The 115664-nt window shown below is 40.8% G+C and overlaps 5 protein-coding genes across 5 annotated transcripts; 4 read left to right on the top strand and 1 right to left on the bottom strand.

Annotated features, from left to right (window-relative positions):
* Positions 1 to 3914: 3914 nt before the first annotated feature.
* Positions 3915 to 7921, bottom strand: LOC306988043 (uncharacterized protein). Its single transcript, XM_079592745.1, has 8 exons — positions 7660 to 7921; positions 7504 to 7563; positions 7233 to 7310; positions 6799 to 7128; positions 6631 to 6714; positions 6260 to 6480; positions 5946 to 6105; positions 3915 to 5859 (listed from the first exon to the last, which is right to left on the bottom strand). The coding sequence occupies exons 1-8, from the start codon at positions 7754 to 7756 to the stop codon at positions 5714 to 5716; spliced, it is 1176 nt and encodes a 391-aa protein (XP_079448871.1). The 5' UTR covers positions 7757 to 7921; the 3' UTR covers positions 3915 to 5713.
* A 7732-nt stretch (positions 7922 to 15653) lies between these two features.
* On the top strand, positions 15654 to 64608 carry LOC306987681 (phthioceranic/hydroxyphthioceranic acid synthase-like). The gene is made up of 7 exons (XM_079592172.1): positions 15654 to 15748; positions 16041 to 16139; positions 16233 to 16386; positions 56154 to 56314; positions 57424 to 57630; positions 57852 to 58033; positions 58130 to 64608. Exons 2-7 carry the CDS (start codon positions 16082 to 16084, stop codon positions 63695 to 63697), a joined length of 6330 nt encoding a protein of 2109 aa, XP_079448298.1. The 5' UTR covers positions 15654 to 15748; positions 16041 to 16081; the 3' UTR covers positions 63698 to 64608.
* Positions 64609 to 82112: 17504 nt separating this feature from the next.
* On the top strand, positions 82113 to 83481 carry LOC306988042 (uncharacterized protein). The gene is made up of 4 exons (XM_079592744.1): positions 82113 to 82572; positions 82941 to 83036; positions 83113 to 83178; positions 83285 to 83481. The coding sequence occupies exons 1-4, from the start codon at positions 82379 to 82381 to the stop codon at positions 83406 to 83408; spliced, it is 480 nt and encodes a 159-aa protein (XP_079448870.1). The 5' UTR covers positions 82113 to 82378; the 3' UTR covers positions 83409 to 83481.
* On the top strand, positions 83462 to 86444 carry LOC306988785 (uncharacterized protein; the record flags this gene model as incomplete). Its single annotated transcript, XM_079593934.1, has 11 exons — positions 83462 to 83544; positions 83648 to 83966; positions 84386 to 84440; positions 84552 to 84575; positions 84681 to 84890; positions 84988 to 85079; positions 85163 to 85267; positions 85372 to 85486; positions 85566 to 85647; positions 85911 to 86075; positions 86177 to 86444. 11 exons carry the CDS (start codon positions 83462 to 83464, stop codon positions 86442 to 86444), a joined length of 1518 nt encoding a protein of 505 aa, XP_079450060.1.
* A 17467-nt stretch (positions 86445 to 103911) lies between these two features.
* Positions 103912 to 107467, top strand: LOC306988349 (patched domain-containing protein 3-like). The gene is made up of 4 exons (XM_079593286.1): positions 103912 to 104911; positions 105235 to 105362; positions 105451 to 105596; positions 105673 to 107467. Exons 1-4 carry the CDS (start codon positions 104210 to 104212, stop codon positions 107307 to 107309), a joined length of 2613 nt encoding a protein of 870 aa, XP_079449412.1. The 5' UTR covers positions 103912 to 104209; the 3' UTR covers positions 107310 to 107467.
* The last annotated feature ends 8197 nt before the right edge of the window (positions 107468 to 115664 follow it).

Below are 115664 nucleotides of genomic sequence, written 5' to 3'. Positions count from 1 at the left end.
AGTGCTTTGTAAGTGATCAGCAATATTTTAAAATTTATACGATGTTTAATAGGCAGCCAATGCAGTGTTGACAGAACGGGGCTAATATGGTCATACTTCCTAGTTCTGGTAAGAACTCGAGCTGCTGCGTTTTGGACCAGCTGTAGTTTGTTTATTAAGCGTGCAGGGCAACCACCCAGTAGAGCATTACAATAATCTAGCCTTGAGGTCATAAACGCATGAACTAATTGTTCTGCATTATTCATTGAGAGCATATGACGTAATTTAGATATATTTTTAAGATGGAAGAAAGCGGTTTTACAGATACTAGACACATGACTTTCAAATGAAAGATTTGTATCAAAGAGCACACCCAGGTTCCTAACCGACGACGAAGACTTAACAGAGCAGCCATCAAGTGTTAGACAGTACTCTTGGTTATTACGCGTGGAAGTTTTTTGTCCAATAATTAGAATCTCAGTTTTTTCTGAATTTAGTAGTAGGAAATTACTAGTCGTCCAATTTTTAATATTAGCTATGCATTCCATTAATTTTGTGAATTGGTAGGTTTCGTTAGGTTTTGAAGAAATATACAGCCGAGTATCGTCGGCATAACAGTGAAAGCTAATTCCATGTTTCCTAATGATATATTATACAGAGCATATACAGAGTGAACAGCAGCGGTCCTAGTACTGAGCCTTGTGGTACGCCATACTGAACTTGTGATTGATAAGACATCTCTTCATTTACTGCTACAAACTGATAACGGTCAGATAAGTGTGATTTAAACCATGCTAGTGCAATTCCACTAATGCCAACATAATGTTCAAGTCTATTTAAAAGGATGTTGTGGTCAATGGTGTCAAATGCAGCACTAAGGTCAAGTAATACTAATAGAGAGATACAACCACGATCGGATGATAAGAGCAAATCATTTGTGACTCTAACGAGAGCTGTCTCGGTACTATGGTACGGTCTAAATCGGGACTGAAAATCCTCGCAGATATAATTTCTTTCAAGAAAGGCACACAGTTGTGAGGATACTGCTTTTTCTAATATCTTTGACAGAAAAGGCAGATTCGAGATCGGCCTGTAATTGACTAATTTTGTAGGATCAAGTTGCGTTTTTTTAACAAGCGGTTTAATCATAGCTAGCTTAAAGGTTTTTGGTACGTATCCTAGAGACAAAGATGAACTAATGATATTAAGAAGAGGATCTATGACATCTGGAAGCATCTCTTTCAGTAGCTTAGTCGGTATAGGGTCTAACATACACGTTGTCGATTTAGATGATTTGACGAGTTTGCAAAATTCTTCCTCTCCTATAGCAATGAATGAATCAAATTTTCCCTCAGGGAGACTACAATTCAATTCAATTCAATTCAAGTTTATTTGTATAGCGCTTTTCACAATACATATTGTTTCAAAGCAGCTTTACAGAAAATGCATTTCAAAAATATACATACAAAAATACAGTTAGTTAATCATAAAATTAGGGCATAACATATCGCCGGCGTTGGGTCGTCTCTTCACAGGCGTCGAGTCGTCTCATCACAGGCGTTGGGGCATCTGAAGTCTCCATGAGAGGCTGGATACATAACTGGAGCTGACGAACTCTATTTGAGTTATCTCGGGACAGGCGAAAAAAAAGGCAACAACAAAAAAGGCAGATGGGAAATAATTAGCGTAGCTGCTGTTCATAATATGAATGCATTTGATCTGATTTAACTGTAGTATAAAAGGTATGAGATGCATCATGTGAATGCTTGGCTAAAGAGATGCGTCTTTAATCTAGTTTTACACTGGGAGAGCGAGTCTGAGCCTCGGACAATATCAGGAAGGCTATTCCAGAGTTTAGGAGCTAGATGTGAAAACGCCCTCCCTCCTTTAGTGGACTTAGATATCCTAGGTATGACCAGAAGCCTCGAATTTAGCGATCTTAAAGAGCGCGATGGATTATATGGCGATAGAAGATCTCTTAAATACACAGGAGCTAAACCATTTAGGGCTTTATAGGTCAGTAACAATACTTTGTAATTGATACGGAACTTAATAGGTAACCAGTGTAGAGATGATAAAATTGGTTTTATATGATCATATTTTCTTGACCTAGTAAGAACTCTAGCAGCTGCATTTTGGACTAACTGTAGCTTGTTTACGGAGGATGCAGGACAACCAGCTAATAAAGCATTACAGTAATCTAGTCTCGAGGTCATGAATGCAGGAACTAACATATATAGTATAGAACTTCAGCATTGGTTCAGAGTTGGAAACATCTTGAAATACTGTCTAACACTTGATAGCTGCTCTGTTAAGTCTTCGTCGTCGGTTAGGAACCTGGGTGTGCTCTTTGATACCAATCATACACTGTTAGGTGTATGTTTTGTTACATGTCACCTGATGGAGTTTTGGTTCCTTGCCGCTGTTGCCTTGCCTTCTGGCTTGCTTAGTTGGGGACATTTAATATTCAAAAATATTATAGATCTGCCTTAAAGGTGGACGATGATGAAATTGTTTTTTTGTATTATTTTCATGTTATCACTGTGAAGCTGCTTTGATACAATCTGTATTGTAAAAAGCGCTATATAAATAAAGGTGACTTGACTTGAAAAAAAAGTGTATTTTTCCACAAACTGTGTATGCTTGCAAATTGTATAATATCCAAGGTAAACATTTCTAGTAATTGTGCAGTTAATTCTCATTCGTATATTTCAGAAAGTTTTGGAATATGTAGGCTATCCTCTCCCCAAATTTGTCACTAATAAAACACTAATTTAAAGAGAAGGCTTATATTGACCTTTTAAGATTTTGTTTGCACCTTGTAAATTAGGTTTTGATGTTGCAGTAAAAACTTTATAATCTATCCAAAACGAAATGTTGTCTTTCATATTTCGTCTGTAACATATCGTCTTTTATAATATATATTAGGGCATAAATGTTAATTTGCAGTTTAATATGTTGCTTATACAAAGACATTTTATTTCAACGTATTCAGTCGATTTTTACTCCATCTCAGTAGGCAATATAGATAGTTTGCTAAAAGCGATATTCATTCACACAGACACGCGCAAGCTGTAGTAAACAAACGCATGCACATGTGCCGTTCATTCATTCAAACACAAAAACGCGATTCAAATTTAAACAGTCTTTTGCGGTTTACAGACACCATTTCATTTCGCGATTAGAACAAAGCACTTACTGATCTGCAGCTGGATCCGTTGTTAGGCAACTCCAGCACGTTTGAGGTAAAATTTCCAGGATTATCACGATATTATTATTCCTCACAGCGAGTGTGTTTTCCAGCTGTTGACTGGTTTGCATTTCCCAGATAGCAATGAGTCGGCGGGCCACCGGCGGTTCTCCAGCGGTAGTAGAAGCGACAGTATGGCGTAATCGCAAACACGTTTGCCGGCGCACCGCCAGCGGCAGCCGCTTTTTTAAAAGCGGCATCCGCCTTCCTACCGCGGACGGCCAGCAGGTCAACCGCCGTTTCGCCACAGTTATAACAAAGGCAGCTTTTTCGCGGCCCGCCGGAGGCAAACGCTATTATACATATATATATATATATATATATAAAAAATATTTATAGCATGCAGTTTATCAAGAATAATGATTGATCAAACCAGATAAATTTCTATTTGACGTTTTAATTCCACATTTTAAAGTACAGTAATAGTCATTGAAACAAAATGTCAGCTCAATGAAATATAACAAAAAGATACATATATACATAATGTACACACTAAAGACCATGCAAGTTTACAATTATATATTGTTTAAAAACAGCCTTATAAGCAAATTATATCACTTAAAATATTTTTTTATATTATCAAGAGGTCAGTTATGGGATGAAAAGAATTACCAGTAAACATTATAGCAAGTAATGAAGATATATGGTACCAAATAATTTTCAAGATACCAAATAAATTCAGGTATAACATCACATTTTCAAGCAATTCTTAACAATAGGATAAGTGGCAATAATTGAGTAAAGCTCTGGGGTAGAATAGACAATTATAATGGCATTGCTGATCTGGGGCACAAGATTTACACTGTGAATGTTTGGAGTAGTTCGATATGCGTGGCGTAGTGAGCTAACAATTGCAGGACAGTAAGTAATTATAATTGTTTCAAGTCTGACTACAGGTTCTGTGGTTTTTCCCAACCACCAATATAGGCAACACAAATTGGCATATCTTCAGTGATTCCTTGTGCGCCTGTATAAGAGTGCTTTTAATTCACAATTTAACACATTACACAAACAATAAAATCACAAAAAAACATTAAGAAAAATACTACCAAGTATATCGACCAGACAAAAAAAAAGTTTTTTTATAAAAAAGTGGATTGGTCGAGTGCAGAGCCATAGAGAGAAAGAGTTGCGACACTCCCATAGACCCCCATTGTAAAAAATGGCGGCGCTTTTAACCGCCTACTTCCGGGATGTGGAGATCGGATTAGTTCCAAACACTGTCATTTGGGCGTTGAACCCCATTCACTTACATTGCTGCGCGTCGAGTTGTTCCAGAGGTAACTTGCTGAAATATCGACCTCTTTTGAATTGTCAATTGTCTATATTGTTTCAGAGGCCCTTTGCGATGCTTATACTGGTCTTCATTTGTATATGCACAGCGTAATTATTTATATTTTATCTTGGTTGTATCAACCAATTTTCTAGCATTGCCTGCTTGCTAGTTAGCGCGACTTCGCCAGCTGTGAAGGTAGCATCTTATTAGTTCGGTAATGAATCGCTACCACCTTTATAGCAACTTTTATTTAATTGAATTTTTGGGATATACTAACTTTTAATTTGTTGTCTTGAGTGAAGCGGCTTGTGAGAACAATGCTGGACCTCTATTGTTATGGCCATCACCAGTCCTGTCTGGATCACCTGGTTTTTGGTTTTCTTGTTCACACACACATTAACACAAGCACACATTTTTGTTGTCTATTGTTTAATAAAAAATATTTTATTTGAAAACCTTCATTTGTATCAGTGAAATTCGTTTTTAATCTGTTAAAGTTTTGATAATATGTGTATGGCTTAATCTTTAAATTATATTCTTAGTCTTAACATGATTATGTTTCACGTTGTGGTCCTGTGGCTGGCCACTTTGATCAGAAGAAGTGAGCTAGCTTCTAAGCAAATACTGAACGGCAGACCTCTGCGTGATCACGAAGGGTTAGGCTAATGGCTGAATCGGAATTTATAAGCAAAATCACGGGAATCAATAGCCTAATACAGCCCAGTTGTGCTAAAATAAATATAAGACGTCCATCATCATCAGATGAATGATATGGAAAAGTTAAGTTAAAGCCGCTAAAGCCAGTGCTACTACTACCCATGCGAACATGAACACTAGCTTTTCCCTCCTTTTTCCGCCTAAAACTTAATATAAGTAATATACAGTACCTCGTTGCCTCTCCAAATGCAAAACTGGCATTAACAAAATGCAATAACAGCTGAAAAAGTACTTGGGTGTGTGTTTTATTTTATATTTTCCGTTCAATAATGCAATCGCTGCTGTCTGTCCCATAGAATAACATGACAGCCAGCGTATGTTTTGGAACTATTGGGGCGTACATGAACCACGTGACAGCCATAGCGGCGACATCAAAGAGTGTCGCAACTCTTTCTCTCTATGGCTCTGGTCGAGTGTAGTCTGTTACAGACTGCAGGGTAGTGAGTGTTCCAGTTGTCAGTGATGCTGGGGTGTCAGTAGTCAGCCTAGGTTTAAGGGGTCGGCTGTGGGTCCCTCTCAGCTGTGCGGCGCCTTTTTTCACCTTCACGGTCAGATGCTCCTTTCAGGTAACGCATAACATTAACCTGGACCGCCTCATCAGTGGCATCCTGGGTTGCCGGGTTCTTCTGTATGGCCCCTATAGAAAATACAGATCTGTCATTCCATTTGAATACACATCACATACACATCTATCTAAAAATATCTAAAGAATATCTAACTTACTTTGAACAATGGTCTTCAGGAACAGGTCTCTAAAACATGCTTTTTCCCCTACACCAGTCCAAGTTGTATCAACGGAGAGGCGATTAGAGAAGACACTCTGAAGCATTCTCCACACTGTTGACTTTAGGTCCTTCCCACATTTGATAGCCAAAAAACGTAGCTGAAAATCCAAAAAAAGTGCCCCAAATTACATTTCTCATACATTAATATAAAATGTGACAGGCTTTGAATTCAGACTGTAGAATAGGCAGTTTACAATCTTAATTTGACTTTAGATTAACCTACAGCGTTATAAACAATAGCAGCACACTTACAAATCGTTCCTGGAGCTCGTTATCCTGCCTCAAACTTCTGTCAAGCAACGTCAAATCTTCCTGGGTGTTTAGGGGGAGTGACAGATCACCTGGCAGGGATAAATCTCCAACAGACACATTGGCGCTGAAATGTTGCAGCATGGTGTCCATTCTGTTGTCCATGCTACGCACAACATCGCCAAACTCCCCAAGACGTCGCAGGATTAGGGTCTGATCTACACCTAAAGGGATTCCCAGAATAAAAGAACATAGTAGTCAGTCCTGGTCCCTCAACTACAAAACTATGACATTTATATCTTGGTCTACTACATGTATAGGTGGCCCCAGTGGGAATTAATCTAACAAACACAGGTGTTGTTTGCAAGTCGTACCTGATTGCCCAGTGCGAGCAAACGTCTTCAACATTGTCCCAACTTGCTTCACCTGCTCTTGAAGCGAGTTGCTGTCATCTGAAGCTAGAAAAAGATAGGCAAATGGTAATTTGGAACCTACATTACACACAAATATGTAAACTTTAAGAAAGAGTGCCATGTTCTCACCTGCTCGTGCATTGCTTTCTCTCCGGGCTTGGTTCTCCTCCCTCAGGGCTTGGTTCTCCTCCCTCAGGGCTTGGTTCTCCTCCCTCAGGGCTTGGTTCTCCTCCCTCAGGACTTGGTTCTTCTCCCTCAGGGCTTGGTTCTCCTCCCTCATGGCTTGGTTCTCCTCCCTCAGGGCTTGGTTCTCCTCCCTCAGGGCTTGGTTCTCTTCCCTCATGGCTTGGTTCTCCTCCCTCAGGGCTTGGTTCTCCTCCCTCATGGCTTGGTTCTCCTCCCTCAGGGCTTGGTTCTCCTCCCTCAGGGCTTGGTTCTCCTCCTTGAATCTCTGGACATCTACATAACAAAAGAAAAGGGATTCTGCAGGGTTTAGTCAGTCAAATTTACGACTAACATAATTATATAATCACTATATTAAGAGATATAGGTCTAGAATATACCTTCATAGCTGAAAACTTGATTCTGTACGCGTGATTTCAGGGGAGTCCAAGGGCCAATCACTGAGTGATGACTTTCTCCTATTGATAAATTGACATAATAATATGTTAGAAGTTATTGCATATATTTACTGTATTGTACAACACACCTAGACACCTTTCATCCAGGGCAGTCAAGTGCCCTAATGAAAAACAGATTATGCATAAAAGGATTCCTCATCTTAAATAGAAGCAATAGTTTAAGACAAACAATGTCACAAATAACATCACTTACTTGTACTCAAACTGTTGGCTCTGAGAAGTGGAGACTGGACTACTGGTGAGAAACCTTGTTCTGAGAAATAGGAAACAAAAATGTGAAAATCTAACAAAGGGTATAGTTTAGTGGCAGGACCGCAAATTAAGCATCACAGCAATACATTGTACATACCAGCTCTGAAGTCTACAGATGGTTGAAGGTTTTCCTGGTTTTCTAGAATTGAATGAAACTTCTGGAGCATCGGGCAGCACGGAAAACTCGTTACCATTACTCGTTATGATTTTTTCAAAGCTCAGAACAGCTGGTGCATCTGGAAGACTAGACTCCTCTTCATCAGAAGAGGCCTGGGGTCTGTACTTGGAATTTAAGGTTCTCTTTCGCTTTCTCTTCTTGTCATCGTCTGTCGTTTCAACGCTGGAACCCGTTTGGAAGCGCTCCAAATATCTCATCGCCTCTTGCCAAGATTCTAGATCAGGGAACAATGAATGAAAGTCAGTTATAGGGCTGGGCGATATGGCCAAAAAAAAATATCACAATATTTTTTTTTATATCAGTCGATATCGATAATTATCGATAAATGTCAAATCTTTATTTATTTCAAGTTTAAAGACAGATTTTTACTCCTAAGTGAAAGCTGTAGAAACCAGAGCGTTGTGGTTTTAAACTACTCTTTATTGTCAGAACATATCATGACAAACACTTGCCAAACAGGTGAACATTCACAAATCTGAGGTAGAACATTCAGACATTTGACATTTTTCCTTAACAAAATAAATATCTTTATTTCAGTAGTATTAGCTCGAGTTAGGATGCAGATTTACTTTATACAATTTATGTTCATTAACAAAAACAGTAACATCTGTTAAAAACAAGTAACAACATTATTTTTATTTGGTAAAATGTAATATTCTTTAGTTTTATTAAAATTAACCATTGGTCAGCCAGCATCATGCATTTAGATCATGATAACCACAGATAAAATGTAACTTTATGGTTCTATGGTATTTATGAAAACCAGTAGCCTAAATACATTATTAAAAACTGTAATTATATTCCATTAGTCCTTTAATACATTGTCTACATTAATAATATTATACAATTCAATATATATATATTAATATTACTAGGCTAACGTTACAGTAACGTTAAATCCGTGGTAAATGATGGGAATGTGTAGACGGAGAAGCTTCTGACTGTATCGTTGCGCACAGTGCTTCTCCTGTTTGTCAGCGCTGTTCATCTGCCTTTAAACTGGTTTAAATCACTGAGACATTTGTGTTCCTCGCTGAATTCAAGCGCTTCTCACTGGATCTAGTGACCGAGACCGATCAGAGTAAATGCGTCTGCTCGAGTGAGCTCGCGCTCGTGCTGCCTTTGAGCCGAGCGGATAAACGGTCCGTGTGGCGCGTGCGGTTCAAATGAGATTCGTTCCGCTTTTGGCGCAAAAACATTATCGAACATTTATCGAACTCCTGATATCGTTTTATCGAGAAAAATTATATCGCGATAATTATCGTTATCGTTTTATCGCCCAGCCCTAGCTTTAGACATAGCCGATTTCTTATCGTGGCTGAGCGGAGGAAAGTGGCTTTCGGTTCATTTTTGTGACGCGCAGTTCCTGGAGACAGAGACGACAGATAAACTTTTGTCGTTAGCCTAATATGAATAAAAGTTTACAGTTTTGAACGATGTAGGCTACTCTACTCTGATCTGTATGACTTAAAAACTACGGAGTAGCCTATTAGGGCCTAAGTTATTTTAGCTGTCTGTTATGAGAAAAATAAATCCAAATGAACGCGCCGCCGCGTCTGCCGAACACTAATTCAACATGCCAGAATAAAACCCGACTTTAGAACAATGGATAGCGCCACTCGGCGTGGTGTGCCAAAATACTTAATTATAAACTTCAACATTTCATTCAAAATAATCTCAAAACGCTTTGTGACATTTTGAAAGCCGTGCATGCATTAAGGGAACCATGAACGTAACTGAAACTGGTTCTGATTTTATTGTTTGTCGTTTAAACGTGCCTGTTGCATATCTTTGTTTTATATATTTTAAATGTCGTTTAAACGTGCCTGTTGCATATCTTTGTTTTATATATTTTAAATGGTCTATTGGTGAAGTAATGTATAGCATTGATTACTGTGGAGGGAGGGAGGATTAAAATAATTCAGCAGAAGCAGGGATGTTTAGACCAGAAGGAAATCCCCGTCCCCCTGGCAAATCGCACCTTATTAAAACCATGTTTTTTTTTTAAATGTATAGGCTAGGAACCCAAAAAAAAAGGCTATCCTGTATAAAAAAATGTTTTGTTTGTTTGATTGTCTGCATTAATAATAGGCTATGACATGCATTAATAGGCTCATATAAAATGTACAGTAGTCTACGTTTGTCCGGTATTCGAACCCGTGTCATCCAAATGATCGATACGTAAGTTCTACCACTCGGCCATGAATTTACTCAATGAGAAATGCCTGGTTTCTCCAGTGTGTGTTCTCCAGAAAAACGCTCTTCATTCGTCTCATTCCTCAATAGAATCGTAAAAAATAATCAGCTTCATTGCACCTAATTTATTTTTGTTTGTTTTTTTTGTTATTATTATTATTTATTATTTTATCACGCTGCTCCCAACGGGCAATAGGCTTATGTCGCCCACCGACGTCTAGGCGTAGGCTACAATATGAAATAAAGCCTAGGCCTATATTGTTCTCGTCTCTATTTTTAAATTATGATTCTATTTTTCTGTCCTAAACAATGTTCTATAGTAGCCTATTTCATCTGTTAATTGACATTAACCCCGCTTACATTTCAAAATACGGCAATAGCTGCTGTTTTGCACAATGTCCCTCTGCACCACCTGGCGGTCATTTCGCGAATGACTTTGAAATGTGACTGGATTATTTTTACCGCGGACTGGATTATTTTTACCGCGGTGGTGGCTGGCGCGGCGGTAATAGGCATTCTGGTTGAGTACCATCTGTAGTTTTGCAAGATGGCAGAACTACATGGAAGCCTCCGTGGACCTACCCGTCCCATGTATATAAAGATAATTAATTCTTCATTTATAAGGATAAGTCAGATAATTGGCAGAGGTATTTGTACACCATTGAGGACATATTTATGAATAAAAATATTTAGTAAAGAGATATATAAAAAGATACTTAGTGTCCCTTTAATTATAACGTAACATAAAGATCCGACCATGTCGAGGACTCAGCGAAATATTTCACATCATCCACCAGCCCCCTCCGTCTCGTGTCCCCAATACGAACGTATTCTTCGTTTTCAGTCGCTAAATTCCCTCCGCCAACAAGGGGCTGATTTGAGGAAGTTTGCGGTCAAATTCCTTAGAGCGACGGAGGGATTAAGACTAAATGAAGGGTCTCTTAAGGACCTTTTCTTTTATGCACTCGACGAGTCCATGGACTGGTTGCTCAGGAGGGTGTATGATAGGAGTACCTTTGAGGCGATGGTGGAGGGTCTCGCTCGCTTGGAGGAGCGAGAGGCCAGGAAGATGGTTTATCTTCCGATGGTCCCTGTTGTGCCTGTCCCGGTGGACCTTGTTCCGGTGGTCCCAAGTCCGGTGGTCCCGAGTCTGGTGGTCCCAGTTCCAGTGGTCCCAGTTCCGGTGGTCTCGAGTCCGGTGGTCCCGAGTCCGTTGGTCCCGAGTCCGTTGGTCCCGAGTCCGGTGGTCCCAGTTCAGGTGGTCCCGGTTCCGGTGGTCCTGAGTCCGGTGGTTCCAGTGCTGGAGGTCCCGAGTCTGGTGGTTCCAGTGCCGGTGGTCCCGAGTCTGGTGGTCTCGAGGCCGGTAGTCCGGAGATGGTGGAAGAGAAGAAAGGCCTCAACGATTTATCTGGTGGCTCCTAACCCAGAGACCATCCCGGAGGTGACTGCTATCCCTGACGCGTCTCCCAGGCACCCTGCTCTGCCCGCGCCGCTCAGGCGCCCTGCTCTGCCCGCGCCACCCAGGCGCCCTGCTCTGCCCGCGCCACCCAGGCGCCCTGCTCTGCCAGTTCCGCCCAAGCTGCTCATAATTTTTATGGACAGAATTTCTAGGCGCAGCCAGGGGCCGGAGGGTGTCTGGTTTGGGAACAACACAATTTCGTCTCTGCTCTTTGCATATGATGTTGTCGTGTTGGCCCCTTCAGACCAGGAACTCCAGCATGCACTGGGACGGTTTGCAGCCGAGTGTGAAGCGGCTGGGATGAGAATCAGCACCTCCAAATCCGAGGCCATGGTCCTCAGTCGGAAAACGGTGGCTTGCTCACTTCAGGTTGGTGGAGAGTTCCTGCCTCAAGTGGAGGAGTTTAAGTATCTTGGGGTTTTTTCACGAGTGAGGGAAGGATGGAACGGGAGATTGACAGACGGAATCGGTGCAGCTGCTGCAGTAATGCGGTCGATAAAGTAAAGCCGCAAGGCGAAGCTCTCGATTTACCGGTCAATCTACGTTCCTACTCTCACCTATGGTCATGAGCTTTGGGTCATGACCGAAAGGACAAGATGAGACGAAATGAGTTTTCTCCGCAGGGTAGCTGGGCGATCCCTTAGAGATAGGGTGAGAAGCTCGGTCACTCGGGAGGAGCTCAGAGTAGAGCCGCTGCTCCTCCACATCGAGAGGGGTCAGCTGAGGTGGCTCGGGCAGCTGTTCCGGATGCCTCCTGGACGCCTGTTCCGGGCGCGTCCCACCGGGAGGAGACCCCGGGGAAGACCTAGGACACGCTGGAGAGACTATGTCTCCCGGCTGGCCTGGGAACGCCTCGGTGTCCCCCCGGAAGAGCTGGAGGAAGTGTCTGGGGAGAGGGAAGTCTGGGCATCTCTGCTTAGACTGCTGCCCCCGCGACCCGGCCCCGGATAAGCGGAAGAAGATGGATGGATAGATGGATGTATGAGCAAGAACAGCATCACAGTGCTTTTATACTAATCTCACCACACTTTAATACAACACGGTCTTCTTATCTCCCTGCAGGATCTCCAGAGACCCTCTCAGTCCAATGTGCCGGAAGTGGAATCTTTTTTTCAAATTGTCATGTCTAGTTTTAGCCTTGTTTCATGTTCATTATTTTGAAGTTTAATCAGTTTGTCATGTGCTTCCCTTGTCCCCAGATCGAGCTTTTTCTGTGGTCGGGCCTCGGTTGTGGAACAATTTGCCGTTAGAAATTAGGATAGCCCCATCCGTGATCACTTTTAAGTCGCTTCTAAAAACGCACTTGTTTTTGCCACTTCTGTTTTACTATTTTATATTTGAGTCTGATACTGTTTTGATATTCCTGTTTTAATGTTGCTCTCATTTGTGTTATGTAAGTATTGTTTTGTTTTAATTTCTGCTGTTCTGTAAAGCACTTTGGTGCTGTTGCAAAGATGTGCTATCTAAATAAAATGAACTTGAACTTGTGAATGTCATTGGTCATGTTAATCCTTGTCCTTGTGTTCCCACTGTATCTAGCTTTGTTCCATGTACCATTGTTGGTGGTTCTATGTTTAGTCCAAGTTTATGTTCATGTTAATTTCATATTGTCACTTCAACCCAAGTTTGTTTTGTTTGTATCGGTTTATTGGAATAAACTATACTTGGGTTCAATTCAATGGGGCGGCAGTGGCTCAGTGGTTGGAAGGTTGGTGGTTCAATCCCCGGTTCCACCTGACCAAGTGTCCATGAGCAAGACACCTAACCCCAGCTGCTCACGACGAGCTGGCTGGCGCCTTGGCATGGCTGACACCGCCGTCGGTGTATGAATGGATGAATGTGAGGCAATGTGTATAGCGCTTTGGTGGCCATTGGGTCTGTGAAAGCGCTATATAAATGCAGTCCATTTATTTACCATTCAACTCGCCTTCAGTGGACTACATTACACATATTATAGACATGATTCATAGGTTTTTTTTTTAATCATTGTGTTCTGTTCTTATGTATACACTGCATCTAACATGGTTTTGTGTATGTATATTTTAATCAAGTTGATCTTTTTCTTTTATAGTTTTTCATGCAGTTCTATTAATTATATGTACATCTATTCATTTAAACACGTCAATGCACAGACAATTTTGCATTTGTAATCCAGTTACATTCAAGGACATTGATTAGAACACATTACTGAACATTGGGAATTTTATGTTTGCATTAAAAGATCTTGATCTCAGCATAATTGTCACTGAAGTGAATGAGTCAGTCATTTATTGACACATTATATGCATGAATGCATAAACCCCTCTGCCGCTAATGTTCTCTCCTGGATGCCATTATATATAGCAGAGGCAATATTTCCTGGTCAACATTTCCTTGTTCCTGTTCCTGGTGGAATATAAATCAGCACTAATGTCAATTAAACATTAGCAAAAAGATCCTAACTGAAACACTAAACGGATAATAAGGACATCATTTGTCTGTAATATGGTCACAGGACTATAGCCAAACCTGCCTAGACCATTCACAAAGTTGTACATAAAATAATGCACATACTCCCATAAGCCCATGGTTTACTCACCCTGAAGCCATCCTAGCTGTATATGACAGTCTTCTTTCAGACGAATAAACATTTCAAGACGTTTACAAAGAGAATGAGCTTTTTCAGAGCAGAAAACAGCGTCTTCTCGACGTGTACACAACACAAACCAGCTGCAGTGTTTGAGGGTCAAAGCAGATCGGGCAGCAGTAGGTGGACATTAAGCAAATCTGTTACATTTTTACGCATGAATGTTGTGGGAATGGAAGTGAGTCTGGAATCACGGTCGGCTCGGTTCTGCAGTTCAGAATCGATTGTCTTTTCTCTAATACTCAATCTTTTGCAATCTTTAGTCTTTTGGGAGACAATAACTTTATTGTGCAGAATTTAGTAATTTATGCAAAGACTTTGAGTATTATAGAACATAGCTTTCATTGTTAGTAACATTAATATAGAGACAAAAAATTTCAGACACAATTACTATTTCGTGATGTGAACTAGAGTGACCGTGAAGGATTATAGCGCAATAGAAGGTAACATAAGTAATGATGGGCAAGACCATTCAAAGCATTGTAAATAATTATCTGAAATTTTAAAAATAAAAAACCTGTCAGGTAGCCAATGTAGAGACAATAGTATTAGGCTGATATGACCATACAGTATTTCTTAGTTTAAATTAGCTTATTTTGTAAGCTTATTTAGCCTGCAGGACATCCATCTAATTACAAATCACAGCAATCTAATGTAATGTAATGAATGTATGAATACGTTTTTCAGTATCAGAGATAGACAGCATGTCAAGCCACCTTAATTTCTATAATGCTTTATATGGCACAGATTTGTTTCAAAGTAGCTTCACAGTAATGATCAGGAAAATATTAATCAATAATGCAAATTCATGTTCAGTACAAAAGTATTGAGTACAATGCAGACAATAGTGTCATTATTCAGCTCAAGTCAGCATTGCTTCAGTTCAATCACAGTGTCAATGTTGCAAAATTCGTCAATTATTGGTTTAATAATTGGTTTAACGTCAATTATTCGTCAAAGTTGGTTTAGCGATAACCGTCTCTACAGAAGACAATAGTGTCATTATTCAGCTCAGTTTAGTTTTTGTTCTCATTTAATAGTGTCAGTAAAGTCTAGTCGATAAATGCATTACTCAATATTAAGTGTCTTTAAACCTCAACTGATCAAGTCAAAGCCATGACAGTGGCAAGAAACCCAAACTCCATCAGTTCTCCTCTGGCCTAAAGTAGGTCTTAGCTCAGCAACTTTTCTAAGGTGGAAAACGTCTTAACCCTAGATGGAAACACAGTTATATTCACTGGTCTAATGTTCTGAGTTTTTAGATCCAATAGCTAATGCCTCTGTTTAGTCAGAACTGATAAGGAAAATACTGACCATTCAGTCTTTGATAACATTCTGATATCTTGACACACTGAGAGGTTTCATCACATCTGGGGAAATATAAATCTGAATTGGGTTGGGTTATATCTAAATATCAAACAAGCGATAAAGAGTCAACTTTACCTATGCCAGTGTACATGTCAGCATCTTACATAAGAGACTGCTTACAGTCAGAGGAATTTTCTTAAGAAATTATTTCATGAGCTAACAGGAAATCTCCTTCAAAAAGCCTGAACTGTTGATGTAATGATTAGCTGTAATGATTTCCAGCTAAATTAAATATTGTTCTGTCAATCCTAGTAAATCATTACATTTAACTTTATAAATATTGGGTAGACTCAGCCTCATGGAAGCATTTTCAACAAAGTCAAGATTCAACAAAGTCAAGATTCAACATGAGTATCCAGGTAAGTCAATGTTTCATTTGCTTCATAATTTTTCTCGTTCTCTGAGCCAAAATTGGAAGAAGAAAAAAAACATTATACAAAAGAAAAATAGACATCTTCAGGTTGTCAATATATATTATAAATATTCTTAATACAATAAATATAAAAACTTAATAAATAATTATTTCATATACAGTGAAATCTGCTTATTTATCAGTACAAACAGAAAGAAGGGAGAAGAAAGACAAAATATTAAATGCCATGGATGAATATTTAGTTAACTGCCTCAAGTATTTGTTTTTGCTGTCTATAGATTGTAAAATCCAATGTATTTGCACTCACGGCATATGAATCATGATGGGTGATGATGCAGAAATCGCTGTTGTTGGCATTGGATGCCATTTTCCTGGAGGTAATTGTTAACAAGTTACAGTGTTTTATTATTTGTTCATGTTATGATTTTGGCCTAAATTGCATTTATATTGTATGTTGTCATCTATTTTAGGCGAGGGACTTGAAAACTTCTGGCGAGTCCTCCTTCATGGAGAGAACTGTGCGGTTCAGATCCCAGACGACAGGTTTGATCTCTCTCAATGGTACGATCCAGATGAGAGTAAAGCAGGAAAGACACACACAGCAAAGGCAGCACTCATCAATGGGTAAGTCTTCAATTCATTTGCCCTCATTACTTATGTTTGACAAGTTCAAAAACGGTCAACATTCAATAATACATGAGCGTTTATCGATCTGTCTCGGACCCTCTGAAATGCGACATTAGAAAGGGTATAAATTACTTATTTAACACCAGCAGTTAGAAACAAAGTTATAGCTAGGCATCGTCTCTCTTGCCCTGTGCGTGTGTGTGTGTATGTGTGCGCGAGTGAGTGTGTGTGCGTATGACTGGGGCTAAAAAGTGGCCCTGGGCCTTCTGGCACAGAACGGCCCATCACACTCGGTCCGCAACACTACACCATAAACCCACCAGCTAATTATAACACCACTTACTTACATTACAAATATAACACAATACAGAAATATAAATGCCATTTAAATTTCTTGATTAAAATGCTTATTAACATTAATTAATGACTGGCTTACCTCTTTACATTATAATTTGTCTTTCCTGGTGTACATGGCAAAATAGTAAATCATAAATATATATATATATATATATATTTTTTTTATTTTTATTTTTTTTATTATTGAGCGGAAAGTGTAAGACATAATAATTGAAACATCAGACATAGTGAAGACAGTCCACATGTTTAAACTTTTTACAGCAAACAAAACTAAATTTGGGGAAAAAAAATCATACACACATAATTTTATACCCACAAGCATATACACACAATGAAACAAGTGCCCGGCGGTGATCTGACCCCGGGCCCAAAATGATTATAGGCCGCCCATAAGATACACTAAATCCTTTAAAAAAGTATGATTGACAATAAATCAAACAAGTTTATTTTTAAACTGCATTATATTATTTTAGTGAGGCTGAGGACTACAAATAACTAATGTTAGGGAAATCTGTTCATGTTTTGTTACGCGTTTCTGGATTTTTAGAAAAACAAAATATATATCGCCCGATATATATCGGATTTTTAAATCACCAAATATTTGTATCGGTATCTGCCTTAAAAATCCTTTATCGGTCGGGCTCTAGACGCCACTCATATTGGCCGCTCTGTCATATCCCTACCCACGACATTTAGAAATATCAAAGCCATTTTTGTAATGCTGTCAAGGATTTTGTTTTCCAGTTCACTTGCAGATGTGTCAGATGTTTTCTCAAATCCAATAAAAGCTTCAGTTACTTTGATATCGATAGCTATGTCTACTGGGTTCCTCACTATGGTAACATATCTGTACACGCAACTAAGTTGGTCTCGCTTGGACAGGTCTTGTGTGGTATCCATAATAATTGAAAGAAAATGGCACTTGGTTGATTTCAGCTGTAATCTCCTGCTGAACATGCTGTGACTAAATATAAATGAGCTCATTTTGGATAGAGGGGCTGAGATATTTAATTGAGCCCTTGGGCCGTTTAATCAGCTCTTGCAGCACAGGGTCATAGGTTGCCAGCAGCTCAATAATGGCAAGGAAATTCCCACTGTTTGGCTGTCCCAAAATGTCTCTGTGTCCCCGGAACGCTAGGTTGCACGAAGCCAGTGTGAGCGTCACATTCACAATGCGCTCCAACACCTATCTCCAAAAAAGTGCAGCATCACGCATGTCCCTCTCCAACTGCGCATCAATGGTGCCATTAAGTTTCCACTGTTCATACACTACACTAGCCTGACTACGTCAGACTTCCTACTTCCGCTAATTTCATTTCGCTCCTGTAGTCCGTCTGAGACAGCGGCCTATCTTTCCGTTTTCCAGCGGCCTTCGGACGGCCGGGCCAATCAACGAACAGAGGGCAGGCTGAGAGCCGTGACGTAGACGCTAAGCGCCGAGTTTTACATTGTAGGTTAGAGAAATCGAAAACCGAAACGACCGCGGAAATGGGAAACGAGACACGGGATGCAATTCGCTCTGTTATGGAGAACCAGTGCCGCCGCTCCCACCACGTGCACCACGCGCTGTGCGTAGGGCACCAAGAGCTGAGGGGGCACCAAAAAAATAGCCTCCCGGGAGTCTCCCGCATATTGATAGCGACTCACTGATGCCCGTGAATTAGTTAAAATCTCCGGAATCTAGAGCGATCGCGCCCGCGAGACAGAGACTGTGCTCCAAACCGCGTAGCGCGTGCACGGCAGAGAGAGCAAGAGACCGCGCGTGTGCCTCATGAAGCTTCTCGGGGTAGAGGGCATCATAAAGGAATTATGCTTAGGGCACCAAAACGCCTAGCAGCGGCACTAGCTGTTTAAAATATCTAATCCTAAATTTGAGAGTTGGCTACAAATATTTTCTTGTTTCACTCTGTCAAAAATAAGTTTGGATGCGTAGATTAACTTCGCATAATCTGCAAAAGTCGTTTACAGCCATGTTCACTCCGGTATTTCGCTCGCATCATCATGTGTTTACAGTGGAAGTTCGATCATAGATTTGAGTTCGATGCATGATGTCTGTGGTTCGATGCGGCTGTACAGGCGCATAACATACGTCCTAACTAAACTTATCTGATTGGCTTACGGGTAACCAATGATTTTAAACTTCAGACAATCGCCCCCTAGCGAGAGAGAAAACACTTCTCTATTATGCCATTCCAGACTCTGTCTACGAAGCAAAGTGAAGTAGCAGAGTCTGGTATTACCAGGCTAACACTACACAGGTTTGAACATGAAACTGTGAGGACTCGTGTAGTTAAAGGGGGGGGTATAATGCCCTTTTCACAAGATGTGAAATAAGTCTCTGATGTCCCCAGAGTGTGTATGTGAAGTTTTAGCTCAAAATACCCCACAGATATTTTTATATATCATGTTAAAGTTGTCACTTATTGAGGGTGAGCAAAAACGCACTTTTTTTGTGTCTGTTCCTTTAAATGTAAATGAGCTGCTGCTCCCGGCACAGGGGGCGGAGCTTCAACAGCTTGCACTCACACAGACATGAACTGAAAATTTCAAAAACTTTTAGCCTTTTATGTTCAAACCGGATTCAGACAATGATGGAGAGACTCAAGAAGACATGACAACATGTAGAAGCAACAGGACATTTTTGGATGGTTAGTTGATGGATTTTTGTAGCTTATGTGTAGTTATCTTCTAGTCATCATTGATAGCATATTCTGTCATGATAATCTATAAATCGCGTTCCCTGGGGGAACTAATATGTCACTAACCCGGGAGGAATGTCGTGTAGTCCTTACCAGCCATTTGTTGTAGTCCTTTAAAAGCAATTTCTTTAAAAGCAAATATCTCCCTTTGCTATGCACTTTGACCGTTGTAACTTTGCAGATGTTGTTTATGCTCAAACCGCAACATTACACACTAACTACAGTTAGAAATGTGAAATCATACTTGACCACCCCTTTACATTTTTTCAGACAAATGCCCCTAATCTCTGACTCCCTTCACCCATGCATTATTGTAGTGGGGTGAACTGCGGTCTCCAAATAGCCAGCAGGGTTCACAGTATGCACTGTCCAATCTGGGGGAATAGCAAAGCCGGCTTTTGTTTTTTTGTAATAAAATGCCTCTGAAAAACAACGGTTCTGCTGATTTCTGGGGAAGGGAACAATAGCTTTACAAGACCCTGTAGTAATTATGTAGCGTTTTATTGTAGGATCTAGGATGTTTTCATCAAAATGTCCCCTATCTGTGGGGTAAGGCAGGTGCCCCTGCTCCATTTCTGTCTCGCTGTCCCTAACTGCCGTCACCTCAACTTGGTCCATTTCACCGCTAGTCCTGGCTTCTGTCCTCTCAGGTATTGCACCTGAACTGCCTGCTTTTGACTTTTTGCTCTGCTGTTCTGTCTCTGACTGGTACAGGATGAAACTGAAAATGTGAAAATATTAATTAATTCATTATCTAAGGCTAGAAATAGCCATAATCTACAAGGCTATTAATACAGCTGACCACAATAATTCATAGGCTAACTAGCAACCTGGTTGAGACGTTAATTCTAAAGGTCTACTGGTAGCCTACAACAAAACCTAACGTTGTATAATACTGTAAATATCCAAGTCAAAAAATAAACATAATTTCTCTTTAAATGTACGCCTAACACAAAAGCCTAACGTTATGCTTATTTACACAAACTAGCTAGCTTGCTCCTAAGGCTCACCTGCTACATGAGGGCAGCGGTGTAGTTGAAACATGCTGAACCGATAACAATGTAAAAATATTGCTGCTGAGAGGGGACTTGGGCTGGGGAGTATTGGTAAAATACCCACAGGAATCTAATTTTGGGAGCTTTGCAGTCTTCTCCTCCTGTCCTGTTCTCCTGTTCTGTTCTTTATGGAAAAAAAGCGAATCCGTTTTTGCGCCAGATTTTGTCGTCTTGTCACATGATCAAATAGAGACTTAGGACTGGACAATGAATGGACCCTTTTCCCGGACTGTGATGACGCATTTGCACAGTTGTCAAAATTGCAGATCTAAGTACATTTTTAATATCTTCATTTTTAATAAATTGAAAACACATTTATAATGCTATACTGTGTGTCATATTACCTTGGCAGTAAATGACAAAAAATGAATTAGCGCTGCTGCTGCGAGGGTGTTTCTAATACAATGGCTGAGGGCAGAGACGGATTATGACTTGCAAAGGCCCCGGGGCTAATTATCTCAAAGGGCCCCTTCCCAAAAAAATTTCCCTGTTATTTTATCTGTGCGTTCACAGTAATAGAAAGTGAAAGTTATGATGATCATGAAACCGTTCTCACTCTGAGTCAAATGTCTGCGCTACCCCTGCGCTAAAAAAAAGCATAGGCCTATATACATTGTGCAGGGTTTACAGAATCGAGCCATAGGACTAATACATTTTTCTGATATTTTTCTCTCTACAAGTCTAATATTAGCTATACACAACGAATAATCAACAATGCGGCACATTGAGGGGTATGAAACACGTCTTTAATGAATTAACTACACATATACACTACACACTATATACACAATAAATTAAAATACATACAATTAAACACACATATTCAATACATCACATGAAAAAAATTATTTGTCACAATAAAAAAAATCACAAAGAGCCTGTAAAGTTTAAACATTAGATCAAAGCAAGAAAATGCAATTTAAGAAAACACAATTAGGCTACCTTTTGCAGGTCCTGGCAATTCAAGCATCCAATCCAACATATGGTTACCCAACCCGGTCACACTAAATTTACAGGAGTTTCTTTCTTGTCTTTATCCTCGCAAAGTCATCCACCACTTCATCGAAACTGAGCTCTTTTAAGAGTTTGGACTCAATGGCCATAAGCGACAGAGAGTTGAGACGTTCTTAGCACTTTCTCGTTCTCGGTTCGTTTTTAATTCGAGACATTTTAGAAAATGACCCCTCTCCCTTGCAATTCGTAACTGGCAGTGTTAAAAAAGTCTTAATGCAATGTACACGTTTGGAAAAGTTTATTGTAAAATTAGATTAATCAATGTTTGGAGCATTTAGGGGAATCTTTTCTTCATCTTGCATAAATTATCTAAAATGGGCCAGTTCGTCTGCCAGGGTCTATTCGGCACTTGTCGTAATGTCAAGGTGTTCGGGCATAAAAAGAGCACCAAACAGCCCGGTCGTGTTTGTAAGCCTCCAAACGATGTTGAAGACAGGATGTAAGTTTGTCAATTATGACATTAATGTCTCAACTCTAAATTGATCCCTTCCATCAAGCAGCACATCTGGTTCTGCACTCTTGTCTGCCATCGTTTTGCGCTTTTTTATGCGCTGGATGTCAAACTTGTAACAATGAGAAACACCGGACACATTCATGGCTGCTCTTTCAAAGCCATCTCACTGCGCTGCCACAAACTCAAGCAGACATGAAATAAGCCGTAAATATGTCTCTGTCGTGCCTCTGTAATTGCTGGCTTGTGGCCTGGAACCGGTCTAATACAGTGTTTCAAAAATGCGCCATGAAGGCCATCTCAATAGTGTCCAGCTTGGTGCACAGCGCAGAAGCTTCGCTGCGAGTTTCTCGTTTCTCCTGAATGTCATTGGACATTTTACCCAATGCCTCTCTGACCTGTGCATAGTGTTTCCAAAGTGCCTTACAGGACTCTGCATGCACACTCCACCGAGTATCCGATAGTGATTTTAATGTAATCTTAATGTTAGTATTACGAAAGGCCTTTCCCCAGCGGTGTGTGGATGATGCGCAAAAAGAATAAAGGGACTGAACAAAAAAAATTAAATTACCAGCTTTGCAACTATTTACAGTGTTTAGTGCCAACCAAATTTAATGAATGTGCTGCACATGGCACAAAATGTATTGTCAGTAGATATCAGCGCAGTTATTTGTTGCTAGGATACTTTGTTTTGTTTACTGTGTTTTACACGCGCGGCCTTTGTTTGTTTGTGTCGTGACTTGAGTTTCGCGTGGCCAAAGCTAGGTAAAGTATTTAAGCTACCAACCTAGAGCACTTATCAGAAGAAGCTATATTGGACAGCAGAAGAGAGCGTCAGTCTGTGAGTGTTTACTGAGTGTTTTGGGGCCCTTGGGATGTTTTGACATGCCCTGACATTTGTGCTTTTTTCAGTTATTTATAAACATGTTAATGGCAAAGGTGTAAATATAGCACAAACGGGTCTACCATAATATGTGAGCAACATGTATGTACATGTTTGTATTTTTAAGAGAATAATGTTTATGCATGGTTATTGCAAAAAATAAAAATGAAAGTTGCTGAAATAGACCACAAAACGCATACTAAATATGTGTTCCCAAGACTTTTGACTAATGGATGTTGTCACTTCGAGTTCTGGCTTCAAAATGATGTGAAAAACATCCTGCCTAATCGTTCACATAAAACAATACATTGATTTAAACTTTGTAAGACTGTTTTTTTGTCCGAAGAGGTTTATGCATGGGTGTGGTAATGGCCCATCAATATTAATGAGATTCAGACCCAGGGTGTGACAGACACTCCCCCAATGGCCCATCATGAGGCAAGCATAAACAAAGGGATTCAAAGGTTTTTTTTATTTTATTGTAATTCCTCTATGTGGAGGAACTAAATGTTCAACTGAAGACACAAGTGAACATTACATGCCTGGCATTTCCAAGGTGTGTCCTGCCTTTTACCAAGCTGTCCTTTGCAAAGCACACAGATCTTGCGACCAACTGTGCAAAAAGGAATATTTCGCAAAACTGCAATGGAAACAGTTTTTGCGCATTTACAGTCACCTGACTTAGAAGACGCGGTGTGTTTGGGGTTCGTGTACGCAAATAATAATAATTATCATCATTATTATAACATTTATTAGGCTACATATTTAGAGACGCTTTTATCCAAAAAAGGAACAAAGCAATTCGTCAAATGTCATTCATAATACGGGTTAGACAATAATATAGCCTATGTAGGCTAAAGCTTGAAATGTCCACTTTAAAACGAACAAATTCGAATCGAAAGCTAATACCTTCTGATTATGTAATGCGTATGAATGGTGCAGTTCTCTCTAAAAGCGCATCTGCTTAACAGCGGAGATGGAGAAAACAATCGACTTAGAAAACAATAGTCAAGTCAAGTCAAAATTTATTTATACAGCACTATTTATACAGACAAGCTGACCAATGTGCTTTACACAGCAATGAAATATCACACGACAGACAGGACAAGTAAGATTAGAAACAACATTAAGCACTGTTAAAAGCAATTGAATAAAAGTGTGTTTTCAGGAGTGACTTAAAAACTGACAAATCAGAAGCAGAGCGAATATAGAAGGCCAAATTATTCCATAGTGTCGGGCCAGCAATGGCAAAGGCACGATAGCCTCTATGTTTTAGCCTGTACCGTGGTATGGATAAAAGTTTCTGTGTGCCTGACCTAAGATCCCTGGAAGTAGTGTATTGCTCTAGGAGCTCTGATAAATAGAGGGGAGCTTGATTGTTAAGACACTTATAAACAAATAAAAGAATTTTAAAATCAACCCTGAAACGAACCGGCAACCAGTGAAGGGAAGCTAAGATTGGAGTAATGTGTTCGTATTTTCGAATACCTTTTAGAAGTCTCGCTGCCGCATTCTGGACTATTTGTAGACGTGTTAAAGTTGTAGAATTTATTCCGTAATATAAAGCATTACAGTAGTCCAGTCGGGATGACAAAAATGCATGTATAACCCATTCAAAAGCTTGGGGACATAAAAACGGCTTAACTTTAGTCAGCATACGTAAATGGAAGAAACACGAACTGACAACAGAGTTAATTTGTTTATCCAATTTCAAAGAACTATCGATTGAAACACCAAGATTTTTCACACAAGTATTTAAAGGTAAAGATAGTTTATTAATAATATTAATGGCTCTTCTCATTCAGCACTGCGGGAAAAATATCAATTCCAGGTTCTAATTTGGCCTTAGAAAACCAGTAAAATCGACATGTTTTCCATATTAATTTGTGAAAATATCTGTAAAATGTCTTTAATAATAGTGGGTAAATATGTAGCCTACTTACTCTTTCTGATTTCTGACAGTGTTGCTAAGCGCACTCCGAGTTGCAGGCGGAGGTAGTGATGAAGCTCCATTCCTTTTAAAAAAGTTGAAGAATATTGTGTCGTGCCATCTTCCCAACGCGCAGGTGACTGAATGATGAAACTTAAAGCATTTGCTTGGGGGCGTTTACCTGTTTTGCATAGATGGCTTAACACATTATCTTGTGAATAGCACGCTCCGTCAGTAGGCGTGAACGAATTAAAGTCAATGAGCTCGTAATGAGCTCGACTGGAATCGCTCTCTTTTCATACAGATTACAGAAGCTGAGAATATTTGTTTTTTATATAAATTACTTCATTTGAAAGTTGCGATCTCAAGCTTTATGCCCGTGGGTATATTTGCCTGTTTGACTGAATTTTCGCGGAGTTACAGATCATTTTCGAACAAGTTTCAAATTGGAGTTCATTAACCCTCTGGAGTCTCAGGTGTTTTTGGGGTCCTTGAGATGTTTTGACATGCCCTGATATTTGTATTTTTTTTCAGTTGCTTATAAACATATTAATGGCAAAGGTGTAATTACACTCTATTTACCACGAACATGACTATCATAATATGTGAGCAACATGTATGTACATGTTTGCATTTTTGAGAGAATATTATTTATGCGTGGTTATTCAAAAAACTCAAACTTAAATGTTCTGATATAAGACCATGACCAACTTCACATATTCCCACAATACTTTTGACTAATGGATCTTGTCGGCTAGAGTATTTACTTCAAAATGATCTGAAAATCATCCGGGCTAATCGTTCACATTAAACAATAGATTGATTTAAATTTTGTAAGACACTTTTTGTTTGGAAAGGCAATATGCAGGTGGGCGTGAATGATCCAACAAGGTCATGAATAATGTCCTCATTCACACCTGAAGACAAAGACCTGCTAATGCTGCATACTAATGAGCCTTTCATTCAGGTGTCACTGAGCCACACAGAATGCAAAGACAACACACACACATATATACATACATACATACACACACACACACACACACACACACACACACATATATATATATATATATATATACATACATACATACACACACACACATATATATATATATATATATTACTACAGAATTGGTTCAGTGTTGGAAACATCTTGAAAAAAAAGTGTATTTTTCCACAAACTGTGTAGGCCTATGCTTGCAAATTGTATAATATCCAAGGTAAACATTTCTAGTAATTGTGCAGTTAATTCTTATTCGTATTTTCAGAAAGTTTTGGATTATGTAGGCTATCCTCTCCCCAAATTTGTCACTAATAAAACACAAAAATAATTTAAAGAGAAGGCTTATATTGACCTTTTAAGATTTTGTTTGCACCTTGGAAATTAGGTTTTGATGTGGCAGTACAAACTTTATAATCTATCCAAAACAAAATGTTGTCTTTCATATTTCGTCTGTAACATCGTCTTTTATAATATAGCCTATATTAGGGCATAAATGTTAATTTGCAGTTTAAAATGTTGCTTATACAAAGACATTTTATTTCAACGTATTCAGTCGATTTTTACTCATCTCAGTAGGCAATATAGATAGTTTCATTCACACACACAGACGCGCGAGCTGTAGGCTAGTAGCTAAACAACAACATGCACATGTGCCGTTCATTCATTCAAACACAGACACGCGCGAACTGGAGTAAACAACAGCATGTGCCGTTCATTCATTCAAACACAGAAACGCGCGAACTGGAGTAAACAACAGCATGTGCCGTTCATTCATTCAAACAGAGAAACGCACGAACTGGAGTAAACAACAGCATGTGCCGTTCATTCATTCAAACAGAGAAATGCGCGAACTGGAGTAAACAACAGCATGTGCCGTTCATTCATTCAAACACAGAAACGCGCGAACTGGAGTAAACAACAGCATGTGCCGTTCATTCATTCAAACAGAGAAACGCGCGAACTGGAGTAAACAACAGCATGTGCCGTTCATTCATTCAAACACAGAAACGCGCGAACTGGAGTAAACAACATCATGTGCCGTTCATTCATTCAAACACAGAAACGCGCGAGCTGTAGGCTAGTAAACAACAACATGCACATGTGCCGTTCATTCATTCAAACACAGAAACGCGCGAACTGGAGTAAACAACAGCATGTGCCGTTCATTCATTCAAACACAGAAACGCGCGAACTGGAGTAAACAACAGTATGTGCCGTTCATTCATTCAAACACAGAAACGCCATTCAAATTTAAACAGTCTTTTGCGGTTAACAGACACCATTTCATATCGCGATTAGAACAAAGCACTTACTGATGATCTGCAGCTGGATCCGTTGTTCGGCTACTCCAGCACGTTTGAGGTAAAATTTCCAGGATAATCACGATAATATTATTCCTCACAGCGAGTGTGTTGTCCAGCTGTTGTGGGCGTTGACTGGTTTGCATGTGTTGCTTCAGATAATCTGTGTTTGAATAGCAGCGCGCTCTCGATGGGCGTGTCACATTAGCAGAGTAATGAGGTGCCAGAACGATAATGAGAACGGATGATCTCTCGCTCTTTATATATAGATTACATAAACAGAGAATATTTGTTTTAGTTTTGAATTAGATAATTTAAAACTACACACTTAAATGATTATAGAGATATATAGCTCATGTCTGAGTGAATAGTATTCGCTGAGATTTGTATAAATTTAGAGACGTGCTTCAGAAAAAAAGTTCACGGAGACGGAGAGGCATAAAGCACTCCCTGTTTACTTTCTTTATTTTACAAAAGCACAATGTTTTATTTCGAATGTAAGTGGACACATAAAAAAATAGTAGACATTTAACAGCTTATTTTTTCATATTTCTTAAGTCTGTATGACCAAAACCGACGGAGTATTTTAGGTCTATTTTGCTGCTATGTAAAAAAAAACGAGCAAAACGCGCCCGCGCGTTTGCCGACCTCAGGGGGTTAACAGAGAGAGTGCAGAACTCGCATCATGTTAATTTTTCTTTATTTGGCAAAAAGCAAAACACTTTATTTTTATTGTGAGTATACAGAATTTTTTTTTAAACTGAACAGGATCGATTGATGTATAACATGAAAATGAAAGATCAAAATTAACAGAGCATTTTGAGTATATTCTGCATTGCTAAAAAAAAAACACGAGCAAAACGCGCCGGCGCGTTTTTGGTTCCCACAGGGTTAAGGTGTGCCTGTACCCCTTTATACTTCCCCCGACATGTTATTTTCATAGTCGTATGACTGCCCCCTACAATTGGATAGGTCAAGCCCAAGACTGTCAACCATAGGCAAAATGCAGTCGGCCAAGCTCTCCCCTGTGTGACTTTTCTATTGGTTCGAATGCCAAAAAACGCTCCACGAATGCCAGCCCTCTCTCCCCTGAAAACTTAATGACTGATACAATTCGCCGTAATACTTGCTTCCAGTATTCCCTCTCTGAGTCCATTTGTTTAATTAAAGGACAAGTTCGGTATTTAAAGCCCTGTTTACAGATCATATCTGATGAAATAGAACGGTTAAGATTAAAATTTGGACACATGCTGCTGTCCCAAGAATTTTAGTTTTATTTTCGCTTTTGTGGACCTATTTTGCCAAACGCGCGTCACACCCGTGATTCTTCCATGGAGAGCTTAAAAAAAGGACACTCCAGCCCAGTTGGTGGCGATAATGCACCTTTGCCAATTGCAAGCAAACCGCTGGCATTTAATTGAATACACAGAAGAAGCAGAAGAAGAAGCGGCGGAGTAATATCGTACCTCACAGCACATTCAATACAAGTCAATGGAGGTGGACAAACACTACGATAAGACCTGTTGGTATGCATCTTTTTCAGCGTTTTTTTTGGGACCGTATCAGTGAACACCCCTGACCACTCGGTGAGTTTCACGTCTTTGTAAACGAAAGTTTAATGTGTTTTTAGGAAGGAATCTTCCAGTGCACATAGACAACCATTGTGGAGGTGGGGTGGGAAAGCAAAATAAACCTAAAATTCTCGGGACAGGAGCATGTGTCCAAATTTTTATCTTAAACATTCTATTTCATCAGATACGATCTGTAAACAGGGCTTTAAGTGTAAAATACCGAACTTGTCCTTTAAATCGGAGTCAATTGTTTCTGTGCCCTTTGAGCGCTGATGTAACCTTTGCATACAAGCCCTGTGCTCCGCGCTCCTATCAAATGTTCCCCGATCCTCTCCGAAATGTTTACAATCGCAAAATCCGTCAATGAACGCATTATGCTTGGTGGAAAATAATTTGCACGAATAACAGTAAATACATCCATTTGACGGGGAGTACAGTAACCACTGACGAGAAACAGTTTGTCCATTTGGCAAAGAGCATCTGAGTAATGCGTTGTGTTTTTCCATAAAGCAGGGTCGGTAATTGTGTCGGACCATGAATTGGGATCCTCGTTCTCCTCACCCCACAGATGGTGTTCGGCCTGTTCCACCTGTGGGTCTGAAGCAAGGCTATAATAAAATAATAGTAAAATAAAACGCAAGAAAAAAAATAGGCTACTGAGATCAAATTTAAAGGCAACTGCAAGCCAAGGACAGGCCGGCGGGATCTAAAAGTTTTTCCATCACACGTGTTAAATATAGGCGAAATAAAAAAAAATATATATATTTTTGGCTTTTGAGCTTAGACGAGTTAAAGGGGCTATATGGAACTTTTTCCCCAAAATAAACGAAACAATAGCCTTTTTATTTTACCATTTATGACTCATGCATCTCCTGATGAGCATACTCACACCTTGTCTGCTCACAGTGGGTGCACCTATAAGCCTGTATCCTATTTTTCCTATTTTCTGTCGGGTCGGATTTTTCCTGCGCTGTCTGCGGATGTGACGTCAAGCGCGTTCATGTTAAACGTTTCAGATCACTCAGAACACTTATCTCAAACAATATATGTATTTGACTGTTCTTACCTCTGTAAACATAATGTTGACCTGACCTCCTTGCAGCAGATGACTTGTGAAGTGTGCACGTACGAGCGAGCAGAAAGGAAGAGCAGTTCTGTTTTTTGGCCACAGGTGTCAGTCGCGAGTTTAAATTTCAGAAAAACGCATATAGCCTCTTTAAATTTCACAGAGCCAAGGACATTGCATTTGCTTAAGATTTAATAAATCTTTGAATAAATAAATAAGCTTTCCCATTTCCCCGTGACTGGTCTCAAAATAACAATTTGACCAGCAGCAATAATATTTTTTTTCAGCATTATCGTGTTCTCCTGCTACAATATGAGTGATGCGTGCAGTAGAGATACGCGGTTGGCGGTTACAGCCGCGGGCTCCGCGGTTAAACCACAGATCGGGTGGATGACGTGACGAAAAATTATATTTTAATTAAATTCGGGCGATTGGCGGGCGGTTCAACCAATCAAATGAAAAATATATGTATACATTGTTATCTAAATCGAGCACACTTTGAGATAGTCACATTTTCATCAGGCAGTAATATGGCCTAGTCGAGTCTATCAGAGATGGCAACGCCGGCGAAGGAGGTACGTGACAAACTCAAAAAAGGAGAATTAAAAACAAAGGAAAATTAGCCTGGTCAGACTTTATGTTCGTTCAAAGAGGGATGGCATATTTATTTTTCTAATTTAAGTTTGTGGGGGTGACTTAGCTACAATATGCCGTTTTTTATTTATTTTTTTCAACTGTTTCTCAAAAGATGCGGCTATAGCCTAATACTATGCCTACTACTTTAGGATATTTATTTTAATCATTTTTTACTGCCTGTTGTCTCTTTTGGCATATAAAATAGGCATTGTCTGATAGAGATATCAATAAAGGTTCATCTGTGTCGCAGAATTGGTGTTGTTTCCGATTTCTACAAGCTCAATAACATCCACAGCAAGCAAAAAAAAAGAGAAAGAAAATAGTCGGAAAACTGTGCCCATTAATTAGATGTGCAAGGCAAGCAGGTACGTTTTTGGGGATGTTATGGACAATTACAAATGTGAACATGCACTGTTGTGCGGTGGAATTTCCTCGAATTTTGGAATGAATAGAGTCGCCGTTTCTTTAATATCGAGGCTCTATAGTTTATTATATGATTGTTAGACCTGTTGTTGGTATACAATGAATTGTGCTGTGCCTGAAAAAGACGCGCTCTCCGCTCTCTTCCCGTGCATTCAAAATTAACGAGAGTCTGCAGAACAGGCTCGTCTATAGTCGTCTTCACCCGGGCTGAAACGATTAGTCGACAAAAAAAAAATGACGACAAATATCTTTGTTGTCGAGTAGTCGTTTGATCTCACATGACCTAATGTAAGGGCCTGCAATATCGCGATTTGACCGCTACAACGCTGTAGCGCTAGAGTGTAATGCACCCCTTAAAATACTATTGCGGTAGAAGAAAACAGCGCAAAATATGCATAGACAGTAAATATGACGGAGTCCAAAAGAATCCGAGTTAGCAAGGTTTGGGAAAGTTTCACAAAACTTACAACCAAAAATGCGGTTGTGTGCAATATATGCAAGGCAGAACTTGCCTTTCACGGGAGCACAACCTGCATGTTGGAGCATTTATAGGGCACCTATTATGACATTTAAAATGTTCCTAATGTTGTTTAGGGAGTCCCCAACAACAGTTTTACATGCATGCAATGTCAAAATACACTTTTGTTTTCGTATAATATGCGTTTATTTTTACCTGATTTGCTCACTGACTCCCAAATGATTCGTTCAACGACTCATTTTTCCAAACCCCTCCTTTGCGCGACGCTAATCTGCGATTGGTCAGATGACCCAGCAGTGTTTACAGAGATAATACTTATTGTTTAACACGGAGTACAATGATGCTTTTATCAATTAAATCGTGTTATAATAATGATTATAGTCCACTGCTTTGTAGTTTGTAGTAAAAAACTAAAAATAAGATAAAGAATTTAATGTTATGTTAGCGAGCATAGCCCAGAGTTCATATTGTAAAAGCACAATCAGTCTTTGTTTGCGTTAGCCCGATGCATAAACATAACGTTTTTACAAAAAAAAAAAAAAAATCCAGTTACGTTACTACGAGGTATTATTCTATTCTTTAAGACTCCGAAAACAACGACAAACACTTCACATATCTCAATACAATTGCCATTGAAGACCTAGAAGCTAAACGGTGCTTACACAACAAACAAAATAATTATTAAGCATGCTACATAAAACATAAAAGCAACAATTATTAATAACACTTACAGGTTGTGATACAGAGGAGGAAGCTGATGCAAATACTCTTAGAAATGAACCTTCCTTCAATATCAGCCGGCTCGCGAATCCAAGTTTGATTGCATTTAAGTTGGTAAAGCAATCGTCTTCAAAATGGCGGGAGCAAAGCACACGGCTCGGACTATACTTCTGTGGTATAGTTATATGAATTGTAGCCACTCCATCCATCCATCTTCTTCCGCTTATCCGGGGCCGGGTCGCGGGGGCAGCAGTCTAAGCAGAGATGCCCAGACTTCCCTCTCCCTAGACACTTCCTCCAGCTCTTCCGGGGGGACACCGAGGCGTTCCCAGGCCAGCCGGGAGACATAGTCTCTCCAGCGTGTCCTAGGTCTTCCCCGGGGTCTACTCCCGGTGGGACGCGCCCGGAACACCTTCCCGGGAAGGCGTCCAGGAGGCATCCGGAACTGATGCCCGAGCCACCTCAGCTGACCCCTCTCGATGTGGAGAAGCAGCGGCTCTACTCTGAGCTCCTCCCGAGTGACCGAGCTCCTCACCCTATCTCGAAGGGATCGCCCAGCCACCCTGCGGAGAAAGCTCATTTCGGCCGCCTGTATCCGGGATCTTGTTCTTTCGGTCATGACCCAAAGCTCATGACCATAGGTGAGAGTAGGAACGTAGATTGACCGGTAAATCGAGAGCTTCGCCTTGCGGCTCAGCTCTTTCTTCACCACGACAGACCGGTACATCGACCGCATTACTGCAGAAGCTGCACCGATCCGTCTGTCAATCTCCCGTTCCATCCTTCCCTCACTCGTGAACAAAATCCCAAGATACTTAAACTCCTCCACTTGAGGCAGGAACTCTCCACCAACCTGAAGTAGGCAAGCCACCTTTTTCCGACTGAGGACCATGGCCTCGGATTTGGAGGTGCTGATTCTCATCCCAGCCGCTTCACACAATTGTAGCCACTTAGTCTTCAAATGCTCCTCCTTGGGCAGATGAAAAAAGTTGTCTTTTGAGTCGCACTTCAGAACACAGCGTCTCGTCGCCCTAATGTTTCCCTGGCCTTGGAGCGCAATAAGTCGGCGTATCGTATTCAAATAACTTGACAAGTTGACGTCATCTAGTCAGAGAAAAAGCTTCGGTCTTCTAACGATTCATAAAAATGACTCCGAGTCGACTCTTACTTTTGAAAGACAATAACTTTATATACGGTGCACTTTCATTTTTCAAACTTTGCAGGATGTTTTTGTTCACTTAGACCTATGTTACACACTACATGAAAGGTACATTTCAAAATTCCATAATAGGAGCCCTTTAAAGAGGAAACACCCGGCACAAGAGAAGCTGCTGAGAGGTGAGTGTTCTCCCGCTGTGTTCTCCAACTTAATTGTACATCTCTTTATTAGAGAATGCAATACTACTAGTAATAATATCAACAATAATAATATAATTACAGTAATGTGATGATTTATTTAGCATAGAATAAAGCTTGATCGAGCTTAGGAGTCAGGGCTGTTTTTATTATTGTAACACTATTACCGGTAGGTGTTATAGTCTTATCATTTGCCTGTATTTTGTCCTATATTCATGAAGACTTAGAAAAGGAGATGTTAGGAAGAATATCATGTCAGTTACTTTTTCAGACTGTTAATTAAATGGTGAATGAAAATGTATGTCAGCTCAAATGTCATGTAAAAAAATTAAATTATTCTATACTTATAATAATTGTTTGCAGATTCATATTTGACCTTTCTTCATTTTAATTCAGCACTTATTTGAAAATCCAAAAAAAGGCCAGTGCAGAAAGGACATTGTTACTTACTGCTTTTCATTAATAAGAATACTGAATACAAACATTTTTTTTGTCTGTAATGCAGCTGGTTCATTTATGTTTCTTTGTTTTTCTATTGAAAGAGAACAGAATATAAGAAAAAAAATGCTTAGAGAGCATTTGTGTGTGGTTTGAGTTGGACAAAAATCTGAAAAATGTAATAGGAATGACCTGTTTAGTTGGCTCATTAAGTTCATTTAAACAAACATTTCAAAAGCTGAAGTGATTTTCTTTTTTAGTATTATAGTTAGAATATGTATAACTCAGTTTTTGTGATTGAAAAAGCTGAATAATCGTTCCAAACTTACTGATTAGTTGGCGGACTAATCGGTGATTAGTCGATTAATCATTCTAATAATCGTTTGTTGCAGCCCTACTGTGCGCCAATCGGAGACGGAGTTCACTGCTGAAGTAAGGCTGTCATCAGCAGCGCCTTGCATCGCCCAATCAGCGGATGGCGGGCGAGAGCTGTTTTGAAAACTGGTCAAAAACGTTGGTGCGGACGGATGATGATTTTTGTGATGCAGTTGCGGCTGAAATAATAGTCCATCCGCGCATCTCAAGCATGCAGTCTTAGGGTGTACTCACACTAGCCAGTTTGAACCGTGCCCGAGTGCGTTTGACCACCAAAGCGCGGTTCGTTTGACTAGTGTGAGTGCTCCGAACCGTGTCCGGGCGCGGCTCGATTAGCCGGCCCTGACTCGGGCGCGGTTCGCATGCAGTGTGAGCGCTAACCGTGGAGCACGGAACAGGACGTCACGGTTTAACAGGGCGCGCTTGACAGGGCATAGCAGAGAGAGAGAGAGAGAGAGAGCGAGCCCCGGCCGCACGCGCGCACTCACCCGAGCGCTGTCTGCTCCCTCTCTCCCTCGCGCATATTAATCAAAATCAATTAATACGATGGTGTTGAGAAAAAAAAAACTCCAGTGATTAAATGTTTTCTGTGTTGACAAATCTTGTGCGATATCCTAAACTGCCGAATTCATTGCTGGATTTTTCTGTTTACATTTCATGGTGTGACACTTCTCTTCATTATGCACCATAATGACGTCACGTAAGCGTGCTCCGGCACGAATGCTGAAACCCTATGTGAGTGCAGGCCAGAGGGGGAGTGGGGAGGGGGGACAATCGTACTCGGGCCCGGTTCATGGCAACCGTGCCTAGTGTGAGTACACCCTTATGTGAACTAACCAGTCCTCAAAAATCAACCTAATAATGAATTCAGCGGTAGTGGTAACGTAGCCTAAAAAATAACTAAGCAACAAAACACATACAAAAAAGATAGGATAAACTGAATATAAAGTGAAAATGAAATTCAATAATTTAAATAAAACATTGAACGTTAGTCAGTTCAATTTTTAAATATTAATATGGGTCTGAAGCCGCAGCGCCTGTTTGATGTTGTTGCTGTGGGTCTGCCCGGTTGCGGGAGAGTTGAGTTCCTTTCGAGAATGGTCACTTCGTATTGCGTAGCTATACGCAGTGGGGAAACTCATTTCCTCAGATTTATTGAAGCTTAAAATGTAAAGCACATTGCAGCTGTACAGTGAGAGTCTGGTTCACTCATTGGCTGTGCTGCAGCAACTTCACATCCAATGGCGAAGGCGTCTCTCATGTATGCACCAAACAGTTATCAGACCGCCAAATAGGGCGTGAATTCGCCATTATAGCAGATTTTCTCAACTTCAGCGACGAACTCCGTCTCTGTGTCCTTCGGAAAACTTTTAAACTATCGCCGTCGAAACAAGCCTTCTCTGCTAGAACGATCCTTTGGACAGCGGACTGCGTCTTTCTCGTTTAGAAGCCTCTTTCTCCTGTCGCCGTTCTCCTGTGGCCATCCGGCGATCAACCTATATCCTTTCTGTGTATATACTGTTACGTTATACTGTCTGAAAGAGCGTTGTTTCAAATGCCTCGTTCAACGTGCGCCACGTGCAGATCCCATCTGCACGAGGGCGACGTTAAACGGTCGGTATTTAGCGTTAAACGTTAAACGGACATTAAATAGGTGGTAATCAGAATGCGTTTCATGCCTGGGACCTTCCCATGCTGAAGCCATGCTCTCTCTGCGAGGGAATGCCTGTTTTGGTGCTGCGGACGCGGCTAGCTCTCGCTAGGATGGCGACACCGCACCCACCGCTCTTCCGTTTCCCGCGCTACTTCTGCTAAGGAAGAAGAAGCTTTGCAGCCAGCGACAGCCCGCGAGCATGGAGATTAGCGAGCCCACGCCGGCCACATCCCCACGTGCCTCTCCTTTCCGAACACCATCACCGGTCCTGTTCTCGCAGGCGGACCTGCGCCCCCCATAACTTATTATATGTTTAACCTCAATAAATTATTTTGTAATGACTAAATGCCCGCGTTAAAGAAGGAATGACATTGTTCAGATGTTAACTATGAATGGGACACTGAACACTTGCAGTCATAGGCTACATTTCTGAATTAGATGAAGAAAAACTCACATAATTAAAGAAGTAGTTTGACCTACGTTATAACGAGTCATTAATGTATTTTAACTTATATGTTTCATATCATAGAACCAAAGCTATTGATTGTAAATTTAAACATTTCTGGTTTACCAGCGGCAAACGTCAGGAGGACTAGCCAAGGTAAGGCTGCTGCAGCGGGTTACATGAGTGCTGAGCGCCTGGTGATCGCCTGGATCTCACGACTCCGAAACGTCAGATCAAATTTTTTAAATAGGCGCTATCTTAATAAATAAACCACAGATTTGAGCTTTAAACAACTACATTCTCCACTGAACAACTCTTAAAACTACATTTCGTGACACAATAACAGTAGTATTTAAAAATTTTGCGGCCTTTCTTGCAAACAGAACCGCCTAGCACTTGGCTCTCCAAGAAGCAGCGGATTTCGGGGACGCGCGAATGCGTTCAAAATGTTCAAGCGTCAAACTAGACACGGTAGACGCGAATTTGACGCTTTATTCGCGTCTGGTGTGAACGCAGCATCAGGGAACCGAGGTTTACCAAGTTTACTCTACCCTTTACCGAGTTTACTCTACCCTTGCATGTTCCTTTCCTATTAAAAGAACAGTCCCTCGAGGGAATGGATCATAGCGTTAGTAAAATGGGAACGATTCCCAGCATGCAGGGGTGGGATCGATCCACATGAGAGCATGGGAAACTCACAAAATGGTTTTTTTATATAAATTACTTCATTTAAAAGATGCGATCTCAAGATCTCTAGAGGAAAGCTAGCCACGGAGCCTGAGGCCTGCTGCCTGTGCAGGACGACATCGGGGCTGTAAACCATAACAGACTCGACAAGGAGCTGTATACAGCCTTACCAGTAATATCTATATGACTACATGTCGGAGTCTGAGATGAAGCCAAACAGAAAGAGAGAGAGCTTTTTACCTGGAACACGGAGGACTATGCCCACTGAAGATTGCATGTGCAGTGCTTTCTCCGCGAACACTGAGGCAGAAGATCTGAGGTCTGAGCTCCGCTCCATAGAGGCCCTGTTGGATAATGTCCTCCAACGACAATCTTCACTCCTCTCACGCGTGGATTTACTACATCCAATGTCCAAATCCGGCGTCACAGATGATACCGCCAAAGTCCCCGTTGGTGCTGTTACTATGTCTGATCCTCTCAACACTTGGATAACAGTACGGGCGAAGGATGGCCGTCGGGGTTCTCTTCCTCTATTTTCACCGGTTGATGATGACAACCTCCTCACTCTTTCAAACTATTATGCACCGCTAGAAACACTTCAAGGGGATGCCTTTGAGGTTGAGGTTGCGAGTTCCCCATCACACTCTGCTATAACCATCACATCCAAAGCCCCGGCCGAGCAGTCAAATGCCGGGTGCTGGTCTAACTCTCCGCGGCTGGGAAAAACTTCCATCTACAAATCGAGAAAGCGGCTCATCTCTCCTATATCGATAGACAGATGTGAAAAGCGCCGTCGTTGCCTCTCTTCATCCGAAGCTAGTGGCGACACTGGATGTGTTCCACTGGTGTTTTCACCTGCAGCGGATGATGGAGGCTACTCTGCGTCGAGTGATGACGTCATACACCTGGCGCCCCTTTCTAAACTTGCGACAACTGCTGGCGCTGAGCCACCAATGCCCCCTAGCTCTCAGGAGTTTCAGTCTCCTACCACACATTTAATTCATCCAAATCTCTCTTCCTACATCTATAATGACACCACATTGCCACAAGTTCTCCTGCTTGGTGACAATTCCATCAAGGGAATTAAACTTCCAGCCTGCATCACCTATTGTTTGTTTAATGGTAAGATTGGCGATTTTATCAACCTTCTGCCTAAACTTCTCTACTTACATACATCTTTAAAAACTGTCATTATATATACCGGGACTAATGAAATAATGGACAGGCAATCAGCAAGGCTGCATTCAAACCTTGAGGAACTATGTCTTCAAATCGAATCCCATGGAAAGCGCTGCATTCTATCTGGTCCTCTTCCCTCTCCTGTTATGGGTTCTGAACATTTTAGTCGTCTCTATGGTCTGCATCAATGGCTTTGCCATTTCTGTTTGGCTGCTGGTTTTAATTTTATTTCTAATTTTGATTCCTTTTGGACTAGGCATGACCTTTTTAATTCTGACAGATTCAACCTAAATAGGTGGGGAATCAAGCTGCTCACTGCCAATCTAGTAAACTATATAGCCTTTGGTATTGACTGACATAATGCTCAGCCTGACCCTCCCCCAGTCTGTCCTCACTCTACCCAGCATAATTATTATGAGGGCTCTGCTGAATTATCCCCCTGCATAGACCTTCCTATAGTTCCATCTATGACCCCAGCATACTTGCACGCCTCTATCATGTCCGTACAGGCTCCTATTACCGTGCAACTTGGTTCCACAATGGCAAAGTGGAATAGACCTAAATGCACCCCGGTTCACAGATTGAACTTGCCTAATTTACTTTCTACCCCTAAGAAATCGTCTACTTCAGTGGAAAAAAATGTTTTTTTCACAGTAAAACTTGCTTTGCTAAATATCAGGTCACTCAACAAAAAGTCTTTTTTAATTAATGATCTCATCTCTACATATAAACTTGATGTTTTACTTTTAACTGAAACCTGGCTTAACTCAGTAAACTACAATGCTACCCTAATTGAATCTTCGCCTTCGGATTATAATTTTATAAGTGTCCATCGTGAAAATAGACGTGGGGGAGGAATAGCTAAAATTTTTAAAGCTTCTTTTCAGTTTCAACAATTATTCTATAGCGATTATGCTTCTTTTGAATATCTTTGTGCTGTTCTCAAAGGTTGCCCAAAAATCTTGTTGCTAACTGTTTATAGACCCCCCACTTAACCAGTTACTGTCTTCCTTGAAGACTTTTGTGAATTGCTCTCTGAAATCTGTGTCTATTTCGATAGCATTGTTATTTCTGGTGATTTTAACATCCATGTAGATAACCCTGAAAACCCTCATGCTAAAGACTTTATGTCTCTGATTGATGCTTTCAATCTAACACAACATATACAGGGCCCTACTCATTCTCAGGGCCATACATTGGATCTTCTTTTCACAAAGGGAGTGACTGCCTCTACATCTGTTGTGGATTTAGCCATATCTGATCACAGTTGCATTTTCATTAATGTTTGTTTGTCCCCACATCTTCAGAACAAATCCATTATGATCAGAAAGAGAATTATAAATGATAGAACTTGTGTTCGTTTTAAACAAGCGCTCTCTGAGTCTAAAAGTTTAGTTCAAAAGTCTGCTGATAATCTATTGGAAGATTTTAACTTAAGAATGACTAACATAATGGATGACATTGCTCCTTTAAAACTGAAAAAATCCACGAACAAACAGAAAACTCCATGGATGAATGACCCGTCAATTAAAATGCATAAGAAAGAATGTAGGAGAACAGAAAGGAAATGGCGTAAATCTAAACTTACTTCTGATTATCTGATGCACAAAAGGACACTTCATGAGTATAACTCCGTAATTTGTAGAGCAAGACAAGCTTATTTTTCTAATATTATCAACAGCAAAGTAAATAACACCCGTGTGTTATTCTCCACAATTGAAAAGTTAACAAATCCTTCCCCTTATCTGCCTCCCGAATTACTTTCTGTTGATAAGTGCAATGAATTTGCCTCTTTTTTTAAGAGCAAAGTAGAGGACATAAGACGTCATGTCTCATATACGTTACATAGCATTTCTTGCTTTGAATCACCAATTGGTCTAAGAGATGAGCACAGCACCCTATCAAATTTTAGTCCTGTTGACCTTGACATTCTTGAAAAGACTGTACAAAGTTTAAGTTCCTCTACATCTGAGTTGGACATTTTACCTACTAGCTTTTTCAAATCTGTGCTTCATTTAATAGCAACTGATGTTCTTTTAATAATTAATACTTCTTTATCAAGTGGCGTTTTCCCTAAGTCTCTTAAAATAGCCGTTGTAAAGCCTTTACTTAAAAAGAACAACTTGGATGGGTCTGTCCTTAATAACTACAGACCCATATCAAATTTACCTTTCATCTGCAAAATAATGGAAAAAATAGTTTTTAATCAAATCTTTTCTTTTTTAACCTCAACTTCCTGTTTTGATCTCTACCAGTCAGGTTTTAGAGAATACCATAGTACCGAAACAGCTCTGGTTAAAGTAGTTAATGACATCCGGTTAAATAATGATGCTGGAAAAACCACTGTTCTTATGCTGTTGGACCTCAGTGCGGCGTTTGACACTGTTGACCACAGCATATTAATAGAAAGACTTGAATGCTGGGTGGGTCTCTCTGGCTCTGTCATCTGCTGGTTGAAGTCCTATTTAGGACACAGGAGTTTTTATGTGTCTACTGGTCATCATGCCTCAGCCCCTATGTCCCTATCCCTAACATGTGGTGTCCCTCAGGGCTCAATTCTTGGCCCTCTTTTGTTCAATTTATACATGCTTCCACTTGGCCAAATTATAAAAAATCATTCCATTAGTTACCATAGCTATGCAGATGACACACAGTTATACCTATCCCTGTCTCCAAATGAATTTGCTCCTCTTGAATCTCTTGATCATTGTCTTAATCAAGTTCAAAACTGGATGTCTAAAAATCTTCTTAAATTAAATACAGATAAAACTGAAGTAATTATCTTTGGGAGAAGGGATCAGAGATTAATGCTACATACACTGGAATCAAAAGGTTTTGATGTAGTAGAAACCGGTAAAAACCTTGGGGTAATTATTGATAGTGACCTAAGCTTCGAAAGCCACATGAAGGCTGTTACAAAATCGGCTTTTTTTCATTTAAAAAACATTGCAAAGGTTAAAAATGTTATACTACCGGTAGATTTAGAAAAGCTTATTCATGCTTTTATAACTAGTAGGGTCGATTACTGCAATGGTCTTTTCACTGGGCTCCCTAAAAAAAACAATAAAACCTCTTCAATTAATTCAAAATGCAGCAGCAAGGCTATTGACCAGAACCAAAAGAAGAGAACATATTACACCTATTTTAAAAACTCTACACTGGTTACCAGTGATTTATAGAATTGATTTTAAAGTCCTTTTTCTTCTTTTTAAAACATTAAATGGTCAAGGACCTCTCTATATATTAGAGATGTTTGAAACATATAACCCTATAAGATCACTTAGATCAGCTGCAAAACTCCAATTGGTACAACCCAGTGCTCGTACTAAACAAGGGGAGGCAGCCTTTAGCTGTTATGCGGTCCGTCTTTGGAACCGTCTTCCCATAGACATTAAGACCTCTCCTACTATTTCCATTTTTAAATCTAGACTAAAAACTAAACTTTTCTCTGATGCCTTTTCGTTATAACTGACTTAATTTGTTCTTGTATTTTTTTACTTGTTTTAACTATATTGTTAACTTTGTTATGATGATGTAAAGCACATTGGACTACCGTTCTGTGTATGAAATGGGCTATATCAATAAATCTGAACCTGAACCTGAGGTTAAGTTAGTATATCAAATGGAAAATTAAGAACAAAAATTGAGTATTGTGAGGGTTGAAACTGGGCATATGGTGACCCATACTGTTAATGAACATCCCGACGCATCCACACTGCTTAGAGCACTGTTTAGATGAATAGCCTATGTGAAGTGCGCTTTTCGCTCAATAAAAAAACCCACAACAAATATGAGATAGTCATATGTAAAATAGTAAGAAAGCGTCTGATCTAATCATATCGATATGGATATGTTTGCACCAGGCCAGCTCTGCAATTCAGCTCTCCAGTCAAGTCACCACGCCACGTTTATTTAAACCACTTTATACAGTACAATAAATAAATATAATATAAACATTTAAAACAAATATTCTTCCGCAATGTATTCTGTATGAAACTAAAGAGATGCACAGTTTCTCCTGGCTCAGCTATCCATCCATCTTCTTCCGCTTATCCGGGGCCGGGTCGCGGGGGCAGCAGTCTAAGCAGAGACACCCAGACTTCCCTCTCCCTAGACACTTCCTCCAGCTCTTCCGGGGGGACACCGAGGCGTTCCCAGGCCAGCCGGGAGACATAGTCTCTCCAGCGTGTCCTAGGTCTTCCTCGGGGTCTCCTCCCGGTGGGACGTGCCCGGAACACCTTCCCAGGAAGGCGTTCAGGAGGCATCCGGAACAGATGCCCGAGCCACCTCAGCTGACCCCTCTCGATGTGGAGGAGCAGCGGCTCTACTCTGAGCTCCTCCCGAGTGACCGAGCTCCTCACCCTATCTCTAAGGGATCGCCCAGCCACTCTACGGAGAAAGCTCATTTCGGCCGCTTGTATCCGGGATCTTGTTCTTTCGGTCATGACCCAAAGCTCATGACCATAGGTGAGAGTAGGAACGTAGATTGACCGGTAAATCGAGAGCTTCGCCTTGCGGCTCAGCTCTTTCTTCACCACGACAGACCGGTACAACGACCGCATTACTGCAGCAGCTGCACCGATCCGTCTGTCAATCTCCCGTTCCATCCTTCCCTCACTCGTGAACAAGACCCCAAGATACTTAAACTCCTCCACTTGAGGCAGGAACTCTCCACCAACCTGAAGTGAGCAAGCCACCCTTTTCCGACTGAGGACCATGGCCTCGGATTTGGAGGTGCTGATTCTCATCCCAGCCGCTTCACACTCGGCTGCAAACCGTCCCAGTGCATGCTGAAGGTCCTGGTCTGTAGGGGCCAACACGACAACATCATCCGCAAAGAGCAGAGACGAAATCGTGTGGTCCCCGAACCTGACACCCTCCGGCCCCTGGCTGCGCCTAGAAATTCTGTCCATAAATATTATGAACAGAACCGGCGACAAAGGGCAGCCCTGCCGAAGTCCAACATGCACCGGGAACAAGTCTGACTTACTGCCGGCAATGCGAACCAAGCTCCTGCTCCGGTCGTATAGGGACCGGACAGCCCTTAGCAAAGGACCTCGGACCCCATACTCCCGGAGCACCCTCCACAGGCCGCCTCGAGGGACACAGTCGAATGCCTTCTCCAAATCCACAAAGCACATGTGGATTGGTTGGGCAAACTCCCATGAACCCTCCAGCACCCTGTAGAGGGTATAGAGCTGGTCCAGTGTTCCACGGCTGGGACGAAAACCGCACTGTTCCTCCTGAATCCGAGGTTCTACTATCGGCCGTAATCTCCTCTCCAGTACCCTAGCATAGACTTTCCCGGGGAGGCTGAGAAGTGTGATCCCCCTGTAGTTGGAACACACTCTCCGGTCCCCCTTCTTAAAAAGAGGGACCACCACCCCAGTCTGCCATCCCAGAGGTACTGTCCCCGACCGCCACGCGATGCTGCAGAGGCGTGTCAGCCAAGACAGCCCCGCAACATCCAGAGACTTGAGGTACTCAGGGCGGATCTCATCCACCCCCGGTGCCTTGCCACCGAGGAGTTTCTTGACTACCTCGGTGACTTCAGCTTGGGAGATGGACGAGTCAACCTCTGAGCCCTCAGCCTCTGCTTCCTCAATGGAAGACGTGACGGCGGGATTGAGGAGATCCTCGAAGTATTCCTTCCACCGTCCGACGACATCCCCAGTTGAGGTCAACAGCTGCCCACCTCCACTGTAAACAGCGTTGGCGGGGCACTGCTTCCCTCTCCTGAGTCGCCGGACGGTTTGCCAGAATCTCTTCGAGGCCAGCCGATAGTCATTTTCCATGGCCTCTCCAAACTCCTCCCAGGCCCGAGTTTTTGCCTCCACAACCACCCGGGCTGCAGTTCGCTTGGCCTGCCGGTACCCGTCAGCTGCCTCAGGAGTCCCACAAGCCAACCAGGCCCGATAGGACTCCTTCTTCAGCTTGACGGCATCCCTTACTTCCGGTGTCCACCACCGGGTTCGGGGATTGCCGCCTCGACAGGCACCGGAGACCTTACGGCCACAGCTCCGAGTGGCCGCTTCGACAATGGAGGTGGAGAACATGGTCCACTCGGACTCAATATCTCCAGCCTCCCTCGGGATCCGGTCGAAGCTCCGCCGGAGGTGGGAGTTGAAGATCTCTCTGACAGGAGACTCGGCCAAACGTTCCCAGCAGACCCTTACAGTACGCTTGGGTCTGCCGAGTCTGTCCAGCTTCCTCTTCCGCCATCGGATCCAACTCACCACCAGGTGGTGATCAGTTGACAGCTCCGCCCCTCTCTTTACCCGAGTGTCCAAGACATACGGCCGCAGGTCAGATGAAACGACCACAAAGTCGATCATCGACCTACGGCCTAGGGTGTCCTGGTGCCACGTGTACTGATGGACACCCTTATGCTTGAACATGGTGTTCGTTATGGACAAACTGTAACTAGCACAGAAGTCCAATAACTGAACACCGCTCGGGTTCAGATCAGGGGGGCCGTTCCTCCCAATCACGCCCCTCCAGGTTACACTGTCGTTGCCCACGTGAGCATTGAAGTCCCCCAGTAGAACGACGGAGTCTCCAGTCGGAGCACTTTCTAGCACCCCTCCCAGAGACTCCAAGAAGGCCGGGTACTCTGCACTGCCGTTTGGCCCGTAGGCACACACAACAGTGAGAGACCTATCCCCGACCCGTAGGCGCAGGGAAACGACCCTCTCGTTCACCGGGGTAAACTCCAACACATGGGGGCTGAGCTGGGGGGCTATAAGCAAACCCACACCAGCCCGCCGCCTCTCACCATGGGCAACTCCAGAGTGGTGAAGAGTCCATCCTCTATCAAGGAGTGTGGTTCCAGAGCCTAAGCCGTGCGTAGAGGTGATACCAACTATCTCTAGTTGGAACCTCTCAACCTCACGCACAACCTCAGGCTCCTTCCCCGCCAGCGAGGTGACGTTCCACGTCCCTAGAGCTAGTTTCCGTGTCCAGGGATCGGGTTGTCGAGGCCCCCGCCTTCGACTGCCGCCCGATCCTCTCAGCACCGGCCCCTTATGGCCCCTCCTGCAGGTGGTGAGCCCACGGGAAGGCGGCCCCACGTCGCTCCTTCGGGCTGAGCCCGGCCGGACCCCGTGGGGGGAGGCCCGGCCACCAGGCGCTCGCATACGAGCCCGGGCCTGGCTCCAGGGTGGGGCCCCGGCTGCGCCATACCGGGCGACGTCACGGTCCTCGATTTGTTGTTCATCATAAGGGGGTGTGTGAACCGCTCTTAGTCTGACCCGTCACCTAGGACCTGTTTGCCTTGGGAGACCCTACCAGGGGCATATAGCCCCGGACAACATAGCTCCTAGGGTCATTCGGGTACTCAAACCCCTCCACCACGTTAAGGTGGCAGTTCAAGGAGGGGTCTCCCAAGTATGAAGCTAATTATCATTAATATGATCACACTCACGCGCAGAGCACTATTCATATATGGTAATAATGTGCTGAGGCCATCTATGCAAAATGATAAACCAGGGAACTACACTAACCTTTTCCACTGGTGGCACTTGCGCTACTAACTTTTTCAGTTACTGGTGCAAAACATGATTTGGTTGCACAAATTATTTATAGTAAGCCGCTCTGGATAATAATGAACAATAATGAAACTGTATTGCATACAGATGTGCTTTTTATTTTACTTTCCATCTTTTAAACCACATGCCGCCTTGTTTTCTTTAACATTGGTTGGGTTAGATTTACTGCAATAGAAAATACAGTACACAATAATGTGCAAAATTAATTTCTTTTGGATTTCAACATGCTATGGTTGGCACAGATGGGCAGACTCCTGAACTCTTAAAATAAAATAAATATAATCCATAAAATAATAATAGATTTTCAGCAGCTATTGACTATTCAGTATTAAAGATAATAAAAAAAATGCATGTCTACTTCACAATTAAGTGAAATATAATAAGCCACAAATAAGGCTATATTATAAGCTACATTGAACTTAGCCTAATTATCCATTCAGATTCCTCACTTTCTTGGTTTGCTTGAAGCCGAAATGCAGTAGGGAGTGCTGCTGCGTCACGGGATATGTACATGTCTATACATTTCGCGTGCTTCATACTGTCATTGAGAAGCTTCAATTTACATGAAGCTGCGTTTACGTGGACACTTATCGGATTGACGGCTCAATCGGACTAAAAAAATCTTCATGTAAACACCTTAATCAATCGGATTGAGCTCGATCCGAATGCAATTTCGATCGGATTGAAAGGGTTTGTTTATTCCTTTTGTAATGCGATCGAGAGAACATGTCAAAACTTGATCGGATTGAAAACCGAAACTGAAAGGACTGCGCATGTACATTGACGTAAGACGCGCGGAACGAGCTGTTCTTCCTGTTGAATAAAGTGTCATAAATGAGTGTCCCGTCATTCTAAAATTCTCATTTCACTCAGCGCCTGTGAAGTGAAGCAGGACAACGTCCCACTAATTGTTTTGGATTCTCATCCACAGACGACTGGTTTTGGCCGCGAGGAGGGGCATTTTTACTGCGTGATAAATATAAGCAGCACGGCAAAACGGTTCAATGCTCAATGTCTCCAAATCATGACCAGAGACGGATTAATATTACGTCTGCCGTTTAAAACAAATAAAGAGCCAATAGAGGAGAATGGTTATGCGCGAACAGCGGGAAACGTGTGCCATATAAACGCGCACATCAACCCGATTACTTTAAGTCGCGGGGCTGAAGCCAACTTTGTGTTGAATGCTCAGAGCACGTTATAAAACGTGTTCTTAAAATACACATTTCTGTTTTAATAAATGCTCATAGTAAATCATAACATATTGCCTAAAACATAATAAGGTAGGAACAAAAATAATCAGTGATACATTTGCGACCCATTAAAAATTAGGGTCGCAATGGCATTTCAAAAGGTCGCATATGCGACCATTTTGGTCGCAGTGTAGTTCCCTGTAAACTGTACAGTGCATAGAAATTTCATGTTGGAGCGTGATTTGAGCGAACGTCGTGGAGCACGCTGGCATGGAGCAGTTCACATGTTCTGATACGAAATGGTCGACAGTAAGTAGCGTGAATGACATGCGATTTCAAATCTCAAATCAGCGCATTTCCTTTGAAATGTGAGTGTCGCAAGTGTACCGGGAAGGGGCGTTTTACTGATTGATAAAATAAGCATAATGGTTCATGTGCTCGTCGCCTCCTAATCAGATGAAAATATCCTGAAACAGATAAATATTAAGTTTGCTGTTTAAAACACATAAAAGAAGCAATGTAGGAGAATAGTGTGCACAAACAGCGGGAAACTGCAGTGTGCGCATTAGAGGTCGACCGATTGGATTTTACTGATACCGATAACTAGGTTTGACTGTAAGTTCTGATTACCGATTAATCAACCGATATTTTTAAAATTGATACTGTATTAAAAACAAACATAACACTCCAATTAAACAGTGCTGAACTGAAATGTGCTAAATGAAATAAATATATAATTAATATATTAAGATGAAAAGTTCTACAGAATGAATTCTACAGAAAATTATTTAAACATTAAAATATTACAGGTTTCTTTAGCTATAACCTAGAAACATGACTACATTTCATAGGTCAAGGTCAAATTTAATAATAAAGCACATTTCCAAGCAGTCATTACTGCCACAAAGTGCTGTACAGAAATTCCTACCAAACATAAAACATACTAATTAATCAAAGAAAAGTACATAGGCAAGATGTCCCAATAATAACAGTAATAGTTAAAAACACATGTAAACATTATTACAATCAAACATCACAGCGTCACAGCTCGTATCGTATTAAAAGATTTATCAAAAAGATGAGTTTTTAAAAGCGATTTAAATGACTCAATAGAGCTAGCTTCCTTAATATTAAGGGGAAGAGCATTCCATAGCTTAGGTCCTGCAACAGAAAATGCGCTGTCTCCTCTGGTTCTCAGTCTAGATCTAGGACAGTTTAGAAGTCGCTGGTCATTTGACCTAAGTGCTCTGACTGGGGTGTGCATAGTCAGCAAATCTGCTAAATAAGACAGTGCTAATCCATTTAAAGATTTAAAAACAAATAATAAAATCTTGAACTGTATTCTGAAAGCAACAGGCAACTAGGTAACACTTTGCAAGTCCCATTTGTTAACAGGGATGTATTAGCTAGCTTTCATGAACTATATGCATTAAGCAATATACATGTTTACTGTTTACTGTCTAATACAATTTAAAATGTATTAGTAAATGTTGTAATTAACAAATTAACAATGAACCATACTACAACATTTATTAACCCTCGGGTCGGCAAACGCGCGGGTGCTCGGGGTTTTTTTACATAGCAGCAAAATAGACCAAAAATACTCCGTCAGTTTTGGTCATACAGACTTAAGAAATATGAAAAAATAAGCTGTTAAATGTCTACTTTTTTATGTGTCCACTTACAATCGAAATAAAACATTGTGCTTTTGTAAAATGAAGTAAACAGGGAGTGCTTTCTGCCTCTCCGTCTCCGTGAACTTTTTTTCTGAAGCAGGTCTCTAAACTCAAACAAAACTCAGCGAATACTATTCACTCAGACATGAGCTATATATCTCTATAATCATTTAAGTGTGTATTTTTAAATTATATAATTCAAAACTAAAACAAATATTCTCTGTTTATGTAATCTATATAAAAAGAGCGAGAGATCAGCCGTTCTCATTATCGTTCTGCCAGCTCATTACTCTGCTAATGTGACACGCCCATCGACAGCGCGCCGCTATTCAAACGAATTTCTGAAGCAACACATGCAAACCAGTCAACGCCCACAACAGCTGGAAAACACACTCGCTGTGAGGAATAATAATATCGTGATAATCCTGGAAATTTTACATCAAACGTGCTGGAGTAGCCTAACAACGGATCCAGCTGCAGATCATCAGTGAGTGCTTTGTTCTAATCGCGATATGAAATGGTGTCTGTAAACCGCAAAAGACTGTTTAAATTTGAATCGCGTTTCTGTGTTTGAATGAATGAACGGCGCATATGCATGCTGTTGTTGTTCACACACTAGTCTGTGTGTGAATGAATTAAAGGGTTAGTTCACCCAAAAATTTAAATAATGTCATTAATGACTCAGCCTCATGTCGTTCTAAGCCCGTAAGACCTCCGTTCATCTTCGGAACACAGTTTAAGATATTTTAGATTTAGTCCGAGAGCTTTCTGTCCCTCCATTGAAACTGTATATACAGTATACTGTCCATGTCCATAAAGGTAATAAAAACATCATCAAAGTAGTCCATGTGACATCAGTGGGTTAGTTAGAAGTTTTTGAAGCATCGAAAATACTTTTTGGTCCAAAAATAACACAAAATAAGACTTTATTCAGCATTGTATTCTCTCCCGGGTCTGTTGTCAATCCTTCACAGTTACGCTGATGACGTGTTATCTGGTGCGCCCGAGCTTCATTTATAGACTGAAACGCACGCTGTAAAAGTGTCTCATCCGCGACATGCACATTTACGCACCATTAAAAAAATGATATCCACGCAAACAATGTAGAATAGCTTGAATATAGCGTGCGTCTCCCTCAGACTGTAAACGAAGCTCGGGCGCACCAGATAACACGTCATCAGCGTCTTACGTCAGCAGCGTCACTGCGGAGTCCTGAACGCAGATTCACAACAGACCCGGGAGAGAATACAATGCTGAATAAAGTCTTATTTTGTGTTATTTTTGGACCAAAAAGTATTTTTCGATGCTTCAAAAACTTCTAACTAACCCACTGATGTCACATGGACTACTTTGATGATGTTTATATTACCTTTATGGACATGGACAGTATACTGTATATACAGTTTCAATGGACGGACAGAAAGCTCTCGGACTAAATCTAAAATATCTTAAACTGTGTTCCGAAGATGAACGGAGGTCTTACGGGCTTAGAACGACATGAGGGTGAGTCATTAATGACATTATTTTCATTTTTGGGTGAACTAACCCTTTAAGCTTTTAGCAAACTATCTATATTGCCTACTGAGATGAGTAAAAATCGACTGAATACGTTGAAATAAAATGTCTTTGTATAAGCAACATATTAAACTGCAAATTAACATTTATGCCCTAATGTATAAAATACGATATGTTACAGACGAAATATGAAAGACAACATTTCTTTTTGGATAGATTATTTATAAAGTTTTTACTGCCACATCAAAACTTAATTTACAAGGTGCAAACAAAATCTTAAAAGGTCAATATAAGCCTTCTCTTTAAATTATTTTTGTGTTTTATTAGTGACAAATTTGGGGAGAGGATAGCCTACATCCAAAACTTTCTGAAAATACGAATGAGAATTAACTGCACAATTACTAGAAATGTTTACCTTGGATATTATACAATTTGCAAGCATACACAGTTTGTGGAAAAATACACTTTTTTTCAAGATGTTTCCAACTCTGAACCAATTCTGTAGTTATATATATATATGTATGTGTGTGTGTATATATATATATATGTGTGTGTGTGTGAGTTGTCTTTGCATTCTTTCTTGTGGCTCAGTGACACCTGAATGAAAGGCTCATTAGTATGCAGCATTAGCAGGTCTTTGTCTTCTCAGGTGTGAATTAGGACATTATTCATGACCTTGTTGGATCATTCACGCCCACCTGCATATTGCTCAAAATGAGTCGTTTGATCGAATGAATCAATGACTCGCTCATTAAGACGGTCGCCTGACGGCGCTTTAGTGTTATGTTTAAAAGTATCATTCTTTCCAACGATAGTTAATTAACTTATATTTAAAACAATCTCATAAGATTATTTAATTCATTGTTGTTTTTCAGTGTAAAATATTTAATTTGATCAGGGTAACAGCCCTATAGTGTCTTATTGTTCTAAATAATTTAATTCATGACTGTGTGCGTCCACGACGAGGAACGAGCAGAACAGAGCGAACGTTTTTTTAGTTCATTGTTACATTTATAGGCACTGATAATGGTGTGGAGCAGAGCGAGCATTTTCAATGAATTCCTATTTTACTTTCGCTTTCAAGTTAGCGATTTAAAAGCCCCCTCCGGTGTCACACGTTGATTAACTGGTGGGAAAATATTCCTATAGTCACATATAGTTTTGTTACTGTAGAAAAAACTAACGCTAACACTTTTGTCAAAAGCATTTAGAAAGTGACACACTTCCTGCTGCCAGTTGGTGGCGCTATAACTTATACTCACAATAGTCACATCCATGTGATCGGCCTCTTACCACGAACACACTGCTGAAGTTTCATCAAGATCAGTGTCACGACACACACAAGGGAAAAGGTAAGATCCAATAGCAGTTTATTAATAGGGTAATCCGTACTCACAACAGTCCAGGCAAAGGGTCAAAAGTCCAATAAGGCAATCCAAATACAAAAGACAAACACGAACAACAGGAACGGAAGTGTGGGGACAATATACAAGGACTCCGTGACAAACACTGAAACTGACAGGGTATATATACACAAGTGCTAAATGAGGTGACAAGAAACAGCTGAACACAATGAACACTAAGTGACAGACAGGATCATGGGAAATGTAGTGAGGATGTGGATGACACCGTGGGGAAGAGGACATCTAGTGGACACCAGGAATACACAAACCAGACACTGTGACATAACCCCCCCTCTACGGAGCGGCTACCAGACGCTTCAAGACCCATAAAAAACAAACAAAACAAGAGTCCAGGCGGGAGGTGGAATGGTGGAGAATCAGGGGGAGGGACGGAGGGCCAGGACCATGAAGGGGAACAGGAACAGGGGATGACAACTTAACCGGCGGCCGTGGCGAAGCAGACAGTCCATCGGGCGGCCAGGGCGAAGCAGACAGTCCATCGGGCGGCCAGGGCGGAGACGACAGTCCATCTGGCGGCCAGGGCGGAGACGACAGTCCATCTGGCGGCCAGGGCGGAGACGACAGTCCATCTGGCGGCCAGGGCGGAGAACACCAGGGTGAAGACGACCACTCGGGCGGCCATGGCGGAGACGACCAGGGTGAAGCCGACCACTCGGGCGGCCATGGCGGTGAAGACCAAGGCGGAACAGAGACAGACCCTGGCTCAGGAACTGGAACAGAGACAGACCCTGGCTCAGGAACTGGAACAGACACCACCGGCTCAGGAACTGCAACAGACACCACCGGCTCAGGAACTGCAACAGACACCACCGGCTCAGGAACTGCAACAGACACCACCGGCTCAGGAACTGCAACAGACGCCACCGGCTCAGGAACTGCAACAGACGCCACCGGCTCAGGAACTGCAACAGACGCCACCGGCTCAGGAACTGCAACAGGCGCCACCGGCTCAGGAACTGCAACAGGCGCCACCGGCTCAGGAACTGCAACAGGCACCACCGGCTCAGGAACAGACACGGGCACCGGCTCAGGAAAAGGCTCGGCGGGCGTGATGTGAAGCTCAGGCTCGGCGGGGGTGACGTGAAGCTCGGGCTCGGCGGGGGTGACGTGAAGCTCGGGCTCGGCGGGGGTGACGTGAAGCTCGGGCTCGGCGGGCGTGACGTTAAGCTCAGGCTCGGCGGGCGTGACGTGAAGCTTCGGCTCGGCGGGCGTGACGTGAAGCTCAGGCTCGGCAGGCGTGACGTGAAGCTCAGGCTCAGCGGGCGTGACGTGAAGCTCAGGCTCGGCGGGCGTGACGTGAAGCTCAGGTTTGGCAGACGTGTGCTTCCTCCATGCATGCAGAACCGCTACTGCGTAAAAGAGGAACACCGCCCTCTTGGCTGTGGCCGGACTGATGGTGGGCAGTTCCGAGACGACAGCGGGCTGCACGGGAACGACCTCCGGGACGACAGCGGACTGCACAGGGACGACAGCGGGCTGCACGGGCACGGCCTCCTGGATGACAGCGGACTGCACGGGGATGACAGCGGGCTGCACGGGCACGGCCTCTGGGACGACAGCGGGCTGCACAGGAACGACCTCTGGGACCACCGGACTCGGGACCACCGGACTCGGGACCACCGGGGCAGTCACGGAGGAAGTCTTCCTTCTCCTCCTCTGTTTCGGTACCACCGGAACTGGAACCACCGAAACCAGCGGGGAAGGACGCTCGGGACTGAACATCACCGGCCCATGGTCAGAGAATGATCGCAATGGAGATTGCTGTCTGTGCTCACCTCTAGTCTCTCCTGCCCTACGACCTCCACGGGTCCCAGAAAATCTGGCCAGACGGGTTCCCTCAAACGAGTCCTTGGGTCCGGTGAAAAGGGCCGCAGGAGACTTTGCCGGTGAAGCTTCCTCAGTCATCCGAGCCCACAATGCGAAACATTGAAAAATGTTCATACGTGGTGCCTCCTCCTTGACTTGAGAAGTCCCGCTCGAAGTTGCACCCTTCCTCCCATTAGTCTGGGAGGGAACACGGAATCCCGTACTGCTGGATCTTGACATTGACGGAGTCCTTCCGTCATGACACACACAAGGGAAAAGGTAAGATCCAATAGCAGTTTATTAATAGGGTAATCCGTACTCACAACAGTCCAGGCAAAGGGTCAAAAGTCCAATAAGGCAATCCAAATACAAAAGACAAACACGAACAACAGGAACGGAAGTGTGGGGACAATATACAAGGACTCCGTGACAAACACTGAAACTGACAGGGTATATATACACAAGTGCTAAATGAGGTGACAAGAAACAGCTGAACACAATGAACACTAAGTGACAGACAGGATCATGGGAAATGTAGTGAGGATGTGGATGACACCGTGGGGAAGAGGACACCTAGTGGACACCAGGAATACACAAACCAGACACTGTGACAATCAGTTAATGTATAAAGACGTTGTAAACCCTTCGTGTTTCTCTTTTCTCGCCATAAATTTGTTTCCTCGCCACGGCCAAACTGTTCGAGATATCAAAAATCCGTCCGCAATTTAGCATCCTCAATGTCTTGACTTCATGCTGACCGAGTTTCGTGGCGATTGAATGAATTGCCTAGGAGGAGTATTTCAAATTCCAGAGCAAGCGTTCTCCAATCAACCCATAATAGCCGACTTCTTGTTGGGCTGGCGTAAAACTTGACCCAGGGAAAGTTGTTCGTCCTGATGAGATCTATAAGTGTACCGAGTTTCATATTAATTCATGCAAGCGTGTTTGATATATGGACCAAGTTTTCGTATCCCGTTCAAGGGGGCGCTATTGAGCCCCCCTGCCACGCCCGGGTACCAGCTTCAGCCCGGCCCTGATGGCCGTGGGTTCTGACCCGTGTGCAAAGTTTCAAGAGTTTTTGAGCACGTTAAGGGACCCAAAAGACCCTGAAACCTTGAAAAACAAACATTAAATCCCTCACATCCCACAGAGAGAGAGAGGGAGTGGGGGAGAAAATCCACATTCAAACCAAAATATCTGACTTCCTGTTGGTCGGAGCTAATGACTGTCAATTAGAAAGTTGTCCGGCTGGAGGAGAACAAAATGCATAGCGATTTTTGTTACTGTAGGTAAAACTAATACCCCATTTTTGACTAAAAGAAAACGTTGCACATGTCTATTAGACAATAAATGTAAAGTGTCTGTCGAGTTTCATGCAATTTCAAGCATGCTAAGAGTCTCAAAAACATCAAAAAAGAATATTAAAGTTTGATGCGTTGCCATGGCAACAGTATTTAAGATATCAATAATCCTTTCACAGGTCTACATCTGCCGTGTGTTTACATTATACATATGAAGTTTGAAGCAAATCGGGTAAAAATAAGAGGGTGAATTCAAAGCATTTTGAAAGTGACACACTTCCTGCTGCCAGTTGGTGGCGCTATAACTTTGACTCACAATAGTCACATCCATGTGATCGGCCTCTTACAACGAACACACTGCTGAAGTTTCATCAAGATCAGTTAATGTATGAGGATGTTATAACACACTTCCTGTTTCCAATATTCGCCATAAATTTGTTTCCTCACCACGGCCAAACCGTTTGAGATATCAAAAATCCCCTGGCAATTTATCATCCTCCATGTCTTGACTTCATGCTGACCGAGTTTCGTTGTCATCGGATGAATTCTCTAGGAGAAGTGTTTCAAATGCCAGAACATGCGTTTCCATAAAACCCATAATAGCCGACTTCCTGTTGGGCTGGCGTAAAACTTAGAGCACTTATATGTGTACAGAGTTTCATATTATTACATGCAATCGTGTTTGATATATGGACATGTTTTCGAATCCCATTCCAGGGGGTGCTGGCGAGCCCCCCTGCCACGCCCGGGTCCCAGCTTCAGCGGGTTCTGACCCGTGTACAAAGTTTCAAGAGTTTTTGAGCACGTTAAGGGCCCCAAAAGTGGCAAAAACCTTGAAAAAAAATTATAATAAAGAAGAAGAAGAAGAAGAAGTACAAATAATCTTTAGAAGAACAATAGGGCTCTGCGCTCTTTCAGGGCTTGGGCCCTAATAATCCTAAGGAAAACAATAGGGCCTTCGCCTTTTCAAGGCTTGGGCCCTAATAATCCTTAGAAGAACAATAGGGCTTTGCGCCCTTTCAGGGCTTGGGCCCTAATAAAGATCCTAAAAGTTTCTAAAGAATTTTACATGCAAAATGTATTAGGTTAGGTGGAGCATTGGGCCATGCCAAATTAAGTTTTAGAGCTCTACCTAAAAAATTGGCATTAGTTATGTGTACTTAGACTGTAAGAGCTAAAAATGAGATTTCTGTTTAGAACAACAGAATATAGCTAGATCAATAATATGGCGGGAGCAGCAAACGACAGATACAGTGGGAGTGGTGTCAAGCCTCGGAGAGGCATTTATTAAATTAAATAAACATAAAATGTCCAAAACATGGAAATAAAATGTTAAAATAAAAGGGTATCTGGTGTCCTCGCTGTGTCAGGGAATTGTGAAGAATGGGTAGTGAAGAGATGGGATGGGTATCAACATTTCATATTTTGTGATCTGCTAAAGAAAATAAGTCATAAAGGTTTGGAATTACATCATGTGAGGATAAGTGATGATGGAATTGTCCTTTTTTGGTGAACTATCTTTGCAGTATCTGAACTCCAAAAGTAATAACCCCATAATTTACCTTTTATTTTGTGCAGCTTGAATGAGTTTGACCACAAGTTCTTTGGCATCACTAATGCTGAAACAATCACCATGGACCCTCAGCACAAACTTTTGTTGCAGTGCACCTACAGGGCCCTAGAGGACGCTGGGATACCAATGGAAAAGGCCAGTGGAACGCGAACAGGAGTATTTTTGGGTAATATATAAGATAAATAAAAAAGTAAATTTTGGTGTCTTTTAATCCCAGTGAAAAAGTATATGCTCCAACTGCATGGGAAGTACCTGCAGAGCAACCTCTGGTTAAGATGTGTTGCTAAATAGCACATAGATTTTCAACATACTGCTGATATTTACGCTATTCCATGATGCACTATGCTACATCCGACGTCACAAGTTGCTTAAGTTGCGCTTTAGACACACGTAGACTGCGTTTGGCCGGAAGCTATAATTTTACTTTGTAATGTGTTTTCTTTGTAATGAGTCTAAACTACGGAAGCCCTGAACCGCAGCGTAAACAAAAAAATCCGACTTTATTCTCGTAATTTGTTTCATTTTTTACAGATTTTTTTTAACGTTGCGGTTCAGGGCTTCCGTGCGCTCTTGAAGTCGAACTCCCTCGGAGCACAAAGACTCCGACTGAGAAGGTACCACAATCCTGGTCCAAACTTTATGTGGCACGTTGACTCGTTGACTGTCTATAGGTTACGCCATCTGGGTCGAGAACACTTAACAGTAAACCGTCTCCCTCTTCACCGTAAATCCTTTCTGGATACATTTTAAGTGCATCACTCTGTATCCAATCATTTGGCCAGATCCCATGATATCCGTGATTAAAGCTGGCTACCTCCATCCAGTCTGAAAAGTGTTTTCGCCTCTAAAGTCTATTCCGGCGCAGTATATTTTGTAACGTCCTAAAACAAATGGTAATCCCATGTTGGTAGATTAGCACCTGAAGAATTTCCTTTTGTTGAAAGCCCAGATAAAAGTAAAAAGCTACTATTATGTTTAGATCCATGTCAGAGGCAGTTCGACTTCACAAGCGCATTTCTTATTTTAAAAAAATAACTTCTACGGTAGACTGTATTCTCGTAATGTTTCGACTTTAATCTCTAAATATTTATATCATTTTTGATATGTCAAAAATCATAATTTATATAATTTTTTTTTTTTTTTACGTTGCGGTTCAGGGCATCAAGGCACTTAACCTCAGGTTGCACTGTAATAGGTATACAGTAAGTGGCTATGAAAAAAAAAGCATTTCGCCAGCTAACATATCTAACATGTTTTTGTTTGCTTGTTTTTCAGGCCTAATGAACAGAGACTTTGAGCTGGCAACTGTGAGGATTAATCCAAAACACATAGACCACACCAATGGCACAGGTGTCGCTATGAGCATAGCTGCCAACCGCATCTCATACATATTCAACTTCACGGGCCCCTCACTGTCCATTGACTGTGCCTGCTCCTCATCCCTCGTTGCCCTTCACTTAGCTTGTCAAGCCATAAAACAAGGTAGTCCTCAAAAATATGTATGTCAACCCTGTGGATCAACTTATTTGCACATTATTGGAAGGTTGTCCAAATACTGTACATTGAATGTGTACTAATATATAGTACTGTGCCAAAATACATTAGATGTTTCATGTATGTTTTGCTTTTAAATTAATTTTTAAAAAATCAGCAATTAGGCTGCCCCCTATTAGTATTGTGGTTATCTGTATTTCACTCAACAGGAGACTGTGATATGGCCTTGTGTGGCGGTGTATCCTGTATATTGGAGCCGACCCTTTTTGTGACTCTCTCCAAGGCAAAAATGATCTCCTCTGATGGAACGAGTAAACCTTTCAGCAGCAAAGCAAACGGATATGGCAGAGGTGAAGGATGCGGGGTCGTTCTATTAAAGCCTCTGAAAAAAGTAAATAAAAAGAGTATCTCATATAAACAATGACAGCAAAGTACCTAATGATAAACTACTGCAGGAAACACCTATATGTTGTTTGTATTTTGACAGGCTTTTGAAGATCATGATCATATTTGGGGTATCGTCGGCAAAACTGCAGTAAATCAAGATGGCCACACCGTTAGTCCAATCACCAAACCATCCATAGTACAGCAGGAGGAGCTGCTTAGAAAAATCTACTCAACAGAGACTGACGGGATTTGTGTCCAGTATATTGAGGCTCATGGGACTGGAACTCCAATTGGAGATCCAATAGAGGCAGGCAGTATCTCAAAAGTCATTGCCAAGGCAAGACCTCAAAAGTCAGGGCCACTTATCATTGGATCTGTTAAAAGCAATATTGGACACACAGAATCTGCCGCAGGTGTTGCAGGGCTCATAAAGGTTCTTTTGATGATGCAGCACGAAACCATTGTGCCATCATTGTTCTACTCCGTGGAAAACTCCAGCATAGACTCTGAGTCTCTCAATATTAAAATCCCCTCCACAGCAGAAAAATGGATCAGTGACAGCAGAGCAGGGAGGTCTGCAGGAATCAATAACTTTGGGTTCGGTGGAACAAATGCACATGCAATTGTCAGACAATATGTGCAGTCAAAAAAGCCAAAAGCTCAGCTGACAAGCAAATCCCATCAGTATTTTGTGGTCTCTGCAGCCTCAGAAAAATCTATGAAAAATATTATTGAAGATACAGCAGAACAGATCAGTGCAGGGAAAATATCAGATCTACAGTCTTTACTGTACACATCCGCATGTAGAAGAAGTCACTTGAAACACAAATACAGGAAAGTATTTCAAACATCATCATTGGCAGATCTGCAAGAGAAACTTACTGCTGCTGTCGAGAAAAAGCTTGTACCGTCAAAGACAGACTCCAAGCTAGTTTTTGTGTTTTGTGGCAATGGTGTTACATATCAGGGTATGTGCAAGCAGCTCCTAAAACAAGAGCCAGTTTTTAGAGAAGAAATCTTAAAGATTGAAACACTGTTGCAAAGCTATAGAAGTTTGAATCTGATAGAGATGCTAGAAAATGAATCTGAGAAAAGTACAGAGCCATCTGATCCTAAGATTGTCCAGCCTCTTCTGTTTGCTATTCAGGTTGCGGTTGTCAAACTCCTGAAACACTGGGGCATCAGTCCTGATGCTGTTTTGGGGCACTCTATTGGAGAAGTCGCTGCGGCTCATTGTTCTGGTTTGCTGTCACTTGAAGATGCGGTGAAAATCATCCACTATCGCAGTTCTTTGCAAAGCACTGTGACAGGAGGGAAGATGCTGGCAGTCAGTAATATGGCTGTTTCTGAAGTCTTGAAAATTCTTCCATCTTATTCAGGAAAGGTTTGTCTGGCTGCTTATAACAGCCCTCAGTCATGCACCCTCTCAGGAGATGCAGATGACATTTACAGGCTGCAACAGAATTTGAGCAACTCACCCAGTGGAAAAGATTTGTTTCTTCGCATTTTAGATATACCTGCAGCATACCACAGTCACAAGATGGATCCTATTTTATCCAAAGTGGAACAGAGTATAGGCTCATTGCAGGCACATACTTTGCAGACAGAATTGTTCTCAACAGTGACAGGTGTTAGTTTGTGTTCCTCAGATTTTATTACTGGTGAATACTGGGCAAAGAATATCAGAGAACCTGTTGAATTTGAACAAGCTGTAAAGTCTGCAGCTAAAAACAAAAGGAGTGTGATATTTGTTGAAATTGGTCCAAGAAGATCTTTGCAGAGGTACATCACTGAGACTCTGGGAAATGACTTCACTGTGATTCCCTCAGTGCAGCCTGATAAAGATCATGAGACAATGCTTGCAGCTATTTCCAGACTGTTTGAGCTTGGGGTCAAAGTAGACTGGGAAACGTTATACAAAGGTTTTGAGATTGAACCAATTCGCTACCCACGATACCAGTTTGACGATGTGAGATGTGAGAGAGATGCCTTCACTTCACGTTTGCAGTCGATCGTTCCCACTGGCAAGCATCCAGTAGTTACACAAATGGGTACAGACAGTTCAGTGTTCAGCTGTGATTTAACCTCTGAATCAGTGGCCTTTCTGCAGGACCACAAGCAGAGTGGGGTTGCCATCATTCCTGGTGCATTTTATGCAGAGTTAGGTTTAGCAACTTACATGGCATATGCAAAACCTAAGGTTTCACTAAGTTCTCTGCAGCTCAACATAACATTCCAGAGTCCATTCATCTTCACCCAGAATGCCCCAGATTTAAAAGTACAGCTGAATCATTCAGAACATTTGGCTGATAACACATGTAACTTCAAAATACAGTCTACTTCTGCAGTCTATGCGTTTGGCACAGTAGAAGCAAAACCAGGTAGAAGTCCTGAAGAACAGTTGATTTCATTAGACTGCATTTACAAAAGATGCACATGCCACATGACTAATGAAGAACTTTACAAACTTCTTAGTCAAGCAGGATTTGAGTATGGGTCTGTCTTCAGAAATAATGCAGATGTTTATTGTGGGAAAGAATTTAGAGAGGCTATATCTGTTGTGAAGGTCCCAAAGGAATTACTGACTCAATTACATGACTATCACCTTCACCCTGTGGTCTTGGATTATGTTATGCAACTTCTTCTTGCAACTATAGGGGGTGTATCAACAAGACCCCAATATCCTGTGCAAATAGGAAGCCTGACTGTATTTGAACCATTGCAAGAGGAGATGGTTGTATATCTGAGAGCAGTACATGTGGGAGAAGATGATTTCGACATTTGTGGCTGCTTAGCCAACAAACAGGGTAGGGTGTTAGTTGAACTCAAGCATGTGAAGATCAGAATGCTAGGAAGTCGTTCCCAAGTAGTCAAGGATTACTTCTTCCACAATAATTTCAGCATCATCTCTGAAGTTGACACCTTTAAAACACAGATTAAGGCACTGGTCTTTTCTGACCAGTTAGGAATTTCTAAAGCTTTGCAACAGTACTTGGACCCAACATCTAGATATGTGTCTTCTTCAAACGGTATCAATCTGTTGAAAGATGGAGTTGAAATTCTTTTGTCAAAACTGAAAATTTCAAGTGTAAAGAAAAACTTCCAGGAAATTTTGTTCATGTGGGGGGATGCAGACCTAACCTCTCTTGAATCAGAGAAAATCTTGGCCTGTATGGCGGGGTGTTGTGAGATTTTCCGACAGCTCGTCAGATATCTCAAAGCACTTAATTTCCCAGGTGATATCAGAGTAATAACCTACAAGTCGTCTGAGAGTATAGTGGACCACATAAACCCTGGGTTTGTTCTGTCAGGGATGATAAGAGCATGTGCAGCGGAGTTGCCAGAACTTTCCTTCCAGCTGATTGACATGGGCTCTGCCACTTTTGAAGACATCAAGGCTTTGGTTCAGGTCCTCAGATCATACCCCTGTAACAAATATCCAGAGCTAGTTGTGAAGGAGGGCAACATTCTCAAACCTGATATCACCCACACACCTCTGCCAACCATGGCAATCTCTTTAAGAAACCTCCACATGTTGGATGATGAAGTCTTCATCTTGCAGACATCTGACCCATATATAATGACAAATGTGTCAGCGACTCAAATGGACAATTCCATTGAACTGATTCAAGGAAAAAATATTGAGCTTCATCTCAGTAAAATCTGTGTTCATTCATCAGATTACTTTCCAGTCAGTATTTCTGACCTGAATTATGGTCAGACATTGTATTGGAACAAGCACACAGATGAAAAACATAAGCTCTTAGCCCTTGACTTCAGTGGTACTGTCACAGCTGTGGGTAAAGATGTCAGCAAATTTAAAGTTGGTGATCATGTTATGTCTTGTTACCCTGTGGCTGCCAACACTAAAGTAGTTATCCCAGCAGCTGTTTGCTGCAAAGCAAAAAGGCTTTCATTCCTGAATGACGTGCCTTGTGTATCTTATATGGTACTGGCTTGGGAGATCCTGCATGAGTCTTTACCCAAAGCTAAACAGCAATGGGAATTGGGTATTTTCTCCACCGTTCCTGACTCAGCTTTGATGAATGTGTTAATTACTATAGCAAACAGATCAGGTTGGAATGTCAGAGTGAGCACGCAGGCTGATCAGCTGTCTTGTGATTTTAGTGAGGTTGCGGGAGCTGTTCTTCTACCTCCTTATAATGTAGAAACCGCTGAAATAGCTAGCAGTGTTAGAGGCATCAAAGACATTGTTCTTGTCTATGATAACCAGACAGAATTTCCATTCAATACTAGAACATTCCGAGGTACAAATGAGGAAGTCCGCTTCCATGCCCTCCTCATGTCCCAGATGATGCAAAAAGGGTCTCTGCAAATGCAAATGCCACAAATCTACCGTTGGCTGAAATCCATGCATTTGGACAGAAAGTCCTTGTCTTCGGACGTGACAGCTGTTCAAAGAGTGAAATCTCAAGACACTGATCTTTTATCTGTAAAAGAATCTGAATCATACTTCAGATGCCAGATCCTACCCATTATAGTCCTGAGCAGTGAAGACAAGAAACAGCTGTCGGACATTCCAGTAATGCCGAAACACAGTCTGTTCAAGAAAAATTCAGTCTATATTGTCACAGGTGGTCTAACAGGGTTGGGCTTTGAGACAGTAAAGTTTATTGCTCAAAAAGGAGGAGGGAACATTGTCATTCTGTCTAGGAGTAATCCAAACCCTCAGATGCAACAAGAGATAAGTCAGCTCAGTAGCGATTGGGGTTCTGTCATTAAATCTCTGCCCTGTGATGTCTCAGTTTCTGAGCAAGTTGACCAGACAATTATTAATATTGGAAAACTATTTCCATCCAGTCCCATCAAAGGGGTATTTCACAGTGCGGTTGTCTTGCATGATGGGCTGATTGAACGTCTTGACAAATCTCTTTATGAGAAAGTTATGAGGCCAAAAGTAAATGGAGTGATTAACCTTCACCGAGCGACCATACAGTGCAATCTGGATTACTTTGTGTGTTATTCCTCCATTTCTGCCTTCATCGGCAATGCCTCACAAACTAATTATGCTGCGGCTAATACGTTCATGGACACTTTCTGTCAGTACCGCAGAAACATTGGGCTTTCTGGACAGTCCATTAATTGGGGGGCTTTGAATCTTGGTCTTCTGCTGAACAAAGGCCATTTCCAAAGATTTCTGGAGGCAAAGGGAATCATGCTTTTGGAGATTCCAGAAATCCACGAAAGTCTTGAGCAGTGCCTTTTGATCAACAAACCTCAACAGGTTGTATGCAAATTCAATTTTAAAAACAGCTGGAATAACATTCTCAGTCAGAATAAATCACTGAATGTACGCCTTTTCAAAATAGCACATGAAGCTATTAGTAAAGCTGGAGTGAATTTATCTACACCTGAACAACCCAAGAAACCATCCTCACCACGTGATCATCTGTGGTTCATGATTAGCGAAACGAGTGGTGTTGAGATGGATGAGCTGAATGATGATGTTCATCTTTTTGATTTAGGCATTGACTCAATGTTAGCAATGACTCTGCAGAACCTTATCTTCAATGATAGAGGTGTGAACGTCCCGCTAGTGACTCTGCTGGATCCAAATAGCACACTGGCAACTCTCATTAAAATTCTGGAGGAGAACTGTGTAGACGAATATCAGAGTGAAGAAGAGAGCAATTCTACATACTTCTGATTTGTATTTTGTATTTCTCCAAAGCAGTCTTGTTGTAGCCTCAAAACAAGGAATCTAATTTAGCAAAATCATGACATTTTGATGTGAAATGGGGTATAGTTAGTAATATAGTACTTCATTAAAAAATGCAATTAAAATCTAGTTCATTATATTGGCAGATATTCCAATATGAATACATTTCACTAAATTCCCCTCCACTGTAGTGAAATATTGACTAAAGAGGTTAAAACTCGTTCTAACTAACTACTCTGTGTTAACACCACATAACATCGAAAATTGACGTTCTGCAGACTGTGGACTTAACATTGTGTGATCAAAGTTTTGACCCTTTCAGCATTCAACATTCAGCACTTCACTTCAGTTTGTAAATTGCTTTCTGTATCTATTTTAATGTACTTGAAACCAAAGCTGTATGAGGGACACATACTGACATGCTGATGATGATTAAGATGATGATTATTTTGTTTTGTTATTATTATTATTTAATCTAGCTAAAGAGATATTGACAAAGCTATTTTTAAGCCGGGTCAGAGGTAACTGCAAATATGAAATTAAATGAAAAAATAATTTAATTAATGAATCGACCCAAACAATAGTATTAGTAAGATTAAGAATGCTTATTGAAGTTTAAAATACTGTCAACGATGACAATTGTAAAGATATGTATATGGATTATTTAGTGCTTTATGCATAGATTGAGACTTTATGTAGTAAATACTAGTATCATGATATTTTACGAAGCAAATGTTGAATCAGTAGTGCAAAATAAGATGTCGATATGATATGAGCATTTATCAGTAAAACTACAATGAAAGGAGTAACTGAGTAATAAACAGTACAATACTGTTGTGATTGGGAATTGGATGCAACTGTAATAGTATATGGTGTGTGGATATATATGCAGGAACTTTGTTACCCAATGCAAATATCTGAGAAATAAAGAAATGTAATGTAGAAAGTCATATATTTTGTTTTTATTTTAAGATTTGTCAGTCCAAGTTGCTTTCAGTAAAAACAGCTCAAGCCTTGTCTGTGAAAACAGGAGAAAGTGCAGCGCCGAGCCGTGTCTAGGACAACTGAGCGCGTCTAGCATATCGGACGCGCACTTTCTCAGTTTATGGCCAGCAATAAAAACGCTGAATGGCGCCGCCGGTGTGTACACTCATAGAGAATAATGTGTTCGAATTTTAAATACGAGGCGCTGCACGACGCGGCGCTTCTCGTCTGAACGTTACGTTTGGATGAATGATGAGCGCGAGACGCCGAAATGCCAATAAGATTCTGAATGGAAAGTTTACTTTTAAAAAGTTGCCAAATAGTTCAATTGACAAGACCAAAGTGATCTGTGTGTTTTGTCGTTGTGAACTGAGCTATCATCGCAGCACGTAGTCGCAGCAGTCTGAACTTGATGGCCAAGCACACACACAGCTGATGCGTTTCTATAACGTTACCTCGTCAGTATTTCTTTCACCCTTTTATTGATGGACAGTGTTACATTGTGTGAGAGATTATTTGCTCCAAGTGAGAATGTTAGTGTGGAATTGAACACAGTATATGCCAATGTTGTTTTCAATAAAAAAAAACATTTGCACAAAGCAAGCCGATCCACTTTTCCATGTTGATAAGAGCATTAAAATGAGAAAAAATAATGGGACAAAAAGAAATCAAGAGACATTTAGAATTGAGAAAAATGTGCGATTAATCGCGATTAAATATTTTAATCGTTTGACAGCCCTAATTATAACAATTTAAAAGATAATTGTGACCTTTTCCTCACAAATCTGACTTTTTTTATATCACGCAATTGCGAGAAAAAATGAAATATTCATTGGCAACAATCAGTGCTTCATGAGGCTTCATTTGCCCACCCCTACTAGTAAGTGAGGAGATGGGGTGGTGGAGTGATGCTGGAAAACTGTTATAGAACAGCTGTAAAAACGTATTGGGTTACTAACGTAACCTCTGTTACCTGAGAGTAGGGAACGAGTATTTCGTAGCCGGCCGCACTATAGTAACATGGCACCCAAAAATGAAAATTCTATCATCGTTTACTCACCCTCAAGTTGTTCCAAACCTGTATGAGTTTCTTTGTTCTGTTGAACAAAAAGGAAGATATTTGGAAGAATAACAGAATCAAACAGATCTCGGTCCCCATTGACTTCCATAGTAGGAAAAAATATATACTATTGTAGTCAATGGGGACCGAGATCTGTTTGGTTACAAACATTCTTCCAAATATCTTCCTTTGTGTTCAGCAGAACAAAGAAAATCATACAGGTTTGGAAAACCTTGAGGGTGAGTAAACGATGATAGAATTTTCATTTTTGGGTGAACTATCCCTTTAAAGACATTGCTATGCCATTGCTACACTTTCTATGCTATGACTGCTCCACAGACTTCTTGTTGCAATTTTTGCTCACACACACACACACAAACCTGGACCAGGAGATGGACACACACACACACACTCAAACTCACAAACTTACTGACACACTCAAACACAGGCTCAAACACTCAAACATTCAAAAAGACTCACACACACAGGCTCACACACACACCAAACTGGACCTGGAGGTGGAGACACACACACACACAAACCTGGAGATTGAGTTGGACAAAAACCAACACACACCAACCTGAACCTGGAGATGATAATAATAATATAATGTCTAGTCTGGTGGCTGTGATATATATAAACCTACCAACGTCCGTTGCCATGATTTTTGGAATGACTGATCGCGAGAGGAAAAAAATTATGTTTAAGTCGCATTACATCGGTTAATAACACCCCTTGTTGTAAAATTACAACGTTACATTTAACCATCCTTAAAAACAATCTGTTATATATATTATTATTTTTTACCACATTTACATAGTCATTGGGTCCTATTGTTCAGTTCCACAATGCTATTGGATCATACAGTTGTTTATAAGTCCCGCCTTATGGCCATGAACTCACACAACACCTCAAGGCTTCCTTTGAACAACATCTCTTTGTTTCAATAGACTGGATTCATCAGATTCAAGTAAGTAAAATGTCTTTTATATTTTTTTTGGTTGTTATTGTAATGTCTAGGGCATGTACATATGTAGTTATTGTGTAATAAATTCATCAAATTTAATTTAGAGCTTATTATATACTTTTTGCAATTATACAACACTGGGTGAGTGTGGTAGTCAAATTAGCAGGCTTGTTGCAGTGGGCTCAAACAGGTTGTATTCCCTCCACTACACCACTGCCTAAAAGAGTATTTTCTTATACATGGACAGTATACCTGTACATTCTACTTTTTTGTTGTGTTCTGGTCACATTTGACTGATTTAAAAGTTGTATCTCTGAAAATGTAGTTAATTTGATCAGACTGACCTAAAATTCCAAAGGATATCAACAGACAATTTAGTTCTGGGAAAGGTGAAAATGTTCATGAATGTGGGGTGTGGATGTAAGTGGGGGTATGCATGTTTTCCTTTTAGTATGATAATTAGAGAGCATAACAAGCAGTATTGTTATGTCAAGGAAGTATTGTTTGACTAAATGGCTGGTGATTGGGATGCATGTTCCATTTAGCATGATAAGTAGACAGCATAGGCTATGCCATTTACATTTAGGGCATTTAGCAGACAGTTTGACTAAATGGCTGGTGATTGGGATGAATGTTCCATTTAGCATGATAAGTAGACAGCATAGGCTATGCCATTTACATTTAGGGCATTTAGCAGACAGCAACAGGTTAGAAAGAAACTTACAATAAACAGACAGTATTGTCTGCCTGGAAAACATTTCTACCCTGAGCACTTGGTCCACAAACCTATTACTTCAGGTTATGTACTACAATATAAAAAGCATATTTATACATGTTAATTAATTGTTGTTTTATTTTCAGAATGCCACCAGCAAGGAGTGAGCCACGATACAATGTGCAGGATGTGATTGAATCCATCCAAAATGGTGACAGTGAATTTGAGATGGACCTCAATGACACAGATGAGGATGACGAAGACTCAGATGAAGATGTCTGTCAACAAGTGGACAAAGAAAACCAACCACCCATGGACATTCCAGCTGATAATTACGTGGACATTGAGCCAAAAACAAACAAACACACCATGCCCCGTGACAGGTATCGGGTACCTGCAGGTGGTACCAGAAGAGCACAACTCTGTGGATGAGATGATGATTCCTTTCAAGGGGAGGTTCAGCAGCAGCAAGCAATAAATGCGAGGCAAGCCAAACCCATGGGGATTCAAAGTGTGGGTGAGAACTGGAATCTCTGGCATGATGTGTGACTTCGATGTCTACCAAGGCAGTGTCAACGGAATACGAGCCAAATCTGAACTTGGATTGTCAGGTGATGTTGTGATGAAACTTGCTTCCACACTTCCAGAAAGTCAGAACTACAAAATCTATGCAGACAACTACTTCACCTGTGTTCCATTATTAGTAAAGCTCCTTGAACGGGGAATTCATTATGTGGGAACAGCCAGGCAGGTGCGCTTACCCAACTGTAACCTTGAAGACGAGAAGAGTTTGAAGAAAAAGGGGAGAGGAAGCTATGATGTCAGAGTGGAGGGGAATCACAACATCTGTGCTGTCAAATGGTATGACAACAGAGCTGTTACACTTGTGTCATCGTTTGCTGGACCTGAACCTGTGCAGAAGATTCAGCGCTGGGACAAAGTCAACAGAGCATACATTGAAGTTGAGAGGCCTTACATTGTTGGTGCCTACAACAAGTACATGGGAGGTGTGGATTTGTTGGACTCATTTACAGCCAAATATAAGTTCCCCATCAAATCCCGTCGCTGGTACATGTACATCTTTTGGCACCCCATCATCCTCGCTGTGGTCAATGCCTGGCTCCTCTACAAGCGGGACTGCAAAGCTCTCAAGATGTCTAACAAAGAGACAATGAACAGGAGACAGTCTAGCAGCTAGCATCCTCTCTCATCCTGGTCAACACAACACATCAAACTCCAAAGAGAGGACGACCATCTCCAGGCAAAGGGAGCCCAGAAACACAGACAGTGACATCAAGTAGCCCTCTGAATACTCAGAAGAGACCGTCCAAGAGATCTGCACTCCTTCCATTGGATGTACGCAAGGACCTAGTTGCACATTTCCCAAAGAAGACAGGGAGAGGACGCTGCAGACACTGCAATAAAGGATACACCAACACACAATGCAGCAAGTGTGATGTTCGCCTTTGCTTTTCAGAGGACAAGAACTGTTTTTGGGACTTTCACAACCAATGAAAGTCAGTCATGAAAAGAAAAAAGGGAATGAAGAAGTTGCTAGAAAAAGCTAGAGATTTATCGGTTTAATATTTTATTTTTAATAAATGACTTCATAAAAAATATGACTAATGTGTGATTATTATTCATGTTATATATGTATACATTATTTATGGGGCCAAGTAAGCAATCAAACCTGCAAATTAACCTTTAGTTGTTCTGAATTGTTGTTCAGACAATCATGCTCCCAACTAAGCCCAATGTTGCGATATTACAACGTTTCTCTAAAAACATACATAAACATTTTTTTTTGTAAAACTTTTTAATTTCTGCATCAAAGGCCTCCTACAACAACATCTGAAAAAACAAATGAAAAAAGGTAAAATATTTTTTTTTTTAGGTTTTTCTATGTTTGGGTCTTACAGGGTTAATGGAAACGCCGTCATTTCGCAATAGTTGTTTATCGATATTTAGAAAAAAAAACACAAAAGTTTTGTGCGAATCTGTAATGGAAACGCGACAGCGCTTAACATAGACTAACTTCTCAGAGTTATGTTGATCAACAGTGTTCATTACTAACCATTCAACTCCGGATTGATTCTGGAATCTTCGCTGGGGGAATAAGCATTAAGCATGGGAAACAATCCGTCCTCTAACTAACGCATGCTCATGTTTTGATTCAGATCGTGTTCGAAGAGGAGGGGCTAGTCGTGCATGCCTCCGTTGTCAGTTTGTGAGAGAGAGAGGTATTTTATTGAATAAAATACAATTGTACCCTTATTAAATAGTTTAAAATCTGAATCAATCCGTGGCGGTCAGCGTTGATATTGTGGTGGGCCGCCACAAATTAATGAATGTATGGGAAACCCTGATACAATTTGCATGTATAAAATTATAATTTTTTTTAAAAGAAAAGTTTCCAAATCTAACTTTGAACCAATTCTGTAGAATGGCTCATATAGCCTATTTGAACAGGATTTGTTTCCAGGTGTGACTATGTACTAAAAATTTACTTTTGACTTTAATTTATATTTGGATTATATATAGATATATATTTATTTATTTTGTCCTCACATTCTTTCTTGTGTGACACACCTGAATGAAAGGCTCATTATGCGGGCCATTGTCTTCTCAGGTGTGAACCACTTACTATACATGATGGTGTTGGATCGTCGACGCCCCTGCGCATATTGTCTTCCCAAACAAAAAGTGTTTTACAAAATGTAAATCAATGTATTGTTTTATGTGAGTGACTAGGCAGGATGATTTTCAGATCATTTTGAAGGAAAAACTCTAGGCGACAACATCCATTACTCAAAAGTATTGTGGACACATATTTGCTATGTGTTTTGTGGCGTCATTTCAGACACTTTAATTTGTTGTTTTTTGAATAACCATGCATAAACATTATTCTCTCAAAAATACAAACATGTACATACTTGTTGCTCACATATGTGACCGACCGATCTGCAAGTGGGGACACAAGTCGGTTCTGGGGCATTTTGAGTTATTAACAGATTCTGAAAGTGTAGTCTCCAAGCTTTCCAACGACGTGGAAAGTGAGAGCAAATGTTCAGTCAAAGTCAAAGCCAAATATGGACTTCACTGTATAAATTATAGATTGATTCTTATTAAAGTTACTATTAAAGTTCTCAGTCAAGAGTCAAATCATATCAAGCTTTAACTAATTTATATTGCTGCTTACCCTTACAAAAAATTACTGCAGTTTTTTTAGAAGTAATACTACAGTTTTTGTTACATGTAGAAAAATGCAGTTTTTTGGACACGAAAAAACTGCAATATTGCAGTATTACTGTAAGAAAAGATCTCTGAAGTTTTACTGGAGTACAAATGCAGTATTACTGCTCCAATACATCTAAAGTACTAATAAAATAATACTGCGATACAGATGCAGTACAGCTGAAGTATTACTAAAATACAACTGCAATAAAGCTGCAGTATTACTGCAATAAAACTGAAGTATTACTGAAATACAACTGCAGTATTACTGCTCCAATACATCTAAAGTACCGGTACTAGTAAAATAATACTGCAATACAGATGCAGTACAGCTGAAGTATTACTAAAATACAACTGCAGTAGTACTAAAATACAGAATACAACTAAAGTACTAAATGCTGTACAGATACAACCGGATTATCCAGAAAATTATGTTTTATTTTCACACATATGAATTTATGTACAAAACAACAGTGAAACTGCAATGTAACAATACATGTGTTTTTTATTTTAATTTAAACTTTAAATAACTGGCTGAGAGTTAGGAAATAAATGAATAAATTAATAATTTGCAAATAAACACTTTATAGTCTATTTCCATTACTCAGGAAGGTTTCGTTTTTTTAATAGCTTGTCCTCATTGTTGAGCTTGGTTCTTATGACTGCCTTTACATCAGATGAAGACACACTGAATGTCTTTTGGATATAGTCTGAAAAAGAAAAGAAAAAAAAGATTCAGAAAAACTCTCAAGTTTCAGTTACAGTTTACAACACAGGCATATAGTACGCTTAAAGGACAATTCCGGCGAAAAATGAACCTAGGGGTAATTAACACGTGGTTACAGAGTCGATCGTTCTCTGGGATGTGTTTTCATGATAATCGAATATAAAGAGTTTTATCTCTAAAAACTGATTAGCAGGCTCGACTGAAAACAGTCTCGATCAGTCGAGCCACGAACGCCGCGCTAAATGAGCTGGTCGATAGGTTTAAGTCACAGTTCAGCTCTCTTAGCACGGCGTTCGTGGCTCAACTGGTCGAGACTGTTTTCCAGAGATGGCTCCTGTCTGTATATGCGTATAGTACTGTCTTTATAAAGTATCTTCTTATTAAACGGTCTGTACACTTACAAAGTTCTCAATGCTTCGGTTTGCATGTAGGGACCCTCATTATGTTACCGTGTGAGGCTATTTTGAGCCTTGTTAGTGGTATTAACTAGCGATTTCTTTTTATGGTCCCACTTTATATTAAGTGGCTTTGAGTACTATACTTACATTAAAATTAATAGTTTGATACAATGGACTTATTGTGTACATACATGTTTATACCACCACACCTGTCCCTAACCTTACCCGTATCACACCGCAATAGCAGCAAAAGTGTTTTGCAATACAACATGAACACAATAAGTACATTGTACTTACATCGAAAAATAAGTAGGCTACATAGTACTTAAAACCCCTTAATATAAAGTGGGACCCTTTTTACTTATATTCTATGCCCCATATACTAGCGTTATAAGCTAATCAGTTTTTAGAGATAAAACTCTTTACATTCGATTATCGTGAACGATCAACTCGGTAACCATGGGTTATTAACCCCTAGGTTCATTTTGCGCCGGAATTGTCCTTTAAACTGAATCTTGCATTGTGGTGTCACCAAATGTTTGTAAGTAAGTATTTATACTGTTCCCAATTAATTTGTAATGGCATATTGGTCAGCATTAATGGCTATGAACATTTCAAGTAAAATAAGTTAAGGTAACACATTACTTCTTAAAGCATTTATGTATAATACATAATTAAGGTGTTCATAATGCACATTATATTGCATTGTATCTTTTCATAAATAATTGTTACTAAAGTTAAAATGCATTATATTTGCAGATTGGTTGTTACATCTGAAATTGGTAGTTTGTCATGTGTTTTAATGCATTACACATCATGAAGACATAGCATAACACTTTTTTACGAAGCCTGTATTTATAATGCATTACAAGGTTTTTTTTTTTTTTTTTTTTTTAACTGTATTTTTATTGAAGAATTTTCAAGGTTTCAACATCAAGAAAGGCAGAAAAAACAAAAAAAAACAAAAAAACAAAAAACAAAGAGAGAACAATAGAACAGAGGATATCCTAAGCATTCTGTTAAGGGGCAAGCATAGTTTAACATAATAATCATTGATTGTTTACATAATAGAAATAAGTCCTTTTTAAGCCTCAAAATTAAAGTCATTTCTTCCATATTATATATTTCCTTAACTATTTCCATCCATTCTTCAAGTAAGGGGGTGTCAGGCTCATACCAATTCCTTGTAATACTCTTCTTACATGCTACACTCAACTTCTTTCAACACAGATTGTGTATTATTTCCCAGATACAGTGTATTGAAATTTCTTGTTATTTTATAACCTAAAATCTTTTGGATCTCCATCCACACCATGTTCCAGAAAGGTAGTATTTTTGGACAACTCCAGAATATGTGAAAATGGTCAACATCAGTATGCCCACATAACCTCCAGCATATTTGTGGTGTAGATAATTGTTTACTTTTGATTCTGGGGGTAATAAAATAACGCACTAAATTTTTCCATGCAAACTCTTTCCATCTCTGCGAATAGGTAATCGTATGTTGTGTCTTGCAAGCAAAATACCATTCTTCATCTGGAATTTCCTCCCCTAATTCTCTTTCCCATTTCTGCTTAATATAGCTAGATGTGTTTTTTCTATTCTCCATCATGGCCCGATAGAGAGAAGAGATTATTCTCGGATTATTCTTTGTATAGGAATCAATTATCACCTCTACCAGTAAATTTGGCTCCGTACTACCCATTTTTTTAGACTCCCTTTCAAAGTAATCCCTTATTTGTAGATAGCGATAAAAATCTTTTTTTTCCAAATCATACTTTTCTTTTAATTCAGCAAAGCTTTTAAATTTTCCGTTTGTAACAAAGGTGCACAAAGCAGTCAAACCTTTAGTTACCCATCTCCTAAATCCTACGTCGCGAAGCCCTGGTTTAAAATTTGTATCAAATGCTACCCATCTTAACAATTTTATCTGATTTTTTAGGTTATACTGCTCCACTAGTTTAAACCATATCTCAAGTGTAGTAACGGATATTTGATCTAGATTATTTTTTGATGCCAACATTTTTTCTTTATCATCTAAAAGGGACTGTATAGGTAAACTCTGGTTTGCGAGCTCTATATCTTTCCATTTCAATATGTAGCTGGGGCTACATAGGCATAAACATGGTCTAATTTGTGCAGCATAAAAATATTCCAGTAAATTTGGTAGAGCTAGTCCACCTTTGTCTTTTGCTAACTGTAGCGTTGTGCATCTTATTCGAGGTTTTTTTCCCTCCCAGATAAATCTAGAAATCATCCTATCCCAAGCCCTGAACTGGGTCTTAGGGATCGTTACTGGTAAAGCTTGGAAAAGATACAGTAATCTCGGGACAACATTCATTTTCACAACCTCTATTCGCGAGCTAAATTCCATGGGTAGAGTCGTCCATCTCTCAATGTCTTTTTGGATGTCCTTATTTATATTATTATAATTTTTACAATATAGTTCTGAGTATTCTTTTGTTAGAAGTACCCCCAGGTACTTAATGTGTTTTGCATCCCATTTTAGATTATATTTTTGTCGAATTAGTTGTGATGGGGAATAATTAAATGAAAGAACCTGAGTTTTTGAGACATTTAATTTATATCCAGATAATTTCCCATAATCTTCCAGTAGGTTCATAAGTAATGGAAGGGCAGTTTCAGGTTCCTTAAGATAGATAATGACATCGTCAGCAAACAACCCAATTACATGATAATCATTTCCAATTCTTATCCCACCCAATTCCTGGCTTTGTCTCACTGCTTGGGCCAAAATTGAAAGTGGCTGATAAATGACCATTAACTTTGATTCTGGCTGTTGGTTCTGAATAAATTGTTTTAATACACTGTACTGAATTTTCATTAAATCCAAATCGTTCTAGCACCTGGTACAGAAAGGTCCAATTAACACAATCAAATGCCTTTGCTGCATCAAGACTCAGAATAACGGCACATTCATGAGTGTTTTTAATATTCTCTATAACATGTAATGTTCTCCTAATGTTATCATGTGTTTGTCGGCCCTTAATGAAACCAGTTTGATCCTCATCAATTAGATCAGGTAGAAAAGTTTCAAACCTTTTACAGATAATTGAGGTAAATATTTTATAGTCCACATTCAAAATAGAGATTGGTCTGTACGCATCACAATGTTCTTTATTTTTACCTTCTTTTGGGATTATTGTCTCCCTTCTTTGAGTGTCTGATTTAATGAGCTTAGTAAAATTGGTTTCAATTCTTCCCTAAACATCTTGTACCATTCAGAAGGAAAGCCGTCACTTCCCGCGGATCTATTATTTTTCAACCCACATATCGCTTTCTCTACTTCTTCCATTGTGATTGGTGCAGTGAGAAATTTGTTTTGTGTTGAACCAATTGTGGGAAGGTCTAGGGTGTTTAGAAATATTTTCATTTTTTCTATATTTGCAGCTGGGGGTTGGGAGTATAGTGATTTGAAATAATTCTCAAAAATGCTTTCAATCTTTTCTGGTTCAAATACCAACTGTTTCGTTGTAGGATCCTGAATTTTATAGACTGTATTTAATGCCTGCTGTTTTTTTAATCGACGAGCTAACATCTTTGTGCTTTTAGGCCCTGATTCATAATAAGACTGCTTAACGTATCTCAACTTTTTCTCCAGCTCACTTTTCAAAATGTCATTTATCTGTCCCCTTATTTCTCTCATTTGTATGAGCATCTTTGAGTCTCGATTACTTTTATGTTTATGCTCCAAATCTTGCAATTCTTTTACTAATTTAACTTTTTTGAAAGCAGCCGTCATGGCAATCAACTCCCCCCTTGTAACTGCCTTAGCAGCATCCCACACAAAAACAGGATTAACTTCCCCTGTATCATTCTCTTCTATATATTTCTTTATGTAGTTTTTTATTTGTTTCACAATTTCTTTATTATTTAGTATCCCTACATTAAGCCTCCATAATGTATTTTTTTTCCGAGTGTTCAGATCTATTTTTAATTTAATAATATTATGATCTGATAAGTCAGCAACACCAATTTCACATTCTTTCACTTTGTGTCGATCCTCTTTATTTATAAAAAAATAATCAAGACTTTGTGTGGTACTGAATAGTGGGTATAATCTCTGGTTAATGGGTGTATATCTCTCCATGCGTCAATTAAGCCAAGATCTTCCATAAGGTTCCTAACACACTTTGAAATCTGTCCTTTCCTATAACGGTGGCTGGTGGTATCCAATCTTGAGTTTATTACTATATTAAAATCACCTCCTAAAACTAGAGTTCCCTCTGTCTCTTGAGCAACCATATTGAAAAGGGACTTAAAAAAACTTTTATCGCAGTCAGGAGGGGCATAAACATTAACCAGTGTGACCATTTTATTCTCAATTTTGCCCTTTACTAAAATATATCTTCCTTCCTTATCACTAATTTCCTTGCAGAATTCAAAGCAGACTGAGTTAGGTATTAGAATTGCCACACCTCTCCTATGGCCCTTTTTAAATGAGCTATAAAAAGTGTTTCTAAAACCAAATTTCTTTAGTTTTTCATGCTCTTGCTGTGAAAGATGTGTCTCCTGTAAAAATACTACCTGTGATTTTTCTTTTTTAATTTTAGCTAAGACTTTTCCCCTTTTAACTGGATTACATAGTCCGTTTATATTTTGTGATACAATCTTCATTCAATAATAGGATGAAACTGAGTAAATAAAACAATATGATGCCCCACTAAGATCTTGATCAAAGATACATGAGCTTCTGAACATACTAAGAGACATTTTAACTTTAGTGCACTTCGAACGGACTTCCCAAACAAAACGTGATAAAATAAAAGAATAATAACAGTGATACGAAAGAAGAAAAAAACACATGAATAGGTGTACTTGTACACCCGACAAGTCCCGTTGGAGGTGTGCGGGGCTGGCCTTGAGAGAGGGGCCCGCAAACATGTGAAGTAGCGTCTCACCTACTGACAGTAAATAATGCTACTCACCAAAGTTGTAAGTCCAACGAAATGAAAAGGAACGCGTAAAGTCAATTGTTGAGTTTCTCCCTGATAGTAAAAAAAACTACTGGTTCAACGCCGGTCTATGTAAAATAGAAGGGAACTCCCTGAATTATTATTGTCGTTTTTAATATCTTTAAAGGTGCTTAACACTTCTCATTTGCTCTCCTATTTTGGCGGAATGCGTTGGAATTCCTGAAGCTTTTGCCGAACTCGTAGATTTTTTTCCGGGGTTTTGTTGCCAACGCCATGCCACTCCATACAATGTTGTAGCCGTTCTTCAAGGGGATCGAATCCTGGGTCCGCCGCGATTCCACCATCGCTGTTCGATGCTGACCTCCTGATGATCCCGCGGCGCATCATATCTTGTTCCGCTTCCTCGGGGGTATTATAGGTCCGTGTCCCGTCACTCCAATGTATGCGAATTTTCGTAAATGGTGTCTGGAACCGCAACTTTTCCTCTTTCAGCACTTTCTTTATCCCATTATATGCTTTACGTTTTTGCATTATTTCTGTCGCGTAGTCATGGTCGAACGATATGGGACGACCCAGCACCTGTATCCGCTTTTGCCAGGCCAGTTTTAGAACAGACTCTTTCACCGCAAACTGGAGGAAGTTAACAATGATAGACCTTGGAGGCGAGTTGGGATTCGGCTTTTGGAGCAAGGCCCGGTGTGCACGCTGGATTTGAAGATCAGTGTCAATTCCTATGTCCTTCTTGAGAAGGATAATAAACAAATTTTATTTGTGGTTATAAGTATTAAGATTATGACGATTTTTAATTTTATTCACTTATGTAATAATGGATTATATATCTCATAATTTCATATATTTTGCTTTCCCAAGAGTCATACTGTATCTTGACATTGTTAACTTAAGATACAATATTGCATTTTTAAATGTAAAATAGTTTCCAGTGAGTTTAAAGGGATAGTTCACCCCAAAATAAAAAATGTCATAATTCATTCACCCTCATGTTGTTGTGACTAAACCTGTATTGGTTAACAATTGTGTTTTTTTCTTTTTCTTTTTCCAAACTTATACAGGTTTGGAACGACGTGAGGGTAAATAAATGAGAATATAATTTTTATTTTTGTGTGAACTATCCCTTTAACGCACTGGAAACTATTTTACATTTAAAACAATACAATATTGTTGTGTTGATTGCACATATGGAACATGTTTTATTTTGTATGTATTGCAATAAAAATGTAAAAAGCAAATGTCTTATAACCACATGACATCTTATGGCAGTTTAAAAGAAAACTTCACTTTTGTTAAAGCAGACAAAGACCACTTATAAATATCATGAGCACATTGTTAAATGCTTTAGATGTTTAAAAACACTGTTATTGTCCCTTTACTTTAAGCAGTAAAAGAGACTCATAAGATGTACAATTATATCTGGGATAATATCCAGCAGTCACTGGAGAAGTACTAAAACTTAAATCATATGCTAACTGATATGATTTATCTTTTGGATATTTAAAATATAATTTGTTTAACATCTGAAAATAGTTCAGAATTAAAGTGAAAATCTGAATTAAAGTGTTTATTTTTTTATGTATTTTTTTGAAATGTTAAGAATTTAAATGTAAAAGGCATAGGGGGCTTAAGAACATGCGAGTATAAAAGGTGTTTTAATTCCACTCCAGAGTTTTTAAATTTGCAATTAAATGAGTCTTAATTATCATTTGATGACAAAAGATCACATGCTATTTAAATGGGAGATAAATCTTGATTTAATACTCACCTAATTCTGAAAACTATTATTATAACAATTTGAAAATACTTGCAAATTAGATCGGTTGACCTTAATTTAGTCACTTTTCCTAATCACACAAACTATAAACTACTAATTATATACATGGACTGAAATAAACTAAATTGTTTGACAAATAAAAAAGAATAAAGCAACTGATAAAAATCCCAAATTCTCTTTCACAGCAGAGCTAGTCTGTAGAAATACATGAGGAGTTACCTATTAAGACGGACACTGTGTGAGCTGGAAGTGCCTCCTTGCTGGTCTCTGCATTGGGTGCCTTTCTTCCATTTAGAGAGTGAGTGGCAAGAGTTTCTCGCCCAAAGGTTACAAGGAAAAGCTCGCTGGTAAATTTTTTAAAATCTTGGGTGTTGATCCTATCAAACTGGCTTCTCTTGATCCGCACCCCCTCTCCCAAATTGATGAAATCGATTACCTAGTGGGGAACAGCAGAGAACAGATTGTTTTCTTTTCAGAAAAAAAAAAAAAAAAAGTTGACCAGCACAGTGACAGACTACAATCTAAAACAAAATGGCTCAGAAATGCCTTTTAGAATAAAATATAAAGCTACAGAGCAAAATCCAAATACTTTTGGTTTGCCCGGTACAGAGTTAAAAACAACATCAGCAACCACAAGTTGTTTTATGTAAAAGAGGTAGATTTTAACACACCTTCAAGCCAGAATTGAAAATTCTGACAGAAAATGGAATACAATACAATAACTGTATAATTGGGACCTACTTACCTGCTCACTTCCTTGAGCAGAGCATGGTTCTTGGATTTGAGAACCGATGTTCTGAGAAGATGAGGTCTGCAGAGTGTCAGGCTTCTGCTTTGAAATGCACATCATCTTTATTTCTCCTACTGTGCCTTTTAGCTCCTGCACAACAGCATGCATTTCTGGAAAAAAGCAGAGCGACACAATCATGTTTACAATCCACAAAACCTTTACAGTGCCCACCACATCTATTGGCACCATTTATCCTCTTGGAATTCAAAATTCTAATCTAAAAGCAAAATAAAATTATTGGGAAAAATATGAATATGAATTGATAAATACAGTATACAGTATTATCCTTTACCAGGATAAATGGGGAGTTGGAAAATTAGCCGTATTTACAAAAAAAAGTGGAGTGTTCCTTTTCATCAGGCACATCATTTTTCTAATGAAGCTGTCACTTTAATTGACCGTTCGCAAAGACCCGCCCCCCTTAGTTACTGTCGCTATGCCCGACAAGCTACGCTGCTCTCATGCCACTCCATGTTCTCACGCAAGGAAAAATACATCGCGGAGCAGAGAGGAGACTGACAACGCGCTGACAGACCAGGTTACTTTTCAGTTACTTTTGATATTAAACAATTACATATATTAGAAATGTAATATTTCTGCGTGTGAGAGCGCTGCAAGATCTGTGCGAGTGACTGCCTGTGTGTGTGTCTGTATGTATGTGTGTGTCCTACAATAAAAGCAGCACATTAATTTAGAACAGTGATTCAACTGACTTGTAACCCGTGCATTCATTGTTTAATGCACACCTTCCAGCCAATCAGAATCGAGTATTCAAAAAGAACATGGTATAATATATACTGAAAAAGATAGTTCACAAGTTGAGAACTGAAAATTTAGAACAATTGCTGTGCTATAGCTAGATGTCATTACCTTTCCACTCCCTCAGCTCTCTCTCTGCTTTTATCCTGAAGCGCCGCTCATATTTTAAATCTTCTTTAAGCTCTTTAATTTCATTGTTTAACTCTTTGATATCTTCAGCCATGTCTGACCTCTTACAGGGCTGAGGAGACAAAGGACTTGGTAGTACACTTGCATCCTTCAGCACTCCCACATCAGGTCTTGGTTCCTGAAGTACAATATCCGTTATTATGTATTCTGTAAAGTTATAATTTATAAAAGATAAATAAAGTAGCTTCCTGCTCACCTTTATTTGAGTGCAGCTTTGTTTCACCGCAGCCATAATCTTCTGTTGAATTATGTTTTTGGTCTTTTTCTTTTTTGTTACCGGTGCATTTTCCTGAAAATAGAAATCACACAATTAAAAAGTATCCCAGAAAAATGTAACTATTAAACATAAATGCTTGTCTACAGAGCATTTAGTACATGTATAAAATATATGTAACTGCATTTCTTGATCTCATTTAAATACTATCTAAAATCAGGTTGACATTTGAGGTAGAATGTGAATGAGATTTTATCCATTTACCAGGTCCAGAAATGAAGTCTCGCCAATATCTGTTGAGGACCTTTTTGCTTTCTCTCTTCTACCCTTTCCTAACGCTTCCTCTGTTGCAAAGAGGGGTATACTGTCAAAGTCTGTCACGTGGGTAGTGGAAAATGGAAGAGGACTCAAGTGCGGAGAGAAATGAAAGGTTTAATTAAGATAAAACATAAAACCAACAAAGGAAATCAGAACTTAATCCAACACGGGCGGGGCGGGGCAGGACAGGCATAGACACACGTAACATGTACAACGAACCAGCACAGGACAGCAAACACAGGAAGACTAAATAGGGAGGCAAACAAGGAGGGTAACGAGCAGGACAGGTGGGACAACTAAACCAATAATCAGATAACAAGGGGGAGGGACCAGACAATGACAAGAGCACATGGCCCCAAAATAACAAAACACCCATGTGCATCACAAGACAGGAAAGACATGTGACAAAGTCACAGCCATTTTCAATCTTTTTTCTCAAGTCAATTAGGGGCTGACGCTCTCCTAAAAACAAACAAACAAAGACACATTCAGTGCAGTTTTGTTTAGTCCATTGTTATAAATGTTTTTCCATAAGTTTTGTTGTGGCAAAAAACAATTACTAAACTCAGCATTCCCAGGCAAAGAGACGTCATGATCCAAATTGTATTTAAAAAGAAAAGTAATTTATTCATGCAAGAAAATGGTTCCCTGACTCCAGCCTTGCAGCCAGGCTGCAGGCCAGAGTCAGAGACAGACAGATACTGGCCCTCCTGTCCTCCTTCCCCTCAGAGAGATTGGCCTGCTACTTTATAATGCAAGGGAATCTATCAACCCCCACCGTTTACACAAGAAGGAACATCTTCCCCCAGCATGGAAACTTAAGATACAGATCATTCTCGGGCTCACACCTCCCTCCAGCTGAACCAACGTTACATTAGGAAACTCAGAATACAGACAGAGAACATACAGCATTAATCTGTTAAATCATTAGGAAAGATTAAAAATGCCATTACAAATTCTCCCTTTTTATAATTCTCTGATAACCTAATAAACGCAACAATTTTAAGTCATTTCATCACATTTATACCTTTCATTTCTGATTTTCCATATAACTGATCACTTCTACTTGAACCTTGTTGAAGGAGCAAGCAAGTAAATATTTTAACTGAATCAGGGTTAAATGGATATGCACTGTCACCGCTTTGTCATAGTATGAAAACCATATCAATTCAACACCCCTCATTTCAAATCCTGTCCTTGTACGTCATCTCGTAACACGCATGATTGCTGCTTTTAACCCTTTTTACATTTCATCGTCCTCAGAAAGAAAAGAAAAGAAAAACGAACCAAACAAAACAAAACAAAAGGAAAGAAATGAAAAGAAAACAAAACAAAACGGAACTTAAAGTAACACTAAGTATTTTTTCAACCTTCATAATATATTTCCAAGACCCTTGTGATGGTACATCGACTTAAAATAATTTAAATGACACGTCTGCCATAGCCTGACGTGGTCTGTATCGCTTTTACTGGCACTATGTAACTTCGGGTTTCGGGTCGGAACCCGTGCACAAAAAGAACTACAAAATTAGAGTGCTTTACGGCATACGTCACTTCCCCCAGCACTTCCTAAAATTCGGACGCTTTTGTCATGGCCGAAGCGGTAAAAACAACTAAGAAGACAAAGGTTTTGTTGGAGGAGACTCGGAAGAGGAAAAGACTGAGTGATAAAGTAAGAGGCCGGACAAGGATCAATATTGGGCCAGCGTTTGCTCGCTGGCGTGAGCTAAAGGAGGATGAGGGGTGCCCGACCGATGCTGACTTGGCCGTAATGCTGTTGGACTAGTAAGTATATTGCTTGCAGAGCCTACTATATCTAGTTTTTCTAATGTTGTCTGCCTGGCTATGTTACGGAAACTATCTGGTCCTCCATTTATCTGAGAGGAGAGAATTACCAATCTGGTAACTAGTAAACATAACATGCTAGTCTTAGATGTTTAGCATGCTATTCGCTAGGATTATCGTTCCGATTTGAGCATTGCAATTGTTGACTTGCAAATAGCAAATGTTTGAGTTAAAATGTTTAGTCTACTAAACATGTAGAAAGTATGAAAGGAGTAAGATTAGTATTATTATCATGATTAACCATATCAAAGAACCTGCATGCTTCATATGCAGCATCCATATATCTATTTTTGTTTTGTTTATTTCAGCTACCAGAAACGGCAAGTGACATCGACACCTAGTAAAGCCACACACTCACAACTACCACAGCTGCTGGTGTCTAGCGTCAGTGAGGATAGTGATTGGTAACTTTTTTTTTTTAAACATTCATAGCAAATTTATAAGAATGTTGTTCATAATTAATTTTCTTTTGATGTTTAGGGATGACATCCCAGTCCAAGGTGTACAACCGCTGGAGACACAAGAAGTGGATGTACTAGAAGCCAGGTTTGCCTAATAGTGAGACAATGGTTTGTAGACTGTACTGGTGGCTTGTTGACTGCTTGTACATTTTCTTTTTCACTCGTTTATGTCTCTTCTACAATGGTTGTAGCATGCACTCCATGAGTATTGTAGAGGAGGAGCAGTTTGACTCTCCAGATGAAGAAGCAAGGAACGATTTGAGAAATAGCACGCAAGTTTTGCACATGAATTTTATTGTTTTTCTATTTTATTAATATTTCATGAATGTGTTCAAGTCTGACTATCTGTTCTTTTGCGCAGCATTGACATGGATGAACGGTGGACTAAACATAGCTTCTGTGAAGATGGGGACAGTTCTGATGAAGATTATGTCCCTTTTCTTCAGATACGGTACAGTTGTGTAATGAAATTAGAGCTAGAACAGTATTTACAGTAATGGTAGTTAATAACTAGTCCATGTTTGTTTTTGATCTATCTGTTTACCCAACTGCAGTCCTGGAGGTCAAGATGTCATTGAACAGCTGCAAGAGATCAGCATGGATGAAGCAGTGATTGATGTTACAATGCCTACTTTCCCAGAAGAGGATGTGAGCGATATTCCAGAGTCAAACAAGGTTGTTTCTGAAGATGACATAGTTGGCAAGAATGCTAGTATCGTGTATCACGAAAATCTAAAGACGCTGGCCACCTACCTCAAATTGCCTATAGAGAGGTGCAGCAAAATCAATAAGGTTACAGGAAGAGCATGCTCTGCTGGACCACCATTTGAGGTGAACTTGAAATCTAGGGCAACTGGAGTCATTTTGGAATGGGTAAGTTTTGTAAATTCGGGTGCTACACTATAATCTGTAATGCACATCCCCCAGCTCCATTTCTTATGTTGGACTACTGTGTAAAGTGTGTAATGATTTTTCAAACTGAAATTAGTCGTTTTTTTATTTTATTTTCTTACTTTGTCAGTAAGCTCTCATTATATGCACAATGGTGTTGGTAAATGTGGCTGAGATTATTTGTATGGAATGCTGCTTCAGAGAATTTGTCAGGTGGTTAAACAGCTTGTCATAGTTAGTATATCCAAGATTTGACATCATGTCTGTATTTATGCTGTGCGCTCAATCTGTGATATTCTTTAATTTACCCCCCTCCATCTCTAGATATGTCCCTTTGGACACACTTTGTGGCGGTGGATTTCGCAGCCCCTTTTGAAATACGGCATGCTAAAAGATAAAAGATAAAAGCCGATGTTATAAACAGCTTAAAGGAAAAGGATGAAGTTGTTGTCCTAGGTGAGTCTTATTCTGTTGTTATTTTTTTACAGCAACATGCCTCTGACTTGTTGTGTAAGTCAACAACACTTTTTGCCATTATAACTGTTTTTTTGTTTGTTTATTCCTTAGGTGATGGCAGAATGGATTCTCCAGGTATATATTGTGTGTGTGTGTGTGTGGTGGATAGAGCATACTTGTTACATAGTTGATTATGGTGCATACATTAACACCCCTACTTACTTTATCCTCATTCTACAGGCCACTGTGCACAATACTGCACATACACGACTATAGAGCAAGACACTCGTGACATTGTACATATTGTCTCTGTCGACAAGCGGGAGACGAACAGAAATTCGGTAATCATGGAGAAGGAGTGCTTCATTAGGACAATGGATGCACTTCTTCCAGAGATCCATGTGACTGAGGTGGTCACTGACGCACATCCTCAAATCTCAGCATTGCTCAGTAAGGAGAATATATGTATTTTTTTTCATGAAATTTGGCCTTTAAAATCATGTTTTTCATGTTTGTTTGTCTGATTGTAATCACTACTATTAATTAGATCCTGAACGTGGCAAATACAAGGCACAGGGTTTGAAGCATTCCCTAGATATTTGGCATGCAGCCAAAAATTTGGGGAAGAAGATACGACGGGTATGCCATCTTATTTCACACATTCATTGGATAGTTTAATCTGTTAATGCTGTGTCTGTGTAACATCTACATCTTTCTTTCAGGCTGGTACAGTGAGGGACCAGTCAGACCTCCTGCCTTGGATAAAGGATATTGTGAACCACTTCTGGTATTGTGCCAAGCAAGCCTCTTCTGAAGAACAGTTCAAGGTAGGTTTATGTGAATTTTTTAAAGAGGTAAACTCAAATAATGTTTTGGGTTTGTGAAAAAGGTGAAAGAAATGACATGTGTGTTTTTTGTTTTGTTTTTAAAGCTGAAGTGGCATGCGCTCCTACATCATGTCCGCAATCAGCACACATGGTCAACGGGATGCTGTGAGCACGAACCTCTAGGGGATAGAATCCAGGAGAAGCCTTGGATAAAACAAGGTAATTGTAATGTGATTTTCATGCCATGTGTCTGACTATGCATGTACAATCAGCCTATTCAGAGTATGAATTTGTACAGGTTCGCCAGCTCACCAGGCTCTCACCGCTATTGTCTTGGACAAGCGGTGGTTGAAGGACGTGGGGAAGTTCATTACCTTCAGGTAAGCTATTATTTGAATTATCGGTATTCAATACAAAACATATTTGTCCAACCCTATTACAATACAAAAATTCTTGAAATTATACAGTATATGCAAAGCATTGTCTTACACATGTCAATATCGATGTCTGTACTGTTGCTTTGCTGGCCTGTCAGCTTGACACAAAGAAACAATCTAAATGAAACAGTGTTCCCTTAGAGTCCAATGATGTTAACCAGTTTTAGTAAGTGAAAGTAAGTTTGTTTGTTTGTCACATCATACAGGACGACGTCAGATTTGGAGAATTTCCAGAATCATATCCTGATGTACGCTGGAAAACGGTTTGCCTACAGCCCACCAGTGTATCGCACACGGACCTTGCTGGCGGCGATCGACTACAACAGTCATAATCGTCGCCTTCCCGCGCGCAACAGAGATGGTCATAAGATGTAAGTGTTTATTATAATGCTTGTACGATTTCCAGTATAAAAACATTTATTCCAAATAGTGATATTTGAAAAGACAATACTGCAAACTGTTTTCTTTCTAGGTACCGGCGTTACTACAATAAAAAATCAAAATGTTGGAGTGTGTACGCCCTGAAGGAGAAAAAGGACTATGGGTATATTCCAGACCTGCAGAGGGCCATTGTTCGACAACGAATGAGAAGTGGAGCTGGTCTTCCAAGGAGACAGACTCTCCGGCTCGATGACCCCAGGCGCTTGGGTGTGCTGGCTGCTACATCGCCACCATCCACATCCGAACTGGTCCAGACCCATGTTATGCGTGGGGAGGGTGTCCCCCAAAGTGATCGCTGAGTGTGTTCGTGGGTGGTTGTGTATCTATGTAATTTGTAAATAGTTATCTATGTAAATAAAATACAAATTTCCTTAATGTTTTTTATTTTGTTTTATTTATTCAAAAAATAACCACACTTGAACTATAACAAATAAATATCACACCATCAAAAAACAATTTGTACAATAAACATTCACAAGAGCCGTCGCACCCTGAAACCTTTTTTTTTTTTTCATCACATAACCAAACTTGAACTATAACAAATAACCATCACACCATAATTTTTTTTTTTTTACAATAAACATTCACAAGAGCCGACGCACCCTGAAACCAGTATACTGACCCCTTGGGTCAGGAAAAGTCTCCCTGATCCTCCAGACACAACAGCTGGGAATCACCACTCTTTTTCCAACTCCAAGGCGACCATACTGCCATAGCACAAATTGCCGGTAGGCTGTGTGTCTGTATTGTCTTTGTTCAACACCGGGCTCCTGTGCATCATCAACTGCAAAGATATCATTCCAAGCAGCCCTCGCTAGCCTCAGAACACCCTCATCCAGGATGTAGTACTCCATGTATGCCATAGTACTAATGCAGTTTTGTGGGGCCTGGCGGCAGCATAGCCTCTCCAGATCAGTATCCATTTCACGGCAGTTTGTACAGATACACCAGTGTAGTCCACCACCATCAGGTACACTTGGCCTCTCTGTGCCTTCATGCAAGGTCAGCACATCGAACATCAGTCCTGGGAGCCTCAACATGACCTTTTGGAGGATGCGGTCCTTCTCTTGCGGTTCCAGAGAGTGGATCTGGGTCTGTATTTCTGTATTTCTCCTTTCCTGCAGATCCTGGAGTCTTCTCTGTCTGTCAAGGTCAATATCCTCCCTTCTCCCTCTTCTGCTTCTCTTCCCACCTCTGCTTTTAGGCCTTGTATCTGCACTGGTTGAGGGTGTAAAGTCAGATGAGGCTGATGAATCCTGAAATAAACGAGAACAACCTTATTATGGTAACTGTATGAAGGTCAAAAACGTAAAAGGCATGAATTGAAATTTAGAATTGTAGTTGCACAAAAAATAAGAATTATCAACATATTAGCTAAGAGAGCAGTAAGGTAGATTTTTGGTAACTATATAAATAATGTAGCAAAGCAGCCACTAAAACGGTGTCACCTTTCGCTGCAATATTTTTCAAATAACATGATCAAGATTTTCACAGAAAATTCAATTGACTGCTACATGCTAAACTGTTCTTCAATAAGTTTTTACTTTTTATCCTTGTGTAAAACTATCTTGCTGTTATACCGTTTCAAGTTTACTGTTACACAAAATAAAAATTATATATAAAAAAGCAATCAATGTCATTAACTAGTTTTTCTTAGTTTGTGATGTCTTTCATAAAATCATGCATCATACTCTACCTTGTCTGTGGCCATTGTTGATTCCGGTGCTGGAGATCAACAGCGAGCGTGCGCGTGCGTGCGCGTGTGCGTGTGCGACAGCCAGGCTGCGGTAGGCAAAATTATTTACGACAGCGCTAATCGACAATTCCGCTTGCAACCAGTAGGGCGACCGCAGAGGAAAAGATACTTGGTGTTACTTTAACTCAATTAATACATTTCACTGTAACTTCCGCTACTCGAATCGTCTGCACAATTTTGTTCAATCTTCTAACCAATGTAATTTTTTTTCTTATTACACATCAATTAATAGATTTTCTACATTTTCATCAATCAAATCAATACCTAGTTTGATTCAATTAAATAAAATCATCAACATCATCACAAAAACAGATTCTTCTGCTAAACCATTAGTTGGTCGAATCATTTTCTCCAGATGCGTTGACGTTCCGTCTTCACCATTTTTGACGTTTTGCACGCAGTTGCAATGGTCTTTCCCTCGTAGGTAAGGGAGGCTGTTACTAGCACAAGCCTTTGATCCCTCACTTTATTCTTCGCGTTGGCATGTGTTTGTTCGTTTAGTCTAAGGTGAGAAGTTTGGACTCAGGTCTCACGCTCTCCAATCATTTTCTGATTCTTACAAGATTTTCCCTTAGATCATGACCGTACCCCCACTGGAATAAAACACTATCTGCTGTCACCTGCGAACGAAGACCTTAAGTGATTTTGTTAGTGACTGCTTGTCTAGCTGGTCATTCCTCTTCATGTGACCTGTGAAATCAGCAACCTGAAACATATTATCACCAGATAATTTCTTGCTCTCAGAGTCCTTTTTTTTTCTTTTTTTTTTCTGAAAAAAACACTCATGTTAACAAAACAATATTTATACATTTGGAACAGAATCAATTCTGTTTGATCCAATCCATCCTGACATTCTGCAAAAGAAAATTTTTAAGTTATGCGCTGCGCAGGTGCAGCTTTCTGTCACAATAATAAGCCAGGATAGCTAGCCAAATTCATCCATAGCCATTATTTCATTGGGCACAGTCTGCCCTGTTCGTTCACTCCTGTATGACAAGATCAAGCTGGTTTTAAAATGGTCCTTCTGACCCCCCTGGGTTTTGAAAGGCTCTTATCTGATCATTTGTTCGTGTGTGTGTGTGTGTGTGTTTCTTTGCTCATGCCATGTGCCCAAAAGTCTGCATTCTCTGTAAAGAAAAACAAATGTTAAGGTTATTGTCACATGTGTTCTGTGTGTCCGCTGTGCTGCTGTATCCGCCCTAGGCGTTTTCTGTTGAAACATTTCTTGTTATTAGCACACTTTACAGACTTTTGTTAGGGAGAAGAATGACTTCTTGCAGGGCTTTACTCAATTAAACCATTCTGAGATTTCCCCATTTTTGATGCACCATCTTACTTGTGCATCAAATTAACATAATTGTGTTTTGATTCACTAAACTAAACACTGTCCTCCAGACATCTTTCTCTGCCTCCCAAACAAAACGTTGCATTCTTCACTCCAAGCCACAATCTCGTCCTCCCATCAAAGTACCCGAAACGCAAATGGCCCTCACTCTCAACTCAGTTTCAATTCTCAGTCATTTACAAACATTTTAAGTCACCAACCGTCTCCATCAGGTCAGTTGTTTCTTCACAGACTTTCTTTTGTCAGTCGAACAACATTCTCGCCCTTTGTTCACACAAATGTTAAAAGCTCTCTCGCTGATTTGATGTTGATCTAGCCAATTTTTTTTACTGTATTGTTGCCGTCAAATCTATAACTTATTTTATTTCAATCCATGATGGATTCTGATCTACAACTCCACCATTCCAACTTCCATCAGAACTTAAACTGATCTAGAAATTCATTCAAATCTACTGTATATCATAAATGACAAAAGTAATTATTGCTAGACAGAGCTTGACGACCAAATCTATTCAGAATTATCAACTTCTCTCAAATTTAATGCACAATCTATGCACACTATTCAGACTATGAATAGCTTCCACTACCTAATACCTAAACTCACACTTATCAAGACATAAACTGCCGTCACCGTTAAACACACACACCTGACTATGAACCGCTCATATTTCGTATTCATATCTTTTCTCTAAAAAGATTTACATTTTAATTGATATTTTAAAAGTTACATTTCCTGTAGCTTTTATCAATAACATTTTAATGGCCTCTTAACCATTTTCCAAAACATGTCTTTATAAAAATTTAATTTATAAAAGCCAGCTGTGTGGTTTTTAATCATTATCATTCATTTGTTTTAGCTTTTCTTTTGCTGGCCGAATACAGAAAGACAAAATATCAATCCTTCCTCACGCAGTCTCTCTCTTTCTCTTTTCAACAGCCTTCTAAGACTATAATTTGGACAAAATGTAACAATAAATTCATCACAATAACTTATTTTATGTATTAGTTCCTTCGTTACTCAGACTTTTCCTTGAATCTACAAAATATGTCTTCATCTTTAGCCACCACGATGTACTAATGGCCCTTTGTCATGTCCAATGACCTAAAATTCCTTGCCCTTAAGGCAACTAACATCTTAAAATTTTGTTACTGTCTTCACAGCAGAAAATTTAATTCACCTCATGGTCTGAAAACATTCTTTGTGTTTGGAGTCCCTGTAATCAATATGGTACTCGATTGCCCGCTGTCGCTCCCACGCTTAGGTGACAGCTGTGACTCTGTCATACTATTTGCATATTACTGAGATTAGAAGCAATTGTCTCTATGATAAATAAGCTCTTTTAAGTGAAGGAGCATTTGAATATATATACTGGAGTGGAAATTGGATCGGAGCAGATTATAATTTCTTATAGTCCCCCTGTCACGGTGGACGCATTCTCTGTTCCTTCTAGTCTTGTGTTTATGTTGTGGTGCGAGCGCATGTGGGTGGTGGGCGTGAATGTATGACATCACTTGATCCGCTCCAGCTGATCATCGTTTCTCATCACCAGCTGCAAGCTATCACCACACTATATATACTCACCGCTGTTGTATCATCCTTGTCAGATCGTTGTTTGATGTCGTTCGTGTTTGGTGTTCCTGGTGTTCGAGTCGTCCTGTCCGGTTCCTGTCTTCATGTTCAACTCTGGAGTTCGTTGTCTTCACCATCACCTGCACTTCACGTCATCACGGATCACTGACCATCGAAGTCCCTGCGTCACCTTCACCATCAGCTTGTACTGTCCCCGTCTGTCATTGAGTATCACTGTTCAATAAAACCTGAGTACTTGCTTTTGCTTCCGCGTCTGTTCTGTCATGACAGAACGATCTGACCGTCAAATGGAAGCAGCGAGTGTTTCATCGGGGACTCTGGAGGAATTTATCCATCACACCGTTCATCGGATGGATAACCAGCAAAGGGAGATCGGCGACACGGGTCGCGCAGTGCAAGCCTTGGTGACGCAGGTGTCCGAGCTCACCCAGCAGATCCAACGCTTACAAGCTCCCGCTGCGCCGCCCACACCAGCCGTTCCCCCACCACCTCCAGCGGACTCTCATCGAGCGGAGCCCCGCCTCCCGGTCCCGGAGGCGTATTCTGGTGAGCCGGCTTTCTGCCGTGCATTTTTGAACCGCTGCTCGATGCACTTTGTATTACAACCACACACGTTCAGTGCCGAGCAGTCCAAGGTGGCATTTGTATTGACGCTGTTGACCGGGAGGGCGGCGCTCTGGGGAACGGCAGTGTGGGAGAACCAGGACCCATGCTGTGCCTCGTTCCAGACCCTCGACGCCGAGATGAGAACCGTCTTCGACCGGGCAGCATCAGGAAGAGAGGCGGCCAGGGCTTTGGCCGAGCTTCGCCAGGAGGAGAAGACGGTATCGGATTACTCCATCGAATTCCGGACCTTGGCGGCGGAGTGCGGAGTGGGACTTGTTCCTGCATGGGTTGGCTGACCGCGTCCAGAGGGAGATCTACGCCCTGGATCTGCCCAAGACCCTCACTGGCCTCATCGACCTGGCGCTGCGGGTGGACGCCCGGCTGTCTCGGGTAGAGCGTCGGGTTCTGCCCACCCGTCCCTTCGGAGCATCCTACGAGCCCAGATCCAGTGGCAGGGACGTGGTCAGCCCCACCTACGATCCCGAGCCCATGCAGGTGGGTCGAGCTTGGCTTTCCCGGGAGGAGAAGGAGAGGCGGAGGTCCCAGGGCCTTTGCTTGTATTGTGGAGGGACTGGTCATTTTGCGTACAATTGTCCAGTAAAAGGCTCAGCCCGATAGTAAACTCGAGGCTACTATCGGGTGGGATCTCCGCTAAGACCTCATCCACGACGACATCTACCTCCACGCTCCTTCCGGTAAGACTTAGATGGTCAGTTCACCAGCACGACTGTCACGCACTTTTGGATTCGGGAGCGGAAGGTAATTTTATGGACCACGGCTTTGCACTGAAATTTCAAATTCCCCTCCGACCCCTCACACACAAGATTGCCGTTCATGCCCTAAATGGACAAGACCTTCCCACCATTTCCCACTCCACCGAAGACATCACCGTGATCACTGCCGGCAATCACTCAGAGACCATTTCATTTTATATCATGGATTCCCCCCTTGCACCCGTCGTCCTTGGACATCCCTGGCTCCTCAGACATAACCCCCGCGTGGACTGGCAGCATAAGGCCGTGCTGGAGTGGAGCAAGGAGTGTCATAAGTCCTGTCTGATGTCTGCTTGTTCGTCTGTACCTGTTTCTGTTTTTCAGGAGGAAACAGGGGATCTGTCTAACGTGCCCGCGGAGTACCTGGACCTGAAGGAAGTGTTCAGTAAGTCTCGAGCTGCTTCTCTCCCTCCGCATCGTCCCTATGACTGTGCTATAGATTTACTGCCAGGTAAGTCTCCGCCTAAAGGCAAGTTATATTCACTTTCGGTTCCTGAAAGAGAGGCTATGGAGAAATATATTTCTGATTCTCTAGCAACCAAGTTCATTCGCCCTTCCTCTTCTCCAGCGGGGGCGGGGTTCTTTTTTGTGGGGAAGAAGGATGGGTCTCTGCGACCTTGCATTGATTACCGAGGGCTGAACAACATCACGGTAAAGAATACTTATCCTTTGCCGCTGATGTCTTCCGCCTTTGAGAGGTTGCAGGGAGCATCCGTCTTCACAAAATTGGATTTACGTAACGCTTATCATTTGGTTCGCATTAGGGAGGGGGATGAGTGGAAAACTGCCTTTAACACCCCCAGGGGGCACTTTGAATATTTGGTTATGCCTTTCGGGCTGTCCAACTCCCCCGCAGTTTTCCAGGCACTGGTCAATGACGTGCTGCGAGATATGATCGACCAGTTCATATATGTCTACCTGGACGACATATTGATATTTTCATCTTCTCTCCAGGAACATGTGCAGCACGTTCGGCGAGTGCTTCTGAGGTTGCTAGAGAATGGGCTTTTTGTCAAGGCGGAGAAATGCGATTTTCATGCACAGTCTGTCCCTTTTTTAGGATACATCGTCTCGTCTGAAGAGATGCGGATGGACCCTGAGAAGATCAAGGCTGTGGTAGATTGGCCAACCCCGGATTCCCGCAAGGCCCTGCAGAGGTTCCTGGGGTTTGCCAATTTCTACCGGCGTTTTATTCGCAATTTCAGCCAACTAGTTGCACCTCTGACTGCCTTGACCTCCCCCAGAACGGCGTTCAGGTGGTCGGACACAGCCGAGGCTGTGTTTAACAAACTCAAAGGCCGCTTCGTTTCTGCCCCCATCCTCGTAGCCCCTGATTCCTCACGTTAGTTCGTGGTGGAGGTCGACGCGTCAGAGGTGGGAGTAGGAGCAGTGCTGTCCCAACGTTCCTCTTCAGACGACAAGATGCACCCTTGCGCGTTTTTTTCTCATCGGTTGTCTCCGGCTGAGCGTAACTACGACATTGGTAACAGAGAGTTGTTGGCAGTTAAGTTAGCGTTGGAGGAATGGCGCCACTGGTTAGAAGGGTCGGGGGTACCTTTTATCGTCTGGACGGACCACAAGAATTTAGAATACATCAGAACGGCGAAAAGGTTGAACTCCAGGCAGGCTCGGTGGGCTCTTTTTTTCGGTCGTTTCGATTTTTCCTTGTCCTACCGTCCGGGTTCTAAGAACATTAAGCCCGACGCCCTATCTCGCATCTTTGATTTTTCCGAGCGCCCGGTTACTCCCGAGTGTATTTTGCCCGAGACGCTATTCGTTTCAACACTCACATGGGAGGTCGAATCGAGGGTCGTTAAGGCTCTAGAAGGGGTAACGCCTCCGCCCGGCTGTCCACCGAATCGATTATTTGTGCCGGAGGGATTACGGTCTGACGTCATCCAGTGGGGTCATAGTTCCAACGTGGCTTGCCATCCAGGGGTTAATCGTACTAGTTTTTTAGTCAAGCAACGGTTCTGGTGGCCCCGCATGGCTCGCGACATCCATGATTTTGTTTTGGCTTGCTCGGTTTGTGCCACTGGTAAGACTTCCAATCGACCTCCTGATGGGTTACTCCAGCCGCTGCCGGTTCCTTCGAGACCCTGGTCCCACATCGCTCTAGATTTTGTTACCGCCCTCCCACCCTCCCAAGGGAACACGGTCGTTTTGACTGTGGTGGACCGGTTCTCGAAGGCAGCCCATTTTATTCCCTTACCCAAATTACCCTCAGCTAAGGAGACGGCGGTTGCGGTCATAGATCACGTCTTTCGGCTTCATGGCCTCCCGACGGACGTGGTTTCTGACAGGGGACCCCAGTTTGTGTCCAAATTTTGGCAAGAGTTTTGTAAACTTCTGGGGGCGACGGTTAGTCTTTCGTCTGGGTTTCACCCCCAGAGCAATGGTCAGACCGAGAGAGCCAACCAAGATTTGGAAAGGGTGTTGCGATGTTTGGTATCTAAGAATCCTTCCTCTTGGAGCCAACAACTCTCCATGGTGGAGTACGCACACAACACGTTACCAGTGTCGGCCACGGGCCTGTCTCCGTTTGAGTGTAGCGTAGGTTACCAGCCACCTATTTTTCCCAGTCTGGAATCCGAGGTTGCGGTCCCCTCTGCTCACGCCTTCGTCCAGAGGTGTCACCGCACATGGACTAGAGCCCGTGAGACTCTACTCCAGGTGGGGGCGCGCACCAAGGCTAGGGCCGATCGCCACCGGTCTAAGCCTCCGATATACGTCGTGGGTCAAAAAGTGTGGCTTTCTACCAAGAACATTCCTTTGCGCTCCGTCTCGAATAAACTTGCACCCAAATTCATTGGCCCGTTTCCTGTCACTAAGATCATTAGTCCAGTGGCAGTCCGCCTCAAATTACCTCCCGCGTACAGGAGGGTTCACTCCGCCTTTCATGTGTCTAAAATTAAACCTGTGTTTCATTCTCACATTAATCCGCCTGTCCCGGTTCCTCCCCCACCGCGACTCGTAGATGGGGAGACCACTTATTCGGTTAATCGTATTCTGGACTCTAGGCGGAGGGGACGCGGATTTCAGTACTTGGTGGACTGGGAAGGTTACGGTCCGGAGGAGAGAAGTTGGGTTCCTGCTCGAGACATAATGGATCATTCCCTTATCGATGACTTCAATCGGCAGGTAAAGGAGTCTGAGAACGCCAGGAAGCGTTCTTAGGAGGAGGGGTACTGTCACGGTGGACGCAATCTCTGTTCCTTCTAGTCTTGTGTTTATGTTGTGGTGCGAGCGCATGTGGGTGGTGGGCGTGAATGTATGACATCACTTGATCCGCTCCAGCTGATCATCGTTTCTCATCACCAGCTGCAAGCTATCACCACACTATATATACTCACCGCTGTTGTATCATCCTTGTCAGATCGTTGTTTGATGTCGTTCGTGTTTGGTGTTCCTGGTGTTCGAGTCGTCCTGTCCGGTTCCTGTCTTCATGTTCAACTCTGGAGTTCGTTGTCTTCACCATCACCTGCACTTCACGTCATCACGGATCACTGACCATCGAAGTCCCTGCGTCACCTTCACCATCAGCTTGTACTGTCCCCGTCTCTCATTGAGTATCACTGTTCAATAAAACCTGAGTACTTGCTTTTGCTTCCGCGTCTGTTCTGTCATGACACCCCCCTAGATGCTCTTGGCCCATAAGAAGCATCACAACCACTCCCTTTTCATAGTACACTGCACACTGATTATGGCTCTACTACACTTGAGCAGAATTATCATAGTTTGTTTGTTAAGAAAAAATCTTTTTTTTTTGGTTTGAAAAAAGGTAATCAAGAACCATCCCATCTAACGGAAACGTCCAATATCGATCAAAGAATTATCTTCAATCTAACGTTTAAACAACAGTATTTAATCAATTACTGTTTAATCAATTGTTACTGTTACTTCTGTAGCTGGAGCCATCGGCCCTGTCTCATGGTGGCAACTAAAATCAGACAAAGAAGTCACTGGTTCTAAAATAAACAAATCAAAACAGTATTATTTTAAAGACTTCTTTAAAGTCATTCAGTTTTACTTCTAAAACATTTACAAATTGTCCTCTAAATTTATAAGATCCTGTTACATTGTTTCTTTTAACATCTCTGTGTCTGTTTTTTTTTTTTTTCAACTGAAACACTGTGCTTTACCATAAATAGCTTATTATTATTTACAACACAGACTCAGATAACAGCTTTTAGCTGACATTGAGTGAGGAGAGACTTATGAGGTAGGATTGGCACTTTTGCACTTTCCAAAACTTTCTAACTTCTAACTTGGGACTTAATCTACCATCTTGTTAACTCTAGCCCATAGTTTGAGTTATCTTTTCCATAAATTAAATGCATTTTCAATTCAAGCATAATTTTTATAGTTTCTTTTGCCCCTATAGGGAATTTAGACATTATAAATTCCTACTCAGAATGAGTGTCTGTTGCACTGAACTGTTTCAGCGAAATCACAAGCTTATCTTTTAAAATCAACACATCAGCTTTTGTTTCTTTCATAATCAACACGAACAAGCGTTTATTCAAATGCCTTTTACGCATTTTACATTTATCAACTGTTACTCCCTCAACACTGCTTCTATACTTAGCCTATTTGATTCTTTAGAGAACAAATCATTATTATTGAGTCTCAATAACGTTTCAAATTTCATCTAAATTTTAGTTGTCATGTTCTCAAATTACCATAGTTTTAATATCTTACTTCCATATTTTCTCTTCTATGAGTTTGTCAATCTGCAATTATGATCATCTAGAACCTTTTTTAAGCGTTTCATTAAAAGACAATCATTTTATAGCCTTCTTCAGATCTTCTCTCTGTAATTTTCTGTTTATTCTAATACGACCATCTCTAACCCTCCCCTCCTAGGCCAAATTGTCTTTCACACCTAGGGGTCTTCATTTATGGTTAAATGACCTTCCGTGCCTTCCTGACTGAAAAGTTTCCCGTGGCTTAAGGTGTTAGAAGTTCCCCAGTAGCATGTGTTTTTGCTATGAGCGAGCCTTGAGAAAACAGACATACATTCCAGAAGATAAACATGCTTAACAGAGTGCTACAATTTATTTTAACAGTTCATAATTCATAGTAAGCTCATACTGTACATAAATAACACTGGATTTAATTGTTTTGAGGAAACTAAACAAATGGCTTCAACAAGAAAGATTGTGTCACGAGGTGACAAAGTGAAAGCGGAACTAAGTCCCGCGGAATTTGTGTTCCCCCCGGGACGGTGTCACTGTAACACCGGGCTGGTCTGGGTTGTGTATCTGTCACCATAACAATGCTAATGACAGATCTACATCAGGTGCGGGGGATTTACGCTCGGATCTGTGATAGGGCTGTGAGGCAGATGGACTACATAAAAGGGAAGTGCAGAGACAGTGAAGTGGTTGTTCTTTCCTTTGGTGTGTTCCCCAGAGAGAAGTTGGTTTCTTTGGCGGTGTTGCTGATGTGTGGAGGTAGTGATGGCAAAATGAGGCTTCCTGAACCACTGAGACCTCGCAGCCCATTGCTTCACCCAAAGGTTCATTACTCGAAGCTTCATTCATTATTGCTCACTAGTGACACCTAGCTACTATGCAATGATATAGCATACAAATTAAGTAATTCTGAACCAATGACCTGAGCAGACTTATGATGTCCGTATCCCGATCCCCCATTTCATTTATTTATGTATTTTCTTCTCACTGTAATATCTGTAACCTTTCATTTGCAATAATAAAAGTACATGAGCAGACATTTGTCCATTGCCTGGGTATAAAATACAATATGTATCTTTCTTTGACTGAATTTACTTGTGCAGAAACAACTGTCACACACACAATTCATTAATTATTCATAAATTGTTTGGATAGTGCCAGTATGAACAACAAAAGTGAAACGAGGGAGGGAGGGAGTGTAATAAAGTAAACTGCAACAGAATAGTCTGGGGTGGGAAAAGTTAAGAATTGTTTCTGGGAGGTTTTGTGCCGTGAATGGTTAAAGTTTTAGTGCAGTGTTGTGCTTATGGGACTGTGGATATAGAGGAGTTTGCAGTTTGGGGTGGGTGAAGGTAGGATTACCATTGATTTTTATTGAGAAACAGATTTTTTTCAAGTGTGTTGGGGTTTAGACAATTCCTCTTCTTGGACAAAACCTTTCCAGCCTTGGAAAATATCCTTTCACAAGGAACAGAGGATTCAGGGGAACATAAAAATGCCAGTGCCAGCGGGAATAAATGAGGATACTGATGCTTCTGTTGAGCCCAGACAGGGGAGGATTTCCTCTTCCTTGCTGGCTCCATTACCAGGAAAAGTAACAACAAGCAAACACATCAAAAAGGGCAATCCGAATCAAAAAGCAGTCCAGTCCAGATCCAAAAATCCAATCCAAATAATCTTATCTAGGTTAATTAATATATTAATAATATAGCTACTCCCTATAATATAGCTACTATAATTAATAATAACAATTTACTATAGCTTTTCTAACCTGATATAATTCAATAATATACAGCCCTAGCACATATATGACACAATAATGACAATGAGAGCTAACGCTCTTACTCTGACACTACTACACATGCTTCTACTACTCCTGACAACACCCAGAGGGTGGCGCGAGTTTCAAACCCCCTTTATCTGGAAGCGACACTCAGAACGAACCGATGACGTATCCACACAAACCGAGGCCTCGTTTGTCATGAGTCACGTGATTTTCACGTTAACAACACAAGCCTCGAATCGCGGCTTCATCTGGCACGCCCATTTTTTCTCGACACAAGCTCCGACGCCTCGGTTCAAATGTCACATCACTATGTGGAGGTATCTGAAGAGTGTTGCGGGGGCTCGGCTGTTCGGCTGTGTGAAGGGTGCAACGGCGATTGAGTGAACACGAGTGAAGACGTCAAGGGATGGAAAGAGAGTGAGATATGGGAATCAAGTGAAGACTGGAGAACGCCATCATCATTGGAAGGGAGATTAGTATGATCTTGGGTCTTGTTGAATGTATGCACCTGCACCGAGACGGATGTACAGTTGTGAAGTGTATTGATCACGAGTGTCGTGTCACTTGAGAGTGGGTGGATTGAGCGATCATTGAACTCCTGTTCTCTTCTTCCGAGTGTGGGCAAGCGGCGAGGACGCTCTGTCCCCCGTGTCAGTAAGGAGGCACCCAAATCTCCTCGCTATTGGATGAGACTCGATTCAGCACGACAGTGGAAGGAACGATCGTTGGGTGAGTGCTGGCCTTATTGCACTGAGAGAGGGAGAGTGGATATGCAGTGCCTGAATTGATGTGTTTGCACAGTATATGCTTGAAGTGAGGTTGCAGTGTGTGGGGAATATATATATACTGACCGCCGTGTACTCACCATCTTGAGATTTCATCACTGTCACTGAAGAAGGACTCCAGGTGTCTTATGTGAATAATTATCCTTACATGTTGGAATGCTGCGTACGCTCATATAACTTACTCTGTCTGTGCAAATAGAAGAATCTCTCCGACCAGGTTCCTTTACGTGATGCCTGCTGGAAGGAGAGACGGACATTAGAAATATTCCCTCGTCAGCTTGACAGAAGCACCCCCCAGCCGTAAGCTCTTGTCACTGTATTGAAGAGAAAATGTATGCACCTGAACTGTTCACTCCGTCTGCTTAGTAGAAGCCGTCCCCCGCCAAGGTCCTGTATGGGAGGTCTGCTTGAAGGAAGATCCTCCGCGCTCAAATAAAGGTACACGTGCTTGGATATTCACCTGTATGGTAGAAGATTCTTTTCTGGCCACCAGTTTCCACACCGGCCACGTCCTGGTCGTTCGATGGTCCAAGAGGGTTGGCTTACCTGGATACTGACCTGTCTGTCTGGCGCAAGATCCTCCACGATCACGAGACTCTGTCCCGCTCTGTGCCCAAACAAAGGTATACACGCTTAGATATTCACATGTCTGGTAGAAGATTCTTTCTGGCCACCAGCTCCCGCACTGTCCACGTCCTGATCGTTCGACGGTCCAAGAAGGTTGGCTTACCTGGATACTTACCTGTCTGCCCAGCGGAAGATCCTCCTCGATCACGAGATTCTGTCCCGCGTCGTGAAGAGGTATACGCATCTGGATACTCATCTGTCTGTCCAAGGGAAGGCCCTCCTCCGTCATGGGACCGCGCTCCGCTAGACGTCTTGAGAAGTTTTACTTACCTGGATACTTACCTGTTCGTCGGGCCGGTGGCCGACTTCCTCCTCCCCTAGTTGTCACGTCCGGGCACGAGCTGCCGTGAAGAAAACTCCACGCCTTCCTGGGGGTCCGAGGTCTGGTCCCGCTCTGGTTGGGGGACACAGAAGCATAATCAAGACTTTTTAATTAATTTTATTCAATAAACCTTGTTAACTTTTATTCATTTGTCTGCTTGGTCTTTGGCACGCTCCTGGTCCTGGGTTTCAGGGGTGGGTGCAGTCTGCCTTGACCCCCCCGACCTGTGACAATTGCGTGTTTAATCTTAACAGGTATTAAAAAGTAAAATACAAAAGCAGCCCACACAATTACATCACTATGAAAATATTAATATATAATATTAAAAAATACAATGCACGCAGTATTTGTTGTGTTTATCTGTATTTAATGAACAACATGGCTGGGTGTTGGTAGACAGGGACACAGGGCAAGATTCTAAACCTCACTGATCGGTGGACTCTTCAGGTTAACTAGGCCAGCACAGATGGTTAAGATGTTGTCCAGTTTCGGTGCCATGCTGATGGGAACAGTCTGGGATAAAATCTTAAACGCCTTCAGTCTCTGGATTGCTCTTTCCACATGTATGCGAACATCGGCTACTCGCCTTGGTGTGAGTCGTTTCCTCATTGGTCAACTGATTGCGCCTCTAGGTGAAAGCAAGTCTCGAATGGTGAACCCACGGTCCGCAATGACCTCATCACCAGCCCTCAGATAGTCTAGGAACCCACTGTCCATGGTGATGAACTTATCACTGCTTCTGCCAGCATAGGCATCAGATATAAACATGATTGGCCCATTAGGGGCCACAGCGACGAGATATTTCACAGTGTATGTGATTTATACTGGCTGAAAGTGTCACTCCTTGAGTCGTGGTTTGTGGCTCTCTGCATGGCACTTTCGGCACAGTCAATGATGCAGGTGGTTCGAGGGTAGTTCCTCTGAAACAACAAGGGCATGGTGGCACGAATGGTCTCTCTTGGAAGCCAGGGGATCAGGACTTTGAACTGTTCACCCATCACGTCAATCCAGTGACTAATCACAATGCTTGCCATGGATGTAGACACATTGAAGCGGTGAGCAATATTTCCTAATATTAGGTTTAGTTTTAGTTTCATCAAGGTCATAAGTATTTGGTCAACAACAGGAAGGGTAATTGATGGCTTACTGAAAGGCAACAACACCGTCACCAGGGTGAAGAATTGAACCATAAGCACTCCTGTATACAGCCGGGACCTAGCATCATCAATGACCGTGGTGCTGGTCACAGTAGGACCCATTTCTGCCTCGCACTGTGTGGCCTTGTCTACTTTAACAGACTGTGTTGTTGAACAGTAAATGTGATCAATATGTGACGGATCCTCCCATTGGGTCTGGGCATCTCGAAATTTTGGTGTAGCAGGCTCGGCCTCACAGACAGGCTGACAGGTTTCAGGAGCATCTAAAAAGGGGAAGAGAAAACATGGATGGAGCAAAATTAATGCAGGCATAGAGTCCTCTCACTACAAACATCACAATGGAAAAATGTGTACTACAACATTGCACTCACACGCAGACACACAATCATCATCACAACAGACCACGGTTTGTGGTCGTAGCACTCTCTATCTAACCACTCGTTCAGGTGCTTTCTCGAGTTTTTGCAACCAACTACCGCACACGTCGTTCCCGAACCACTTTTCTTCATGTTGTAATTGTAATTTTAATATCCTCTTTGTCACTGGGATATCAGTGATCTGTCGGCACAACGGAGCTAGCTAGCAAAACAAACCCAGCCCGCCAGAACGGAAGTGGATTGCATCGACGGGAGGAGTTCAGCAAGTAGAGCGGAAACAGCTCAAAAACTTGTGTATTGCCTCAGATCATTTGCGTTCGAATGGCGTGCGCTCTCCGTGGGCGTGGTCACATTAATAGACAAAGAGCTATAATGAGCTGAAATGAGAACTTGCTCTTTTTATATAGATTACATAAACAGAGAACATTTGTTTTAGTTTTGAATTATATAATTTAAAAATACACACTTAAATGATTATAAAGATATATAGCTCATGTCTGAGTGAATAGTATTCGCTGAGTTTTGTTTATGTTTACAGACGTGCATTAGAAAAAAAGTTCACGGAGACGGAGAGGCAGAAAGCACACCCTGTTTATTTTCTTTATTTTACAAAAGCACAATGTTTTATTTTGATTGTAAATGGACACATAAAAAAGTAGACATTTAAAAGTTTATTTTGTCATATTTCCTAAGTCTGTATGACCAAAAATGACAGAGTATTTTAAATCTATTTTGCTGCTATTTAAAAAAAAACTAGCAAAACGCGCCAGCGCGTTTGCGGTCCCCAGAGGGTTAATGTCCACATTTTGACAGTAAAACGTTCAGAAAAGGGAAAGAAATATGAATGTTTGCACAGAGTGTCGCCACAACTCTCTCTAATCTCTCCACAGCAAAAAGTGTGAGGTGACTGCGCGTCGTTAGTGGTAGCGTTTATTTTCTTCTTCTTTTTTTAGTTAAAACAAAAATATTAAATATGTAAAGTAAAAGCAGGAATATTTGTACACACCTTTGCATCTGACTGGTTCTCGCATCTGTGTCTTCATTTTCTTCTTTCTCCAAGCGGGAAATAAAAGCTTTTCTGTGATTGGTCAGGTTTCGCACTAATTATTATTAATTTTTTTACAGTAAATTAAAAATACTGTATTTTAATTGGGTCAAGGGGATATTTCCCACAATGCAACTTTAAATTACAGCAACATGCTGTATAACGGTACTACAGTAAAATACAGTTCATTTCACAGTTAAATACTGTGTAATTTACAGAAATGTCTAACAGTGTACATTATATAAACATAAACAGAGAATATAAAGATATATTGCTCATGTCTGTGTGACAAGTATTCGCTGAGTTTTGTTTAAGTTTAGAGACGTGCTCTAGAAAAAAAGTTCACGAGAAAGAGAGGCAGAAAGCACAGCCTGTTTTATTTCTTTATTTTACAAAAGCACAATGTTTTGTTTTGATTGTAAGAGGGCCTTTTACAGTTTCAATTATGTATTTCTTTAGTCTGTATGACCATAAATGATGGAGTATTTTAAGTCTATTTTGCCACTATGTGAAGAAAATCCAGCAAACCCCAAAGGGTTAATAAATAAGTTTGAGTGTTTTATGTCTGTCGAAGCACGATAAGACGCAAAGGAGAATCCACTGTCCAAAAGAGAGGGGGGAGGGTTGCTTTCTGTAAACACTGATTTGAGTTCTGTATTGTGCCCCCTCAATTAGACCACTGGATCACAACTGTCAAATATTAATGTTTTTAAATCAAAATATTCTCTTATCATGTTGTGTGAGAGTGTGATTTCAAAATACCCTCTTGTCATTTCTGCAGGTAAGATATTTTTTGCAGCCTTGGCTTAATGTAGTAATGTGTGTTTCTATTTTTATACTGGACCCACATCTTTTGCCCTTACTGTAGAAGTGAATCTGGGTTAGCTAATGTAGCTTTTGAATTTAATCAAATATTTCTCTGGATGGGGGAATTCCCGGGGTGTTGTAGTCAATTATTTCTTTAAAGACTAGAATTTACTTTGTGTATCCACATCCTCGTTACGATCCCTTAATATTGAAAAGGGCAGGTGCCAACAAGGAAGTTTGCTAATGAGTAACTTTAATCTGTTAAAGAGCAACAGTGTTCAGCTCAGCCTATAAGTAAGTTATGACAACATTGAGTCATTGAAGGAGGATGTTTCTGGGGCTTTGCAGAAGAGCAAGAGATTCACCGTAGACCGTTAACGTGCATGGAGGATGACGAAGTGTAAAACAGACTGCATCGAAAGGCCTCTGTCTCTGGCCTTTGAAAAACTCGGTTGTGTTGTTGGTAGACATCCATGTGTGTTTATTTTATTTGCTCTATGTGTGTCTGCTGCCCTTGGACCTGGTTTCATCTTTCTTCACGAGAGGGAGGCAAATGATATTGAAGACCAGTTTACGCCTGCCAATGGACCTGCCAAGTTGGAGAGGGCGATCGTGGAGGAAAACTTCCCACAATCAGAAGAGTTTTCTCAGCTAAGACTTGCGTCTGATGGCACGTATGCCTCTTTGATCATCACAGGCTTGCACAGAGAAAATATATTAACTGAAGCAGCTTTTAATGACATTATAGAGCTAGATAGACAAGTGAAAAGTATAACGTCAGGAAACACTTTTGAAAACCTCTGTGCCAAAACAAAGGGAAGGTGCATGTCAAACGCAATTTTAGACATTATAAATTACAATGCTACTGAAATACTTTCTTCAAACATAACGTATCCGATGAATAATCGCACATTTTTGGGAACAACCATCGGCGGAGTAGAGCCGAATAGCTCAGAGCTGACCAGTGCCAAAGCCGTCAGGCTTTTTTATTTCTTAGACGAGAAGAAGAAAGAAAAAGAAGAAAAGATGATGATGAAAAACTGGCTTGATGGCTTTCTAAATCTCCTCTCAAACTCTACAGAGCGGAAAACAGTAAGTCATGGAAATGATTGTGAGTTATGAGTTATATCTACATGTATACAGATACCTGATGACCATTGTGTGTGTAAAAGTATCTCAAATGACATTAATCAAATAATTTCCAATAACTATAACTCAAGTACCAAAATTAATTTGAACAACAATATTTTAATAAAATTAACAACATTGATGTACATTTTCTTGATTTTTCTCCAGGCTATTCATGTCTTGTCATAATTTGCCCTAACTTTTTCTTCACTGTGCTTCACCACAATGCAACACATTCATGTATTCAGTAACTATACTGAACTGTGTTTCGTGTTGATTTTCTACAGGTCCATTTGTCTTACTTTACATCCATATCAAGACAGAATGAGTTTGAGAGCAATTCAGACTCTGTCATCCCCCTCTTCTCGGTTACGTATTTCCTGGCCATTACCATTTCAATCCTGTCTTGTTTGAGGTATCACGATTAATTGAAATAATCACATAAGCACATGTTTCTGTCACTAGCGATGTGATTGATCTCTATAGCATGTCCTCTTCCTCAGGTTAGACTGTGTCAGGACGAAGGTGTGGGTGGCTGCGTTCGGTGTGGTCTCCACTGGGATGGCCGTGTTGGCCGGCTTTGGTCTCCTGCTCTTCTGTGGGATGCCGTTTGCCATGACCGTGGCCACAGCGCCCTTTCTGATTCTGGGTAAATGTCATTAATTTCCTCACCTTAGGTGTCTCACAGCTGATGTTCACAGGCTCACCTCTCTGCTTTCCTCCAGGTGTTGGTGTTGATGACATGTTCATTATGATCTCCTGCTGGCAGAAGACTGAAGTTCATAAAGCCGTGGAGATTCGTTTAGCAGAGACGTATAAAGAGGCCGGCGTGTCCATCACTATCACCACGCTGACAGATGTGCTGGCTTTCTACATCGGTCTCATGACGCCCTTCCGCTCAGTCCAGTCCTTCTGCATGTACACCAGCACAGCTCTTCTGTTCTGCTACATCTTCAACATCACCTTCTTTGGCGCGTGTCTCGCACTGAATGGTAGGAGAGAGAAAGGCAACAGACACTGGCTGACCTGCATGAAAGTCCCAGAAGCCACTGGTGATGATGGAGGCTGTTGTGTTGGTGGGGCGTATGATGAAAACACAGATAAGGAATTTGAAATGCCAATAGATTCATTCTTTAAAAACTACTACGGCCCTTTCTTAACAAGAGTGTGGGTTAAGGCGCTCGTGTGTCTGATCTATGCCGGGTATTTGGCCGCCAGCATCTATGGATGCTTCCAGATGCAGGAAGGTCTAGATCTGAAGCATTTAGCAGCAGACGGCTCGTATGTTGGTAGTTACTATGACAAAGAAGATGAATTCTTCTCTGCCTTTGGGCCCAATGTCATGTTGGTTATAAAGGATGAACACTTTCAGTACTGGAACCCAACTGCTCGTGAAAATCTTGACTTGTGTTTGGAAACATTTAAAAATCTGACAGTGGCAAATTCAAGCATTTTGCCGATTTCTTGGCTTAGTGAATACATGAAGTTTGGACCGAATGCAAGTTTCAGTTTAGACACTGAAACACAATTCAAACGCCATTTAACTGCATTTCTTAATCTGTCTGGTTTTAGTCAAGATGTTAATTTCACTAACAATCAAATTCATGCATCACGTATGTTTATTCAGACTGTGAACATCCGTACAGCGATCGATGAGAAGAACATGCTGGATGTATTTAGAGAAACCGCAGAACAATGTGGGAAGTTTCAGACACCCGTTGATCTGATAGTGTACCACCCTGCATTCATCTATTTCGACCAATACGCCGTCATCGTCAGTAATACAATCCAGAATATAGTGGTTGCTACGTGTGTAATGTTAGTAATTTCCCTCCTGTTGATCCCAAACCCTCTTTGCTCTCTCTGGGTGACCTTTGCCATCGCGTCGGTCATCGTGGGAGTGGCCGGTTTCATGGCATTATGGGATGTTAGTTTAGACTCTGTGTCTATGATTAATCTTGTTATCTGTATCGGGTTTTCTGTCGACTTCTCTGCTCACATATCCTATGCTTTTGTCTCAAGTGAAAAATCCTCAGTGAATGAGAAAGCCGTGGATGCCATCACTAAACTGGGCTATCCCATCATTCAGGGTGCCGTGTCCACTATCGCAGGGGTGGTGGTGCTCGCGGCTGCTAAAAGCTACATCTTCAGGACCTTCTTCAAAATCATGTTCTTAGTCATTCTCTTTGGGGCCGTCCATGGCATCGTATTCATACCGGTGTTCCTGACCTTCCTCAGCACTTGTAGTAACAGTCATGAAAAAACCCAACAAAATCTTCCAGAGCTCAGTGACACAAGTGAACGGAAAGTAAAGGCAGTCGTGATTCAGAATGTATGGTGTGCTGATCCTGACTGTCCATAGGCACCGTGGCAAGTGGTTTACAAAATGGATGGATGAACTTTTGTCTATTTGAATAAAGTTGATCTTTTTCTTTTATACTTCTTCATGCAGTTATGTTAATAATATGCACATCTATTCATTTAAACACGTCAATGCACAGACAACTTTGCATTTGTAATCCAGTTACATTCAAGGACATTGATTAGAACACATTACTGAACATTGGGAATTTTATGTTTGCATTAAAAGATCTTGATCTCAGCATAATTGTCACTGAAGTGAATGAGTCAGTAATTTATTGACACATTATATGCATAAATGCATAAACACATCTGCCGCTAATGTTCTCTCCTGGATGCCATTATATATAGCAGAGGCAATATTTCCTGGTCAACATTTCCTTGTTCCTGTTCCTGGTGGAATATAAATCAGCACTAATGTAAAAAGTTAGTTTGAAACAGTAAGTTGAAGAGTAATCCGTCTATTCTGTGTCTTAAGGTCAATTAAACATTAGCAAAAATATCTTAACTGAAACACTAAACTGATAATAAGGACCTAATTTGTCCATAAAATAATGGCCATACTCAGGCCTTAAGTGTCTGTCAGTAAGATCTTCTATAATTTTGCTGGGGACAAAGTAGTGTAATTGAGGTGAGGATCTATATGCAAAAGCAGTTTATTAAAAACTTGAAGCAAAAAACAACAAACAAACCAAGGAACACATATATACTCTGAACATCACAAAACAAGCTACTACAGTCACAACAGAAACAACAGCAAAAATAAAAGGAAATACTACGACAAATTAGCTGCATAATATGTTCATGCCGCATTGCATGCTGGGAGCAACGGATGAGCTTTGAACTATGCTGGTATCCAGCATGCATTGCGGCATGAAGCTTTTTGCTGATTGTCAGCATTGAGTTGCATATGCTGATTGTTGATGTCTGTGTGTGTCTGAACGATACAGTAGATGCTCAACATGTTTTTAAAACTCTTCACGGTATGTTTGTCACAAACACTGCTGGATATCATGCTGTATTATCAGCATTACTGTAATTAATAAAGCTAATAACCCAGATAGTAAACCAACACTAAATCAACATTGAATCAATGTTTAATCTTGCTTTACGTACAGTATCCGTTTGGACTTTCAATCAAAGACCATGTCAGGCAGAAATGAAATCACTGATAAAAAATCACTTGTCTGGACTTCTTTGATTATTTTTTCTCTTGTAACAGACAACATACAATCCAGTAGCTCGTTCTGTATAGTTTTTGGCGTTCCCTTAAATACAGTAGCACTGTCAAGGTGCTCTTTCAATGCTCCATCAAGAGAGGCAACAAAATCCTCGGGTTCCACTGGTCCTTGAAATCCTTGAAAGTTTATGAAAAAAAGATTTCAAGGCCCTGGAAAGGTTTTGAAAATAAACAGACATAGATGCAGGTCCTTGAAAGTGCTTGAATTAATTTTGTGCAAGACATTTTCTGTACACAGCAAAATCCCCAGTGTTAAATTAACACTGCTCAGTGTTTACTGGCCATCTAGTGGATTTTTTTTAGCATTGCATAACTACACCAAACGATAGAGATGGCTCATTCAGGTTGAGTTAAGCTTGATGCAAACTGATGAAGTAAACCGATCTAAAATTGTCATTTATTGATGTTCAACTGGATCAAACATGCCGCCTAAGAGAATAGATCCACAAGTGGAAGTAAACCATGAGTTGGAAGAAATTAAGAGATCGCTAAATTCTATGTCTAAAGACATCTTCACCCTGACGTAGCAGCAAGCTAAGATAGTGACGCTGTTGGATGAAGTGAAGAATCTAAAAGTACTTCTTTCGGAGAAGGATGAGGTCATAAATGGGCTAGAGAGAAGAATTGATGACCTAGAACAGTATATGCGAGTAGACGAAGTAATCATTAGTGGATTGGAAACAAAGCACCGAAGTTATGCCCGAGTAGCTGCAGCTGGCACTGGGCGCGCTATGGAGGGGGAAGACGCACCGGTAGAGGAGCTGCAAACACTGGAGCAACAAGTGGAAACTTTTCTTGCAAAAAAGGACATCACCATTGACATGAAGGATATATCGGCTTGTCACCTGCTTCCCAGTAAGCAAAAGCCTGCCAATCCGAGCGATAGTAATTCGCTTTGCGAACAGAAAGCGCAAGGATGACTTACTGCGACAAGGACGCAAGCTAAGGGGAAGTGGCGTGTACATCAATGAACACCTTACCAGAAAGAATGCAGATATTGCAAGACAAGCGAGGAGTTTGTGGAAACAAAAGAAGATACAGGCGACATGGACCAGAAATGGTCGTGTTTTTGTCCGTACAAATGGGTTGCCAGAAGATTCAAAGGTGATCACAGTAAGGGAAACAAAGGACTTGGAACAGTTCAAGTAACTCTAATTGCAAACTGTATGAGATACCTATTCAATACCGTCGATCAGACCACTTTTCAGGATAAGAAGATTACAATTTTCTTTGCAAAAATGAGTGATGAACTTTATGAAGATTTACTTCTTTTGTTGTTGGACATGAGGACTATCGTACGGACTTGTAGAATATTTAGTTTAGTTTATGTTTGTTTTTGTTACATTAGTTTATTTTTTTATAAATGGCAGTATGTGTAATATGGATGATGACAATATATTACATCTAGGTGTCGAGATAGATTATACAAATTTTAGTAAGTATGACGTTGAAAGAGATATTGATCCGGACAAATATTTGTGTAGTCAGCCAAATTGTCACTATTATATGGAAGAACAGTTTAAGAGAGGAGTGAATATGAAACATGCCTTTTCTGTATAATACATTTAAATAGTAGAAGTTTGTGGAGTAACTTTTCAAAAATCAAAGACTTTTTGAACCTGCTTCCAAAATTTAGTGTTGTAGCTGTTTCTGAAACATGGTTGGACAAAGACAAATTCACACAGCAGAGGTAGAATTAGAGGGATATCAAATGTTTGTAATGAATAGGAAAGATAGGAGAGGAGGTGGAGTTGCTCTTTATGTGGACTCAAGTCTGCAATGTAATATAATGGCTAGTATGTCAATCACTATTGAAAATATATTAGAATGTGATACTGTTGAGATTTGTATGGAAAAACAAAAGAATATAATTGTTTGTTGTATATATAGAACACCAGGTTCATCATTGGATATTTTTAATAAGTTTGTAGGGAACATGTTCAATTCAAATGGAAATAAGACAAATATTGTATGTGGTGACTTTAATGTTGACCTGCTTAATCCAGGTGGACATAAGAAGACCACAGAATTTATTAATGCCTTTTATAATAGTACATTATTCCCAGTAATAGCAAAGCCAACAAGAATAACAACAGTATCAGCAACATTAATTGATAATATATTTTCAAATGACATTGGTAAAATTGATGGAGGTATTCTAATGACCGATATTAGTGACCACCTGCCTGTCTTTGCATGTTTTCAAAATGTGTTTAAACCACCATTAGGTCCAACTATATATTCAAGAACAGTGAGACATAGAACATCTGAAGCAATTGAAACACTGCAAATGGAATTAAATAAGTGTAACTGGGATGAGATTTATAGTTATGAAAATCCAAATGAAGCTTATGGTATTTTTTTGGGAGAGATTATTAGAAATTTATAATAAATGCTGCCCATTTAAAACGATAACATATAAATGTAATATGCAGAAACCGTGGTTTACTAAAGGAATTATAAAGTCCTGCAAGAAGAACAATTTATTATACAGGAAATTTATACATTCCAGAACTCAAGATGCTGAAAGCAAATATAAAACATATAAGAATAAACTAGTTAATATAATTAGAAATAGTAAGAAAGATTACTACACAAAATTGTTGATACAACATAGACAAAACATTCAGGGAACATGGAAGGTACTTAATGATTTAATACATAAAAAACACAGCAATATAGATAATTACTTTAAATAAAGACAACCATACAATACATCGTACAGAGGAAATAGTTAAAGAGTTTAATGATTATTTTGTAAATATAGGCAATAATTTAGCAAAGAAAATTGTACCCATTCCAAACACATATGAAAGTCCAAATTCATTCTTTTTAATCCCAACTAATAAAGATGAAATATTGAAAATAGTGAAAGACTGCAAGAATAAAAAGTAAATTGATAATGATGGGTTTGATATGTTTATGGTTAAAAATATTATTGAAAATGTTATTTATCCATTTACATATATTTTCAATCAATCTTTTAAAACTGGTATATTCCCAACTCAAATGAAAATATCAAAAGTTCTCCCATTGTATAAAGGTGGCGACAAACATCTGTTTTGTAATTATCGACCTATTTCTCTGTTGTTGCAATTTTCAAAAATGTATACCATCTTTTGCTTTTGATACCATCTGATTTTTAAAGCGAAACAACCAGAGCGCATACACGGCAAGAAACGCAGTACTCGTTCCTCTCTCTAGAGAGAACCGAGGTTACGTCAGTAACCGAGTACGTTCTCTTACGAGGGATACTCTCGTACTGCGTTGTCGTAGCAACGCATTGGGGAACACCCTGTAATACGCTGTGTGTGCAGTGATCCGACACCATAGACCCAGAGCACTGAGCTGGGGCTCATATAGTACATAATCACCTGTAGGACTCACAGAGAATCCTGAAAGAGGTGGGTTCTAACCACCATCTCCCACAAAAGTGACTGCATTTAGCAGATCAGTATAGAGACGACTGCGCTTAGCAGATCAGTACATAATTAACTGCGCTTAGCAGATCAGTACATAATTAACTGCGCTTAGCAGTTCAGCATAATGATGCCATAATAGACGACTGAAAAGTCAGTCTAACAAATACGGTTATTTAAACCGAAAATATCTTGGCCTGTAAGGCGGGTACCTCGAGGTTATAAAACCTGATAAATGTAGACGGTGAGGCCCAGCCTGCCGCCATACAAATATCCTGTAAGGCAATCCCACTCGACCAAGCCCACGAAGAAGCCATACTTCTCGTGGAGTGCGCCCTAACACCCAAAGGGCACTGAATGCCTTTGGATGCGTACGCTAGAGCTATAGCGTCCACTATCCATCTGGATAGGCTCTGTTTCGAAGTGGCCAATCCCTTGAGACGCCCACTAAACGAAACGAAAAGCTGCTCTGTCTGTCTGAAAGCAGACGAGCGCGACACGTAAGCTCTCAATGCCCTCACCGGGCAGATGAAATTTTCGTCCATACTATCCCCGATGACCGGAAGGGCAGACAGGGAAATAACCTGCGCCCTAAACGGTGTGTTTAGGGATTTTGGAACATAACCATGCTTAGGTTTGAGCACGACTCTGGAGTCATTAAGCCCAAATTCCATGCACGACGCGCTCACTAAGAGCGCGTGTAAGTCCCCAACGCGCTTCACTGAAGCGAGAGCCAGGAGAAACACCGTCTTGAGCGACAGGTGTTTCATATCAATCTCCTGAAGAGGCTCGAAAGGAGAACCCTTCATGGCGTCCAGCACCGTGGAAAGGTCCCAAATAGGAACTGTGGGAGGTCTGGGTGGATTAAGTCTCCTAGCTCCTTTAAAGGGCACCTATTATGACATTTAAAATGTTCCTAATGTTGTTTAGGGAGTCCCCAACAACAGTTTTACGTGCATGCAATGTCAAAAAACACTTTTGTTGTCGTATAATATGCATTTATTTTTACCTGATTTGCTCACCGACTCCCAAATGATTCGTTCAATGACTCGTTTTTCCAAACCCCTCCTTTGCGTGACGCTAATCTGTGATTGGTCAGATGACCCAGCAGTGTTTACAGAGATAATACTTATTGTTTAACACGGAGTACAATGATGCTTTTATCAATTAAATCGTGTTATAATAATGATTATAGTCCACTGCTTTGTAGTTTGTAGTAAAAAACAAAAAATAAGATAAAGAATTTAATGTTATGTTAGCGAGCATAGCCCAGAGTTCATATTGTAAAAGCACAATCAGTCTTTGTTTGCATTAGCCCGATGCATAAACATAACGTTTACAAAAAAAAAGCAGTTACGTTACTACGAGGTATTATTCTATTCTTTAAGACAACTCCGAAAACAACGACAAACACTTCACATATCTCAATACAATTGCCATTGAAGACCTAGAAGCTAAACGGTGCTTACACAACAAACAAAATAATAATTATTAGCATGCTACATAAAACATAAAAGCAACAATTATTAATAACACTTACAGGTTGTGATACGGAGGAGGAAGCTGATGCAAATACACTTAGAAATTAACCTTCCTTCAATATCTGTCGGCTCGCGAATCCAAGTTTGATTGCATTTAAAAAGCAATCGTCTTCAAAATGGCGCGAACAAAGCACAAGCTCAGACTATACTTCTGTGGTATAGTTGTATATATGAATTGTAGCCACTTAGTCTTCAAATGCTCCTCCTTGGGCAGATGAAAAAAGTTTGCTTTTGAGCCACACTTCAGAACACAGCGTCTCGTCGCCATGATGTTTCCCTGCTGGCCTTGGAGCGCAATAAGTGGGCGTGTCGTATTCAAATAACTTGACGTCATCTAGTCAGAGAAAAAGCTTCGGTCTTCTAACGATTCATAAAAATGATTCAGAGTCGACTCTTACTTTTGAAAGACAATAACTTTATATACGGTGCACTTTCATATTTCAAACTTTGCAGGATGTTTGTGTTCACTTAGATCTATGTTACACACTACATGAAAGGTACATTTCAAAATTCCATAATAGGTGCCCTTTAACCCTCTGAGGTCGGCAAACGCGCGGGCGCGTTTTTCTCGTTTTTTTTTACATAGCAGCAAAATAGACCTAAAATACTTCGTCGGTTTTGGTCATACAGACTTAAGAAATATGAAAAAATAAGCTGTTAAATGTCTACTTTTTTATGTGTCCACTTACAATCGAAATAAAACATTGTGCTTTTGTAAAATAAAGAAAGTAAACAGGGAGTGCTTTATGCCTCTCCGTCTCCGTGAACTTTTTTTCTGAAGCACGTCTCTAAATTTAAACAAAACTCAGCGAATACTATTCACTCAGACATGAGCTATATATCTCTATAAACATTTAAGTGTGTAGTTTTAAATGATCTAATTCAAAACTAAAACAAATATTCTCTGTTTATGTAATCTATATAAAAAGCGCGAGAGATCAGCCGTGCTCATTATCGTTCTGGCACCTCATTACTCTGCTAATGTGACACGCCCATCGAGAGCGCGCCGCTATTCAAACGCAGATCTGAAGCAACACATGCAATGCAAACCAGTCAACGCCCACAACAGCTGGAAAACACACTCGCTGTGAGGAATAATAATATCGTGATAATCCTGGAAATTTTACCTCAAACGTGCTGGAGTAGCCTAACAACGGATCCAGCTGCAGATCATCAGTGAGTGCTTTGTTCTAATCGTGATATTAAATGGTGTCTGTAATCCGCAAAAGACTGTTTAAATTTGAATCGCGTTTCTGTGTTTGAATGAATGAACGGCATATGCCATATATGCATGCGTTTGTTTACTAGCCTAGGCCTACAGCTCGCGCATGTCTGTGTGTGTGAATGAAATATCTATTGCCCACTGAGATGAGTAAAAATCGACTGAATACGTTGAAATAAAATGTCTTTGTATAAGCAACATATTAAACTGCAAATTAACATTTATGCCCTAATATAGGCTATATTATAAAAGACGATATGTTACAGACGAAATATGAAAGACAACATTTCGTTTTGGATAGATTATAAAGTTTGTAGGCTACTGCCACATCAAAACCTAATTTACAAGGTGCAAACAAAATCTAAAAAGGTCAATATAAGCCTTCTCTTTAAATTATTTTTGTGTTTTATTAGTGACAAATTTGGGGAGAGGATAGCCTACATAATCCAAAACTTTCTGAAAATACGAATGAGAATTAACTGCACAATTACTAGAAATGTTTACCTTGGATATTATACAATTTGCAAGCATACACAGTTTGTGGAAAAATACACTTTTTTTCAAGATGTTTCCAACTCTGAACCAATTCTGTAGTAATATATATATATATATATATGTGTGTGTGTGTTGTCTTTGCATTCTTTGTTGTGGCTCAGTGAGTATGCAGGCTCATTAGTATGCAGCATTAGCAGGTCTTTGTCTTCAGGTGGGAATGAGGACATTATTCATGAACTTGTTGGATCATTCACGCCCCCCTGCATATTGCCTTTCCAAACAAAAAGTGTCTTACAAAATTTAAATCAATCTATTGTTTAATGTGAACGATTAGCCCGGATGATTTTCAGATCATTTTGAAGTAAATACTCTAGCCGACAAGATCCATTAGTCAAAAGTATTGTGGGAATATGTGAAGTTGGTCATGGTCTTATATCAG

Source organism: Phoxinus phoxinus (assembly GCF_949152265.1).
Source record: "Phoxinus phoxinus genome assembly, chromosome: 20".
In the NCBI taxonomy this organism is placed as follows: Eukaryota; Metazoa; Chordata; class Actinopteri; order Cypriniformes; family Leuciscidae; genus Phoxinus; species Phoxinus phoxinus.
This window is presented reverse-complemented; position numbering and strand designations above follow the sequence as displayed.

What these genes read in the sequence shown, in the direction of transcription:
- LOC306988043 (XM_079592745.1), bottom strand. Translation starts at nt 7,756, where the DNA reads ATGGTAACGAGTTTTCCGTGCTGCCCGATGCTCCAGAAGTTTCATTCA. An exon ending in TCAAGTTTTCAGCTATGAAG is followed by an intron (nt 7,129 to 7,232) that starts GTATATTCTAGA and finishes TTTGTTATGTAG; the next exon opens with ATGTCCAGAGATTCAAGGAG. An exon ending in AGAAAGCAATGCACGAGCAG is followed by an intron (nt 6,715 to 6,798) that starts GTGAGAACATGG and finishes ATCTTTTTCTAG; the next exon opens with CTTCAGATGACAGCAACTCG.
- LOC306987681 (XM_079592172.1), top strand. Translation starts at nt 16,082, where the DNA reads ATGATGGGTGATGATGCAGAAATCGCTGTTGTTGGCATTGGATGCCAT. An exon ending in AAGGCAGCACTCATCAATGG is followed by an intron (nt 16,387 to 56,153) that starts GTAAGTCTTCAA and finishes TATTTTGTGCAG; the next exon opens with CTTGAATGAGTTTGACCACA. An exon ending in TTGTCAAGCCATAAAACAAG is followed by an intron (nt 57,631 to 57,851) that starts GTAGTCCTCAAA and finishes TTCACTCAACAG; the next exon opens with GAGACTGTGATATGGCCTTG.
- LOC306988042 (XM_079592744.1), top strand. Translation starts at nt 82,379, where the DNA reads ATGGCCGAAGCGGTAAAAACAACTAAGAAGACAAAGGTTTTGTTGGAG. An exon ending in GCCGTAATGCTGTTGGACTA is followed by an intron (nt 82,573 to 82,940) that starts GTAAGTATATTG and finishes TGTTTATTTCAG; the next exon opens with CTACCAGAAACGGCAAGTGA. An exon ending in GTCAGTGAGGATAGTGATTG is followed by an intron (nt 83,037 to 83,112) that starts GTAACTTTTTTT and finishes TTTGATGTTTAG; the next exon opens with GGATGACATCCCAGTCCAAG.
- LOC306988349 (XM_079593286.1), top strand. Translation starts at nt 104,210, where the DNA reads ATGACGAAGTGTAAAACAGACTGCATCGAAAGGCCTCTGTCTCTGGCC. An exon ending in TCAATCCTGTCTTGTTTGAG is followed by an intron (nt 105,363 to 105,450) that starts GTATCACGATTA and finishes CCTCTTCCTCAG; the next exon opens with GTTAGACTGTGTCAGGACGA. An exon ending in AGCGCCCTTTCTGATTCTGG is followed by an intron (nt 105,597 to 105,672) that starts GTAAATGTCATT and finishes GCTTTCCTCCAG; the next exon opens with GTGTTGGTGTTGATGACATG.